At 36.9% G+C, this 122,299-nt stretch overlaps 6 protein-coding genes and 2 long non-coding RNA genes across 9 annotated transcripts; 2 read left to right on the top strand and 6 right to left on the bottom strand.

The window, feature by feature from the left end:
- Positions 1–4,274: 4,274 nt before the first annotated feature.
- Positions 4,275–17,907, bottom strand: LOC129237552 (sorting nexin-27). Its single transcript, XM_054872369.1, has 8 exons — positions 17,494–17,907; positions 17,172–17,328; positions 8,455–8,557; positions 8,296–8,378; positions 7,589–8,234; positions 7,343–7,532; positions 5,811–5,989; positions 4,275–5,750 (listed from the first exon to the last, which is right to left on the bottom strand). The coding sequence occupies exons 1-8, from the start codon at positions 17,570–17,572 to the stop codon at positions 5,682–5,684; spliced, it is 1,506 nt and encodes a 501-aa protein (XP_054728344.1). The 5' UTR covers positions 17,573–17,907; the 3' UTR covers positions 4,275–5,681.
- Positions 17,908–18,320: 413 nt separating this feature from the next.
- LOC129236998 (tyrosine-protein phosphatase non-receptor type 9) lies at positions 18,321–61,266 on the top strand. 2 transcript variants are annotated; one of them, XM_054871347.1, is made up of 8 exons: positions 18,321–18,584; positions 33,474–33,704; positions 33,783–34,013; positions 55,797–56,740; positions 56,811–56,962; positions 58,269–58,498; positions 59,763–59,970; positions 60,044–61,266. In XM_054871347.1, exons 1-8 carry the CDS (start codon positions 18,561–18,563, stop codon positions 60,268–60,270), a joined length of 2,247 nt encoding a protein of 748 aa, XP_054727322.1. In that variant the 5' UTR covers positions 18,321–18,560; the 3' UTR covers positions 60,271–61,266. The 2 variants fall into 2 exon arrangements, with proteins under 2 accessions (XP_054727322.1, XP_054727320.1); XM_054871345.1 differs by lacking the exon at positions 18,321–18,584 and adding an exon at positions 31,384–31,491.
- Positions 30,698–31,711, bottom strand: LOC129236999 (uncharacterized). The gene is made up of 3 exons (XR_008581733.1): positions 31,606–31,711; positions 30,907–31,419; positions 30,698–30,843 (listed from the first exon to the last, which is right to left on the bottom strand). It is a non-coding gene; the product is annotated as an uncharacterized LOC129236999 (long non-coding RNA).
- A 2,163-nt stretch (positions 61,267–63,429) lies between the features above and the next one.
- Positions 63,430–65,143, bottom strand: LOC129239210 (mitochondrial import inner membrane translocase subunit TIM50-C-like). The gene is made up of 5 exons (XM_054874559.1): positions 64,810–65,143; positions 64,611–64,755; positions 63,995–64,523; positions 63,787–63,910; positions 63,430–63,725 (listed from the first exon to the last, which is right to left on the bottom strand). Exons 1-5 carry the CDS (start codon positions 65,018–65,020, stop codon positions 63,532–63,534), a joined length of 1,203 nt encoding a protein of 400 aa, XP_054730534.1. The 5' UTR covers positions 65,021–65,143; the 3' UTR covers positions 63,430–63,531.
- Positions 65,144–66,947: 1,804 nt separating this feature from the next.
- On the top strand, positions 66,948–68,818 carry LOC129239293 (zinc finger and SCAN domain-containing protein 2). The gene is made up of 2 exons (XM_054874689.1): positions 66,948–68,070; positions 68,147–68,818. The coding sequence occupies exons 1-2, from the start codon at positions 67,162–67,164 to the stop codon at positions 68,771–68,773; spliced, it is 1,536 nt and encodes a 511-aa protein (XP_054730664.1). The 5' UTR covers positions 66,948–67,161; the 3' UTR covers positions 68,774–68,818.
- A 1,412-nt stretch (positions 68,819–70,230) lies between these two features.
- On the bottom strand, positions 70,231–71,952 carry LOC129236942 (uncharacterized). The gene is made up of 2 exons (XM_054871259.1): positions 71,702–71,952; positions 70,231–71,641 (listed from the first exon to the last, which is right to left on the bottom strand). Exons 1-2 carry the CDS (start codon positions 71,950–71,952, stop codon positions 70,231–70,233), a joined length of 1,662 nt encoding a protein of 553 aa, XP_054727234.1.
- LOC129236744 (uncharacterized) lies at positions 71,858–81,671 on the bottom strand. The gene is made up of 2 exons (XM_054870936.1): positions 77,756–81,671; positions 71,858–71,972 (listed from the first exon to the last, which is right to left on the bottom strand). Exons 1-2 carry the CDS (start codon positions 81,516–81,518, stop codon positions 71,968–71,970), a joined length of 3,768 nt encoding a protein of 1,255 aa, XP_054726911.1. The 5' UTR covers positions 81,519–81,671; the 3' UTR covers positions 71,858–71,967.
- A 98-nt stretch (positions 81,672–81,769) lies between these two features.
- Positions 81,770–121,662, bottom strand: LOC129236745 (uncharacterized). The gene is made up of 3 exons (XR_008581707.1): positions 121,543–121,662; positions 119,672–120,045; positions 81,770–81,881 (listed from the first exon to the last, which is right to left on the bottom strand). It is a non-coding gene; the product is annotated as an uncharacterized LOC129236745 (long non-coding RNA).
- Positions 121,663–122,299: the final 637 nt, after the last annotated feature.

The raw sequence follows: 122,299 nt of genomic DNA, 5'->3' as shown, positions 1-122,299 counted from the left end.
CACATGACTTCATTCGTAATCATTATTTGGGCTCCGTCAGTAAAACACGTAGTGATATTTTAGTGCAGAAACGATATCTCATCCGAGGAACTTGCCTAGGAGTCTCGGCGTTACGCAGGCGTTTGAAAGAACAATCGGAGGTAACATTACGTGTACGACAAGTAAACCCAACCTGCGTCTCCACCAGCAGTAAATGAGGCACCGTTTCAAGACAAGTGTTCGATAACTTTTTGAAAGCATAATCACACTTTAACTGTATCTTCCCTATATCTTAGACCTGTTTTGCGCTAGCTTTGATACATTCTTCTTCTTAGCAAAGCGCGCCAGTCATTTCTTTCTCTTGCTAACCAGCGCCAGTTGGAAACACCAAGTGAAATCATGTCCATCTCTATCTGTTCTTTCCAACTTAGAGGAGACCCTCCAATTCCTCTGTTACCACCAGATGGTACCAGCAAGCGAAACCGCGGGTACTTTATTCCCTGCGCTATGCCTATGTCGCCGTAAAGCTCATACAGCTCAATGATACGCGCCATCACCAACGTGCAAAGGTCCGAAAACCTTCCACAGAATCTTTATCTTAATCACTACAAGCGACGCCTCATCGGTTATTGTCATCGTCCGAGCTCCTACGCCATACGATAGGACGGGCATGATGAGAGCCTTGTAGAGTGTTAGTTTTGTTCGTCGAGAGAGGACTTCAGAGCTGACATTGTTATTGGTGTTCCTAAATAAACGAAATTTCTTACAATCTCGAAATCATAACTGTCTACAGTGACGTGACCAATACGCGAGTGTGCCGACTGTTTGTTTGATGACAGGAGGTACTTCAATTTGTCCTCGTTCACCACCAGACCCATTCGCTTTGTTTCTTTATCCAATTTTGAAAAGACAGAATCGCACTAAATAAACATTCACATCAACATTCGTTACTGCACAGTAGAAACAACGTTATTTTAAAATCCAATCAAAACTATGTCTGTAACCTTTTTGAACTAGTTTAGAAGTAGTCACTAAAGGGTACGGTACAGCTGGCCTTTGTATCGGACTGCGCCGATTTTTTCACTATGAAAAAATTTCGTGTATTCTGCTTAATTATGCGTGAATATGCACAAATACACATGCATATGAATGTTTGTTTTTCATTTTTATTGGACTACTAATCTTTATCATCGTCGGGCTAAAGTATACACACGCGCACACACATACACAAATACAGTGTAAGGCGGCAGAAACGCTTTGAGGTATTATTGATTTTACTAATTAACTTTAATAAGAGAAGCTTAAACGTTGTGCTAATTTGTATTTGACTTAAAATATTATTTGTTCAACAGCGAATTGGCTCTTATCACTTTAATTATCAACACCTCTTCACGTTATTTGCTTAAGCTCAGGTAATAAATCGGTAAAGCTGCATAAGAGGCCCTGATGGCATTAATTGCAAATTGAAAGATTTTCACACGATAATTAGGAAAAATATGAAAAAATTGTGAATAGCCAGACCTCAAATATCTGTGAAAATGACTACGGAATTAGCTTCATTTTGATATTGGAAACGCGCAAGATTCACAGATTAATTAATAATTAAACTCTGCAATAAGAAATTCTCGATAGCGTAATGCTGAGTATATTAAACAAGTTAGTCTTTTCCAATTGGGGCCGTTAAGTATATCTTTTATTTCTGATTCATATATGTAGCTTCCCTGCGTTTTGGTATCTTGTTCTGATTTCCTTCAGTACCGAACATCTTCCTAAAAAGTGGTGCATGTGCGAAGGGTGCAAATTTTCTGAGCATTTCCATACGTAGTTGCATTTAGCTTTAGTAAACCACATCTTGCTTTGAAAATTGTTGTAATGTCAGCTAGCCGCATATCTTTTTAAATATATGATTCCCTTTTTGAGTAGTCAAAGTGTTTGTAAATTTGCGTCGCGCTTGACTGCGCTTTTCGCTTTGCCATGTTCAGACCTTTCATTTTGGTAAGAAGCGGCACAGCCATCTTACCAGCCTGTAGCGGTGATGTTTTCTTCAAACTTCTGGACGAACTTCATTGCCATGTCGTTCAAATACTTAAGCCAAACCATTTTTATTTAAGATGCCTTGTGTTAGTTTGCGTGGAAATCTGTTGCAATGGATTTCCAAATATACTTCATCATCACCATAAATTCCTGTAACCTTTCATAACGAACACCTCTATTAGCGGCACACCTCCCTTGAGCGGACATGTTTTTCTATATCAAATCTTATGTATCGGAAGAAGTTACCCTCTTTTGAGTGGACACCTCTCTTGTACGGGCAAAAGCTGGTTGACGGTGAGTGTCCGCCCTAGAGAGGTTTCACTGTACATACATACATACATATATATGTAACTCGTTGATACCACGAAAGGGGCAATTAAAGTATGATTCTTATGTACATACATATATATGTGCCATATACATCGTCTTTTTATCTCAATCAATCACTGCCAAATAGGCAAGCATTTCGAATTTCTCACTTCAAAAATTATCCAGTAAATGCAATACACCTGCGAAAACATTTTAAGATTAAATTGTCTGGAGTTAGTTCATGGCTATTATGAGTCCGCGCCAGTGTTCTTAATATTACATACTTGTATAAGGTTATGTCGAACCTATTAAAAAATAAAAATAAATAATTGATGCGTCCATTTCTGTTAGGTGTTTGGCCGAGCTCCTCCTCCTATTTGTGGCGTGTGTCTTGATGTTGTTCCATAAATGGAGGGACCTACAGTTTTAAGCCGACTCCGAACGACAGATATTTTTATGAGGTGCTTTTTCATGACAGAAATACACTCGGATGTTTGCCATTACCTACCGAGGGGTGACCGCTATTAAAAAAAAAATGTTCTACATTTTGGTGCTTCACCAAGATTACTTTTAGGAAAAACCACCGTGTAAACCTCAGTTGGCCTAAGACGCTGTTTTATGCATTTTTAAGGAAACAAATCATTGAATTGACCGAGTACCGTACCGAAATCCAATTAAGGCTTTTTTTTCAAAGCCTTTTTTATTTTTATTTTTCCATAATCATTCTATTCCTTACTTTCTTCTAATACTTTCATCGCACTATTACTTTTCATTAGTTGTTAAAAAAATTATTAAATCGAAACTTGTTATTTTTGCAATATTTAATTTATTTATGGTTTTAAATCTAATATAAATTTAAATAGATGAAATTCATTGGGTTGAAGCGTTTGCTATTATTTTAACATATAATAAAATTATTTTAAATAATCACATTATAATGCTTGCTAAATGTTTATAATGATAATTTACAAATGCATAAAATAATAAAATGGGAATGTATCTATGCGACAGCAGCTGCAAGCTGATAGTGGAGCAAAATGTACGTGCATATGTTCTGAATTCAACTCAATAAAAAAGCGTTATACTAAATTTCATTTTTTATTTACGAAAGAGATCTAAGCCTTGACACTAACAAATTTACAAACAAAAAGACAAAGCCATTTCTTTTTTTTTTGCAATACATTTAAATTTTTATGGAAATGGATTTCAAAAATATATTAAATCAAATTCGAGTTTCTATTGATACTTGCATATAGGTGGATATTCGATAGCCATTTGATAAATTAAATAGAGGTTCTATCCAAATCTATCATATACCATAGCAGGGTGCCAGAGGACACTGTGAATTTACTACGAACATGAATCTACTAGCCTGTAAATTTATTCGAACAAAAAAGTTATGTGCGCAATAACAGATTTGACCGGCTGTGCATAGCTACCGACGGCAACTAATACGTTTGAGGCGGAAAAACATATTACCCTCAAATTTCTGTATACTTAAAAGCATCAACATTTGGCTCGATAATTTTTTGTTAATTCAACAAAGATGAACACTTCTTTGGAGATGAAATAGCAAATTCCCTGAAAATGATTAAGTTCCCTTAGATTTAAGTAAAAATTTTGATTATTCACAAGTAATGTTTTTCAATAACTTGGATGAAAGTAAAAGTAAATGAACTACTTTCAGGATGTTATTATGTGATATTTAACATGTTTACATTGGAACCTGAATTTTGAGAAGTGTGTGAGTATCGAATATGTAATTTTCATAAATTATTCCGAGAAACTGTTTGCCTATAAATATGCTCTCCATTTAAGATTAATGGATGTGTGGTAATAATTAAAATAGCACAGGTATTTTTTTTACTTAAATCAAATTAATCCGTGTTGTGTATTTGAGTTTAGAAGCATCAGCTGCACTGCATCGTCGAAAATGAATAGGAAAAATAATGTTGTATTTAATCATGAGATATTTATTACCCGATTATTATTATTACTATTTAATAAATAGCTTATTCAGTAAATGCAGAATTAGTTCGCTTATTTTCATTTGCACTTGACTGACGTCAAAAAATAACTTTAATTCTTAAGGAATGTCAGTGTTGGAACGAGCATGTTACTATAAAATAATAATTAACAATGTAATGGCCACAATTCCACTTCTTAAAGAACATTATACAAACATTCTAAATTTAAGAAAAATCGCTAAACCAAATTGCGAAATTCTTAATAAACAAAATAGATTGCAAAGCATATTAATTAAATATCTGTATGTGTTTATGTTTGTTCGTTTTACGATTTAAAGTTAATTTATTTGAAGTTTAAAGTTCTCTACAAATAGATTTCACTTGAGTTGCTACAATTATTGATTTATTACTCTGCTTGTCAGCAACGCCAAACTATAATTCTACGGCATTTGTTTCTGGCTTTCCTATCTCTTTGTGACACTTGATTATAACTATTTTTAACGCGTTTTAGAGACTTTTTTATTTATAAACAGTTTAATAGGCAATCTTAAGAATAGAATTTGCTGTTATTTGATTTTTCACTCAATCGATCATCATTCTGGCTTCACTTAGATTTCCCCTACTTGCGCTACTAATGAGTTATTTTTTTTTTAATTACTACGCAGTACCTAAGCTTGATTCTTAGAAATTGACAACAATTTTAACATTAATTTCTTTAAACATCTTAGATTAGTTTAAGTGTAGTGACGCTATAAGCAATTGAATTTGTTCTTGGTGCGAGATGTCAATTTTCACTGTGTTTATGGTGCATTGTATGAATATTTTTAATCAGTTATATGTATGCTTGTATGCAGTTGTTTTTACTTAATTATAAAAACCACTGTTTCTGATTTATAAAATGATATATGAACGTAGGTAAGTATTAATTCATGCGTGTAATGTTCGTTAACTTTTTGTGATTCAACACTTCTGATAATTTTTTCAATATTTTAGAATTATAAATATTATATTATGGTGTGTTGAGTTGATCCATTTGTATAGTACTTGAGAGTGTACAACAAAATTTACAAATGTTTATATATAATATATAATATGTTGGAATTTATAGACATCCCTTCAATTTCAACAACGAGTTACAGTGACGTTCCAGGACTCTCTATACCTAAGTACAAGCAATATTTTACTTAGAGTGGGTGGGAAGAGAAAAATGATAAGGGTAGAAAATAATGCTACAGCGTTCAGATAGTTCTGAAAAGATGTAATAATGAGTAGTATATAAAAATGTAGGGGAATGGAGTTGATAATTATTTGATGAGTTATGTGAAGCCCTTAAAATATTTTAAAACTATAATAAAGTGAAGCCCACGCTCAAGCGTTATGGACGTTCTTTTGTTAATCGCCGGTATCTTCCCACTTGCGTTCTTCAATTATTCGTTCAAAACAATCGGCTAAAAATGAATGCTGAAATATCGGATTTTTGTTTGACTATTATCAATAAAAAATAGTTCAATCTTTACTTACATATGGCGTGTATACTTTCACCCAACGCGCCGGCTTATCCGGACGATTGTATTGAAAGCAGAATGACATTGACTCCTCGTCACTTTCCCAGCGAGTTATACTTTCCCAGGTTAACTCGACTACTTGCGCCTCAAGCGAACCATCTTCCCGACAAGCATGCAAACGAAAACTTTTTATACCTGTTGAAAAACAATTTAAATTTGAAGTAAGTACTCTGCTCTATAATAATTCACAATTCTTCGAAAATAAAATAGAGATATCCTACGCAATGCCTGCCTAAATCAATGCTTCGTATCCTCACAAATAAGCAGTTTGCAATATTTATGCAGCAACTCGTTGACGTTTATTGCAACAAAAGAACTACTTTTTTTTAATTTGATAATTTGCAATGTTTCTAGTGCAAATCGAGGTCCGCCTGTAGAAAGTAAATTGTCATCAAGTAATCAGAAAACCAACCCTGAGTCTTCAACCCGTTGGAGAAAATAGAAATGATTCTAATTATTTTGCCGCCGTCAAAATAACAGATGGCAAAAAATTCGTCCCGCCGCAATTCTGTGCAATTTCATACTATTAAATGTGTTCTAATTTTGACAGCGGGTTTTCGTCAATCCCCTACCAGCTGTCTGCTGCAAGCGGTAAGTTATTATCTAAGTTTACTATGTCCACGCACTTATGCATAAAATAGTATGATTTAATTCATGTAACGGTTGTATGTAACAGCATAAAGGAATAGAGATAGATATTGACATATACGTATATACAAGGTGTGTTCAAAAAGTATCGCGGATTTGTGGAAGAACAAAAATTGGCTCTTGCATCACGGTAACGCCCCTGCTCACACATCGTTGCTTGTGCGCGACTTTTTGGCCAAAAACAACACACTAATGATGCCACAGCCACCGTATTCCTCAGATCGGGCCCCCTGTGACTTTTTCTTGTTGCCGAAACTGAAGAGGCCTATGAAAGGACGACGCTACGCTACGATTGACGAGATTAAGACGGCATCGAAGGAGGAGCTGAACAAGATAAAAAAATGATATTTTAAAGTGCTTCGAGGATTGGAAAAAACGTTGGCACAAGTGCATAATATCTCATGGGGATTACTTTGAAGGGGACAAAATAGATATTAATGAATGAATAAATAATTTTTGAAAAAACAAAAAAATTCGCGTTACTTTTGACACACACATCGTATATATATACATATATACATATACTAAAATGGGAACTAGAAAAATCGGTTTAGTCAAGAATAAAGCTTGTAACTTAGTTATAAATGAAGCAAAATTACTCAAATTTAGTACAAATGATGAACCCAAGATAATAAAACTACCCAGTGTCGATACGAAATACGATGGATACAGCATAAGTTATTATTTTTTCGTTATTAGCTTACTGTTTCTACGAGATCACAAAATTGCATGGGCATATTTCTAAATATTGTTAATAATACGAAATTTTTTTTTTAAGTTGAAACATATTTCATAATTATTATTACATTAATTCATATAGAAAATGTATTATTTACTTACCTACAGCTGGTACTACATGTCCTTCCTTACGACTATCACAGGAACAATGCGGAAATACGACATCGCCATATCCGGGGAGCGTGCGCGCCAATGCCAAATATTCTGATGCTTTCTTTGCATCCTGTAAGGCTTTCAATTCGTAAAGTCGACCTTCAGCACGAATATATCCGCGATTGACTTCATCGACCGCCTGCAAAAACTCAAAGTTAGCATCAATTAACTTGCAGCAGTTTTAGATTTAGATACCTGGTAGAAAATAAACTTTGCTGCTTGTTCGCCATCGGGTAAGCCAAGTTCCCTACTCACTGAGAATAGCCACCGGCGCACACACAGGCAAGTGCTGGAGGCGGTACTGTAGTTTTGAACATACAGTTGGTGTGGAATCTCGTGTGGCTGCAACTTTCGCTCGAAGTTATATTCGACAATCTCAAAGAGATAAAAATATTGCTGTGTGTACGAAGTAAGATTGGCGCGCTGAACCAAAAGTTCCCACACCACCTGCGCGTTGGCAGATTTTCTGGCCGAGACCGTCGATACTTCATGATCGGGCAGCATTACTTTTATATCCACTGGAGAAGCGGATATATCGTCCTCTGAGTCAGTGAGAAAATCTTGCACCGCGTCGCTTTCGGCGATGACGCGCACGGCGCAAACTTTCTCCAAGTACTGTTCAAGACCACGCCGGCGTGTATCTAACTGCTGCTCGCTCAATTGAAATGGCCACTTTCCAGGCAGTTTAGGAAAATTAAATCCAGAAAATTCCTTTCTTAATATTGAATGAAGATTGGAAAATTCGCGATAACGCCGAGAACACAGTTGACGCCCAGCCATATGGATATTAAACACGATGTAACGCTCTCCATTGCGGTTCACAATGCTGTAGTCTGGTATACTGAAGATGCGTAAATCGGTCAAAGACATAAAGCTATGAGAATATATGAGCATTACGTTACCTAATAGGCAACGATCGTTTATCCGAATAGTCAATATATGAATAACCGGTCTGATCTTCCTGAGGTTCAAGCCTTTCCGCCTCCTTTTGGTTCAAAATAATTAACAATAAAATATAATTAATAGCGTGTGTTCATATGTATCGATCAACTCTTACTTACTTGCTGTGTTACTGAAATTACAGTCAGCGTTAGACAATCTCCGCCCGACTTGATCAAGTCTACGACTTGCTTGTGAGTAGCTCCTTCTACGCTAACACCATTCCTGAAATTAAGATATGAAGACAATATTATTTACAAAGATTAGCTTACCAATAAAAGCAATATTACGTTTAAAATTTAAAATCCTTAACTCTCTATACTCAATAGGGCGAAAAATTTAAATTTTATATACATAACTTATGAGTCCTTCGAAATTTACTTTTAAACATTCAAAAACTTATTTCCAATCATTTCGTGTTAATTTATTCTTTATACTGTTATCTTTCCATGTTTTTTTTTCCTCTTAATTCTCATCTTCAATTTTTCATTCAAAAACACAAACCTATGCTTAATATCCCTTGTTGATCTCCTCCAAGCAGATCCAGTAAATTGCGCATAATTAAAAGGCAACATAATTTAAAAAAAAAATTATAATGAAAAAATTCGGAAGGAGGGATGAACGCTATTAACGCATTAAAGCACGAATAGCAATCACTCCAAATCTAAATGGTAATTTATAAAAAGCACATACACCGTTACAACATATTATATTCTTAAAAAAAAAAAAAAAAAATGTAACACTTGAAGACTAGAAACATTTATTATTTTGTATTAATCTGTAGAATGAATTTTATGTTTGAGTTCCACTTAAAAGAGGTCGTTATCTGCACATCCTCGAAAAGTATAGCCACTTCAAATATGAAAATTAATTGGGTTAAAGTTAAGTACAAATTCTAAGACACCGAAAGTACTTGCAAGATATATTTACAGGGTTGGCCATATTAAACTGACCCATGTGATTATTAAAAAAAATATGGAAAAAGAAACATTTTTTTGTGTTTCATTGTGAAAAACATTTAATTTAGTTCAAGGAGATTCGTTTACATCACTTTTTGAATATGATATCGCGCAAGTGGTCGCCCTTAGCTCGTATAGCGTAATGTGCCCGTTTTTCGGCGTTTTCCATAGTTTTGGCCAGCGTCTCGGCCGATATGGCGGCTATTTCCCGTCGGATATTGGCCTTAAGTGCGCCTAGTGTCTTTGGCTTGTTGAAGTAAACCTTAGATTTCAAATTACAGTAAAAAGTTATAGGGTTACTCAATGGGTCAGTTTAATATGGCCAACCCTGTATATATATTATATAATATACATTGTACAGCTGTGAACATAAAAATAGCACTTCTTTTTAAAGAGTATTTTGAAGGCACTTACTTTTCCCCATAAATCATACAAAAGAAAATTTCCATGACAAATATCTACGAAGGGTTAAGGGAATACTGATTGTAGAGGTTATCTGAATAAATCTGGCAACTACGTAAATAACGGTTACGTTTTTAAGTCTAACATTAACATAGCAGTGCCTTCAGTATTTTAAGGTTATACAAGGAGAAATATTAATAGAATTTTGCACAGATTTAGACGAAATGACGTTTTTTATATTTATTTACTTTTTTTATTTTGGTGCGTGTCAAATGGTGGGACGAGCGGAACACTGCACCACAGAACAACGAAAGCAGATTCTGAAATTGAGAGCAGATGGAAGATCTTACACAGAAATACAAAATATTCTTCTATGTTGAGCAAAAATTATTTCAAATATAATCAAATTTGTGGGAAAGCCGGAAAAAGGAGGAAAACGTGAAACTTCCCTATCCAGCCATACAAATTAAAAAAGAGGTGAACTTAAATGTTTCTGAAATGACAGTACGTAGGACACAACGGAAAGCTGGATAAGCAGCTCGCAGCCACGAAAAAAACTCCTCCAAAAACAAAAACTAAGCTAAATGGTTAGGAAATTACAAGAAAACATGCTAGCTGGACAGCTGACATGTGGCGTAAAATTTTATGGACTGACGAGTCTAAAATAGGTTTGAATGGCAGCACGGGTTCACGGCAATGTGTTAGACGTCAACCTGGCACCGAAAATCAGCCACAATACACAAAGCATTAAATATAGGGTGTGAAAAATTATGGTATGGGGAATGTTTCTCATATTGTAGCCGTAGGCCTCATACACAAAATTTAAGGCATAATGGGCAACAATATTTATGTCGAAAGAATGCAGGCCCAATAAAATGGGTCTACGAGCAGGATAATGAGCCTTCACACACGAATCGGAAAGCCAAAGATTGGTTTCGCGCAAGTAAAATTGAGGTTATGGAATGACCAGCTCAGTCCCCCGACCTCAATCTTATAAGAAAATCGGTGGGGGGATTTATGAAGATTCCGCAGCAGCGATGTGAGTAATAAGTGGACTCAATACCTCGCCGTTGAGATACCCTACTTAAAAATTTGGGAAATAAATATTAGTTACATCTTTGTCAATGAATTTTTTCTTTGATTTTTTTATAAACTTGGTCAGAATGCGTTACTTATTTGACCGCAGCTATTTTAATGTTAAACCTGAATTTCTATCTTTTGATAAAAAAATTTTGTTTCACGTTATAGAATTGATTTAAATATAAAAGAATACAATATGTCCAATAAAACAATAATAAACAACTTTCTACTTGCATCATAGTTAACATTTTTTTTCGATGGTCGATCTGTAAGAACAATTTTTTTGGTGGAAATAATCGTCCGAATGTATGTAATTTCAAGCGTGTAGAATTCTAATTCTAATTTCTAAGAATTATATTTTTTCTGGTTTAAAGAAAAAAGGGTATTATAAAAAATAACTCATTGGAAAATTAACATGACGCCATGTGTCCATTCCCACACACAGTCGACTCTACGTTGTTAGACGGATCCGGATTTAAATACGGTCAAGCACCATCGCTTTAGCAGCAAATATAAAGGTTGGCCAAAAAGTCTTGCGGTATTTTTATTGAATTTTCAATTGTTCATAAAATTGGCTATAATAATGCGATTTAAGTCAAATATGCGCCGTTTTGTTCGATGACGAGTTCCCAACGAGATGCCAACTTCATAATGCCCCTCTTATAGAAGCTCGCTTCCCTATTGTCAAAAAACTCGGAGAGCCAATTTTCACAGGACTCTCTTGTGGACAACTTCCGACTACCAAGCTCGTTCGCCATGGACAGAAATAGGTGGTAATCACTTGGTGCGAGATCCGGACTACACGGGGGATGCAAAAGAACCTTCCATCCGAGCTCCCGGAGCTTCTGGCGCGTCACCAAAGATGTGTGTGGCCTGGCGTTGTCCTGATGGAAGACAATTCGGCCTCTGTTGATCAAAGATGGCCTCTTTTGCATGAGTGCTGCATTCAAGCGGTCCAGTTGTTGGCAGTACAGGTCCGAATTGAGCGTTTGGCCATAGGGGAGCAGCTCATAGTGGATGATTCCCTGCCAATCCCACCAAACACACAGAAGAACCTTCCTGGCCGTCAATCCAGGTTTGGCCACCGTCTGGGCAGCTTCACCGCTTTTCGACCACGACCGTTTGCGCTTCACGTTGTCGTAAGTGACCCACTTTTCATCGCCAGTCACCATCCGCTTCAAAAACGGGTCGATTTTGTTGCGATTCAGAAGCGATTCGCATGCATCCATACGGGCAAAAATGTTGTTTTGCGTCAAGTCGTGTGACACCCATACATCGAGCTTTTTTTTGAATCCAAGCTTCCAACGGTTTGATGACTCATGCCCAGCTCTTGACCGATGCTACGGCTGCTACTATGCCGGTCTCTTTCGATCAATTCAGCGATTTTATCGCAATTTTTGGCCTTCCGGACCGTGGCGCATCTTCGATCACCTCTGCAGCAGAACGAAAACGTTGAAACCATCGTTGTGCGGTGGAAATGGAAACTGTATCGGGTCCATAAACTGCACAAATTTTATTGGCAGCATGAGATGCATTTTTGCCTTTATCGTAGTAGTATTGTAAAATATGCCGTATTTTCTCTTTATTTTGCTCCATGTTTGCGACGCTATAACTCACGAACGACTAAAAGCAAACAACAATTAATCAAACACGTGTTAGCACGTGACAAGAGCTTTCCAAAAAGCTCTCGCGTGAACCGATGCGACGAATACAACTAGAACTACGCGCTTGCAAAGACAAGCTTGCGGAAATACCGCAAGACTTTTTGGCCAACCTTATATTATGATGTTACGACATTACAACATAAATTCGTAAAATAGTTTGCTGAGTGGATATATTTCCTCGATTACATTTTTTTTTTTCAGTGAAACGTCATGAGGACATTTAGGCAATAAGCTCTCCTTTATTTGGAGGGCATACCATACATTTTTAGATCATTTTCAGATCAGTAAAATTGTCTGATCCTATCTCTTTTGTGATCCCATGTTACATGTCAAGTTTGTTTTTGATCGATCTGAAGTCCTTAGAAAGTAAAAGATCGATCTTTCTCTCTCCTTAATTCTCAATGTTATTAAAGGCGAGATTGACTGCCCCTTTCTGTTCAACGTAAACATTTTCTTACACCTCCCAGAATTCTTCGTAACGCTCTTCCCTTCTATTTAAATAAGTTCAATGCAAATGATGCTCGCAGTGCTCCTATTGAACGCGCCTTCGTGATTTTAATGAGATCTCCAATTCTAACGTGCTAGATTTCTCATTTACTAAGAAAGAATTTTCTGTACTAATGAACTCTATCTTTAGTTAGCCAGAGGTAAGCCTGTATATTTTAATTAGATGTTAGTTTGTCTTTGAATTCGCATATATTTTCATTATTCTTTAGTTTTAGTAGTCAGTCTGAAATTATGTTTTCTTGACTTCTTCAAATAAATAAATTAAATAAATAAAAACCCAAAATGCAAAGCTCTATTTTCTACAGGAATTTTTTTGATATGTACATACATACGTGCATATATTTGATTAATCTAGATGCATTCTTAAATGTATGTACATATAAGCATATACATATTCACATACATGGGTATATATTGTATTTGTAAACATGCCATTAAACATTTCATTATAGAAATGTTTTGATTATTTTTGGTTCATGGTTGATAAAGCTGTGGTTGATTTTGCTGTCCCTATTTTGGAAGAAGTAATTAAAATGTGTATTAACGAATAGATATGTATGTATATGCAAGTATATACAGTGGCTCAAGATCCTAATCGTACAAAAACAAGGTTCACCTTTAAAACAGATTTTCGAAACGATAAATTTACTTTATTTCGAAAAAACTATGTTTTTGCTTTATTTATAATCTACGCCCAACCTTTTTTGTACATAAATAGGATGCGACAGGAACCCGGTCAATAATCGTATCAAATGTTATAAAAAGCAAAAAAACTCTATAAAAAGTTTTCGATTTGTTTCAAGTTCTGAAGTGATAAGCATAGATCTTCCACAAGGGCTCCATCAGTAAAACAGATAACCAAAGAGGAACGCCAGCTGATGGTTAAATTGCATGAAGAGGGGACAAATTTTAGATAAATCGGAAGTTAAAAGAATAGGATTCATTCTCCAGTGCAATACGTAATACTTACGCAAAAAAGGACTTTTGGATTGCAAATAAAAACCGTCTAGGGCAAGGAAAGAAATTTATCGCGAAAAACCCAAAATTTTAAACGAAGTCAAAAAATCCCTTAGTATCAGTCGCTTAGGTAGGTTGGCAGCTGCGTCGCTTATAGGAACAGCGAAGCCCCTTAGACCACCAAATGGTTCCGTTGTGAGCCGCAGGAACGTGGCTACATTTCCTTTTCCAGATTGAACCATCCTGAGCTTTGGACAAAAGGGTTGTTGATACCTAAAGTTTATAGATTATCTATATTGACTAAGAAGTAGCATCTTAAATATCGGTTCCTGCTTCTAGCTAGAGCCGCGCATATGCAAAAAAGGTAAATTTAGCCTTGGCCGTGTTTGCCTAGCAATTTCACAGGCATTAGCACTAATCCATCTTCGGTTTACAGAATTGATTAGTCACATAACAAGAAGGTTACAAGTTGCGAGAGGTACCCCATAAAATTATTTATGTTTGGCATACAGGTACCATTTCTTGCAAGTTGGTCAGCCCTACAGTTCTCTAGTATAACTCTGTCGCCTGGAACCTAGCATAAGATAAGCTTGGCTGTCTGATAGAATGCAGATACCTTTTAATGACATTCTGTGTATCTCCATCTCAAGGCTTCACAAAAAGCATTTTTTCCGCTTGAAAAACACTAGTGTGATCCGGTAGTTTAAAGGATTCACTGATAAAAAGCTCATCGCAACATAACCCTGATTCACACCAGTACCCATTTTAGACCCGTCCGACTTGATCTGAACCGTTTGGATTGTTATAATAGCGGCGCCCCGCGGCAGGCAACGGCAAACCTCCGGCCTTTAATAAAACGGTGTAAGAGGTGTGAGCGCTAATTACACAGGCCGACAAAATTTAACCAACATTCAGACCCAGAAACCAGACTATATATTTCCGAAGGTTTATGATGCGCTGAGTCCAAATCTGGCCTCAGAATTGCTCTATCAGCTCTGGTTTTCGAGATATCCTAACCTAAAAGTGCAAAAAACCCCATTTTTGCCCATATTTGAGGTTATGTAGCCTTGCAGATGTTTTCTTTCACCAAAATTAAAGGATGGCATCTTTAAATACAATCCTTCTTTTTTCAAATGGCGTTTTGTTTGCTCAAATATCATTTTTTTTCGCAGAGATATCGCATAACCTCAAATATGGGCAAAAATGGTGTTTTTTGCACTTTTAGGTTAGGATATCTCGAAAACCAGAGCTGATAGAGCAATTCTGAGGCCAGATTTGGATTCAGCGCATCATAAACCTTCGGAAATATATAGTCTGGTTTCTGGGTCTGAATGTTGGTTAAATTTTGTCGGCCTAGTTCCATTAAACACGAAAGATACGATTATCGTAAAAACTCAAACTAATAAATTAATTTTAGTTATCAATCCGAATTTTGCATGGACAGAGAAGCAGATATTAGTTTAAATTATTTCGGATACTTTTCCTTGTAGACTAGTGTTATATAATATATAAAAGTATATATCTGCCGCTGAACTTACTAAAATGTAAAAGAAGATATTAATAAAGTGGTTTGGGATGAAGCATTTCAAAATGTGTTGGAAAAAATAACTTCCACGGGCGAATTGCGTGAAAGAATCCCTTTAAGAAAGAAGAATTCCTGCATGAAATTAGCCACTGAATATACTCATGATCAAAAAGTACCAGGCAAAATATGACTAAATCACTACTTCTTGCACTTATTCTATTGTTTGAAGGTATGAAAGGCGATGAAAGCAAATATAACATAATTTAAATGGGTAGGATGAAAAATGTTGTCTGAGGAAAGCCCAATACTGAATTTGAATCGAAGAATACAAAGGATAAATTTCCATATCCGAGCATCCCTTAAAGCTAATGTTAGGCAAAGTGCCGAGCGGCTGGGAACATTTCACAATTTTCCCTCTGCGTAATTGATAAATATGTTTTTTTTGAAAATTAATTAAATCGCAGCTCTGTTCAAAATTCTGTTTCAACTTTGAACAGTGAGTATATACGACCAGGCGTGTGATTCTGTATATATGTAGTTAAGGCTGTACATTTTGAGTCCAATGCTCCATTATTGCCAGATGACTGTCGATAACGATTAACTAATTTTAAACAAGGCATAGCGATACAAATTAAAAAATAAGTAAGAAAACTAATGCTCATAACGTTAGAAAAACGAGCTCAACTCTTTGTCAAGATGGTATGTACGACGTAGAAATTTATTGATTTAATATTTATTTTAAGAAGTCTTTTACTTTGAAATGTTCTATGCTGGCATCGTAAGGAAAACATGTCACCATAGGTACAAAAAATGTGGAATAGCGTTATATACCGCATGCATATACATATATGTATGTTAATAGAGAGAAGATAGACATGAAACTTACAACTGGACAGTTACATATTTACAAATGTACATTTTACTTAATGCACAAGCGTGATAACTTATATCCATACATTCATTCATTTATGCACATACATACATATATGCATGTATGCATACATATATATATAGACATATATATATATATATATGTATAGTACATACGTACATTATATGTACATATGTATGTATGGCAACCAGCCACGAGATAATTTAATTATATATAAACTTAACATGGATGTTTTTAAATCATTTTCTATACTGCTTGTTCCCTATGGCTTCTTAATGTAGCAACAGGAGACACCCTAAAAAATGCAATGAATGATCTAATATTTTAATTACTGTCCAAACTTATGCCTTCATTACTGGCTGCGAATTTTTGTATGTATTTTACGCATCAAATGCAAATTATTCTTGTAATTTTACTTATAAGCTGTAGTGCAATTTAAGTAGTTACTATTTAGGCGTATAAATGCACTGCATATATACTTTTTTATTAGATTAGCTCATCTAATCCCCGTTCACTGGGTTGTCAAATTCTTATTTATCAATTCTTCCACATATTCTACAGCTGTGTCGTTGTTTTTTGCCTAAAACACAATACAACCCTGTGCTAACATTTGAGCGGATTAATAAGCGATCAAATCCCAATAAGCGAAGGGGCGTATTAAAACAGGTTGCTGGGTTTGCATATAATTTACACCCATCTATTGCTAAAGTTATAATTGGCCATAGGTCAACGGTAAACATTTATGGTTAGATATTCATAATAAGACCGAATTTATGTGTTATATACATACAGTGATGGTTGAAAACATGTCTGGACATACATACATAAAAATATATGTGCCATTCCTACTTACACCTCTAGTATGCGATCTCCTTTTTTTATTCCTGCCTTTTCTGCAGCGCCATTTTCGAGAACGGCACTCACATGTTGTAGAGGAGCATATAATTCCCCGTTTATTGAACGAAGTTGCCCACCCTCAGAAACTTGTCCACGCACATTGAAACCAAAGCCTGAAATTGAAAAAAAATCGATAATTACTTTCAGGTGCTTTTCTGGTCAGTATACGTTTGAAAGAATGTTAAGGCTAAATTTCTTTTTCAGATATAAAATTGAATAGTTGTAGCATCAAAGAATTATATGTAGTTATAATCCGAGTATTTCAGCCCCCCAATTACCTGTTTCCGTTTTATATATATGTACCACTCGCGGACCACTTTGCTCTGCAGAGTCACCACCAACTCCAGCGCCGCTCATATTAAATCCTTAAAGACACCGATACAATTTTTTACTTTTTTATTTGCGTTTATTTATGAAAAAACTCTTGACGTGTCTTTGGTGTTCCTCTTATTTGAGAAAGTTCCTTTAATTTGTAATTTCGTTTTTATATCTTCTTGTTAGCCACGTCCTTATTTGCTGTGTGAAATTAAGTATATCACAAACTTTGACAACTTTAGATATTATTCTGTGTAAATCATTTTCTTAAAGAATTTTTTACACCATTTACATTAGTATAAGCACTTCTCACAAGTATTAATTACCGAAAAAATGTTTTTCACTTTACTTTCAGATCCGAACGAAAATATTAGATAAAATAAAACCGAGTAATTCCTTAAGTGGATGCCACCTAAGGCGATAGAGCCGTCCATGCCGGACTTTTGTGAGAAATACAAAATATAAGGATGCCTATCGTTCAAGTTTTGTTGTTGTAGCAGCGTTTTGTATCTCATTTTGCAATACAGAACCTTTAGGTGACCTTTTTCAATTAAACATACAAATATTTTATTGATATTAAAATACTTATGAAGAATCTACATAAACTCACAATATTCTACTCACTATGTTAAAATTGTTTATTTAACTGAGGATATTTTACACAGTGGCACCACTACCAAAATGTAATAGATTAAGACAATTCAATGTTTTTGTTCATTTTCGCTTTGTTTGCTAATTCTTTATGATTGTTTCAGAGAACGTACGTTCTCTGACATTTGTTTTACAAGCTTTCTCGTCCGAATAGTTTTGTGTAAAGTCCGGATTGTTTTGTACAAACGCGCAGAGCTATGCTCATATATTATTAAGATGTGCATCTCAGAAAATAATATTGTAATTGAGTAGCCAATTTAATGACTAGGAGTATAAGTATTAGTACAAGTTTCCGGAATTTTTTTGTGAGCAACCCTGTTTGGACGGCAAAGCGAGAATTGAAAGAACTGGAGTCACGTCAGAATTACACTAGTTCAAAATGGCGTCGGCTGATCAAGAGTTTGTAAGTACAATCCATGGTCGAATTGCATTTGAATACGTAAATGCAGATATTAAGATATATTCAAAGAAGTGAATTGTGTTACACTTTGAAGTAATCACGTCATATGATGATTCAGGGAAATTTTTGAAGTGCTTAATCTGTACAAAATATGATACAGTGTCAAATTAAAGTGTTCTATCTGATTAAAATGCCGAGTTACGAAATTCCAGCACATAACATTGAACGACACAGTGGTTTAGTTGCTATTTTAAGATAAATCGTTGACGGGAGCTAATATTGCAATTCGTTGCATTATACACTGTAATAGAAAATATGTAAAGGAATTAGGGTTCAATTACTTCTGCACCTTTCATTCTACAAGTTATGAGTTATTCTCGTAGTGCATCAATTGAATTATGCATTATTGTTGCAATGCACGTGTATATACATTGTATGTTTACATATGTACTCATGTTTGTGTGTGTATGTTTGCTAAATTTTTGTGTTCCACTTCCTCTATATTTTGTTTTCATTTTTGTTTATTCTAGTAAACGCAGAGAACGTTGAGGCTGGTTGAGGTATACTTAACGTATACTCTGAAAACGTTCTCTGCGTGCTCTGATTTACGTTCGCAAGTTTTTTCTGCAAATAAAACAGCTGAAGTGTTTATAAAGTTCTGCTTGAAAAACATATATACATACATAGAGATGCTAAGATTCATACATATCTTTGGTGGTTTGTTAAAACAACTTAAATTGACTTAACTTAATCGCGGTTTTTGACACCCACATCGAAACATTTTGATAAATTTTGGTCCTCCGGCTATATACTAGATAATTACCAATAGATTTTTGGGTATAAGTACTTTCTACGTTAAAACCGTTAAACCAAACATTTAAACGTCATGTGTGTGTGTAGTAAGGAAACACAATAACCCCCTTCCCCATCATCAATACTGAACTGAAATATGTACTCCATTTCTGTTCATATTTTTATTTTAGCTTGCAGGCATCCGGCATCGATTCCAATGAATTGTTATTCTCGTTTAAAATTGGAAAGTGATGATATTGCTAAATGCACTTGCTTTTAATTTTCATAGAAATATTTCGAATACAAGTAAAAACACGCATGTGACTGTATATTTTGTGAATTTAAGTGAAGTTAAAAAAATATAATAGCATTTATATAAGGCAAATAATTGGAAAACTAGTATTTCCAGAATATTGAGTAATAAATGTTGTTCCTGAATCACTCCCTAACATCTCCACCAAGCTTGATTAAATAAATCATTATAATTTCCCTAAAATTGTCGATGTTTGCATTATACTAAACCAGGCTTAACATTTTCTGTAGTTTTACAGATTAAATTAGAGGTGTAGCCTTAAACTTAACGGTACTTGCTGTCTTACCTTAATGGTGCCATAACTATAAACAGCTGATATTTACATAGTTTGTTTCATAAATCTTTTTTCATATGAAAATATTTGACAATGAAAATTTTTTCAAGTGGATTACGAAAGTATTGCCCGAATTTCTTTATTTATTTTTATAACAAAACCAACTTATCCTATTTTTCCGCCATACATATATGAAAAAAACAAGATAATTATTTATTTAAAGTGATTTAAAAAAAAAGATGTCTAAAAATTCTTTTCACATATAAACAAAATAAAATATTAAATAAAATATCAACAAAATAAAACATTAAATAAATGTACGTGACTATTTTTATGTCAATATTTCGTGTGACTACCTGCAACATCCATTACCCATTGTAACCTCCTGGGCATTGATCAAATTAGTTTTTTAGGTCATATTCCTATAGAATCTTTTCACATTCCTCTTTGTTGCATTTTATCAAGTTGTTTTTGAATGTAGGGCATGTTTTTGTTACTTTCTTTTTCAATTGCAGACATAAATTTTTATATTTGATAATGCGAGTTGATATCTGGGCATTGGGCAGGAGTATCTAAAACTTTTGACCAATTATATATCAATCAAGGCCTGCATATGTAAGAGCTGTGCTTGGGATTATTAGCTTGGTGTAATTTGGATAACAATTGTTTAAGATTTTCTGAATCAGTAAGTCCAAGTTAGATGGTAATCGATCCTCTGCTCACCACCTTAAACGATTCGGGAGTATACGCACAAGCATATGCGGACGACGTTGCTTGTTTGGTAACAGGCTCCTCGCTTATGAACATCTGCAGGAAAGTGCAGAAAACTCTGGATCGGATTGACACTTGGTGCTGTGCGAACGGGCTGTCGGCAAATCCCGCCAAGACTGGTATTGTCCTCTTTACCAGAAGGAGGAAGCTTGACGGAATCGTTCTGCCAAAGCTAAAAGGAGTCACAATCCAGCTATCCAAGGAAATTAAATATCTAGGAGTAATCCTCGATAGTAAGCTCCTATGGAAATCACACGTTGAGACAAAGGCATCCAAAGCGCTGACAGCTTTCTGGCAGTGCAAAGGTGTCTTTGGGAAAACGTGGGGTCTCTCTCCTAGCAAGGTCCTATGGATCTACACAGCTACCCATTATCACCTATGCATCAGTGGTCTGGATGAGTAGACTATCCCTAGTGGGAGTCAGGAGGACCTTATCGAGACTACAACGCACTGTGGCCATCTGTTGCACCGGAGCTTTTCCGACTACTTCAGGCCCGGCACTAGATGCTCTGATTGGTTTACCACCACTTGATGCTTTCATCCGAGGAGAGGCCCTGAAGGCCATCTGCAGACTGAAACACAGTGGGAACTGGTACGGCCTTTGTCCGGCATTGGAACACAGAGAAGGCATGGACATCGATCCAACGATTCTCTCCATGCCCCTTGACTCAATGCCATCAAGAGTCGTACTTGAAAAGAGATACAGTGTAGTGCTACCAGAGGCTCAGTTGTGGGGAGACTCAGAAAATGAGCCCGGCAAACACTGTTTTCGCATTTTTACAGATGGCTCCAGGACCGAGTATGGCTCCGGCTCTGGGGTCTACGTGGAATCCAGCGGGACAAAACTGCACTTTGCTCTTGGAATGCATGCATCTGTGTTTCAAGCGGAGGTGTATGCAGTTCAAGAAGCGATGAACTTTGTTGTGGAAGAACGATGGAGAGGCAGATCTATATGTGTCTGCAGCGACAGCCAAGCAGCGCTTATGGCCTTAGACAGCCCTCAAACCACATCAGGGGTAGTGAAGTCCTGTAAATCCAGGCTGAACTATGTCGGCAGACATACCAGCCTGATGCTAACATGGGTCCCGGAACACGTGGGTATCGCGGGTAACGAGACCTCTGACTCCTTAGCTAAGATGGGCTCTGAAGCCAACTTCTTTGGCCCAGAGCCCGCTTTGCCACTCCCCTCTGCGGCCATTACGGCCACGGTTAGCAAATGGGTAACTACTACCCACAAGCGAGCTTGGCAGGCTGAGAGAGTAGTAAGACACTTGAAGCCGTCCTACTCCCACTCTTCACGACACACCTGGCCCCAGCCCCACATCAGCACGGATTCCGACGAGTGCACAGCACCACCACAGCACTCACCGCCATAAACGCCCAGATAAATCGCGGGCTTAACCAAAACCGCCCCTGCGAGAGGACTGTCCTAGTAGCGTTGGACCTAAAGAAGGCTTTCGATACAGTCAGCCATTCCACGCTACTAGATGATATTTATCAGTCGACACTCCCGCCAGGGCTGAAGAGGTGGTCCGCGAACTACCTGAGCGGTCGGCACTCGTCAGTGATTTTTCAAGATCAAATGTCAAAGCAGAGGAAGATTAAGCAAGGCGTACCGCAGGGTGGTGTCCTTTCACCCTTGCTTTTTAACTTCTACATCTCGAAGCTCCCCCAACCACCAGCGGGAGTTTCCCTGATCTCATACGCTGACGATTGCACGATAATGGCGTCGGGCAATGACGTCGATGGCCTGTGTTCCAAATTGAACAACTACCTCACCGACCTTTCTCGCTTTTTCACTGCGAGGAACCTCCAACTTTCCCCCACCAAGTCCACGGCGACCCTCTTCACCACCTGGACAAAGGAGGTCAAGCTGTCCCTTAAGGTAAAAGTCGACGACACACCAATTCCGACTGTGAATAATCCCAAAATTTTGGGTGTAACCTTTGACAGTTTGCTCTCCTTCTCTGCGCATACAACCGCAATTGCCACTAAAGTCCAAAATCGCAACAAGGTCCTCAAATCGCTGGCCGGCAGCACTTGGGGCAAGGACAAAGAACTGTTGCTTTCGACATTTAAGGCAATTGACCGGCCGGTTCTAAACTATGCTGCGCCTGTCTGGTCGCCTGGTACTAGTGATTCGCAGTGGATAAAGCTTCAGACATGTCAGAATACCGCCATTCGGACAGCGACCGGGTGCCTCCCGATGTCACCCATACAACACCTGCACAACGAGGCACAAATGCTCCCAGTAGCGGAGCACAACAAATTGCTCAGCAAGCAGTTCCTGCTGGGGTGTTACCGTAGGTTTCACCCCTGCAGACACCTGCTTGAGCCTGAGCCGCCTCCCAGGCACGTCAGGAGACACCTCCTCGACTACGCTGACGAACTCCAGGACAAAACTGACCGAGACCTACTGGACAGGACAGTATTCAGACAGTCAATAAACGACATTCACCGGGAGACCGTTACCACCTTTATGAACTCCCGTCCCGTGAATGCCGTAATCGGAGTCCAACCACCACCCATTGCAGATGAAGAGCTCCAGCTTCCCCGTGAGACTCGTGTAACATTGGCACAATTACGTTCTGGATATTGTAGCAGGTTAAACTCCTACTTATCCAGAATCGACCCCGACATACCGAACACATGTCCGGCATGTGAAGGTACCCCGCACGACACTAACCACCTCTTCACATCCCCCTCAATCAGACTCATCTAACCCCCCTCTCCCTCTGGACCCAACCTGTCGAAACAGCATGTTTCCTGGGCCTACCCCTAGATGAGCTAGACGAAGACGACAGATGATATACCTACACTGACAGGGCAAACTATGCTGTTAAAAACAACAACAACAACAACAGGCTGCAGATGGACAAAACTGATGCTACCTGTCATGTCCGATCGACTGTCGCAAACCCTTCTGTCATTAAGCAGAGGGGAGTGCAGACGGCTGGTTGGACTGATGACGGGCCACTTTCTGTGGGCAAAGCACATGTTTATGGAAAGGTTGGGCATCTCAGACAGTGTACTCTGCCCAGCTTGTGAAGAGGAGGATGAGACGGCGGACCACTTCCTGTGTGTCTGCCCCGCCTTCGCCCGAATCAGGTTTGAGGTCTTTGGCACTGATGTGTTAAGAAGCGACCATCTTGGCTCCTTGGCACCACAAGATCTACTCAGATTTCTTCGGAGATCGGGTAGATTTAAAGAAAATTAAAAGGGAATCCAAGTGTAGTACAATGGACTCAATTAATGTCTGAGTGCTGCACTTGCTTGCTTGCTGCACTCTAAACCAAAAAAAAAAAAAAAAACAAAAAAAAAAAAAGTCAGTCCAAGTTTTTCCACACTTCGTTTTAAATTGTTACGTAAAATGCCTAAATAGATTTCTTTCAATTATTTTTATTTCACCAACATTTTGCTGCAATTGCAACCCCATACTATTACACTTAGCTTTCTAAGTTTCATTGTGGGAATATTGTTCTTGATTTTTAGCTCTTAGCGACCTTTTCTGAACCCTGTTGGGTCCATAGATGTTATATAGCACTGTTTTTGTCTAAATATTTGGCGATGTTCTTTTGACATCGCTTCACATGAGGCAGTGTGTCTATTGCACGATACCGGGTAGTTGAGACCGCAGCGGTGGGGAGCATAATACAATTAAACACCAAAAAGGATGCCTCCAGTAAGGAGTGCTATTAACCCTCCTCTGGAGTTTAGGCGTTGACGATTTACTCTATCTGCTGACTCCTAGTCCGCTGTCAAGGATATACATATGATGTAATTATAGCAAGAGGTAAAATGGAGAATGAAAGGTTTTGAATTTTGAAAAGTAGGTTTAGAATTGAACCGGACAATAAGGCAAACTGGAACATACCCACTTTTGAGAAGAATATCCCAGATTGTCCTCTGTACTAGTCCACAACAACAACATCTAAGGCACATGCACTGGGACATTTGACCTAAAGAATCTGTCAGTGCAGATCCCAAGCATCTTTCAGGCGGATCAGTATGCCTGCCTATGTCTGTTTATGTGCAAAGAATAATCTGAACATAAACCTTCGAAATAGCGGATGACCATTTTGAGCATTCAAAGCCTTGCTCTCTTTGAGTTTAAGTCCTCAATAGTCTTGGAATGTACTGAAAGATTCAACTTATTAGGGGCGCGCAATCATATTCAGTTTATAGGGGTCCCGAAGCACAAGGGCTGACCCGGGAACGAGGTAACGAATGCATTGACTAAGAACTAAACTTTTCCTGGCTATTGGACAACACACCATTTAAGTATAATTTAAAGCTTCCATTGTTTATGGTGAATTCACATAAACTATCTTTAAGATAGATCTGGTTTAACAGAAATCTTAAATATATTTAAAATTTATATAATAGGAGAAAGCCTTCATTTCCAATTCAATTTTTGTTGATTTATTTACTATCAACTCAGTTTTATTTAGTTGTCTATGGTACTAAATACTATTATTTAAATTATTTTTATTACTATTAACTTTAGTATAGTATTTTATTTTTATTTTTGTAAGTAATTGTAAGTAAATTTCTTATGGTGTCTGCATAAATGTTGTTATTTAAGTATTTAATACCAGGGTAGTACACTTGACACAAGGGCGTTAACTTTATGTCTCTAGGTTTTGTATAAATGCATTGTTATGCGACTTTTATTCAAATAAGAATGTTTCTTCTTTCGTTTATCAAACTGGCTTCACAAAATGAATGTTCAGAAATATAATTGTATAATAATGCCTGAGTGCATATTTAGCCATAAGATGCTGTAGTCCATTTGGATTGTATTGTAGATCTTATTGTCCACGCTTTGTAAAAACTCAAGTCCATGTCATACAGAATAGATGTAGTAAAATAATTGTGTAACACTATGCTACAAAGTCAAATTTGTTGGCTTTAGGTGTCAAATAAGTAAGATGTCCATAATTGAGTCCTGATATACTACTCATTGCTTAATTAAGATAAGTACTTGAAAAATATTCTCAGAAAAATCATATTAAGGTTCTTTTTTTGGTACAACGAATTCTTGTGCGAGGTTTTTTTTAATTGGGTGCGCAACTAAATTCCCGCTGTTTGTCAATAGATGCCGCCAACAGTGTGTGCTAGTCGATTCCAACATAACCTAAACGTCATAAACCCAGCTTAGACATATATTATATGATACTTTTGGTTTTGTGAAAATGTCTAATTTTGTGCCGAATAATCGTCATTTGCGGGAAGTGTTGATTTTCCTCTTTTATTCGAAAAAAAAAAAACTGTGGCTGAAGCGCATCGAGAACTACAAAAAGTTTATGGAGATGCTGCTTTAAGTGAAACAACGTGGCGAGATTGGTTCCGTCGCTTCAAAGACGGTGATTTTAATGTTGACAACCGTCCGCGTGAAGGAAGGCCAAAAACCTTCGAAGACGCTGAATTGTGCAGATATTGCGGCGTCCGATTACCACCTGTTCCGATCGATGGCACATGGTCTAGCTGACCAGCATTTCAATTTATATGAAGACATGAAAAAATGGGTTGATCCGTGGATAGCCTCAAAAGGTAAAAAGTTTTACCACGAACAGAAAGATGATGGAATGTTTGCCTTTTTCTTGTTGAAAATACCGTTGATGAATAAAGCTAATTTTGAACAAAAAAGTGTTTTCTTTGTTAGGCATGTGATATGTGTTACAATGCCAAATATTACTAACATCATCAACTCCAGCCATTATCAACCAACAAATTTCTGCTAGTAAGCTTCTTTTTCTGCTTACCGTATCGTACTTCTATAGGTATTTTTACTTGGTGAATAATGTAAATTGAAATTATTCCTTACTGGTTTTAGTCTCTATTAGTGCAGAGAATACCATTTTTTAGACCTACCTATATGCGTATGGTTTCATCTTACATATGTATACACTTGTAGAAGTTCATCGCTTCGTTTTGCCCACAGGGAGGCTACAATCAAAAACTCGGGTATACTTTCTCTCATAGCTTCGCATTCAATTAAGCTTCAGTCGCCTAATATTTATGTATATATGTATGTGCCTGAGATGTGCATAGATGATAAAATCTCACGAGTACTCTTCGCTTTCTCTGTGTCAGCGGTGCCAATTCGTTAAAAAATTTCGGCAATACCGGAAATTGAATAAAACAGTAAAGAATTTTCAATTTCATTCTAGGTGATCATATTTATTGAACAAATTTTATTTACATTTATTTATTTAAGGCACACATACAACCATAGACCATTTTTACAATGATTGACCTATTCTTACAAAATAAATCCTATATAAAAGAAATAACAATAAAATGAAAATTATAGTTATAGTGTAGATTGTAACTCAGAAACACCTGCTCTTTACTTGCTTAGTAAAATGATTATGGGGTTTTCGGGCCGTTTCGGTAAAATTGCAATTCGGTTTCGGCAAACTTTCTGATTTACTTTTTAGAGCGAAAAAAAACAACAAAATGCTAAAACAAACAGAATTTTAATTTCAAGATTTAGCTCCATTTTCCAATTTGTTTTTCTGCAAATTTATCAGGCTTACCATTCCGGCAACTTGATATTTATTCTTTAGGCATTCGGGAAATTAAAAAAAAAACATGGAAAGTATTTCCGAGCAATAAATTACAATTTTAGTGAGCTTTTTTCCCATAGTGAAATGAAATGGAAACTGCTCATCTGGTAACCTCGTGTACAGCCATGCTACTTGTTAATAATTGTTCAAGAAGAGAGTTAAGAGCCTCCAATGCCATCACAAAAGCACTCATGTCACGCTCCGGACCACTTGTAGTTTCTGCAACTGAATACAACCGTACATACATGTGCACATAATCTGTCCATGGTTAGCGATGTAAGTATTGGCAACACACATTTCCCTATCATTTCAGTAGCTGGTTTGTTGTTCTCGTTCATAGTAAGCGATCTTGTTTGTGATAGGCTCATGTTCCGTGTTTCGCAACGACAGTATCTTCCGCTTCTGCAGACAGTTGTGCATTTCGTTTTGTCTAAATACTTAAGTACACATTTTAGAAAATGAATCGGTAGTGAAATGATACATATGACATTTGATTATTGTAGTCAGTTGAAAAAAGTGTATATCTGCAGAAATTAACTATCGCACGAGTTATGCTGCTTGCCTTCAAAGTTAATAATGATCGAAGATACGAGTACAAGAAGCAGCAATTGCCATCGCAAGGTATTCTTTTATATAGTAAAGGTTCGTCTACAACTAAAATTGCATTTCAATTAATTTCGAATGTTTTAAAATTCCAATAATTTTAAGCAAACCCTTCTGTGACGTCCGCATTCTAGCACTGATTTCTGACGATCTCATGGGCCTATTAAAGCAGCGGGCTTCCGCAAGAGTTTCAGGTGTTATATGTTTTTGTGAGGCATAACTTCTTTCATTAGTGAGTTGCTTTTAAGTTTTACAGCTCCCTAAGTCAGTATAAAGTATATATGTATAAGCGGTGCTTACAACCTACTCCAAATTGTGGTTGGTGTCTGGAGGGACCTACAGTTTTATGCCGCCTTCGAAAGATAGATGGTTTTTATGGGGAGCTTTTTCATGATTGAAAGGCACTCGGAGGTTTTTCATTGTAAACCGACAGGCGACCGCTATTGGAACAACTTTTTCTATCATTCGGTGTTTTATGGCCGAGGTTTCGAACCCTGGCGCTACCGAATGGTAGTCACGCAGGAACCCACACCACTACGGCGGCCGCCAATAATGGATGTAGTGCATTTACACTTAAAACGTACCACACCTGATCACCGGGGCGAATGATGAATTAATTTTCGGCTATTGCAAATAAATGCCTAGGTATATGTATTTACATACGTACCTGCATCCATACATACACTCATAGGTACATACATCCATATGTGCACACGTTAAGTATGGTTTCTTATATTAAGTTTGTTTAGCTATCGGAGTATTACCTCAACGCTTTTGATCTGAACACAGTTTTGACTGTTGACCGAGTGCAGAAAATAACAGTTGGCCAGTTGCGAATAAGAAGCTAACTCTTGGCTTAACGGGTGTGAGTTAAAAGTAGCAAAATGTAAATAATATACACACAAATACGACTCGAACAGTACGAGTATCAATGTGCTTGTCTTTTTCTAATACTTATGTATCTATGTATATATGTATATTTATACCTCTCTACCTGGCAAAAAGTGATAAAGGCTTAGCGGTAAAAGTAATTTGTGATTACACATCAACTTTTTCTCTTTCATTCATGTTTAGATTTTTTCTAATTACTGCACTCTTGCTCGGTTGCTAAATACTTTGCAATGCAAACTTCCGTACCTGCTTTTCTATGAAGATTGACCTGACCAGTAGTGACTCTATATGGCATCCTAAGCGCAATTACTTGAGTGATTCTTTAAACTTCTTCTGTTAGTGTCTGCCTTTGCCTGTAGATAATTGGCCTTGCTACCGAAAAGGCAAATTATTTTTTTCTAAGAGCGCAGGGAAATGGACTGCTATTCATAGGATTATCAACAAAAGAGCATATAAGAAAATCATACCTATTATATAGGGCTTTGGTATGGTTCACTAAATTTTGTTGAGTGAAGAGCGGATTTTATAAAGACTTTTTGGACTCAATTTATAAGGCTTATTTGCGAGGCAAAATATGGACTCCAAATAAGACAAGCGTATTCAAGTCTAGACTAGACCTTAAAAACATATTGTATAAAATCTTCCGGGTATACGTCGGAGAAAAGCCAAAATTGCATTTGATTACAATTATTATTAAAATGCGCGGGAAGCACCATTATTGTTGCCGCTTTTAAAAATTGAGTTTATAGATACTATTTTCCAATCATCTGTAAAACTCCAAATGCTAGAAATTTATTAGAAATAAGGGTAGCGGTTCAATCGGGAAGGAACTTTTTTTTTAATAATTGACGAATCGCCATCCGTATCCATTTGTTTAGAAGACTTTGGTGATGCCTCTTCCAACGTCTTCATTACTATGTTCTTATTTACAAATGCGAACGGAAAGGCAGTGAAGATACCCATAGCAGCCGGCTCTACGCGCCGGAGTGAGTCCACTTTTCCCAACAAAGGGTTGTCGTCCCAGTAAACTAATCTTGTCTAGCAGCTTCGTGCAGCAAGGCTGCTCCTAATACTTCTTAGAGCGGCCCTTGAGCCAAACTCGCTGATCACGATAACCCTCGTATCTCAATTTGGAGATTCGACTACACAAGCGAACTAAATTACTGAGCACCTAAGGACCTGCAACTTGACCTCTTTCTGTCGACAGATCCAAACGTTGTTTTAGCAAACGGTTGCACGAATTGCCAAACAACAGTGCAACGCTTACTTTCTCTAGCGATGGAAACCAGGCGACCATAAGGAAAGCTAAAGCTTCCAAAGTCATTGACCACGACGGTATAAAGATGCGGATGTTGAAAATTTTGGGTCTGGTGGGAGTAGCCTTTATCACGAAGACCTTCAACCTCCCCATGCCCACTCTCATCATCACTGATAAGTGGAAAACAGGAAAGTGGTCCCACTATTAAAACCTGTGAATCCGACTAACCAAGGGGAGTCTAGTTCACTAGGAAGTGCCAGTGCGGTTTAGACAGCGGTTGCCATCGTCTAACTCATCTAACTATAGGTCCACGAAACGTGTTTTTTCGACGGGTTGGATCCAGAGGGAGAGGGGTGTTAGGTGAATGGGTTTGAGGTCACTGAACTTTGAAACAAAAAAGTGTTCTCCTCGATATAAAACATCGATGCATCATACTCTATACGGTCCGAGTGTAAATGCTCAGGATGTGGCGAAAAATGTAAAAAGGCGACCCCTACTCCAAGACACCTATTTTGTAAAAATACTTTAGACTCAGGGTTGTAATTTTATGACGCCTCCGGAACACGTCAGAACTGCACTCGGTTTGCCTGCATTATATTTTGTTTATTGCATTTTACTTTTGCTTTGAATACTTACTTTCTTAAAACTGTTGAGTGAACCTCTTCCCCCCTTTGTTGGGCTGTGTTCTTGCCTATTTCTACAGCATTTACGAGGACCCGTTAAAGTTAAGGGAGATGTATTTTGAACTGTTTCAGTTGCTCTGTTTATGTTTTCATTGTAAAATGTTTCTGTAAGCAAATTATAAAAACCTATTTTATTAAAATTGTCACTTGTGTGCTATACATACATACATGTATCGCTCATTATGAAATTCAAAGGCATCTGATTAAAATTATCGCAGGATTTTAGAATGTAGTATAAATATATTCATCCTGTTGCTTTCGCTGGCGTAACTATGTGCATACGACAATATTTCAAGAAACATTTAGCTATTTCACCTTGTTGCGGGAAAAGCTCTGACATGATGACGTTACGTGGCTACTGTGAATTGTGACTCAATGGGAAGCTATTTACAGCAACAATCGAAGAGTACAATAATATCAACTTCGGGCGTCGCCACCGCCTTGCCAGCAACACTCAGATTTTATCAAGCCAATACACTGGAAATGGCTGTTGTGTGTTTATCTTCTCGGAATACGCCATATGTATGCATGTGAATTTGTTTATTGCTTTTTACATGAGCGACTGTCAATGAGCTTAACCACAAGTTGTTGTGGCATTCGGCTTCAGTCATGAAGCTGCCGGTGTCTGATATACTATACAAATTTCGGTCCAAATGGGTAAAGTGGTCTAATAGTTGAATTCTGGTGGACGAAAGATTAACAAAAATGGTGTATTTGATTATAAATAACATCAGTCAAGAGCAGAGTCTACAGGTATACCACATTAGCATATTTAATTCGACTGGTATTTTGTGTTCTCAGTATTAATTTAAAAGTGAATTTTAGTGACGACCCTGATCATCCTCCTCAAGAAAAATCTATACATACCTTTTATTTTTGTCGGTCTACATTTGGAAGACATTCAAGGAACGTGACCATTTTATGTTGATAATGCACCGGATGCTTTTGAAGTTAGAAACCAGAGATATCGTAAAGTATGTAATTTTGTTCGCACATAATGCAAAAAAATAACGCTGAAAAATAATAAAATGTTTTGCAAACATTTTTCTTTATGAACAAATTCTCAAATCAACATTTTACAATTTCGTATATTTAATTTTTCGAAAGTTTGTTAAATCGTTACCTTAAAATTGTGTATTTTGAGACTGTCTTCGAACGGAACTAAGTTTTGAATTGAAAGTTTTTTGTTGCTGTAGAAGTGCATGAAATTGTGTTTGGCTAGCCCTTTGTGATGTAGTTTTGAAGACGTGGCCATTGTGTGGAAATGACTACATATACAATGATGTACATATGTTTCAGAGTTATTGCAAAGTTCTTTTGAATTTGATAAATAAGATTTTGTTACCTCTTTTCAGTTTATTCTGCTTTTTAAGATTTCTTTGAATTCTTTCTTAAGCACCTCGAGCTCTTTCATGTAGTCATAAACATGCACACATAGCACAAGTGTTGCTTCTGTTGTCTGTAACACATCCATGCGCATATTCATGTGTGCACATACCTACATACATACCTACAAACAACCTACAAAACTTTTAGAAATAAGGTTTCAATTAACATTCGTCTACTTTTGGTGCAAACTCTTTTGATTTCTGCCATCTTCGCTTTTTTGTGCAGTCATAATTAATTAAAAGGTGACATTTTTTAGAGATTCGGAATTTCATTGTAACCATCTAAAAGAATCTATTTAATTCTTGCCCAAAAATATAATATAAGAAAAAAACTGTAAAATAATATAAAAGCTGATGAAAATGGAGAACTATCTTCTGCTCAAATATGAAGGAGACGGTATCAATAAAACGGTCCACGGATGACATATGGCAAAAATAAATTTTTTGTTTTTTGGTAGGACTGTTATAAGCTTACATGGCAAATTTCAGCGTGATATGTCACATAGTTTGTTTTCTGTGCTACTGTAAACAACTCCAGCTCGAGTGTGTTCTTCGAATTTAACGATGGAAATTCAAAGAATTTGTTTGAAATTTTGTTATTCCAACAAAATTTCGGCTTCAGACGCCTTAAAAATGTTGCAGACAACCTATGGGGACTCTGCTCTATCGCGTGCACGTGTTTTCCAGTGGTACAAATCGTTCAAAGAGGGCCGTACATCGGTTGAAAACTTGCCTCATGAACGTCGTCTAGCAACATCAGTAAACGACGAAAACATCGGAAAAGTAAAGGAAATTGTGCTTGAAAATCGCACAAATCGCAAAATCGGTTAACGCTGAATATTATTTAGATGTTTTAAAGCGTTTGCGCGAGAACATTCGTCTTAAAAGGAAGGAATTGTGGGACAACAAGTCATGGTTCTTGCATCACGATAATGCACCAGCTCACACATCACGTCTTGTTTGCGATTATTTGAACAAAAATAATGTTAATATCGTTCCGCAAGCACCGTATTCGCCTGATATGGCTCCATGTGACTTTTTCCTGTTTCCCAAGCTCAGTTGCCGCTCCGTGGAAAACATTTTGAGACAATTGAAGTCATAAAAGAGAATTCGAAGAACACACTCGAGTTGGACTTGTTTACAGTAGCACAGAAAACAAACTATGTCACATATCACGCTGAAATTTGCCATGTAAGCTTATAACAGTCCTACCAAAGAACAAAAAAATTATTTTTGCCATATGTCATCCGCGGACCGTTTTATTGATACCGTCTCGTTCATATTTGAGCAGAAGGTAGTTCGCAATTTACTAAAGTAAAGTCATTTGCAATATGTTTTTATTTTCAGGCTGTTAAACAATTCATTGATCTCTGCAATGGGTCGTCATCGAGTGTTAGACGTAATATATCGCACACCACAGCGGTAAAATTTCTGTATGCTCGTAAATTCGATGTGCACAGAGCTGTATCACTTTACGAACAACATGAGCAGATCCGGATTCGAGAAGGTCTGTACAACATAAATCCTGATGTGGAGCCATTGTATTCAGAGCTACAGACTGGGAAGTTCACAATATTGGTTAGTAGTAATTTTCATAAATTAAAACGAACGTTTTTTTTTTCAATAACAGCTAATTGAAATCGCTTTTAATTGCAGCCTACTCGTGATACTACTGGTGCTGCTATTGCCCTTTTCACTGCGAGCAAACACAGCCCTCTAAGTGTTACTCACACCATAACGTTACAGGGAATTGTATATCAACTTGACTCTGCGCTGCAGGATACAGAAACGCAAAAGGCGGGTCTCATCTTCATATACGATATGAGTGGGTCCAAATACTCAAATTTTGACTATGACCTGTCACAAAAAATATTAACATTGCTCAAGGTAAGAATCGATTGACAAATACGAAAAAAAAGAAATTAAACCTTTAAATCAATTATTTATTGAACTTAGTCGCTGTATTCAAACATATTTTAAAACTCCGTACTGTAGCCTCAATTAAATTAATTATGTTACACTGAAGGCAACGTCTCTTTAGGTGCCTTGGTGAATATGAACTTGGAATTCCAGTGATAAAAGTCCAACAATAAGATATATTTAAGTTCCTAACTAGGATAACTTGCGAGCGTCTCCCCAATTTTGCAAGACTTGCATTTATTACCATTTACAATGGCAACCAGTTATTAAAAAAGGTTTCAACTTTCCATTACTACCACAATGTATTTGAATGGTGGGCGAGTAGGAAGGGGCGTGGCACCGCCCATCAAACCCATTAGAAATAGCAAGGGACCCACCATTTTAAATATGAAAGTCCCAACCTACTAGCGCTCCTATAGAACCCTAGGCAAAAGCGTAAAATTACGTTTTTTTTTTCACGGCCATATTTGCTTATTGTACTGAAATATCATCGAAGAAAAATGTATAACGCAATTGTTAACCCAGCAAATAATTAACTAAGGTTATGTAATTCATAATATTTATGAAATGTTGTTTTATCGTAAAATGGATAAGTGTAAAAAAATCGACATCGCGCAATTTTTCATGCGAAATTGTAACTATTTATAACATCTTTTTAGAAAACGCACTTGAAGAAAGATGCAAGCCGCTTCTTCGGTGTCACGCGGTCAACGGCCATGAAAATGTTCTTTTCACTGATGAGAAAATTTTCACTTTTGACGAAGTTTTTAATAAGCGAAACTCAAAACCTATGCTAAAACTTCTAAAGACGCAAAAATTGTTGTTCCAAGGGTTCAGCGTGGCCTCCATCCAGGCTCCGTAATGGTTTGGTGGGGAGTGGGGAGAGGCATTACATCTTATTTTTGCTAGAAGGGGGTTAAGACCGGGGCAAAAGTGTACCGGGAGGATATCTTTGAAGGCGTGGTGCTGTAGTTGAGCAGTACTCTCTTCAACGGAGAGCGATGGATTTTTCAGCAAAATTCCGCTCCAGCTCATAAGGCAAAAATCACCCAGCAGTGGCTAAAAAACAACGTTCCGTGGAAGATTGACCGTCTGGAGGTCCAGATCTGAATCCATTGGACTACAGTTTGTGGTCAGAATTGGAGAACATGGCCTGTCGAAGACCTCACAGAATTTGGAGAGCCTCAAACAATCGTTGTTTCGAGCAGCGACGTCAAATCCATGGAAACCGTGCGTGCTGAGAGAGCTGAATAGGCTTAATCGTTTGAAGCAAATAGTGACAACTTTTTTTATATTTCTTCTTAATTGGCGCGATAACCGCTTACGCGATTTTGGCCGAGTTTAAAAAAGCGTGCCAGTAGTTTCTTTCTCGTGCTAACCGGCGTCAATTGGACATACCAAGTGAAGCCAAGTCCTTCTCCACCTGATCTTTCCAACGCAGAGGAGGCCTTCCTCTTCCTCTACTACCACCAGCTGGTACCGCATCGAATACTTTCAGAGCCGGAGCGTTTGTATCCATTCGGACGACATGAACCAGCTAGCGTCGCCGCTGGATCTTGAATCGCTGCGCTATGTCTATGTCGTCGTAAAGCTCATACAGCTCAGGCGATGGAACGCCTGCGATATTCGCCGTTGCCAACGTGCAAAGGTCCAAAAATCTTGCGCAGAGTCTTTCTCTCAAACACCCCAAGCGTCGCTTCATCGTATCGCGCTCCACTCGTGATTTAAACCATTTTTTCAGGGCTGTTTGCGATGTTATGCTGTTACGCGTTTTATCCTACGTTTTAAAATAGCCCACATGAACCCGCAGCTCTGTGGGGTTTAAATCTGGAGACTGTGCTGGCCAATCTATCAAAACAATGTTTTTGTCTCAAAACAAATGCATCGTAGTCGCTGATTTGTGACCTCCTTGGAATTGAACTCCATCCAAATTAGTGTCGCCGAAAATGCGCGTTAACGAAGGCTAAAGTACAGTTTCTAGTATCCTTGTGTACTTTTGCCTGTCCATGGGACTCCCGTAAATTAACATTTCGCCGACACCATCAGCAGCTATACAGCCTCAGCCCCACACAATATAGATGGTATTCCTCGGGAACCCGTCACCTCACGAACGTCACACCAGGTGTTCCAAATACCTGTACATGGGTAAGGAAAAAATCGTTTTATAAGACTTGTGTAAGCAGCTATGGTTATTGATATTTTTTAATGATGTAAACTAAACCTCCCTCGAAACTCGATTCATCAGACCACAGAACATTCGACCAATCTTCCTTCGATCCCATTCTAAACTCTTTTCCCGATTTTTTTCTGAAAGGCACGGCTTCTTTCGACTTTTGCATTCTTTTAAACCTGCTTCTAAAAGCCCTCTTCTAGCTGTTCGGTAACTAACGGATTTTCCTATTTCTTTGAACAAGGCAGCTGCAAGAGCAGAAGAGGATTTTTGAAAGAGCCTTGTGAGACTTGCTCATACAATAAGTTTTCGGTCTTCCCGTATTTGCTTGCCGAGGGGCGGCCACTATTAGAAAAGACTTTTCCATCATTTTGGTCTTTCACCGAGATTCGAACCTACGAAATTCTGGATTCCGAATGGTAATCACGTATCAACCCCAACCCATTTGACTACAACGATTTATTATGGTGGGATTTTGTCTCTGCAAATCGCTTAATAGCACATTGGACTGCGCACGGCGAACATCCCACCAAATTCGCAATTTCAACCTGAAACCTCCCTTACCCACTTAAAACCTACCCACTCACTCTTTTGTCGTAACAAAGTTCACTTTTTTAGGCATTTCGATAAAGATAAATTATTTATATCCGCTTGATAATTTTGTGCTAAAGATTAGTCATACATTGAAAAGAAGTGGTCCCTTTGGTAGCCATATAAAATTACTTGTATTTTTGAGGGGTGTCCAATACTTTTGGCCAAGGCTGTATATATTTATATATTATGTATATATATTTTTTACTCGTACGCGCATAATAAAAAAAAATCGAGTACTTTCTTAATGAAGGCAAATTCAAAGGAAATACTTATATATGCACGTAAATATTTCTATGAATTCATTCATGTTTTTGTGCGTTGTGGCTTTTATTTTACTTTGTTTTTATTGATAAGATTCACAGCCAACCGATAAATAGAACTACGTTGTCGAATGGTGTTGTCGTTTCAAGCATTTTAGAAGCAGACCGAAATCATCATTTCCAAAAAGTTCGGGTTAATGTTCTAAGCTGCTACAACAACAAGTGCATAGTTTCTGAATCGAGCTGGTGTACATTTGCAAACGCTTCGCCAGGCCAATTGTTCACCTTAGAAGTGCAACACGTCATAGAATAATTTTTTCACTTTATTGTAAGATGTGAAATTGTACACTGCAATAACATGTCACGTTGCTGAAATAAGTGTAAACCTCATCGGGCAGTCTTTCTAGCTAAGCGCCTCTACCATTTACTAAGCAGGCTTTATCTGATATGATTGTGCAATTATCATTAGGGAAAACCCTTTGGATTGCCTGACCTCTTTTGACAATCTGGGATGTATATTTTTAATTAATTCGTGCCGACAAAGTTGACCTGTAACAGTTTCCCCTGATTTTATAACCTCACACCAGATAACAAAATTGCAATACCTAATGTCGCCTCATATCGCTTTTGAAAGTAGATAAAAAAAAGTCGCATATGAGTATTTAAATTTATTGCAATTACATCAGTTAAAGGGTGGTCCAACAATACTGATAGTTTAAAAATGAAATAAAATGAACAAAGTGAAGAGTATTCATCGCGCGCTCAGGCCAACTTATGGTGTACAGGATGAGCCCCATTTTTGGCTTAATGGCTAGATAAATAAGCGAAATTACCGTATTTGGGCTGAAGAGCAACCCGAAGCCATTTAAGAACAATCATTACATCCATTGAACACAATCGTTGGTGCAGGCTATGGGCTGGATGCCCATATTTCTTTAAAGCTTTGTGGATAACCCAGCTTCAATTGAGGCTTTGGAAGCTAACATTACTCAAGTTATTCACTAGATACCTACCGAAGTCCTCTAGCGAGTTATTCAAAATTAGAGTTTACAGATGGCCGAATAACGGCGCAGTTGCGGTTTGCATTTGAAATGGTTATCTTTACAAATATAAATGTCATGATTGGATCTGCACAAAAATAATAAAGATTGCCCAATCAATTTGAATGTTGGTTGTTTAATTTCAATGCAAACTCCGATACCTCGAAATTGATCTCCCTTTAGCTTAATTAGGCATATTGTTTATGAAATATGATTTTATTGATGGGATTGTCTCCGCTTGCTCCGCAGTAGCGCATCCTATCAAAAGAAATTTCAAACTCTTGTTGTGGTTCAATCTGCAGACCAGCACGTAGATTTTGATCGCTTTTGGATTATGAACATAACGTCAGTCTTAAGCAACATCTTAAAAGAAAGGTCATCGAAGTAAACCGCTATTCCCCGAGATGGCTAATTGACATTGACAAGTCGGTGGATGGCACGGTTACCAAACTTAATGTGCAAAATACCGATTGTTTGACTCACATCCATAGAAAGTAAAACTGGCATTATGAACAGAACCAGAACCAGAACCACAGCACTCAATATGGAAATAGGTTTCCGAATTTCTCAAAATTTTTCAAGCGTAAAGTGACTCATTTCATTCCGGCTGGGTACGATATTTACTGTCAATCAAGTACCACATTAACATGTGATTCAAAAACGTACAAAATAGCTTTATTTGGACCACCAGGTACATGCATGAATACAAGCGTATGTTCCCTGTTTAACATGTGTTTACGCTTATAGATATGTTAAAAATGAAAAGCTGCCTACGCATAACAACAATTCAGAAATAGAAAACGTGTGCCTTCAGATGAATCCACTTATGAATACAATACCCTATACGTACATACGTACAATAGGACGGATCGTTTGTATGGTGGAAAAATCGCAAAGGCAACCATGTAGGAAACCCATTACGCCAAGCAATATGGGCCTAATATAAAAACAAAATAGTTGAATATCTTTTGTTGTGTAGTTGCATGTTCGGAAATCCGAAGTCGCAAACATTTTTGATGTAAAAAATGGTAATAGCTTTTAATATGACATTAGATTTATTCAAAGCTTTATAAAGTAAAAAAAAATTCTTATTTTGCTACGCGCGCTTGTACTCGTAATAGAGTAGGGCTCATTTCTGATGTTGAGAAAGGTATGATCGAAACCATTACATAAGTGTTATTGTTTTTTGTTTTTTATGGCCAGTTTTGGCCAGAATCTCTGCTTTGATTTTACGTAGCTATTAAAGTTTGACATTTTTAATGGTTATCATATTGAGAAACTTGTATCATGTGATATTTATACTGTTGCCACATTCATCATATTAAAAAAAAAACTCGCTTAGACTTTGATGAAGCACCATCTCGTGCCTACGTATTTCGCTGGTTTTTCAAATTGAATGATGGCCGTACTTTGCCGGTCGAATTTTGCGAAAGTCGTCCACAATTGGTTTTCGTTCCACTCGCATACATTCAATATTGAATATGATGAATAATTTGACAATCACTCGGAAAACGACTCGGTTGAAGGTTCCAAAGCCAGGAAAACTTTGTTGAACTTCATGGGCAATGTTCGTCGTTTTCTGAATGCATACATATATTAACACTATATTCGGGCAACTGGGCTACAAATATATTTGAACGTTTGGAAAGATTCCTTACGAATGAAATTTTATAATCTCCACTTAACGCTCCACGGCGATTCCACGTTTGCTCTCACTATTGAAATCACCTTTAGGCATTTTCCGAAGTTAACGGCGGTTAGAGCTTCCAGTCGTTATAGGTGAGTGCGAATCACCCAAATATCCTAATCTCAGTTAACTGCTCAACTCACCAAATCTCTTCTGTCGTCGCTCTGAATGCGGGACATCATATTTTTACAGATCAATTTTCAGAAAAACATACATCAAGTAAAAACCAAACGTGCTAACGATTTTAAACTACGACTGGAGTTAGAGAAGTTCTTCTCTTTCGAAAAGAGTAGCCGGTTTCTGGGTTGTAACCAAATTGAACTTAATTGCCACACCTTGTCTTTGTTGCCAAGAAGAATCTAAATATTATTCATGTTCTGTGTCTCTTCATCCCTCATGTCATCCGTTTCCAAACGCCAATGATATTACCAATGGATCAAGCCTTCCCCTTGGGGCCAGGGGGAAAAAATCTTACAAAACCTTAAGAAAGTTTTAATCTTATTTTCCCCTCTTAATGTGCTTAAGCAAATGCGTACATACATACATAATACATATACGATATACATCATACACATCCCAATAAATCTAGTAGTAAAAATAAATAAAAAATATTATGTGTACCGTACATATACCTATTCACATTCATACATACGTACATATGTATTATATACGCCTTTACATGCTTGAATGTGAACACTTTGTACGTAGTTCATTCAGGTGTGATTTTATTTAAGCGCGAAATTTCTTTGCACATACCTTAAGTAGCCAAGAAACCTACTGGTAGTGAAGGCGTTGCCACATAAACACATCAACGAGTATGTATGTCCACATATGTACATATGCGCATACACATGGGTGCACAACCGTTGTCGGTAAAACTTTTTGAATAGCTCATTTCCTAGCTTTTCTCAATAAGGCGAAATAGTTCTTTTTTATTATACATATTTACATACCCACATAGTCGTTTCCGCCAGCTTTAGAGCTTGTGATTGAGTACATTCGAGATGCCGTTGAACAAATTAAACTCAATAGACAGACTGGTAGAGGTAGAGGTTCTTATACAATTGTTGATTATGAGGTTGTTATAAATAGGGGAATGTATTCGTTTAATAGTTGAATACGTGTTTTGGGCTCTTTGTAATGACAATGAAAGTACATATGCACATATTACCACCACCAATCGGCTCCACACATATTTATCATATGTATGTAGGTATGAAAATAGTGGTAATGCTAATGCAATAAACTTAGGATTGAAGGCTATAAATAATTTTTCTAAAAAGTGCTTGATGCAAAAATATTTCATTCAAAATGATGTAGCGAACTTTTGTTTATCCCCTTACAATCGCATTCACATACGCATACGTACATACCTGAACGAAAATTCCAAATCTTTTATATACCGATCGGTGCGTTGCAAGGGGAGTGGGGAACAACAGGTAGATGTGCGTCATAGAGATATACTGCTGCCAAGTTAAAAAAACTAGAGAATTTCAACAACAATGCTACATAAAGTGGAGTTTGCGCTCTCCATCTCTCTCTCTCTCTCTCCCTCTATTCGCTCGTTGCAAAAAATAAATATTTTTTATCATTAGACATAATTATATACGGTCTTGTATTTATGTAAATACCGCAAACGTATGTGTGTATGTAAACAAATTACTTTTTAAGAAAGTAAACAAGTGGCATATCGTAGTGTATGTGCCCAATTGCGAACTTTCCAAATTTATAAATAATAAACATCGGTGACTTTAATGACTGTTCTTCATTCTGACAAACAACTTCATATTTACATATATGTACCTATGGCTGACGATATGTTCATGTGTTTTTATTGCTTTAATTTTTGTAACGGGTAACCATTGAACTTCTGGGTGCGAAGCTTTTATCCCTCCCTTCACAGCCTATTCCTGCGGAATCACTGGCTTGGTATTGTCTACTTCGCAAGAGTGCTAGAAAAGTTAAGACGAAAAGATTGACACCAAAAATAGTAATTTTGTCATAATTAGTCGTTAGGACTGGCTGCTTCACAGAAACGTAGCTGGTTATTTCCTAATTTTTACCATCAGTGAGCAAATACGGGGAGCCGAGTATGAACATAATGGGAAAATAAATTAACACGGAATAAAATATGTTGCAGAATTGTTTTCTCTACGAAACAACTAAATTTTGATAACTGTCGTTAAACGATATGATTGCACGACAAATAAGGCACCTTGTGAAATGCCAATAATGTTTTTCATTGCGCAAACAAATACTCGTACTTAAAGCACACACTTGCGCATTCGTCTTGTCCTTTTATGGTTCAAATGGGTCGATTTGCAATAATTTCGTTACATTACTTACAAATCTGAAACTTTTCATGATCATGTAATTTGATTAATATGCAACAGTGTTGATTAAGCGAAAACATATGTACGCATGTACCTTTCTATGTCTGTATTGTCAAGAACGTCCAAATGTTTTAAAATAAATGTTCTCCGTTCATTTTAAGGATATACATCAATAGTTAGTTTATTAGAGAAGTAAGTCTTGCAATAATAGTTGGTTAAATTGTTGCACATCAACCAGCGACTGGCTCAATCGCAAACTGGCAATCATGGCTGTACCAGTGCAAGAACAAAAATGGATTTTCTTAATTTTAAAAACAACTGTATTCAAATTTTTGAATTCCACAAAATATAGTATATATGCACTATGAATGTATGTATGTATGCATGTCAAAAAATATTTAGTAATTGTTTCTTATCGAGTTACCATTATTCTATTGCGCACTACGTTTTGTATTAATTGCGTAAAGCTTTCTTATTACAGCTGGCAAAAAAACTATAGCACAAGATAATGTACTTGTTTTCTAACAAACAACCAAAAATTAGAAAATATGGAAAATTTCAAACTTTTTAATCAGAATTTGTTTATATGTCGGACATCTTAGAGATATGTCAAAGAAGCTAATGAAAAGCTAAATGTAAGGAGTAGGCTATGAAAAATAAAACGCAGTGAAGTGCAGAGTAGTATAGCCCTAGCGAAGCGTTGCATATCAAAAATGGAAGGCACGACATACATGCATAATTTTAGTGCAAGTTTGATGAGCTATAAAATTACGTTGTGTTGTTGTTGTAACAAAATTCGTGCCGTCCCGATAAAGTGGAACCGACCGTCGTGGGAGCGCCCACAATTTCTGATTCAACATTTTGAAATTTTTATAAGAAATCGTCGCATTTTTCTAAATCTTGTACAAAGTGTGGTCTCATTATAAATTAAGTAAAAATGTGGAAGTGCTATATTTTTTTTTGTGCATATGTATCTCTCACTATTATATCCGACAGAGTTGTGTGTATATAAATACGGCGAATTTAAGTGAACCCTGCTATTGTTAACTGCCTAACAAGTGTACCCCAATGAATTTTGTTGTTATACATTTATAAATTATAAATATAAACAAAAACTAAAACGTAAGTCCTGCATCTGAGCTTTATGTATTTAAAAGTTTAAAAGCAATGCATAAAAGAGCCGTTTTATCTTTTATTAAACATTTGATCCAACTTGGAATGTTCAATGCAGTTTACTCAATGTCTCGAACATTGTTATTGAAAACACAGGGCACATTTTCCGGTGCTCGAACAAATTGAGCTTTTGCTTGCAGTTTTTATTAGTTCTTCCTATTACTAATCCATAGTCTTCAGTTTCAATATTTTTACTTTTTGACGTAATAACGTCTTATAATTCGATTTAGCCGGCTGCAGGCACGAAAAAATGTGTCGTTACCTTGCTCATTAGTGTTACCTTGCTCATTTGCCGTTACCTTGCTCATTGCCGTTACCTTGCTCATTGTCGTTACCTTGAATGAACTGCAAGCGAAAGCGCGGAACGAACAAAGCAAACGAACGGCAACGTTCGACATCTTGCTCTCTCTTACTTAAGTGAGCGTATATATGTATGTATATGCGCATATGTACATATATAAATTCACATACTTATATTTGCATATGCCTTCTTGATGTGTGCATGGTAATGAACCATTTCTCTGTTGAGAATAGGACGATGATAGAAAAAGTAGGAAATGAAAGGGAGTGTTTCGAGTGTAAAGTGTCTTGAAAAAGGCAAATCGATGATGGTGCCTCTTAGTGTTGTTGACTTATTAACGTCTGATGCACAATCGAAATTGAACATATCTTTCATGAATTTGATAAATGTTTCGTCATTTTTCACGTTTGTGCAAATGTAACTAGACCTATTCCATTGCAATTCCATTTACCTCCTCCTCTATATCCATAGAAAATATCTATCAAACAAATAAAATTAAAATTTTGTTTTGAAAATTGCAACCATTCCATCAATATTTTCTTATGGCGTTGTCACGTTAAACTATCGTCAGTAAACCGACTTTACAGACAACCTCTTTTTTTATCATTAATCAACCATTCACAAAGCACTCGTAAGAACACCTTAAGGTGCCGTTTTAAATGTCTGCGTGAAATCTTATTGGGCAACCCTGTATGAAATGCGTGCACGCATTCATATACATATTTACACCCACAGACAAAATTACGCATTATACTCGTACAATATTTAGTTTAGGTTGTAAAAGAGTCAATTTGTATAGTTTGCTAAAGCAGTTGGCGAGTCGTGAGCGAAGACGTGCTCATCAACATTGGTCGGTTACACTCCAGTCTTATTAAAATGATAGACTTCTAAAGGTAATCTCTCCCAAGCTTTTTTGGTGATCACAGCGCTTACGCATGTGTGTGTATGCACGCTTTCATACCTGTATATATCATAAAAGTAGATAGATATCATATAAGTACAGTGGCGAGCAAAATGAAGTAGATATTATATATGTATGCGTGCACTTATAAATGTATAAGAACTGTAAATGTAAGAAGATTGACCATAAATTCCTAAACGGATTGAAGTAAGGTTCAACTCGTCAGCCACTCTTTTACGATTTAGAGTACGTGTTTAAATATGACTTATTCTTCAAGATAGGCGCTCCGATCTATAAAATCGTGAAAATGTGTATAGAAAATGAAAGTCAAAAAAGCTTACGCAATGTAGTATAGGGCGCAATTTTTCTTTTTGTTTTATTAATTTTTTCATAGAATTTGTCATGTACCGTTTTGTTTAAAATTTAACAAGCCACAAGGGGAAAAACAACTTTACAGATTCAACGTTTGATTTATATTGCCCTTAACAGTGTTTACTTAACCGTATGATGTCTTGAATGGCAATTTCATTGTTAACGGTCTGATTAGTTGACGTTGTGAATATTTATTGTCTCAAATTCAATTGCAATTTACAAAAAACTATTGTTTGCAATTTATCGTGCCGGTTTGTGTTTTCAGATGTGCATTTGCCTTTTTTTTTTGTTTTGTTTTCCTCATATTATATCTTAATTTAATTTCAATGAAATATGGAAAGCGAAATCGGCATAAAAATTTCTTGACCGCGGATTAAAAAAAATTTCGATAGCACTGATTAAACGATATTATTTATCAAAAGAAGAGGAGCGACGCAGTTTCCCGAAAGGAGGCGAAAGGAAAGCGAATGGACATTTTAATGAAATCTGTAGAAAGTCCTGCAATAGCAGTGACCATAAAAATAATATTCACTTATAAACTTGTAAAATGAATGCAAAATAAATTTTATTAATATATCTTATTTATTTATTTATTTGTTGGTTTACCAATTAATGTATAACTCAAAATGGTTACTAAAGCTAATCCTTTAATATAATATATGGTAAACAATACCCTAAGATACATTAGTGACAATTCAAAAATTGAACGGCCAGATTAAGTTTTGACTTAAAAGTCTCTCGTGAGTTAGAGAATATGTCTTTTTACAAAATTGTTTAGACTGTCTTATGCAGGGTGTAAGCGGTTCATCACCTCTAAAATTGATATCGTAATAAGATATATTACATGGAAGATATTGCTGAGTCTAAGGTTACGAGAAGGACAATTGAAAAGCGTTAGCTTCAGTAAGAGGTGGCATTTGATATGATTCGTGGCTATGCCTCTGATAAACAATACAGATTAAATTTTTCTTCGCATTGCTAATATTGGCAATGCTAACGAAAGACAACTACTTTTATATGTAGGCAAACTACAAGGCGATCGCTCTAGCCGAATGAATTAGTGCGTGACTACCATTCGGAAGTACGTAGGTTCGAATTTCCATGTATGCAATACCAAATGATAGAAAAGTTGTTTCTTAAAGCGGTGTCCCCTAGGGAGCAATGGCATAAGGAAGATCCTCATAAAAAATATCTGCCGTTCGGAGTGAGTCGGCTTAAAACTGTAGGCCCCTCCATTTGTGGAAAAACATAAAAAGCACCACAAAAAGGATTAGGAGCTCGGCCAAACACTAAACTACAAGGCCAACGAAGGGAATGAATGACAAATCTCGTGAAAAGTTTCCGCGTCTTCTCAATTCTTAAATATGAACCCATATAGCGTGGATCCCAAAGAAAATTCCTTTGAATTCCTTGCTATAAAGTCGAACATACCTTCGACTTGACAATCATAAAGTCTACATATTTAGAAAACGACATTTTCAATGTAAATATATGTAATATAAAATGTATGAGAAGTTCACTGAGAAATGTTTGGAAACCAGTTGTCGAGGAATTACTTTTTTAGTCATCCACCGATTATGTTTTGATTAAACGTTTATTCAGACTTTAAGAACACAGCCCTTAGAAGTGCCGGGATTACAAACATCTACACAATTTTGCTCTCCACTGTATACACATACATATGTAGTAATGCATTAGTTTATATGCTATTGCTCAAATATGCAAAGTTTCGAATGGTGGGTGAGTATACATATTTGTGTGTGTGCGTGTGGAGGGCGATTTCGATGATAATAATAACAACAACAAGCAGATTACGTGTGCGCGTGCGTCATATTAAATTCACTTTTCATTTGTTGCTTCTGCCGCCAAAGCTGTCTAAAAGTGTAGTTGTTATTGTCATTTCGGTTGCTTTCTCATTATAATTTACATACATACACATACATATGAATGTACAAGCGTTCACCTCGATACTTTCGGACTATCTCTTAGTTTATTAAGTAATTCGCTATTTAGTGTACTTGTTCTAGTCGTTCGCTTAACTTCGTTTAACACAGATTACCCGGGTACAAAAATTTATGTACATATAGTGCATATACATATATATACAATAAATAAATAAATTGTGTGAATGTTCGGTTTGTGCTTAACGCATCTGTAAGATTAACATTTGTGAGTTGCTTTACATAATTTCGCAAAATTCAGTCGGATGACACTGAACAAGAAAATGTCGATGACAAAGTAAAAATACTTAAAATCAACCAAGCAGAAAAAAAGTGTACGAACAAACCTACGTGTAGTTGTCATATTGTTGAGACGTAGAATTTTACGTTTCTGTATTTGGATTTTAAATTTACGTGAAAAATGTTTCAGTTATCGGTTTTAAATTAAATCTGTGTTAGATCTGATGATATGAAAATTGTATTTGCATATACATTTTGGTGTCATAATAAGTGCAATATCAATAACAATAAAAACATTTGTAAATGAAAAGAGCGTTTCGAAATATAGTAAATAACCCAGCAGTATAAAAGTTTGCTACACTGATAAATTAAATATTTTAGGGTCAAGGCTGAAGCTACTGTTATATATCTTACTGACCGAACCGTGTTATAAAAGAAAAGAATACAAAAATATATATCTAACTGTATACGCGTTGAACTTCATATCCCTCTTCTGGTAAGTTTTCCAATAGTATTTGGGTTTTATTGCAATAACAGTCAAAAAAATTCATTAAAGCGTGCGTTACAATCCTAATGTGTGTACACATGCACGCACTTGGTTGTTGAGAACCACTAAAACTCTGGGTTTCCGCCAAGTGGCATTTACATACATACATAGCTGTACATACATAGAGATTGCCTATGACGAATTTTTAACAAATTAAAAAGTAACCGGAAGAAGTAAAAACCATATTTGCTTAAGAAACCACGACCACCCTCCATTGAAATGCAATACAAATACATACAAACATGCATACTTATGTATCTGCTTGTGTATTTCATATTAAGGCAGAAAGCTCTTTCTAATTCTGACTTCCTTCATCCTATTCGTGCAATTATCATTTGTTTGCATTATATCAATAGTGGTTACAAAAAAATACATAGCCATCCTGCAAATCGACTGACCGAATGCATATTTTTGCTCACTTTCGTTTCGCTGAAAAAAAGCGAAAACCACCGAGTAATCCAATTTCGCCTGTGACTTTGCGACAAAGCAAAACTGAAAACATTGCAACTGAGGCAACTGTATCTGCAGCGCGAAGAATGCGCAAACAGCGCAACGAAGCAAAATGACCTAACAACCCCCAAAATGCATCCACGGTTGCTGACGCTTCAGTTTTAACCCTCAGATGCCATCTATTTGTACGTGTACGAGTTTTTCGAAGTTGGCCTCTTTTAGGCGCTCGCGCAATGTATCGATGTACTCGTATGCTGAGAGAAATGTTAAAGTTTTTGGGGTTGTGTTTGCTTAGTGTGTGTATGGTAGTGAATTATTGTGAAAAATCAGACAAAACAGGTACTAAAAGGAATAATGCAAAATTTCGAAACAGACGTACTTCTTCTTGGATAACAGTTTCTTCTGAAAATTAAATTCTGTGAAATTAATCGAAATAGTTGCGAACTTTTCCCGATAAAATGTTTATAATATACTGTATTGCAAAATTGTGTTTATGATAAATACACATGCATACGTAGGTATGTGATAATTGAATTGTGCAAAGTGAGATATTTTTAACTATTGGCTGGCGAAAAATCGACTAAGTATATATGCCTGCGCAGCTATTCGACAGTATAGCCAAGAAAAGTGTATTTAAGTTGAATTGAAAATAATTAACTAATTTACTATTGCTGTTCAAATATAATGAGAACAATTGTCCTACACAAACGTACATGCATATGTACACAATAGATAAAGCCAATAAGAAAATACGACGCAGCCAGCATTTTCATTGAAATTTGGATGTGAGAAGCGGCCTGACGGTGGAAAATCTATGCGTATGTATGTATTTTACGTACATAAATGCGTCCATTCCAGATTTAATGCAGTAATCGGACAGAGTGATGACAAAACAAGCATTAGGAGATTGTCATATTTGATATTCAATCCGTGATTAATTAACCTGTTAGTGCGAAATAAAATGTTAGTGGTTGTGTAAGCAAAATTGCAATTCAAAGATTTTCTCATAACCTCCATATGAAATTAATTAACTCAAAATAATAGTAGATTTTGGTAATTTTATACGTAAATTCATAAGACAAAATGTGTCTTTACGATCTGAAATGCTCAAAGTCTCCACAGTTGACAAATGACAACTGCCATTGCCATCATTGTTGCCACTGTTGTAATTTATGTATTTATATGTGCGAATCCTTTGCAATTCGAATTATTATTCTTGGCATTTGCCATTAATATCGCATTCGTAATTATTTAAATAAATATCAAATGCAGCTCTGCATATTCATTCACAAATCATTCACTGCTGTTAGATACAGAACATTGAAACTGTTGGGTTTATCAGAAATTAGAAAGGCAAGAATACAGATCTTACTTGCTGTTAGTTCTTTGCCTTTTACAGCCGTATTAAAACAAAATCGTCTCGTATTCACCCTCTTTCTCATCTCTCTTTGACTTCGACTTTCGGTAAATCTTAACATAAATGTATACATACATACGTACATGTACATATGCATATGTAGGTATAAGCCAGTTGTTGGAGTGAATGAATTGTTTAAGATGGTTATGTGTACAAGTGGGCGTCAGAAGAAAATCAAATCAATATGAAATTTCGAAACAAGTGGTTTTATTGCGTCGTAACAGCGCTTGGCACGAAATGCATACACACTTTACATACATATTTGTTTTGTTGTGTATACGCCATGTTGGGACATGAATCGTTCTGTTTTTCTCTAACTTCCTTCCTCCAAAACGCCAAATACTAAAAAAAGATTGCTTTGGAGCTGCGTGGCGTTTGTGGCTTTGTAAACTTGAGACTATCTGAACCAATATACACGTGTTTACTGATATCCAGTGTTTGGTATAGACATACTCTGCAAATATGTTTTTTTCTTTATGAAGGGTGACCAAATAAGAATGATGCAGCAACGACTTGGGATATCAAGATAATTCTTGTTTTTACCTTGCCGTGGCAGCTGGTTCTACGAACCGAAATTACTTGGGTTTTCCCCGAGCAAGGGTTGCCTGCCGCCCCAGTAACTAGTCCTGCCTAGTGCACTCAACCTCACCCTCACCTTCGTAGAAAATGATCGATAGATGTTATCTAATCCGCATGATCCCGATGACCAATTGATAAGTTTCTTCTTCAGTAAATCGATCGCGGCGTTATTCAAATTATATAATATAATTTATTCCAAATACCCGGGAAGCAAGATGAAATGGCAAACTATGAATACTGAATTTTCTGACGGTTGGATATCATAAATAGGTCTGTTCATGAAGCAAATAATTTGTAGCAATTCTTACAAATGATCAAGTTTTAGTGTTCATGTATCGAAAAAGCTTGCAAAGTAGGGAAAGTGAGAGAGCAAAATCACATTTCATTTTGAGGGGAAGTTGCAAGTTTTTACTGAATAAATTTTTATTTGTAAGAATTTGCAAGTGAGAGAAACACAGCTGGCCGCAAAGTAAAAATAAACAAAAATAAACACGAATTAAAATTTGCGAATTGAGCCAAAGTTCTAAATTTAAATAAAAAAATTGATTAACATGGGGAGTGTAAGTAATTATATTTTAGACAAAATTTATAAAGTTTATTTGAAGTCATATACTAAATAGGAATCGGTCAATGATGTAAAGCTGCGCACTTCTGAACCACAGCCTCCAGTCACCGTTGCTCCAGTTTTCAAAATACAAATCGAAAGCCTTGAAGGTATTATTTGTGTTTTATGTTTGAACTTCTTGGTTATTAACTAATTCAATAGAGTATGAAAGGAAGCAAGGAATATGTGAAGAAAGCTGTGATTGCCGCAACAATTGAATTGTTAATGTTCGTCATCTGACAACGGCGATGAAATAGAACAAATTACTCTGGAGAAAATTAAATCACGTGATGCTAAGCTCGTAATTTTGCATTTTATTTGCTTAATTTTTGTGATTTTTCCCGCCAACAGTTTAATCAGCTGTAAATTGTTACTGCTTTTGCGTTCATGTAGTTTTTTTGATATTTTTCTATTTGAGTAACTGGATCATTTTTATATATATGTATGTATATAAGGTGTATCTCGACAGTTGCCGAAACATTCCATGCAAAGATATTTGGTCACCCGTTACGCGCATGAACACACAGCAAACACTTTAGTCACTCTTCCAAATTTTGTTTTTAAAATTGTCTACAAAATCAGCTCGAATGCGCGTAAATACCTTCATTTGTACATACAAATTTTCCATTACAGATTTGCTGGAAAACACGTAGAAATCACAGCCGTGGACAACTTTTCACAAATCTGATGTTCAGAACTTTTGTCGTGAATTTGTTTTTGAATTAATCAGGTGCCCAGATCTACTTATACATACATATGCATGTACATACGTGCTGTAGCGGTGTTATTCTCTAATGATATTTTTTTTAGCCTAGTTCGTCTTCAAGCTTTAAATTTCTTTCACCCCAAGGTTCTTTGAAGATTTTTTCTTACCGAAATGACGTAGTAGTCATGCAATTTTTAAAAAACACGTACCACTAATACATGTATGCATGTGTAAGTGTGTATAGATATTCGAGTAGGTAAATACATATGCACCATTGAGCAATGGCATTTTCTGTTTGAAGCAGTCATCGAATATTACCACTTATTAGTTGAAATTTGCCCGTCACCAACATGAAATATTCTCACAAAGTTTGGCTTTCCTGCCTTAACAGTAAATAAAGCTACACGTAAGTGTTTTCCGGATTTCCTTTTGTATTTCGTTTCTCGAACGTAAGTGTAAAATACGTGTATGTATGTACATATTCATAAAATATTTAAAGTATGCAGAAAATTGCGAAAATAAAAAAGGAGAGTATTTTCCCTGAGGTGTTTTGTATTGGATTGATTCAGCAGGGAATATTTGACCAGTACTAAGGAGCGAAAGAAAGGTAATGGTTCTAAAACCTCCGAGTATCTATTTGTAAACCTCAAGGTAGGGCACCACTGGTGAATTTTCCCACGATTTTTAAATCGACATAATCGATTAAAGTACCCCGTTAAATGGCCAAGCCGCTTAGACATGATAGGCTTTCAGCAAAGTTTTCATTTAAATGAAAATACATCAACGCAGACTGTCCGCAATCGCGACCCATAGCCCATATCCATTGGAATCTACGCAAAGCTATGTTAGCTGATTATTCTCTTATCGAAAATAAATAGAAAGATTTAGAAAATTTACTAATTTTTCATAATACAATGCAGTGTGATGATAAATACTTATCAAAAAGTGTGCAGTCTTCTTACTAACTATGGCCTAGGATGGTTCAAAGTTCCAAAAACTGATCAAAAGTCGTGAAAACAATTTTTTTTTACTTTCTGCATTTGGAATAGGAAATGGAAAAAGGTAAGCTGTAGCTAGAATAAAATGCTCTTGAAACCATGAACATACTTCAATCGAACAAAGTTTAGTGGCTTTCGGAATTTGTCTTAAATTTCGAAGTTTAGAATTTGTTACCAACCACCCCAAAATTTACCTTCTTTATTATGGTATTATTACTGGTTAAATTCTCTGTCATGGAATTCGCCTCTAAATATTTATACCTATGGTGTAATAAAAACTAATAAAATTAAATGAATATTTAACGGTTGGGCTGTCTCGTTCTGAAATCTGCCGCTGTTAACTTTAGTAGTTCTAGAGCTTGCAAAGAAGCAAAGATAGTTTATTTTAAATGGGTGTACTCGTGCAATACTTGCGCCTTAGAATATACTATAATTTTTGTTTATCATATTGTATAAAAATAAATCGTTTGGTTGTTCACCCAAGGAGCCACCAGATTTAAACCATCGATTGATAACTAAACTCTTAATGATGATGATTAAGCTCTTGGTCGTTTCCACGACAGTCGGTTCTACATTACCGGAACGACCCGGATTTCAAATCCGGCAAGGGATTGTCACTCCAGCAGCATACTCCGGCGATATGGGCGATATTTATGATGTTACAACAACAGTAACAATATGCCACAAAAAGTGCATAAAATTTTTTTTTTATATATTCGGGTCGGCATGCTCACGTATGTAAATAGTTGGCAAATGTTGGAGTTGAACGGCCTTATGGTTCTTTTAAGCAATGCCACTAATGATTCCTTACTTCACGTTTTATAAAAACTTATAGAAGGATGTTGCAATACTTACCAAGAAAATGAGAACAGTATGAACGCGGAAATTTCTGCTAGTAAAAATCATTTGTTGAAGTCATTATACCCAGTCAGGGGGGAAAATGAATGAGAAATTTTATAAATAAACCCACATTAAGCCCGTAACATGAGTTTCTGGCCGTTGTGACATTAAGGATAACTGCAGAGCCGATGAACTAGCGAAACTCGCCATGAAATTGTACACATTGAGTACATAGACAATGACATAGGCATATCTTTACAAACATGTAAGCTTGAGGGAGCTGTAAGAACAGCGAATCAAAGATGGCGTAATGAAACCACATGCAGAATGGCACGAAAATTGTGACCGACCCTCAAAGCTAAACGCACAGAATCTCTGCTAAGCCCAGATAAGCATAGTCTTAGCACACTCATTTTAGGTTATAACGGGACATTGCCTAATCGGCAGGCACACCCAGAAGATGGGCGAGCAAACACATAGCTTCTGCAGAAGTTGTCTAGATAAGAAAGAGACCTTTTGTGCCATTGTTCTGCTGTATCCAGACGTATATTTCCTATTTTAGGAATACAATTCTTTAATGGGTTGAAAGACTTTAGTTCTGTGGAAATCAGGGGATCTTCTAAAATTGTTGATAGCTATACACTTGTTTGAATCAGGAGCAGTTCCGGCTTTTTGATTTATTGTAATCCCCACGAAGCTCTCGAGACCACATTGCTTTGATATGATTCGCATTATTTATGGATGAGAACCAACGTTGATAACTTTTGCCGTGGGAATCAGCTCAGATAATCGGCCTGACTCATTTGGACTACGTTTGACGACTTGGAAATTTGGTCGACGGGTTGGTCTTCATACGATTCTTAATCGACATAAACAAAATTCTCAACATTACTTCTAAACATGAAATGCCACATCAAAATGAGTTACTAAACGAAAACAAATAGGAGAAAATTAATTAAACCCATATAATGGGTTTTTCAGTAAGAGCGCTTCAACTTTTGAACTTTTTTGAATAAAACACAAACGGTTTGACTTTTTTAACTAATTTTTTTTTTATTATCGAGTTTGAACATATACATTTAAGTATGAAATTCGATTTCTTTTGCATGACCACCGCGTGCACGTTTTACGAAGTCCAATCGTTGAACCCAATTTTCGACCACTCTTTTGCATAAATCGGCCGAAATTCCAGCAATTTCGCGTTCAATATTGGCTCTGAGCTCACAAATCGACGCCGGCTTGTTACTGTAGACCAATGACTTCACATAACCCCAAAACGGGACGGCTTGTTAAATGGACCGTAAAATGGCCGTAATGCTCTTAAAGTAGCAGCAACAGAACGATTATTTTCATAAAAAATTTGCACGATTTGCAATCGTTGCTCAAGTGTGTAGCGTTCCATGATGAAATGTATACTAATGAAGTTTACAAATGACAAGCGAAAAATAAAAAATATTGCGTCGGTTGCCCTCCCTATCGGAAAAAAGTTGAAGCGCACCTATTGAATAACCCTATACATGCAGATATATCTAGTGTTTAATTAACATATGTTTGTATGTAGCACATCGAAAGTACGAGGTGTGTTCAAAAAATAAGGTGATAGAAGAAAATCGACGAGCACGCAAAACACTTGCCACTCCCACAAACAAACCAAATATGATAAATTGCTAAAACCGTGAACATATCTTCGAGGTGAGTGTACTAACATAAAAAAAATAATAATCGAAAATCGAATACATGCAGCCCGCGAAATTTGAAACCGTCACCTTATTTTTTGAACACACCTCGTATAAAAAAGTATAACTACGCATGTGATGGGCATATACGAGTATGGGAACTTACCATTATGGTTTTTATATCCATATATGCGATATAATCTAATTCCAACACCTAATTATGGGTTGTGATAACTACATTGAGCACTACAATACGCATATTGCATGTATGTATGCGTAGTGCCATTACTTTTATCATATTTTCAGCATTATTTGAATATCGCGAATCACAAGTTCAGCAATTTTTCAGATAGTTCATAGGCATCACATATTTCAGTGGAACTATAAGAAAACAGCCCAGCGATGAAAAATCTTAGTTTTTATAGATTAGGATTTTAATAGAACTAATTGTCTTTAATTTAAAGTCGCTGGGGTGCAGTCAAAAACATCTGATTTGTTCTAATGTACTCAAGTCAATCACTAAAATATTTATATTTGACGTGTATGGATAATTCTGAGTTTTTAGAAGCTTCGTTTTTAAGCTATGCCCAAAGATTTTGTAGAAAATGCTTTTTTTTTCTCATAGCGGTCGCCTCGGCAGGCAATGGCAATCCTTATTTACTGTCTTTCCTGCTTGTCTTTCTCTTGAAAAATCTCCTTATAAAAAACCACCTGCCGTTCGAAGGAGGCATAAAGTGTAGGTCCCTTCATTTGTCGAACAACATCAAGACGCACACCTCAAATTGGAGGAGGAGCTCGGCCAAATACCTATTAAAGTCTATACAAGGCTTTATTGAATCTCATTCGATATGCCCACATAAACTTTCGATTTATGATTATTTATGTTTAACTGTATTTTTGTTTTTATTCTTCTTCTTTACAGGGTGGCTATCCGGCGCGGTTAAAAAAAGTATTAATTGTTACGGCACCTTTATGGTTCAAGGCGCCGTTCAAGATTCTACGCTTGTTCGTGCGCGAGAAATTGCGTGAACGTGTCTTCACTGTGTCTGTGCCAACGTTGGGACTTCACGTGCCGCTGAAAGCATTGCCCCTGCACCTTGGCGGAGCATTGGAAATCGATCACGCCACATGGTTGCTACAGTGCCGCAAATCGATGACGAATCGTGAAGACGAACTGCTCGCCAATATTGAGCAAGCGGCATTTAATCGAAGCAACAACATCAACACAACTAATATTAGCAACATTGTGAGCAATTCGGTCGCTATTGGTGGTGACAATAGCAACATCCACATCAACAGTAACAGTAACAGCAACAGCAACACAAATACGACGACAGCCAGGTTAACGAGCGACGATTACAGCCGTCGGTTATTGGGTAGTGAGGAGCCCAACGAGAACATCACAATAAACGGTCTGTGTGGTGTTATTGCTTCACCGGCATCCGGCTTAAAGCAGGGTAACTGTAATTCAACGTCATCGTTGCCAGCGTGTAACAAAAGTGGTTCAGAGTCAGTGGTGGTAGCGACGGCGGCGGCAACAGTTGGTGTTCCAGTGCTGAACGGCTTAGATGCAAGTGGAGCCCAAGGAACCACGGCTTTGGTGAATGGTGTGATTGTTTCGGCAGCAGTCTCTAGCAACGCCAGCTCGAACGGCTCATCCGCCCTAAGTGAGTTGTGGTCGGAAAACCCGCCAAGTAGTGCTTCTTCGGGGTTTAGTGATGACGACAGCCTGGCTGGGCAGGAGGGAGACCCAAAAACAATTGAACAAATTGTTCAAATGGTAAAAGAGCAGGGCCGGAGAGGCCTGGTAAAGGAATATGCAGAAATACGAAATCGAGCGCCCGAAGGGACCTTCGTGCATGCAAGGCTAGTTAAATATTTTAAATGAAAAATGTGCTGGGATACCAATAAAACCATATTTTTAAATCAATTGCAGATTGCGGAATAACTTGACTAAAAATCGCTATACAGATGTTCTTTGTTACGATCACAGTAGAGTGGTGTTGTCCAGGGATGACGGTGACGACTACATAAACGCGAATTTCGTCGATGGATACAAACAAAAAAATGCCTATATTTCTACACAAGGTAAGTGGGTAAAGTCAAACAAATGAATATTGAAACCTGATAGTTCTGAATGAACCTTGAGAAGGGCTCGTTGCAAAAAATAAAAAATAATGTCAATTTCACCATAAAATAATTGAGTTTCAGTTTTGAAAATACATTTAAATGCTTCCGATATGTTCGGAGGACTCGAAATGGTATCAATGGCATCACGACAATTTGTATATTTGAGCATTGCTCGCGGAGTATTCTCTGGGTTCTAAAACACAACCCGAATTTAATATTATACATAACTTTTATCTGAAATATAAAATTTCCTTTTCGATGATGTTGATAGCCGTGAGAAGGGTCTCAATAGTAAATTATATATCGCATAATGAAATGCAAATTAGATGAATTAATACTTCCAAAATTGCAAATAATTCGAATAAGAACGTTTGCGTTTTTCTTCTTCATGCATTCTTCGCTGCAATGCAATGTTATTGATTTTTTTCTTTGTATGCTGAAGCCATAAAACTGCAAATGAAATGTATGCCGTTATTGGGCGATATGCTGAACCAAAGCAAAATATTGTTAATATGAAAATAGTTAAAATTTTCTGCAAAATATTTTATTGTGCTAATTAAGTCCATTGTACTACACTCAGATTCCCTTTTAATTTTCTTTAAATTTACCCGATCTCCGAAGAAATCTGAGTAGATCTTGTGGTGCCAAGGAGCCAAGATGGTCGCTTCTTAACACACCAGTGCCAAAGACCTCAAACCTGATTCGAGCGAAGGCGGGGCAGACGCACAGGAAGTGGTCCGCCGTCTCATCGTCCTCTTCACAATCTGGGCAGAGTACACTGTCTGAGATGCCCACCCTTTCCATGTGCTTTGCCCACAGAAAGTGGCCCGTCATCAGTCCAACCAGCCGTCTGCACTCCCTTCTGCTTAATGACAGGAGGGTTTGCGCCAATCGATCGGACAGGACAGGTAACATCAGTTTAGTCCATCTGCAGCCTCTTTCAGCCTGTCAAGCTCGCTTGTCGGTTGTAGTAACCCATTAGCTAACCGTGCCTTTTATGTCTGCCAACATAGTTCAGCCTGGATTTACAGGACTCGACTAGCCCTGAAGGCCATGAGCGCAGCTTGGCTGTCGCTGCAGACACATATAGATCTGCCTCTCCATCGGCTTATTCTGCTTAGTTTGCATATGAAATTTATTACTGTAGTATTTGAGGGGGAAGAGTTTTTTTCGGTTTTACCAGATTTAAGTAAGGCTTTAACCGCGAGAGAGTTCCAATGTTTTCTTTGCTAATGTACATCTTTTTTCGTTTTTTTTTTTACAGGTCCCTTACCAAAAACGTCCCAAGATTTTTGGCGTATGATCTGGGAACAACATTGTTTAGTTGTTGTGATGACAACACGTGTTATGGAGCGTGGACGCGTCAAATGTGGCCAATACTGGGAACCGACTGAGAATAGTTCCTTAGAATTTGGAAGCTTCCATGTGCGAACACTTAGTATAGAAATAAATGAAGAATATACTGTAGCATCATTAGAATTGAAAAATCTTAAGGTAAGTGGAAGGCAAATTAACTATTATGTAACCAAACAACTCCATCCATTATACTTTCCATAAACTATTTTTTAAACCCTACGAAAGTTCCATTACTAAAAAACCCGACGCAAACGTAAACTTGAAATCCGTAGAATGGCATCTGTGAACCTTCTCGTAATGTTTAATTTTAGCCTTTCACAAATATTTTTCCGACGAGTCTGCTAAAACTTTTTAAATTATTTCCTACTACGATGCGATATAATTATTCATTTCGAGAGGATTGGCTGCCTCTAACATGTTTTGCTCAATTTTCAGTGCAGCAGCGCTCTATGAAATAATTCTATATGAAATAATCGTCACTTAGGCATTTTTAGCTTACATTTATCTCGTCAGTCATTGCTTATTTTTTAGTCTATTCCCACCAAGTTGTGGAATTTTGGAAGCCCCACTTCAATTCAATTCATGTCGCTTTTCCATTGTTTTGATTGACTTGTGACAATGAAACAAAACAGTGAGCCAACGCGGCACCCACTTTGAATCGAACTGTTTCATAGTCAAATGTTTATGTAATATAGAGTCAACACATTCCTTTGATATCTTTACGATGTCAGCCAACTCAAGCAACTTCACTTTTTGATCAATCAAAACGATTTTGTGGATTTCCTTTTATGTTTTCTGGAGTTACCGTCTCAATTGGACGTCCACTGCATTGTGCATTATCGGTGTCTCAACGACCACCTTTGAAGTCAGTAAACCATCGATTATTTTTGTTTCTGATGAAGCGGAGTCCCCATAACACTTTTCGAGCCATTGCTTCACCTGAACGGTATTTTCCATCAAGAAGCAGAGTAAAATTAAAACACGAAATTCTTTTTTATCCATTATTTTGAAAATAACAAAAGTAGCGTCACTCTTATCACAATAACTCACGAACTAATGAATAGATTATCATGAAATTTTAACAGCCGTATTTATAAGGTTAGTACTAACTGAAAAAGAGGTGAATGCAATAAAACTAATATATACATCTGTGTGTTAGGCCCGGGACCTTTCATCGCATGTGATAATTCTTCAGATAATTCCGAATTAAGTGGTTAATCCCGAATAATGCCACCTTCTGTCTAGGCTAAAATGCTTATACGAGAGTCAGAAACTTCACGAAGAACATTTGTTTGAACATTTCTTTCTTTGATAGAACCTCTGCATAATAATCACTCTAAAAAACTCCGTAGGTGCTTTTTGACATATTTGAACCTAACGCCAATTTTTCTATTCATTTCAGACTGACGAAATTAGAAACGTTTCACATTGGCAATTCACAAGTTGGCCCGATTATGGTGTGCCCAGTTCTGCGATGGCCATGTTGAATTTTCTTCAAAAAGTGCGAGAAAAGCAGGTGGCCATGGTGAAAGCGTTGGGCGACACTTGGGCTGGGCACCCGCGAGGACCACCAATTGTGGTACACTGTAGTGCGGGCATTGGTCGAACAGGTAAAACCGAAACTCACTCGACACTCATCTAAGAAATTGTGTAAACTATAAATATATTTTACCAACTCCTCAGGTACTTTTATAACATTGGATATATGCATATCGCGCTTGGAAGATGTTGGTACTGCCGACATTCGTGGGACTGTGGAAAAAATTCGTTCACAGCGTGCCTACTCTATACAAATGCCCGATCAATATGTGTTTTGCCACCTGGCCCTAATTGAGTACGCAGTGTCGCGAGGAATGTTGAAATCAGTAGATTTAACGGGGTTCGACGATCGGGACGAGGATTCAGAGTAAAATCCAAGTAGATAGTTAAGCTATCACAGCAAGGAGAATATATGTATGAACGCGTTTCTTCATTGTGAATGGTAGAGACGCATTGTAGGAAATAGTAATGTAGCTGACGTCAAAGCTGAAAGCGGATCCGAAACAAAAACAGAGACAGAAATCGAAACTGTTGCAGAAGGCGAAGCTTTCTAAGGAATGTAGCGCTATTATTTTAAAGTAAATGTATTCACTTTATTAGATGTTTTGTTGTTTCATTTCGTTTCATCTTAGAGAAGTGAAATCATTAATGTACGCAGATGAAACCTTTATTTAAATTTTAATTTTAGTTTCACAGAAACATGCGATAATTAGTGTTTAAATTTAATAATGCATAAAATACAATATATATATGAATTAAACAATAGTAAAATGTGGCAAGGTTATACGGAAAACATAAATATAATTGGCTTAGATGTATAAATTAATTTTAAATAATAAATTTTAAAAATCCGTAAAAACCTACATTTACATAGTCTTTTAGAGTTCTACTCCATGATTGGTCTGTGTGTACTAAACCTCTCTTCAACATGTATCTGGTCTTTTTACATCTTTGCTACTAAAATTAGTTCGTCGATTAAAAAAATTTGCGAGGTGCGTAAAAGCTCGCTTAATAAGCACTAACTGAAATTGGTACTACAAAAAGAATTCGAACAAAGGGTGAGAAGAAATTGAAAACATTTTCTTTTGTAATTTGTAAACTATGAGTACATCTGGCTCATTTAAACAGTTTGGTGATGTTGCAAAGTACAACGAAACGGCAAAAAACTAAAACAGAACAACAGCTAAACAGCTGAAGAAGAGAAAAAAGCGAAATAAGCTTTATCGTCTAACCAAAAATATGAGGAGGTTGTTGAGTAATTTAAAAAGTAAACAATAAATAATGCAATGATAATAAAATTGAAAGCGACAATGATACTTGGTAAACCGTCCCAAAGAGCCCAAAAACTAACAAAAAAAAAACAAAAAGCAAATGGAACAAAATTTTTCCTACCAACAGATTTCAATGCCAACTCACAAAAAATGTATTAAAAAATGGTCCAATTAATCAAAATTTATTCATGCTTAAACATTTAGTTAAACACACATTCAAAAACCAAGTAGCGACTAATATAAAAAACTTTTGAATCTATTTCTTTTTTAACGGTTTGTTAAAGCTTGCGATTTCATCTGTGACTCGACGCACTCAATATAGTATATGTAGAATATGTATGTATGAAAACATTAAATATTTCTAGGCATTTAATTTGCTTCGAAATCCATAAGAAAATATAAGTGCAAACGCTCCTCTTACTGTACCGGCGTTTTCCGCACGCTTTGACATGTTTCACAAGAGAGCAGAAAAAGTGGAGTTAACCAATAGATGTAAATTCTAATGATATTGTATTTAGTTTAGTTGATCTAGAAATTATATAACTCATACACTACTAAATAAAATAGCATCAAATTATCCTCATGTACGAATAAACATAAAATCTCTTATGCACTGTATGTGTACATACACACGTACATACATATGCATGTATTTATGGATTTTGACCCACAAACATTTACGCGATGTCAGTCACATTCCCACAGAAGGAAGCTGCATAAATATATTCATATGTTGAATTTTTTACGGTGGTGCATAATTATCATAGACAATTTATTTAACATATTTTAAACCGACAAATACATGCAGAAACAAAATTATCGAAAATACATATGTAAATACGCAATTTTTCATTTCGATTGAGGGGTGTAATTTTACGTTTTGTGGTTATAATAGTCGAGTGGTTCGCAGCAAACTGTGGATATGAAACGTCAAATTACATGAAACGGTCGCGCTACGGCAGACTATGAGAAACATCTGAATGCATTTCATCCACGAAAAAATCGCACGAAAGTCATGCCGTTCGGAGTCGGCGTAAAACAGCAGGGGTCCCTCCATTTGTAGAATAACACCAAGATGCGCACCACAAATTGGAGGAGAAGAACAGCCAAGCACTTGATAAAGGGTGATGATGAGATAAGGGTTTCAGGCTGGCACCAATCACTTTGTAGTGTAAGACTTGATTTTTCCATCCAAAAACAGAGTCCTGCAGTTTACGCCACTTACGACCAATATATGGCTTTCAGGAAATACTACTTAGAGGTAGCAAAATGGGCAGTGGTTTGCGATTTTAATGTTGCAATCATGAAGTAGAGTTTGCAGCAGAGTTCTTTGGACTAACAGCTGGCTTGCGGAACGCACATCATTTTATAAACATCGAATTTTCACATTATATAACTACGACAGAGTTCGTACGAGCCAAAAAATATATGAATACGCCTAAATATACTGAATACATCTCCTCTCAATTCGTGGAACTTAATTTTTTTGGAATTTGATTTTGTTGTATCAGTTTGTCAATCCCTGCCGCGCACCCTGAAATCACCGGTCGTCACCGTCAATCTTATTTACCGGTAGCCCAAGAAACGTGCTGTTGTTGTTGTTGTACCAGCATAAAAATTCCCCCATATATACATATATGGGCAGGCCCGACAAGAGGGGGGGCGGGGATCGGGTACTTTTTCCCCCGGGCCCGGAGTTCTCAGAGGGGCCCGGACTCGAGATTATATGTATTTATATGAATTAGACATTATTGGAAAGGGCCCGCATTTGCAATTTTCCCCCGGGGCCCGGATATGCTCTCTATGGGGAAATGCTACTGAAGTGACAGTCCTTGGCCGGATATAAATCCGGGTAGTTGCGTTGTAAGTTGTCTAAGTGTAAGGCGAGACGTGCATACATATGTAGGTGGTTAGTGTCGCGCGCGGTACTTTCGCGTGCCGAACTGAGATTTGATTTTGATTTCCCTCGCTGCAAAATATTATTTCAAAGTAGCAGCTTTCGATAACTGGAGACAAATATTGGACAAAGCCTATTAATGTACTCTAGAGAAAAGAAAAAAAAAATTTGAAAGCAGTTTTTAGTGGTTAATTTCGCAAAGCCTCAGATTTTATGCTAACATAGGAGTAAGCGATCAATGGAACTTAGCTATCAGTGCACTCCTTGATACAAAATTATATATTTTTATTGATTGAAGAAAAAAAAATGTATGGCAAACGTTTGTATCTTTATTGGAAATGAGGAATGGAAACACCGTAAAATAAAGAAAACTTTTCATTTTAATGAATAAAAACTATGCAAATAAGTAGTTATTACAAAGCATGCGGTAGGGATTGTATTACAGTACGACCATATGCCGCTTATTATGACCGTCCAAGGAAGCTTGGGGTCCACTTTTTCACCATTGGCTTTGACTTGGCTAGTTCTTCACGTTCTCTTTCTTGCATTTGCTCTAACAAAAGCCGTTGGTTTTCTCTAAATTTAACGATAGGGTCATCAAATTGGCGATAGTGATGCAGTACATCGCGCACATCCTCGACTTCAGCAGCTGCCAACGCTTAAAATAAAATCAAAAATAAGCTGAACATTGGAGCTTAGTAAAGAAAAATGTAACTTACTTTTCAAAAATGAAATCAAATCCAGCAGTTGTGTATCGTCATCATTGCCCAACCATCGTGTAATATTGAATGTATTATCAGGATGCATCTTAGTTGCATTTTGATCCCAATCCACAACAATGACCTATGCAATGAGATATATTTTAATCACATTTCTTCGGTGTCTATGTATGTAATTATGTTTGTAAATACTTAGCATTAGTAATACCTTTTTTAAATCTCTGTTCAAATTATCCAAATTTTTGACATGATGCCCATCAACGAAATGCGTTGCATCACGCACCAGACGATACATAATATATCCATTTGGATCAAGCGCATCCAAGATCGGAAACACAGTCATTCCCTGTTCTGCGGTAAAAACTACGATTTCAAAATGCTTAGCACATTCCTGTAGGAAAAGATCAACCCCAGGACGTTTCTTAAACCGCCACCCAGTTTGATAAGTCCAATCAGGATGAACCAGAACATCTTTCATTTCCAGCACCAATGTATATGGAGGTTGTATGTACGGTGGCTTTAATGGATCTGGCAAAAGTTTATCGCGTGATGGTTCTTGAATCATTTTTTGATAGTAGTTCATTGACTTCCACATGCGCTGTATGTACTGTTGAACAACGGGATTTTTGCTAAACTCATCTTCGATATCTTGGCCTTCCGCATCTACCTCCGGCTTGCCAAACTCATACACAGCCCATATGGCAAACGCAATGCCGCTTCCAGCAAAAACTCCAAAGCTACAAAATTGATATTGGTACAATTGTACAGTGACTATAGAATGTAAATGGCATGCAATATGTTACGCAAGTGGTTGAGACACACACCCGATTTTCATTCGCTTCCATGCCTTCTCATTTTCTTTCGCCTCCTCCTCTTCTTTGCGTTTTCGTTCGCGTTCAGTTTCCTCGTCAACATTGAGTGCTGTTTGGGGAAACAGCTTTGACAAAATCTCCGGATTTGCTGCCTTTTCTAAAACACTCAAATTAATTAAGTAATAATATTGTTATTACACACTGAACTAACTTGTGCTTTCAGTGGTATAGAAGCGTTCGCATTGTTGACACACAGACTTTTGTCTAAACACTGTAATTGCGGCGGAAAAGTGTCGTCTTCCACTCCATAGGTGGTTACTCAACGCGCGTCGATTTTGTACTCCAGCACACTGGAGTGAAACTCTTGGGTTGGACCCTATTTTTTTAATTACTCCAAGGACTCCTCTCTGCGCCATTGCCATGCCGTCCACTTGCTCTCACTGTTTTTATTGATTAATTTCGCTTCAGACACACTTTTTATTTCATCACACCGGCTAAAGAACATAAATTGAAGCCTTGAATCTCGTGTAGCCTATTTGAAATTTTCCGACAGCTGACAAATAAAGGTGAGTTGCCACATTTATATTAGTTTGCATTTGAGGTGTTCACGGTTCGTTACAAAATGAGTTTCGAAATGCATCGTCAACATAAATTATGTTCGCGTAGCTGATAATTTCTGACAACTATCAATTATAAATGATTAAACTGCCCCTTACTTTTGAAGGGTGCTGATCAAATACAACTGACGGGTTGGCTTTGCATTCTTCACGAAGCTTTTGCTTATAATGTTTTTTTATAATTACTCATTAACAATTAATATGAATATTTATAGTACGTTCAGGAATGCATTGATTACCAATAAATCCACAAAATGAATCTACTCGTTCACATATGGCAAATTACCTGCAAAATCTTCAATCAGCTGTCAATATTGCTTTGAGAGGTTTTTCTTCATAGAAATTATTTTGGTGGAATATTTCGGTGTTTTTGGTTTGTTTAATTATTATTAACGATATAAAGAAGAGTCAAAGAAAAGGAATAGCGTATATAATTGCGCAATTGGCTGCTAATAATAAATAGTTGGAGGAAATCCGTATGTGACGTTTACTGAGGTTGCAAAAAATTGTGGCAGTAGTACGCATTCGAAATTCGATATTACATTTTATAGTAAGTAATAAGAGGACAAAACGTTTATGGATAGACGTGTTTTCTGTAAAATGAATCCTTAATTAATAATATTTATCAAAAAATTTATTAGAATTATGTTTACAGACCTGTTTGCTTTGCCGGCATCCATTTAATTTAGTTTTTATTGTGATGTTTCTCCTTATATTCGTAATAATAATTATCGATAACACAGAAAACACAAGGTTGTATGTCAATAAGTATCGTTATTATCTAGGACTATTTTATAATATCAGATTTTGGGAGAGAAATTTTGTATGGGAAATCGCGCTTTTTAATTACGGATTTTGAGTTAAGCGCGAAAAAGTAGATCATTTACTTATATGTGAAGGTATTACAACTCCCACACAAAATTTCTAATAATTCTTGATAATAATCATACTTTTGGATATACAAATACGGTGTTTGCTGTGGAATAGATCATTATTTTTGACAGGCACCTATATGAAGGCACCTATGATAGCATTAAAAGCAATAGAATATCGACAAAAAAAATTAGACATAATAATTTCTTTGAGTTGGAAAATTTACAATAATATGTAAATATTTTCAATAGATTTCTTAGCAATAATAATGTGTTTTATAGCGAAATATCTTAATTTGTAGGACATTTTTTAAACGTTTTGCTACAAGTTTTTATGCAATTTTATCAGTTTTATGCAATCATGCTACATAAAAGAGCCTTTTGGAATCACATGATCACAGTTGTGGGCGATTTTTGAAGACCAGCTGAGAGTGTTGTTAAATTATCGTGACTTTACGTAATAAATTTTTAAATAAATAAAACGCCAGTGCTGCATTATGGCAGCACCAGTAATATATATGTATATAATAAATATAAACAGTTGCAATGTTTCTAAACTGTACAGAATCTGAATCTTCTATAGTGAATGATGCAAAATCCAAAAAATAAATAAAATTTATTCAACTCAAACGAACCTGAGTTTCTCGACAAAAGCTCGAAGGAACATAGAAAAGGGATAGGTGAAAATTGAATTTTTTTTAGTTGCGAAGTAAAATCAAAATTTGTTTTCAAAATCCAATTTCTCATCAACCACCAAAAAAAAATATTTTATATTAAACGAAATATAATATTTGCTTCCATGAAAAGACACATGTTTTCTTTTGTTTATTTGCGACAATACTTTCGTTGTGGCAACGTTACGCACAGTCAAATTCATTGCCGCAGCAGTTCCATTGTGACAGACCAAATATACGCGAGGTATAAATATTGTTTGCGCCACTGAACGCACCGTAAAACGTCAAAGCGTGGAAAAAGCGTTTTGTACTATTTCAGAAAAAATATTCCTCGATTTGTTTACATAAATTTATATTCTTTTCGGAATAAGAACTATTTTAAGTTGTTACGATATTCAAGATGGTTTCTGATACTCCCGAAGAAGAAGTGGTGATTTGTCGCGCCTGCCTTAGCGAATGTGTAGAGCACAAATCGTTGCACAAGCAGGGAATTTTTATGGGTGAGGTACGAACATTAGCGTCTATGTTGGGCTTCATCGCAAATATGGAGTTTTCGAATGAAGAGGTAGAAGGATATCCGACAAATATCTGCACACGTTGCGTGCAAAATGTTGCCAAAACTTTCGCGTTTAAAAAAATGGTATTGGAGACAGATGAAGTGCTGCGAAGACAGTTCACAGAACTTGTATGCGATGTTGGTTTGAGTGGCAGTGGTGGTGGCGGTGAAAGTGTTATTGAGGATATTGAGACAGAATCTGCAGACTCAGTTGTTGAAGAACACCACCTCGATGCTGACGAAGGGACCGAAGTTGATGATGTAGATCAATTGCATGAGTTAGCAACAGCTGCACAATTTAAACGATCAGTGGATAGCATGGAATATGTTGCTTTAACTGTGTTAGAAAGTTTCGTGGATGGGGATGAAGCAACAATCTCAGAGGCACATTCGCAAAACACAATAAATCACGATGAGCAAAATTGTGAAGAGGAAGAAGTGGTGGTGCATGAAGTTACAGAATCGGAAGATGTATACCAAACGGATGTGGAGGAGGAAGGTAGAGATAAAGAATACGACGAGATGTACGAAGTAAAATTAGAAGAAATTACACAAGGCGAATTCACACTATCAGACATTGCGGAAGACCAAGAAATGAATACAAATTTGAAAAGGCCCCGAATGGTCACTGTCAAAAGTGATGATCAGGATGGTGATTGGGACGGATCTGGCGATTTGAAATTAAAACAACCAACAAAAATTCGGAAAAAGAACAGTCAACCAAAGCCGCCGAACCCAGATTTGCAATGCAAGGTAAAATGGAAACATTTAAATCATACATATATGTTAGTGCACGGAATATAAACAAATTTTTACTTTACTCTTTTAGGTTTGTGGAAAACAATTGAGTAATCAAAACTCATTCAAATACCATATGCAATTGCATTCCGATGCAACACCTTATTTATGCAGTCTTTGTGGCGAAGGTTTTAAAACACGGAACGCCTACGAAGGGCACATAGTTATTCACGACCCAAACAACCCCAATACATGTGAGCTATGCGGTAAGTCATACCGTCAGTCATCCTCTTTACGGACACACATGTTGTCACATACGGGAGAGCGACCATTCCAGTGCGATATCTGCGGAAAATCCATGACACAAAAATCCGGCTATAAAAAGCACATGTTGGTCCACACTGGTGAGAAACCCCACGCTTGCGATGTATGTGGTCGTGAATTTCGATATTCGAGCAACCTGATTGCGCATAAACGGTGTCACTCGGGTGAGCGACCGTACGAATGTCCACATTGCAAACGTGGCTTTCCAACATCTGAACAAATGAAGAGGCATACGATGGTGCATACAGGCGAGCGGCCCTTTCAGTGTGAAATCTGCAGCAAGTGTTTCAAGCGACGCTCATCATTGATATCCCATCGACATACACATGATTCTGAACCAGAGCTAATTGTCGATCATAAAGTGTGTAAATCAAATGTCGTGGAATTGTATTGAAATGTTTAATATTATAAGTAATATATATTTCTTAATAAGCAACTATTTGAGAGTATAAATTATTTTTTTTTTGGAAATCAATGCAGAATATCCGAACTCAACTTCGGTTAGATGCAACCAGTGCAACGGACCTGATCACACGATTTTCGGTTATATGCTGATCTCGCCCTCAGGCGCCACGACTTCTACCTCGTAGGCTTCAATGCGCCGGTGCCTCCTCTAAAGATCCCAAATGAAACTGGACGGTTCATCAGAGTTATCTTGGCAGCATAACTCCACCACTAAAGGCTTGCCGCAGGGTGGTGTAATTTCTTCCTTGATTTATAACTCCCATAATTCAAGACTTACTCAACCACCAGAAGGAATTTCTTTGATTTTCTCGCTATTTCACTCCAAGGAATCTCCAATTTTCGCCCACTAAATCCATGGCGATCATACCGACGGTTAATAACTCCAAGTTTCTTGGGGCCATATGCTATTTTTCGGCACACACAATTGTGATCGCCATTAAGGTACAAAAGCAACATCAAAACGTACTTCACTAATTGGGATAGAAGCTCCCCCTACAGTCGGTTCTACGTAACCGGAACCACCCGGATTTGCTATATATCCGGCCAACGACTGTCACTCCAGCAGCACTCCCCGTACATTTATAGGGAATGTGTTTGCTGCTGCAACAGCAACAGAAGTTGAACTCATATAAAATCAGCCCAATTTCAAACACAATTTTTAAGAAAGCTTCCAACAAACAGTAATATGTTGTTTTTGTAACAGCATAAAACAAATCAGGTTTTTGGAAATGTTGAAAATAAAATCTTATCGTCCTGGTAGTTTGGTCGCGTGGGCGATCGTAAAATTCTTCGAATCCGTGTTTGAAGCACGCTTGGGCATGCATATGAAATGGCAAATTAAAGTTTATTCCGATTTATTATGAGAACTGCATCATCTGCCGACTCAAGATATTATTCTCAAGAATGTTATTATTCTCTCAGTCGTGCTTTCAACTTGGAAAATAGAATAGAAATACATCTCTATGCTTATAAGTGAATATTTTATTTTTATACAAGGTTTTGTTAAAGTAAACTCATCGCAGTAATAACATAACTTCTTAATTTACATAAGTTCGAGGATATATAACACTCTACATGTCGTTTATATTTATATATACATAACACATAAATAATACATTAATTAATCTAGGGTAAAAATAGGGAGTGTGTGAGGATACATTATTACAATTTAAAAACAAAGTAATACAATTTATCACAAAACAATTTTTGACCACATTTCATTTCACTGATGTTAACATGGATAAATAACGGATTATAAACCAAAGCATATTTGAATTAATAAGAAAATCGATAATAATTGAAACAATTGAAAATTGTAGATTTAAGTATAGTGATTAATATGCGGCGTAAATCCGTGGTTAAATATCAAACTCTGTTGTGGTGCTCTCATCTTCTATGACGCATTTTTTCGCGGTTGTCGCCACGCTCGATGAACCAGTTTTTATTACGTTGCTGATACTCATTCTGGCGTCTGGCGTTTTCTCGTTGTTGCATTAATTTTCCATGCCATTCACCACTTTTACGCGATTGCTCGTCGGAGGCAACGTAGAGATTCTCTTTGGAATTCCCATTAAAGCGCCGCTCCTTGGATCGGTCATTAGAGTGACGATCTTTGAAATTGTCATTTGGATGACGACCTTTGTACTTATCGCCGTTGGAGCGTATATGTTCGTGTTTGTTGTAACTCTCTTTGGAAGTAAATTTCTTTTTGCCAAAATCTTCCAGAGAGTCATCGAAATCCTCATCTTCCTCACTAAAGTCATCGTCGCTATCACGATGTAGATGATTGTGCCGTTTCCAGTGTTTTTGTGTCTCATATTTGTTCTCGGAACTGTGATGCCCACTTTCCTTCGAATTTTTACTTCCTATGTTCACATATTTGCGTTTATTTTTATAATCACCTCCATGTTCTTTGGGTTCAGCGCCAATTTCTTCCTTTGATGATGACAAATCGTCGACTATTTGTTCTTCCATAATTTCGTCGACCACTTTTAAAATATCATCCATATTTTTTATGTTTTGCTTTTCGTTTTCTTCACACATGCTTGCAATCTCTACATATTTTCCATCTGGACATTTAAATGACTTCTTTAGGTCATCCTCTGGTTTGTCCACGAGGTCTATTCCTTTTTGTTTCATTATCCATTCACCGGTTTGTTTGAAAAATCGCTGCTGAGACTTTGGTCCTCTCTCAACATTTTCCCTATTCATCCGACCACCATTCTGATTCAAACTACTCAAATAGTTCACCTGCTTGGATAAAATGTCGATTTCGGCACGCATTAAATTATTTTGTAATTCCAAACCTGTCAACTTTTGCTCTAATACAGACAAATTCTTTTTATCGAAAAATGATTGCCAATCAGGATTGCGCAATTTTCCAATGAAAGCTAATATGGCCAGGGTAATGCAAATGTAAAAAAACCCTTTTAAACCTCGGCGTACCAATGGATATACTCGTTTTGCTTCCACAGTGGCGCCATTTACCGACTTTACAACTTTTCGTTCTGAAGTTGCACTTGAACTAGAACGTCGGATACGTCGTTGTCTAACTGCATTTTCATCAGAATGGTGGATGGTGGAGGGCAGTGCATATTGAGGTTGCGGTATGTGGATAGGCAATCGAAGCATTGAGGCAGGATAAACCTCTTCCGGATTGGAGCAAATGTTGAAGTCCACGCTATTAAAATTTTCCGCCATTGCGAGAGGTGAAGCACGCCCGGCACTTTCGCTCTCACTAATAATTGAGATACCTTCCGAACCGTCATCAACGATGGAGTCGTCATCAGTTCGGGAACTGTAATTAAATAATGGAGTAAATAAAAGCGATATACGTATTAGAAACACGGTTACGTACTCAGCACTCTCATGTTTCTCCTTGTTGTCGTTTGTTAAAATGTCGTTCAAGTCAGTTAATATTTCAACTCTATTATTTGTAGCTGAATGGTTATCTTCAACCTGCGATGTATTTGCTCTATTCTTATTTTTATCGTTTACTAGTGTCCATGTTTCTAATGAATCCGATTCAGTACTGGTTGTTATTGACTCGTCGTCAGTGTGTGGTGCTGACGTGGCCTTTTGTGAGATGCCCTCTGCTGATTTATTCATGTTGTCGAAATTATTTCAGTCTGCAAAAAGAAATAAGTTATTACTTAGAATTGTTTTTGCACTTTGCTAGTTGTTAATATTTCTTAAATTATCTAGACCTGCTGTGTTTACAATAATACCGATTCTCTCACTCAGCACCTGAGCTTTAGATTGCTGCTCCGCAATAAGCTCTTTCTTTCGAAACTATTTCAAGAAATGGCCAAAACAGCTCAAGCTGTATAAGAAAACATGCATTCCTTTGTCTCTTTGGGCAGTTGCATGTGCTGCATATGTATGTAATTTTATACGCACACATGTGTAAGTTAACATAGGCACCAATGTTTTTATTGTAAATATTTCAATGCAGTAAAAATTGATGTGTGTGATTTTCTATTTTCGAAGACAAAGCATTTAAACGCAGAGAAATCCGGAAAGAAACACAAATATTCTCTTAGGTAAAATGGCATGGTTGTAAATGTTTATCGTTCACTACCCACAAAGCATTCACTAAAATTTTATTTAAAGGAATTAAATGCCTTTCTAAAACTTTCGGGACAAGTAAAGAATATGCACCGTTTCGCTACAATAAAAATAAGGATCGGTATAACTTTTTATGCTGATTATGTGTTACTACTAAATCGTTTATTAAAAAGGTAAGTAAAATACCTTTAATAGACTTTGTGCAAGTTTTAAAGAAAATTAAATTTGTATGAATAAATACGGCAAAAATTACAATTACTTTTTTCAGACGAAACAGTTCGCCCAATTAATATAATATTATATAATTTAAAAATAATTTCATTAGAAAGTATATTCTATCATCTTTCATTTGAAATACCATATGCCCACTTGTAATTTTGCTTTCGGTCGCACATTGAAGGAAAAAATAACACTCATCAGTTCGACTTGGGTTACGTTATTCGGTGTTTCTGCGTAGAACTGCGGGTATTTTTGACTTATACCAGATTCGTTTTCAGTTCTGGGTATAGACCTGCCTAATATTCTTATGCATGCATATTACTTTTTTCCCTAAACTTTACACAATTCTTATGATATCCATTATACTCGCATTTTTGATCAAGTAATTTTGAAAAGATCAAGTCATTAACAAATGGTCAAACAATTACAAACCATATAATATATAGAACGTGTAGACAGACGTACATTATTTTATAGGGGTTGGACTTCAATTACCATCACGGAAGTTTTCCTTATAATATCTAAGTGCGTGGACCTGGTTTAATAATTTTTGCCCACAAATGTAGTTAATATTTAAGTCTTGTGATTTATAAATGGTCATTAAGAATTAATAGGAGTATTTTAAGTATATAGGAGTATTATAGTAATACAATAAATAGAGTAGTTAACTAAAATGGAAAAATTTTATAATACTATTTTAGAAAATATTAAAGAAAGGATTTGTATATACATTCAATCCTTTCAATATTAGTCTTCATTTCAATTTTACATTTTCATAAATCGGGCTATTTTTTATTCAAAATTTTCGCCTGGTGTTGTTTTTACATATTATCATATGTAATATATAAATGTTTTAATCAAGTAATATTTTCATAAAACTGTGATATATAAAACCTTAGTTAAATGTTTGCTGGGTTAACAATTGCGTTATACATTTCTTTCACCACAATAAACAAATACAGTTATGAAAAAACGTAATTTATTGCTCTTTTCCTAGGGGTTCCCTAAGGAATCTAAGAGGTTATGACTTCAATAATTAGAATGTTTTGTCTTTCCTCATGCCGATGGGGTTGGTGAGCGGTGACACAAACCCTCCTCCTTCGCTCCACAATTCATGTAATGAGAAGTAAAGATAGTCTTTTATTAAAATACGCAACTCGTCCACCTTTTTCAGCTAAATGTCCAATTATGAGAATGTTCCGAAGCTATAGCTAAAAGTTTACATATGCGTGCACGACAAAGCGAGTAGAATCCATGCATAGGAGCACACACAAATTTCAACAGTTATGTATATATATGTAAACACGATATATGGCCTCCAGCCCGACCTTGCATTTTGGCACAAATTGTAGCAATAAAATTACCAGGATTCACAAAAGTTTTGCTATTTACTTCTATAGTCTATTACGATAAAAACAAAGAATACTGGAAAAATACAAAGAACGTTTATTATTTGCTGATATGAGTGCAAGAAACAAAACACGTAAATACGAAATTCTTACAACAGCTTGACGAATGTAGATAAAAGCGAATGCGTCAAAAAACATTCGCAGTCAAGAGTTGCCACTGTCATGGGATTTTTAAATTTAAATAAGTGGCGAATTTTCGCGATTTTGACAAGTTTGACGTCAGTTCCCATTCCAATACAAAACAAACAAACAAAAGGAGGAGAAATTACATATTTATGAAAACTCAGTGAATGGCTTGGTAATATTGTGATTCGTGAGATTTAAACTAAACAAACCAAGGAAAATAAAGTGCCGTGTGCTAAATTTCGAAAGCAGAAATGCAGTTTGTTTTCGTGTTTATGCGGAAGGCGCAGCAGTTTTCTTTGCAGATTTCGTAGTTCAAATAACAAGATGCTCTGCTTATTTGTTCTTGTCTTGTCTGTTCCATGACATACATACGGATATATATCAGAAATGTCCACGTATAAATAACTATTTGCTTTGATATTGCTCATATTAAGTCGCAGTCAAGAATGATAGAATACAAGCCTACGCCTTCCGAATTTGTCATGACATCAGTGCTGCGAATATACTAACAAAATGTAGAGAAATTACTTGTTTGTGAAGAGGAAGAGTAAGCAATAGAATCCGTCAAGAACAAAAAATTATGCACTCACGCATACACAAACTTTCTTGCCACGGTGCCATTTTCATTCCTGTTTTTAATTTGAAAATCACCATATTACCAATCCACTTACTGATATTCATAAACAAGTAGCATCTATTCCGTTTGTTTGTTTATTCGAAGCATTGATGACATCGGTTATCAAAATCGTGAAAACAAGATAGCGGTTTTTGAAAGGCGCAACCTTCTATTTCTTGTACACCGTGTGTTGGGATTATTGTTGTGTTGTAAAAGTTTATAAAGCATTGTCAAGCACGGTTTGCGTCCACGTGCTGCTCTCGCTATCAGGCGCCATTTGTCTCCACGAGTTTTACTTTCCGTAAATCAACTGGAACCGCCAAGGTTCTTCGGGGCTCATCAGAGCGGCTTAACCCCTCTATTTCACATTTTTCAATTCTTTCCTTTATTTAACCTTATTAAATTTTCGGCTTTGTTTACAAAATTGCGTTATTTTTACATCTTCCACTCAATTTTGTGAGAGAGAGCATGTAACATAAATCATATACAGTATAATTCCTCTTAACCGGCTTCGCATTAACCGGTCGACGGATTAACCGGCCTGTTTACAACAGCCGAGCGCAATGCAATATTTTCCAAGAAATTCACCGGCGAGGCGATGCGGCTGGGATTCCCCCGATATTACGGGAGATCCCGGTGAAGTAAACTATAAACGATGTTAGATAGGATTTTGTCGTTTGTCGTTTTCATCAATTTGGTTTGTTTTTGCTGTGGGTACGGACATAACATAGTTCTTTCCTTAACAATGAGTGCAAAGCGTAAACGAATTGTGGTTTCGATGGATACACGTTTAAAAGTGCTAAGGCGGATTGATAATGGTGAATCCGTAGCGAAAATGTGTGCAGAATTTAATGTTGGAAAAAGCACTGTAAATGACTGGCTAAGAAATAGGCGTTCCATTGAGGAGTTTTGCTCGAAAATGGAATCTGATAGAAATCTGCGTAGCCGTTGTACGAGAAAAAACCGATTTGCGGGGTCGTCGATCAAACTTTGTGGATCTGGTTTCTTCAGGAACGTCGAAGAGGTGCACCAATTGGCGGCCCAATTTTGAAAGAAAAAGCTTTGGCTATCCACCAGAAGATTAATATTGGAGGTGACTTTGACTTTAATCGATGGAAGAAGCGACACGGAATTCATTTCGCACATGTAAAAAATGCTTCTCCATTTTTTTATATGTATGTATACAATATATTATACAAGTACACTTCGGATTAACCGGCCAAAACGGCAACCGGCCAGGTATGCAGTCCCGAGGTGACCGGTTAAGAGGAATTGTACTGTAACCGAATTTTCATCTCCGCGCGATCTTGTATTCCATAATTTTTGAGAGGTAAGGAATCTTCCTTAAATAAATAGTAGATAAGAAGTTTCTACTCAGAAAATAAAAATAAAAGGGAAGAAATACTGAGTGTTTCCCCGTTTTAATAGCTTCTTCTTCAGCATAATTTTCTTTATTCAGTACAATTAATTCAAAAAAAATACAAAAGTACAGTTTGTTGGTGTATTGGATGGAATATAAAATTTATGAGGAAAAAACGTGAGTTTATAAAGTTTATGTATTGTAATCCCTTTGGGCAACACAAAGATTTGTAAAAAAAAATCAGCTGCTATGTCTTTTTCTACAGGTTTTAGCAGGTGATATAGCAAATTTTCCATTCGTTAACTTTTTCTTCTCTTTGGAAAGAGAATTTTCGCTTTCATGGATTGTTGTTTGGTGGTGGCTAATTTTATTAACGAACACAACTATAGTATTTGTGTTCATCCAAGTACATATACCAAACTGAAGCGTAGTGAATTGGCAATAAAGACTTTGTTAAAATGGATTTTTTTTATTTGAAGGGTGGTGATGTGTTAGGTGGGGTATGTGGCGCCGTTTGTGTTGTGCACATAGTCAAAAGTACAATTCGGCTTGAAAAAGTTAATGGTATGCCCGGTTACAGTAAGAATTCTCGAATTGTTTCCAGGCTTGTCGTTATTTGGATTGTGTCACAGCCTACAGTTAAATGTAGTACCCACAGATATTATTGAGATTTGTTAGAAATTTGGTAAATGTCTGTGTTTGGTCTGTAATTCTTCTTCTTCTAACTTTAGTAGGAGTATTTAGTAGAAAGTAGGGGAAAATCTAAATAAGGCGCTTGACTTCCGCAACGATTCCGCCATGGAATCAAAAGATTCCATTTCCCAACAACAAAAAAGGAATTGAAAGAAAGTAGTTTGAATTCCAACACAAACGCGTTACGCAACCTTTCCTCAATCTTTGTATCAGACAATAGTTTGACTCCGGATGGGAGAGTAAAAGTAAAGTAAAAGGCACCTATTCATTCTAGGCGAATTCTCAGCAATGTTCCTGATATCGTGTTTTAAAGCCCAAATGCATAGGACGGTATGGTATGGAAGTGCTCCAATTCCATGAAATTATCTTCTTGTTTGTTCAAGCGCCAACTTTTACATGTCCTTTTGTTTTGTTTTGCTGGCTGAAACTACTATTCATATTGCATCAGAAGCAAAACTTCCAAGAAATAAACGCATCGAATATAAAATTATAAATTCGACTTTATTTACATAGTTAAATACATACATAAATATTAATAATAATGGCCCTATTTACAATCACATAATACTTCGTAAAGGGTATAATAAGCGCCAATACCTAAAACATTGTATAAACCGCCAAAAGTAATTGTACAAGTACACATACATCCACATATAGACTATAAAACTAAATCGAAGGCAAATGACGGACGAAGCACCATTATTTTATATACATATATACATATGTAAATACATGCATACATACTTAAAAATATGGGAACAGAATGCTTAAAACTTACGTATGTAAAATCCTTAAAAGAAATTTGAAATAATTATAAATACAGCAAATAATACATACGAATATCTTAGGTCGAATTTCAAAAAAGTAAACGAGATAATTTCTTTTTGAGGTTCCTCAAAAAATTACTTGCTTTGAACTCACCACTATTTCTTGGATTTTCCAATATGCGTTGGACCTCGCCCGCTTCCGAGCCACTCTCCCATTCGTAAGGATGTTGATTGTTAAAACCACCCGATTCGGCGGATGAAATCAGCATCTGATGCTGCCTATTGGTCGGTGTGCAGCCACGCTCAATTGTTGCTGGCTTTTGATTTTGAATGCTAGTCGTGTTGAGCACCGTTTTCATATTGGCACGATTCGATATTTCCATTCTAGGTGCGGGCACAGGATGTAATTGCTTGAGCGTATAGCGGGGACTGCTGATTTCAACCGGCAGAAGAACGTCATGTTGATTATGTTGCGTCCAATATATTTGACTCGTCTGTTGACTTGAATGATCAAGTATCAAAGGAGTACTTCGCCCATCGTGCAGCCTAGGCCGCAACTGTTGTCTCGGTTGAGGTTCACGGACGCTTATATAGCCATAAGCACCCGGAACTGGTTGCAACTTGTATGGTCGCACATAGTGTGGCTGTGTATAGATGTCATTCTGCCCCGGGTAATAGCTAATCACTTGCGTTGCAGGGACCAATTTATCACCCTCAACAAGCACATATTGGGGAGCCGGCAAACTTCCGCGGGTAACGTACATTGCTGGAGCTTCTGCGTCTCGTCGCACTAGGTTCGTCTTTTGTGGACTATCGTAAATTTCAGAGTGATTCGAAAGTAAACTGCTTCTTTTCACCACATGTGCGTATATTGGCGACGATGTGTTCGGATTTATTTCACTTATTATTTGGGTGGCATTTATGGGAATGAATTGTTGAGGTAAGCTCTGCAGGCGTTGTGGAACTTGTGGAGCTGCATACATCCGCGATGCAGGACGCTGATTTGTTTCGACGGAAGCATATGAAACCGGAGACAAGTCGGATGGACCTATGTGCTTCTTGTTTATCTCTTGTATTTGTGGTTGTTGAATAGTTGGCGTTTTATTTAGTGATTTCCTGCAGAATTCTTTGACTTTTTGCAATATCTCGTCTCGAGTTAGTATGCCCCCGATGCGGCGCTGTTCTGTATGTTCAAACTGTTCGGATGGATTATTATCTTTTCGTCGGAGAACCACTGGCGTACCAACATCACTTTCGTAGTCTCTTCTGTTGCTCTTACTGTGCCTGGATGCTAAAGTCATATTGTCCAAGACACTTTGACTACGAGGAGCTGATTCGAAATGTGCATGGTTAATGTTGGAAATTGACTGCATTGTTAAAGGATATTCGGCAGGAATCAATGCTCTACCATCAATAATCTTAGCTTGACGATTCTTTGTTAAACCCGAAAAGGTGTTTCTTTGAGGTGAACCTCGTATGAAATTATTCTCTAATGGTCTTGGTTGTGGTGATATATTAGAGGATTGGGCCATAAATATTTGTTGGGTCGGTTGGAGACGTTCGTAAATATTTTCTGCATCCCGCTGTTGTTTTTGTTCTTGTAACATTCGGAAGTATAACTCTTTATCCATGCGCTCCTTCATTGCCTTCAATCGTTCCCATTCTTGTTGGTCGACATATACTTTATTTGAGGGCTTCACGTTTTGAACAAAATTTTTATTTTCAGGATCACTATTTGCATTCCTGATAGGAGTTGAAGTCAACTTGGGTCCATTTGACGTAGAAAATTGTTCACGTATATTTTCCTTGGATGTTAGGGGTGTTGATATTTTCGACGCTTCGTTGTCACTTTTTGAGCGGTTTTGAAGCTCTCGCAGGAGCTTCTTTTTTAATATTTCGTTACGGTCCATAGAAGCGGAGCGACCGAAGACCTGTCTTCGGTCCAATGTGTGGGTAGTTCGTTTCGGTATGAGACTCTGGCGTTCAGCAGCACTTCGTTTAAGCGTTCCATCTGATCCAACATCAACCTCCTTTGCTGAGAGATGTGTTGCACTATTTGATGCCTGGATTCGCTGTGCTTTTGGTTTTAATATGATGTTATTTTGCTGTGATTGTTTCGCTTGTTGAGGATTGCCCAGTTTCTCACGGGAATGTGTTCTTGTGGGCTTTAAGATTCGTTCAGCGGAATTTGCGAGTTCAGCGTTGGTCAAGACACTAGATAATGAGACTGAAAGGTTATCACCGCTTGCGAAACTCTTCCGTGAACGTTCGTCTTGGTGCTTCAGATAATCGGTTTCTGCAGAACTTAACAAATTATTCACATGCGGTCGTCCGTGAAAGCTTTGTCTCTCTAGAACCACTCGCTTCATGGACGAATGCAAATTATCATTATTTTCTTTGACATGCATATTATAGTTGTATAGTGACCTGGGAGCAGGAACGATATATTTGGGAGTTGTTTTACGCCTGGTAGCAAATATGCTATTCGAGAGTAGGCGTTGAAATACTGAGGGTTTTTTAATATTCCGCGCAGAATCTGTAGTATCTACTGAGATCTGTACACTTTCGGGACTTTTAAAAGATATACGAGGATTTGATTTAGCTACTTCTATGCCATTTGCGTACACGGATCGTGCGCCATTTGGAATTTTTTTAGGTATCAAAGTAAGACCTTTTTTCTCAAGGTAATCCTGGAATTCTTTTGATTTAATTGTATTGGTAAATGTGCCTTCAACTGGCTGCTCAACTTTATTTTCATTATTCATAATTTTAGCGTTGGCCTCTTTGCCTCCGGCTTTACTACTTATTTCTTTATTAACTAAGTTGGGGGTCACTTCGTCACTTGATTCGCTTTTAGTTAAGGGACAATCTATCTCATCCAAATCATCGTCAGAGCTTATGTGGAGTTTTTTCACTCTGTCATCAAACTTTTTTGCGTTTTTAGAAACTTCGGCTGGGTTAAAGAAATTACCATCTAAGTCGGTGCCGACTTTTATCTTGATATCAGAGAGATCCGGGTAATTTGGCTTTGAACATTTCTTAAATGGAAGTTTTGAATATGAAAGTGATGTTTCTGCTGACGGCTTGTTTTTTAAATCTTTGATTCGATCCCTGGTTTGATTCGACAAACGTAGTTTTTTGGGGGGTTTCTTGTCCGCAAGATCACGTAACTCCTCGAATTTAAGGCGAGCAAGTATTGTAGGATCATAAACGAAATATGGATCGGGATTTTTTATGTATGTTTTGACATATTTTGATTGGTTGAGGACTTCTTCAGTAGTGACAAATTCGTCGGGAGATGGCAAGGCTGGATTGACGCCAGTGCTTGACTTTCGATTATTCGTTTCGTTTTTTAGTCGTTCTCTTTCTTTTTCTTTTTCACGCTCTCTTTCCCGTAGTTGTTGGGTAACAGTTTTTCGTACACTTAATGTCGATCGTTTGGTTGGAACCGGAGGCGGTGTTTTCTTCTTCTTAGCAGAGTTCCCCCAAGTAGAATAATGCTGTTTAAATGGATTCTTCTGATCAACAATGGGTTCGCCGGCAATGAATTTGCGTACTTTTTCGTCTTGTGGATCGAAAGAAACTGATTTTTTTAGTTTTGTGATTGGCTTAACCAATTCTGATCTTGAAACATTCGATTCATCTTGGGAAGTATCACAGGTATCATATAGAGATTTGTCCGACAGGTCACAGTCGTATTTACTTGATTTTTTCACTTCAAGACTGTTGGCTAAATTAATACTATTTTCTTTGGAAGGAACATATGGGCTTTCTGAATCATTATTTTGATCATCAGAACTTTGGATGATGCTACTACTGAGGTTCTGTTTAGGGTTGGTGCTACTGTTTTCGCGGAAATTTTCTATTACGGTGCAAAGTGATTCGGTGCTGACATCATTTCTAACTATTTCTGACATTTTTTCGTAAGGAAGCAGCAAAATACAAATAATTCTCAAAGATTAAGGAGAATAGGAGATAGGGTAGTGGAAAGTAGTTTACACCATTTAAAATGTTGACTTGCATTGAGTCCCGCTTGCTCTGATAAGATCCACTGCTGATTTCGTACTGATGAATCTGGAGATGAATAAGAAAAGGTAAATAATTCCATGTTTTAGAAACGAATAGGCTTTTAAGGAATATTTTATACATGCATACATATTTGTTTTGATGATGAACAGAATAGTACCTTTTTTCCCCCCGTTCGAATTACCAATGTATACAATCCATTTCCGCCCGTATTTATGCTGGCATTATAAAAACTGTTCGATTGCTAATTTTTTCTAAAAAGAAATTTGAAGAAGCATTCGACAGAGAGTCAGTAAATTCTTTGTGAGGTTGAAGTAACTTAATAAAATAAATCTGGAACAAAAGGAATTTATTTATTGGCTTTACGAATATTTAAATAGTAATATATTGTAGAGGAAATAACAGATTTCAGATTTGTTTTTGTTGGTCAGATCTGAAGCTTCTACAAAAATATTTGGGTTTCTTGCCAATGGATACAAGCCGCTAAATCCCACAAAAATTTTACTCACAATTGGTAGCTACTGTTGTCTAACTTTTAGATCTAAAAGGTCGAAGACTTGAAAATTTAATAGGGTGATCCTCAACAGAGTTGGTGCAATTAGTACTTCAATTTTTGGAACAACATCAAGACGCACGCCACAAATAGGAGGAGGAGTTTGGCCAAACACGCAATGAGGGTGTACGCGCCAATTATATACGTCGCATTCTCTTTGATCTCCTCGATCGACTGAAATCTCCTTCCACGAATTGCACGAAGGGATAACTTCAACTTGGGAAACAAAAATAAGTCACACGGGGCCATATCTGGTGAGAAGGCCTATGAAAAAAGCACACATTGGATCATGCCATTGAGAAACAAAGTAAAGAATTCACCCCTCAGCCTGGGTGATACACTAGTTTTCTTATTCCGATTTGCGACGTAACAAAAGCATGTAGAAGTAAGTAAGTGATCTCAAAAAGCTATGAACGCTACTATTAAATCATTACACTCGTATACACGTACATATATGCTTATAAATTTATTTGTATAAACGTAGATCTTTTTATCATAGCAAAACAATTATTTTGGAACATGAAAAATTAATATTTATGAACAAATATACTTATATAAGTATGTACATAAACACGAGCAATATCGTTAGCGGCTGCTGTGGTTGATCTAGCCAAGTGCGCAGCATCTACATATATAACTACCTATGGGCAAGCCATATGTATGAGTGTGTGTGACTCGCTGTTTTTATTGTTGAATGCGGTGTTACAGATTTTAATAGTCCTTGTCGAAGTAAAAATTTATTTAAATGCATATGAACCGTGCTTGAGGTTTAGAAAATGGTACGTATGCACATACGTACATACATATATGTACATATGTATACAAAAGCTAGGGGGTTAAAGATTTTATGAAGACACAAAGAAACGGAGGAGAAGGAAAACTTATACCTGATTGCGAGCGGTGATTGCATGTGTGGTTATGTGGGCTTGGATGCATTTGTGAGTAGAGAGACGGAATTCGGTCGGTGGATGGTTATGGTGAACTTTTGGTTTTTGTGGTCTGGTACACTTCAGCCAATCTGAATCACATAAACACCGTTAAACTAAAAACGACGCACTTATTGTACTTACTATGGTAGAAAGTAAACATACTGAGGCAGAGAAGATTGGAATCGATTAAAAGGCAAAAGAAGACTAAGTGAAAGGTCGTAACGTTCGTGGTTTGTTTGTTCGCTTCGATGGCTCGCGATGTTTAACTTTGTTTATGACTTGCCATAGCAAATAAACTACATATACAAAGAGAAAACATGGCACAGGCAACACAAAAGTACGGTTGCGAATATTAAAATAGAAGAGCATCAACAATTTTGTTTACAAAGTGTGTAACATTGCATGTATCTTTCGAAGAAATATTCAAGATTACGCGATCTGTTTCTAGGAACAGACGTTAAAAGCCAAGTAGTTCGAAAAAAGTAAAAAATATTATACGCTAAGCCGTAGCTTGGGCCCGAGTAATTAAAAGGGCTGCTTATTTACCTCGGGTAAGGAATATCAATAGATAGAATGAGTTTTTGCTAATAGCAGTGAAAAAGTGGAGGCGGCGTAACACTGTACACCTCGCCATTTGTGTAAATAGCTGGTGACTGCTAGTGACTTCGTCAAACCAGCTGACAGAATCCGTTTATGATTTACCGATGTTGAAAAATATGCAAGCCGTTTTTCTTACTTTTTATGAGGTAAATTCTGAAGCAACATGGTGGTTACGTCATTAAAAGTCGTATATTCTTGCGAGTTGGGTGACAAAGGCAGTGTAGGTAATCATTCCTAAGATTTGGTGGTTATTGTATTAACTGCTTTTGAGCGAGTTTAATTTGTTCGCTATTCACCGGAAATCTACTCCTTTGTTTTCGTAATTTTCAAAGAAATGTTCCGCTAACCATTTTACGTTTTCTGCCCTCGTGCGTCAATTCTTTCCTTTGGCGAACATTCATAAAAGCAGTCACATTAATATATAAATAAAAACAAACCAGTATTGAGAAAATTAGAACTTGAATTGACCGCCATAACAATTAATTTTATGTAGAATAACCACTTACGTTAAGTTATGACATTTAACCAATTTGTAATTGAGAGATTTGAACGTGCAAAGAAGGGGTTTTTTAAATATGCTCTGAGGTCGTTAAAATTCCCAAATCCTACCTACTCCTATATTTCCCGTTTGATTTTAATTATCTTAAAGTCTCTAGAGAGTAGAATGTCTTTACTCTCACTGTCTCTTGTGTTTTTTGTGTAATTAAAGGAGAAATGTATTGTTCATATCTATTACAGAGCACTTTCATATCTCTACTAGATCTCCACGCAACATTTACCCATTTCATCTTGAATTGCTTAACACGAATGGTGTGTGTAATGCTCCTGTTGCCCGCGCACTAAGAGAATTTAATGAGATCTTCAACTTTCTGGTGTCAAACATTGACTTTTATGAATTTCTCAGCTCTTTTCTATTTATTTATTTAACTATCTGTAGTAATTCAAGCGGCCAAAATCAAAACCGCGTAACGGTTATCGCGCCAATCAAGAAGAACAAGAAGTAATTAAAGCTCATATTAGCTCTAAGTGGCCTTAGTGGAAACACTACTATTATGTTTTAGACTAAATAAAAGAAATGAAATGAAAGCAATGGGTTGAAATCTTTGTGATAGCGAATTTTTTTAATTAAAGAAGAGAAAATAAACGATCATGTGGAGTATTATCAAAAGTTGCTTAGGTTTTGCAAAGCCTCTTCTATGGTCACATCTGTTTTGAATTAAATTATTGAATTCCTCACTATTAATTTTTATTTCTATTTTTTATAATAGGTTTCCAATACTAGCTGAAGAATCTTACTATAGGAAAAAAATTGTTTAAGCCGACTCCGAACGACAGATATTTTTATGAAGAGCTTTTTCATGGCAGAAATACAAGCGAAGGTTTGCCATTGCCATTTATTAGAAAAAAAACGTTCTATCATTTTGGTGTTTCATGCGCGGGGATTCGAACCTGCCTACTCCCGAAAGTAGTCACACACCAACTAATTCGGCTACGGTGGGCGCCTAATAATACCTACATAAATAAAAATTGTACCTAAGTGAATATCTTTAAACATTTCTTTAATTACAATTAAATTTAGTGAAATTAAGAAAAAATAAATTACATCATTCATTGCCAAAATTTTATAATAACTTCGAATAACAACAAAGCCAACAATTCATAATTGTGTACATACTTGTGTCCATACATACATACATATATACTCGTATGCAGTTATTTACATATTTAGGGACATTAATAACAATAAAAATTCGACATATGGGCGAAATGTACAAACATATGTGTGTATGTGTGTATATACCATGTGTTGATAAATGTGTGCACATGTTGTTATGACTTTCGAAAGCAATGGGAATACAATGCACAGCAAATAATAGTCAAATTGTAATGGTTTGAGGGAAATACTTAAGACACATTTACATATGTACCTCCACTCGTTACTAGAGTCTGCCGAATACTCTTTAACTTTTGTAAAATTCAAGTTTTTTTCATCAAACGGTTTACAACAACTATATTTACATTCTCCTGAACACATTTTGTTTCATAAATATTTTTTTAATCTGTAATACATTAAATAATAAATCCTAAAATTTGAGCTTTATTCCGAATGCATTTCATTTTAAAAAAGAAACATGCAGTCAGAATTTTAGGAATCATTTATTAGCATTTAGAAGAGTAATACTTCTGAAAAAATTCATTGGTATGGAAAACGTACTGCTGAATAACTTTTCCAAAAGCGTGAAAGAATTCCACATTTTTGCAACAACGGGGGAAAAATAACAAACCTCCAGACAAATTTAGGACCTCTGGGGACTGAATTCCTTGTTTTTATTTCAAAGATAATTTTTTCTGGCTTGATTTATGGGAATGTATAATACTGCAAATATAAAAAAAAACGAAGCTTTTATTGCCATTGTCACTATGTATATATGTATGCACATACAAACACATGTATATATTAATGCAGCGGTATATCCTATTGCGAATGCATTGAATGCCGAGTACAATAAAAAATAATTTGGTTATGGAGGTACGAGTTCCCACTGAAAGTTTCAGTTAAGGGTAGATATCTGATTAGGGTGAATGGATGCCTCAGTTCAGTTGACCGGGGGCAACGTTTGTCGTAATTGAACTGCCAATGCCTTTGGATGTGTAGTTTGCAATTCCAAGTAAAGTACCGCAAGACACACTCACTTTCAGATAGACATGCGGTGGTCAATCGGTGGGGAAAATCATTGGTGTTTTCAGTTAGTTTGTTTTAGCGTAGCTTTTTAAATGTATTCGTAAGAAATTAATTGTTTGCTAGACCTTGTTTTTGCCAGCCAAAATTAAATAAATCTGTTTTATTACTGCCGTCTCGATTTCAGATCCGGGTATCTGATTTCAAAGTACAACCGAGAAATTAAACAAAATTATATCTTTTTTCCGAAAAAGTTTCTTTCTGGACTACTGTGTGGCGCTTGCGCTGATAATACGACCGACCTTCAACCACGCAGACCTTTCTCATGTCTGTGCAGTTCTTACCCCCACTGAATGGATTTGCAAGTTAGAGCATTTGAGATTTGGACCACAAAGGACAATAAACTTTCACCATAGCATTGTCTGCTTTTGTTGATTTCGACTGAATTTTCTTTATTGCGTTGTAAATGCCGACAGCGGTTTGTCTAATAAATTGTTGCGCTCATGTACACCCCTCTTGCATACACTTGCCCACATGCAGGCGGCGTTCTTTGCACTGAACGTCACACACGGAAATGTAGTTATTGCAAGCCGCTTTGCCAGCGACAAGGGTGACAGTCGACAACTGCTTGGCCATTAAGACAGAAATAAGTATTAACTCTAACCTTGCACCGTTATCGCCCACTATCGCTTGAGGCGAGGGCAATAGAAAATAGAATTTCATTTCACCAAATATCCCACATTGCACGCTTCGGTAGGTACGATGGAATAACTAGTTGCATCGCATGGCAGATAGGACTAGTTTTTCAATACGAGATCAGCTAAATCTAGTAGCTAAAGTGATTTAAAATGTTTTAGTTGAAAGATTCTGTTCTTATTAGCAAATCGGTTATTAAAACTATTGGGCTATTGTGCCCATTCTGTAGCTAATTTGCGAATTAGATTAATGAATAGAAGCTGATGGAAACCTGATCACCTATTTATGACTACAACATTTGACTTCGCCACATACTCGTATGTTGACAAATGTAGTTATTTGAAGCAAATGTTGTGGTTTAAACGGTGACTACTACAACTTAAAAGAAATATATCTAGGAAGGCATGGTGAAAATATTTTTAGAGGTGTGGTCAAGATCCCACCGTTAACCGGATCTCAGCCAATTTAAAAGAATCCGTTGGTAGGCTAACGTCACCTGGGTCATGACAGCGGTTTGTTTACGAAAGAACTGAGATTGTGTTGGTGTTATATGAAAAAAAAAAACAACAAAGTTTTCGCTCATGTTGCTTCGTTGCCGTCTGAACAACGACTGATTGGACGAGTGTGTGAAGTGCGAAATGAGCGGGCAGAACTCGGTTGCTGAGTCTCTGGTCACGTGGCTGCCGAAGTTAGAGGCAATTTACACGATGACTTTCACCCTGAGCTTTTTGAACATTCTCTTTTAAAGAAGTCTTCGAAAATCCTCGTGCACGATAACTTTTTGTATGCGGCATTCATTGCGTGTTTTCGACATTTAAGTGAATAATTTTCTTTGGTTTTTCATTTGTTGAGCGCGAACCCTAAGTGCATTTGAATAAAAATACGATAGAATTGAGGTGTCAAAAAACTCCTCGCCTATCCCGTTGACTTCTCTACACTTTTTGCCACCCAGGGTGAAGAGTCATCGTATAAATTTTTTTTCACCATAGTTAAAGCGGAAATCTTATAAATCTATCGTCCTTGCCCGGTCACGTAACAGACGAAGTTACTCTCACAAATTTTTCACCATTGCTTATGGCCGAACCTGGTATTCCGTCATTACACTTTTATGAGCTCTCGCCTCTTGCCCTGAATGCCGTTATTGGGGCCCAATCACCTTCCATCGCAGATTAAGAGATGCAGCTGGCTCGCTGGACTCGTTTTAATTTGGCAAAATTACCATATGTTCTATGTAATGTAGCAGGATGAATTCTTGCTCATCCAGAATTGTCTGCAGACACACTCAACATATGGCCGACGTGCAAAGGTACTCCTCACCAACCAGCTCTTCCCACTAAGCCTACTCATCTAATACGCCTTACTTTTGCTCGCATCTTGCCGAAACGGCCCGATTCCTAGGCCTACTGTTAGGTGCGATTCACGACGATGACTGATAGTTTCACAGCTCTAAGTAGGTATCGGTAAGCATCTGCTAGAACAATAACAACCATATATAGCACACATAGCATTGAGGCCGTCTTTTTAACTACTGGGTATACGCCGTCCTTTACCTACCCACGCCATTACTTCCTATTGCTGAATAGACCAGTACTCGTAAGTCATGGATTAAACGTCGCGGTTCAGTTTTTGGGGGAGATTTCCCCTCATGTACGAATATGTAGTATATTTATTGTACGTATATGCATATATATAAATTTATGTACGAATATACATATCTACCTACGTACATATGAATATTTCTCCATTATTTGGGGGTGGGTTTTCCCAGCTGCATTTACGCATTTCGATGTAGAAATTTTCCAGCAATGAAAGCATAATTTGGCGTAAAGGCACAGTTTATTCGAAGTTTCAACTCAAATATATTTATAACTAGGTGTAACAGATTATACTTACATATGTACACACAGACGCGCTGTTATTTACAATAATAGATCAAGTGATTTCTAAGTCTCCAAACAAACTTGGAATTAAGGAACAATAATTTTCCTTGGCTTTTGAAAGTAAAAATATTGACAGTTATTTACAAATTTGTTTTGGTATTAAATTTAAGTAGTCCCGACTTGTGTGACACACTTGGAAGTAAAATGAAAATTAAAAGAACAATTTATAAGAGAAAAAATAATTTAGTAATGGACGGTTGAATTGACACGCGTTTCTCGTGTTGTTCGCGGGACGTGGGTTGCTGAAAGTAGGCAAAGAATTCGAGAGAATTATTTAGTATGCTATGGCTGATCGGGTCTAGAAGTCAACACATCGACTTACGATATGACTGCATCAATGCAGGTTTGATCGCAGTTATGACGACAGACAGCTGCAAAAGAAAATATTGCTGTATTTCAGATGTTTTTACATCGGGATCTTTCCGGCAGTCAGGACAACTTCAGATTAATTTGAAAACTAAGGTGTAATTCACATCCCCAATACTGTTTCTCTACTGATGAAGAAAAATTAAGCTCATCTGAACTCAACTGTTATTGGTTTCATGCCTGCACAAGAGTACTATGTACTAGGGTGTTCAATAAGTATTGCGGTTCAATATGAAAAACACAATTTTATGCTTACACTTTATCATTCAGTACCATATATAGGTACATATAAATATATAATATTTGGCGCGTACACCCTTTTGGTGTTTTGGTGTTTGGCCGAGCTCCTCCTCCTATTTGTGGCGTGCGTCTTGATGTTGTTCCACAAATGGAGGTGTACCTACAGTTTCAAGTCGACTCCGAACGGCAGATATTTTTTATGAGGGGCTTTTTCATGGCAGAAATACAGTCGGAGGTGTGCCATTGCCAGTCGAGAGGCGATCGCTATTAGAAAAACCTTGTTTTCTACCGGTTTAGTTGTTTCACCGAGATCGGAACATACGTTCGCTCTCTCTCCAATGAGCTTCGAACTCATTACTTCCATTGCTATAGTGAGAATGTAGAAGGGCTGCAAAATATTTGATGCAAAACGCTTTTCACACATGCATTTTTTTTAGGTCTGGAAACAGATGTCAAAATGCTCTTGTGACACGGTGCATTGTCTTTTTCACGAATTTTTTCCTTCATCTAAAGATAAACTGTTACAATAATATTCCGAATTTATTGTTTTACCAGTTTGTAAGTACTTCACAAACGAAATTTCTTTCGCATCCCGAAAAACTGATGCTAACAACCTCTTGACCGATTTCTGGACATAAACTCGTATCGGAGCCGAAGAATCAGGTTCACACCACTCTTTAGCCTCCTGTTTTAATTTAGGATCGTGGTGATAGATCCAAGTTTCATCCGCAGTGATGAATCGGTGCACAAAATCCACTTTATCCTTTCTAAATATTGCTGATAAAGGCGCTTTCGATTGTGTTTCGTTCCATTGCTAGCGAATGCGGCAGCTTTTTGAAACCCAATGCTTTATTCAAAACATTGCTTACACTGCTCAATGAGATGCTCAGAGCTTCTACTAAATATTTTTCAGGCACTCGACGATTTTCCAATACGATATCCTGCATTATTTATACGATTTCTGGTATAGTTGCTATTTTTGGACCTCCTTGACGTTAATCGTCTTCACTTTCAATATTCGTTTATAAATTTACTTTGCTTTTAAAACTTCCAAAATTAAAAATTCAATCACTGCACGATACTTAATTTTTTCTATTGTAGAAAATACTGTTTCACGTCGATACTAAATGGCTTGTAAACAATTAATGAAATGACAGATTCGAGATGAAACTTTACATTCTTTCATGTACCAACGTAGTTAAAAAATTAGGCTAGTAGCAACTTAAGGGGTAACACCACTGTAGAAATTTCAAAAAATTGATTTTTTTTATAAGCTTAAAAAATTCTTTGAACCTTTTAAAATACAAAACAAAAAGTTTTATACGTTACCGAAGTTTATTTCATAAATATTTTATGCTTTTAACCAAGCGTTAGTGACTGCTACCTAACGACTTCTCCAAATTTCCAAACTTTAAACGCGTTTTTCTCAAAACACGTTTTCTGAAATTGGCACGCAGCATAACTCAAACAATTTTAAATATTTTTAATCAGGTTTTTCACTACGTCTGTATAATAACCTTCTTAAGAGAAGAGCGTAGGGGATTTTCGATAGATTAATTTAAACGATTGTTATAATTATTTAAGTGCCGTTTTTTTAGTCCAAAATAGAGTTTTTTCCTTCAAATGCTTGCTAATTCCACAAAAATAAATATTTTTTAAATCCCCTACGTGTTTCTCTAGCTATTCTTATCTAGATTAAGAAAAAAATGTTTCTTTGTTCCAGATTAAAATTTGCACCCTCTGTGCTGCGTGCCGCGGAGCTCCTTTAAGAGAAACCAAATTACAAAAATGCCTCCAATGCCGCCATTTTGTAAAATTTTTCGATCAAACTTTGTAGTTTTGTATTTTAGTATATAAGTAATAACTTCCCAAATCAGAGTGATTGTTTTCCCTTTCCTTCTATACAAAAAAATTCTTTAAAATCGTGTTTATTTTACGCGTGTACAGTGGTGTTACCCCTTAATAGCTTATCGAACAGCAAAACTTATTGAACAACCTAGTATACCTATAACCATAAAAATCAAATTTAATTTTGTGTGTTCTGATTTTGCCTGCGTTTAATAACATAATAATTTATTTTGAAAGTTAATTAATGGTATTTTTTATTTGTGACAGTTAAATATTATTAATAATTATATCTTGCTTGTTTATCGCTGAATTTTCAAGGGCTAGGATCAATCCGACAACGATTTGAGATATTCATTTGAGAATCAAAAATTTATCAAAGGTTTGGAGAGATACACATACATACATACATACACGCTACTTACTTACTTTCACACTTTCCCTCAGATATGCTATTTATATATATACTTACATATATATCGATATATGTATGTGCATGAATTCTAAATTGTTTTCTCCTTGTTAACGAATCAGTCGTCAGCTTAAAAGTAACCCTCAGTTCATATGTGCAAGAAAATCTGCTAAGCGCTTTTAGAGTAAATCTCCTGCTTGACAAATATATGTTAGTACATACATATATGTATATGTACATATATAGGTATATCTATACTATAAAATTTATAAATAATTTAAATTGACAACGACACCAAAATGCCTTGGGTTCTGTTTTTTTTTTTTCAATATGTGTAAATAAGTTGAGAGTGCGCCAGCATATTAACCTGATTGCCTATTGTACATAGGAGCTTACGTTTCGGTCATTAAAATGATCATTCATACCGGGAACACTATCATGTACTTACATATGTACATACATCCGTACGCAAGTTTTTACACACAATAGACGGATATGAATAACGCCCATTAGTTATTGTATATTTGTATGTGTACATGCCTAGAAATGCGAGTATATATGTATGTACATACATATGTATTATTCAAAATAGTATATACTATGCTCACAAGCACAAAAAAATATATATTTGTACGTATGTACATACATAAAAAATCACAGAGATCTTCAAATGGAATTTAATTAATGATCGTTAGTTTTTGGTCGTTTCATGAAAGTATTTGGTGCACATATGTACGCATGCGAGCTCTCAAGTATACATACATGCATACAAATCGATAGCCACAATGTAATCACTATGACCTATTAAACCAAAATTTACAAAAATATTAAAAAAAAGTTTATTTTCGTTAATACGTTTGCAGTCGTGCTTGTGAATGTGGCATGCACCCTAGGGCAGGTCGATTTATATGGGAGCAAAAGTCGAGTCCAGTAGTGCATAAAAAATAATTTCACCGATTATTCTGTGCAGATTTATATGTGTATGTATGTATGCAATTTTATGTTATGTTAAATGTTCGAGTGTGGGAATTAAAATAATTTTTCTAATATTTTTCTCGATTTATCTTTCAAGAGACGAATTAATTTTTTGCTCTCTTTTTCGCTTTGATTTCAGGCTTTTAAAAAGATTCCGCTTTCAAAGAATTTCAAAGCTAGATACAGATTTTTGGAGCACGACTTTTTCATGTCACAGCTGGTATGTGGTTAAATCATCTTGATACATACATACATTTCTACTAAATACCACCCTGCTCAAAAATTCCCGGAACAACCGCCAGGTGACGCTCTAAGTCAACTGATTTTAATCTGTTTTTTTGTTAGGCTGGCACATTTGTGATGAACATTCATACAAAAAACGCCGTTATCGTTATTGCTTGACAATTGTAAAAGTTACGTCGTCTTGAGTAAATCTACCTCTGCACGTGTTTTCCACTTTTCAGTTTTAAAAACGGATTTGAATTTACAACGAGTTTGCATTAAATTTTGCGTTAAAAATGCATTCAATGTTGCGAAAACCTTAGAAACGTTGAGAAACTGTTTCGGTAATGATACTTTAAAGAAAACAGCCGTTTACGAGTGGCATGAATGCTTCAGAAGAGATCGCAAGTCCATCGATGATGACAAACGTAGTGGCAGGCCTACGACATCGAAAACGGATGCAAACATCAGTAAAGTGAAAGAAGAGTTGATCAATAACCACAAATAAAGCATCAGAGAGCTGGTAGGGGACTTGAGCTATGCTTATGGATTATACGGAATCTCTTCGGCGTTTTAACAACCGAAAGGAAGTAATGTAAAATCAAAGACCCCTCTGCTGGCTATACCGAAAATAGCGCTCCAGAAATGTTTCGGGAGCTGAATCAAACGCTGGCATAAATGCGTTGAACGTTGAAGGCGATAATATCACTTTTGAGGCGACAACATCACCTTTGTTAGGTGTTTGGTCGAAATTCTCTTAGAATTTGTGGTATCCGTCTGATCACTCGATTGCCTTGAATAAAGTTGCTCTATGTAGCAGTAGTCGCTCCTCACTAATGCACTGAGTATAAATGTATGTATGTAAGCTTGTGTGCTTGTAAATTAACGGCTTTCATTGTTTCGATGTAGAAAATATGATTTCCTCTTCGCTTCGCTTATTTTCCCCGGCATTCAAATTCTGTACTTATCAGCCAGCTAAAATCATAAAACTTGAAAACAAATTTGTAACCTGAAACTATAGGTGACCCCTTGGAGTTCTCGTTCACTGTGTTGAGCTGGGGAGATTTTTTTTGAAAGTTTATAGTGATTGTTTGAACGATGTACCATAAAATATGTAATATTGTAAAGGGTGTCCAATTAAGAACACCCTTTTTGAGCATTGAAATTACGTCAGGAAGAATTACGAGGGGTTAGAAAGCAAATGCGCATTTCGGACTTGTATTCAAACAGAATTATTACATTTTTAACATTCTGTGCATCCGCCAAAGGCAGGTTTCGGGTTTCCTTTCGGTGCCAAAACTCCTTAATACAATAAAAAAAATTAAATTTGAAAATTAGCCATCCTAATGGTAGTAGAATATAGTACTTATAGCTCACGAAAATTTAATACATATTAAAAATAAAATAAATAAATAATTGGCGCGTATATTTCTGTTAGATGTTTGGCCGAGCTCCTACTATTTGTGGCTTGCGCTTTGATGTTGTTCAACAAATGGAGGGATCTACAGTTTAAAGGGAAAGATACCTGTAAAATTTGGAAAATTTTTTTTTCTTTTTTCATAAAATGTTAATATAATCCTTTAAGAATATGCCAAAAAATTTTAGAACGTAAACTTAAGTATTTCTTATATTATAGATTGTCAACCGTGACGACTCTATTCTTTGCGTTGGAGCGCTGGGAGAGGTATAGTTACGTTGCCGACTTTAGAAGCGTTTTTTTCAAAACTATATTTTTCGAATTGGCGTTCCCGATAACTCGAAAAGTTATTGACCTATCTCCCTGAAATTTTGCACACATGATATGATATTATGATATTACTTTCTATGTGAATTTACAATTCGAAAATTTTACGAAAATATAGGAAAATTCGCCACAAAATTCATTTTTTTTAAGCATTTTATTCCGTTTTTTTTCCATTTCTGTTTAATTCATACAGAAATTATGACATTAATAAACAAAAAAAATTTTGGTTTTTGTATTCAGGTCACTGACGTCGATGCTACAATGCCCGCCGATTGAGAAGCCCCACTGCGATCTCCCTGGAAGAATTGATGTACAAATAAACTGTATGCCAATTAAAAAAAAATATATTGACTTTTTCATTTTAAATAATTTTAATGAAAATCAGGGAAAATATGGCCGTTTACAGGTATCTGTCCAATTAAGGCGACCTCGATCGGTTTTTTTGAGGAGCTTTTCATAGCAGAAATATTTACATTCGGAGATTTGCCATTGCCTGCCGAGGGGCGACCGCTGGTATTAAAAACTTTTTCTATAATTTTGGTGTTTCATGCACGGAGATTCGTATCTACGTACTCGCGAATGGCAGTCACGTACCATCCCACTCGGCTACGGTGGCAGTAATACATACAGGGTTTGATTGAAAAGTAATGAGCCTTCCCGCGCGGAGCGTCTGCCAAGCGATGAACCGAATCGGCTGGTGAGGGAAAATGATCGTTGGACCTTCCCCTTCCACTAGAAACCGGTCCCAGTTCACTGGCAACAGCGGTGCAGTCAACATCGTTCCGCGCGTGAAAGCTGTTTTAAAAGTGTGTTAGGATTTTGCAGTGGCGAAAATGCAGCGATCGTTGGAGCAACGTTACTCGATCAAATTTTGCGTAAAGCTAAACAGTTTGTCCCTCCAGGAAGCACTGTAAACGCGGCATTTTACAAAGAAGTGCTCCTTCGGCTGAAAAAGCGCGTCACCTGGGTTCGGACCCTTCATCACGACAATGCGCCGGCGTACACCGCCTTCCTCTGCACCTCTGCATTGGCCAAGATGGGGGTTCCGGTGCTTCCCCACCCTCCCTACAGCCCAGACCTGTCCCCTCCGGACTTCTTCTTGTTCCCGCGCCTGAAAAGAAAGCTGAAGGGGAGGCGTTTCGATTCCATCGAGGCGATCCAAAAAACTGTGACAGCCAATTTGAACGCGATTCCGGCGGATGAGTTTAAAAAATGTTTCCTGCAGTGGAAGGACCGCTACCAGCGGTGCATTGACGCTCAATGGTCCTAATTTGAAGAATATTAGTTGCATAAGCCAAAAGGTTTAATAAAACTGCTTAAAAAAATAAGGCTCATTACTTTTCAATCAAAACCTGTATTACTGGATTTTAATATTTAAAGAAGTATGCAATCATTCACATTATTTTCTTCAACAACAATTAAATTAAAATATTAAAGTTTTCTGTGAAAAAGCCTGTGAAGAAAAATTGGTACTTAAGAAATTACTTGTATTTGAACGGAACATTATTCCTGAGGCTAATCATCTTCATGGCCTCATTATAATAGCTTCGCATATAACTAGATTATCTACTTTTTCGAGCTTAACTGCCACTCCGTAGTTAAAAAGCGAGTTTACTCATACAAAATTTCTCTCCCGCAATCCGAGATTATAAAATAATATTAGATTATATATAAGTAGATAACTTTTTCCGTACAACCCTGTATTTTCTGTGTAACGAATGCAAGGTTGGCTAATTGTTTAAAGTGGTGATTCATCCAGAATCCAACAAGCGCTTCCGTGTCATTATGTTGCAACATCCTCGCTACCAACTTGTCCCGACAGTTGCTCAAGACTCTCGAACAGTGATTTGCCAAGGGCTGACATTCTCTCCTTCCATAAGGTAGGTCATTCACAGAGGAAATGGCAAATCGTTTTCTTTTTCTCTGGTTGTTTACAACTGTGACAGTTTGCGTTGTGAGGGATGCCCATTCTGGCTGCTTGTTCCCCGATAGACCACAAACCAGTTATCACCGCCGCGAGGCATTCCTTCGTTTTTTATTCGTTAGTATTGACGTTTGTTTGTGGTTGTAGGTGGGCCATACCGTTCTGTTAACTTTGATGATGTCTGGTCTCTCCATCTGCATTCCTCGATTTGTAGATATTTGAAGGCAATCGCATTCTTGATTGCACCCAGTGGTGTGAATACCGATTCTGCAAGAATGCTAGTTCGCCCGCTTTTTCATTTCCTCCAATGCTCCGATATCTCGGGACTCAGTTTAAGATAACTTTATGGTTTGCACTCAAGGTGGTAAGGATATACGAATTAAGGAGAGACGTCAAAGAATAAAATGCACGTCAGCAAAGAAAAAATGTTTATAGGCATAATTCTAATATAATTTTTGTTAGATATACTTATGCTTTCATATTAAAGAAAACAGCGCGTGTCCATAGACGCTTTGGCCAGTTATTGCTTATTATAAAATGTAATATCGAATTTCGCATGCCATAACTTTTTGCAACTTCAGTAGACGTCGTTTACGGACTTCCTCCGACTGCATTTTTACTAGCTGCACATTGCGCAATTAAATTAACTATTGCTTCTCTTTGCCTCTTCTTCATATCGTTAATAATAATTAAACAAACCAAAAACACTAAAATACTCGAACAAACCAATTCTTATGAAGTAAAACATTTCAATTGGGGGCTAAATTGGGGGCTCACAGTCGCAGACAGAGCACGCAAATCTATGATGGCGTTGTACTCCTGCGAAAGGCTAATTGGAAAGAAATGGGGATTGAATGAATGATACACTGTATGTACACAACAGTGGTTAGGTCTATTCTCTACTATGGTATTGTAATATGGTGGAATGCCCTTGAGAAAGGGGTGAACATCAAAAAACTTGGCAAAGTTCAAGGACTAGCATCTGTTCTCATAACTGGCGCGATGTCAACCACACCATCGAAAGCATTATATGCGACATTAAACTTCCTGCCGGTAGATCTGCAGGCAAAATATATCGCGCGCAGCACGGCAATAAGGCTGAACACTCTAAGTAAGTGGTCAAATAAGAGCTACGGTCACGGAAAAATCCTGGCTGGCACTTCGGAGATTCCCGGATTAGTGGGATCACGACCCTCCTACACTCAAGGAAAGAGTGGGAGCGGGACGATGTAAGACAGGGCGAGTCTATCCATGTATACACAACTCAAAGCTCGAGGGCAGGGTGGGCGGAGGTGTATACTCCGAGCATCTGGGGATCTCCTTCAGTTTTCGGCTCCCCGACTACTGTAGTGTCTTTCAGACTGAACTGATGGCAATAATGAAAGCCGCGACACTGGTACAGTGTGATGTCATTTCGCTTAAGGATAATATGGGTTCCTGACCATCGCGACATTGAGGGGAACTACAGAGCCGATGAACTAGCGAGACTCGGCACCAAGTTGACCGATGAGTACATAGACAATGACAGAGGTAAACCCTTACAAATATATAAGCTACTTATCCTTGAAGAAATCGTAAGGAAAGCAAACGAAAGATGGCGTAATGAAGCCACCTGCAAAATCGCCCATCAACTGTGGCCGACTCTCATTGCTAAACGTACAGAATCTTTGCTAAGCCAAAATAAGCACATTGATATCAGTCTTAACGGGACATTGTCTAATAGGTAGGCACGCCCAAAGGATGGGTGTGCAAGCACATGACTTCTGTTGTCTTGATGAGGAAGAGGAAGAGAAAATCTTACACCTTCTGTGCCAATGTCCTGCTCTATCCAGACGGAGATTTGTTATTCTAGGCAGATAATTTTTTAACGAATTGGAAGTTCTCAGTTCCGCAGAAATAGGAGGTATTCTAAAATTTATGAAAAGCACACACTGGTTTTACGAGAAATAGGGAAAGCTCCCCACGCGGCATCACAATGGACTATGAGCCTGAGTGTGTCCTACAGGACAACTGCTTCAACCTAACCTAAACTAACCTAAAACAAAACATTCAAAATCAGCTGTCAATGATTGTCAATTTTGTAGGTATACTAATTTTTGTGGATGTATTGCTAATCACTGCATATGTGAACGTACTTTCATACAATATTAACTGAGTTTCTACCACCACGAAACCCTGCCTCACTCGATTTAGTTTAGTCTGTAAAGTTTCACACTTTGTTGCTTGAAGACAGGTCTGGAAATCGCCATAATTAGGCTTTGTTTCAAATTTATTTCATCGCATGCTTGTGTGCATTTATATGTGGAATAAAGTGAGCTGAAATTCGATACATTTATGTATGTATGTATGAGTAGTTTGATTGTAAAATGATTAAAGAATTTTTCATTTGCTTCCATTCACCCTTAATTGGCTCTTTGCGTTATATTGCTTTGTTTATTTTTATTTTTTGGCTTTCTTTATTCGCCGCTGTTTACGTTAAAGAAAATAAACACCTTTAATTTTAGCATCATTTGGCCCTTGTTGGCCAACGTGGATGCTGCAACATTGCACCGTTTACCAAATGTGTGGTAAGACGTAAAACAAAGTTTGGTGAAGTGATGAATGACAGAAGCAGTACGCATCGAAACCAAAAAGCATGTAATGGGTGCCAATACCAGTGCGTTTACCCGAAGTCAACAAACGTTTCAGGCCGATAGATGGAGAGGAGGTTGCGGCCTAACGCAATGACCAAATGTATTACTTTTTAGGGGGAAATAAAAGCTTTTTCACATCACGTCCATCAATAAATATATATATACATATGTAAGTACACATGTACGTACACACATAAATACGCTATAGAGAACAGCCTAAAATGTGTTGAAATTTTATTTGTGGAAATTATCAAAATGTAAAATCATTGCAGCAGAAATATTCGCATTGGCATAAATATTTTATTGAGGAAATGTATAAAATATGGCATACGTATGTAGGTGGAATGTATGTACCATAGTAGACACGCCATAGGACAACAATTGGTCTCGAAATGTCACGTGGTAACCATTGGTTACTCGGATTATTCACCCCTATCCAAATGGTTTGACAGTGAAAACAGAAAAATCGGTTAGACTTTGCAGCATAAAGTTTGGAATTCTTATGTTTTTGTTGCAAATTTCTTTAGTTTTGATTTTAGCTCGATTTGCGATTCGTAAGCGCTAAGAACTTCAAATGAACACTAACTTACATGTCCATTACTATAATTTTTTTGTATTTAATGCCATGTTGGTCTCTTCATGCGATGTATAAGTAAATCTGTTCACTAGCAGTCTAGTTTGCTTTCACCAACCAGAAATTTGCCTCCTTCATCCAAGGTTGCTCAGCAGGTCGTCTATGAATATTTGTATTTCCGTGCATATCAACACTGCTATGCATGTGTGTGCAAAATTGTGCTCATATGAGTGTAAAACTGTTATTAGGTCTCGAGGTCTGTAGACAAGGAATATATCTTAGACAAGCTGCAAAATCATATGCATAAAAAAGGCTAAAAATTCGTCGTTCCATACCACCAACTGTTTGAAAGTCCTTTGGCTAGCAATGTCCATATTTTCCCATACATACATAAAAAACAAAACATATTAATACTACGAATACATATACATACATTATACAATATATGTAAGTAATTTGTGAAATTTAATGGATGCTTTTTAACTAAAAACTGCGTAAATTGGTGTTGTTATTTTCATCAGTGAAATATATTGAGCTAAAAACGATCAGTACCAAAATCTTAAGTGCCACGGCACTTTTGAATTTTTTTATAAAATCTACGCAAATTTAAAGGGGGCACAGCAGGCATGTACATATATACAGTATGCGAGTATTCTCTTAGATTTCGTACACAGAAATTTCAAGAACTTTCAAGTATTCATTAAAGCCACATTTTGTGTAGAAGATTATTAACAATAAGCGGAAAACCAGTACGCAGATTATACGTATATAAGTATGTGTATGTACATGTAAGAATTGCTACGGCATGGCAAAAATATATTACTACGAAATTGTTACGTTTTTATCCAAATAAATGAAAAAAATGATCACAGTGCTAAATAAAAGTCACAATAATGGCAACACAACTTGCTTTATTTAATTTTACTGAATCACTTTACTTTGCGTTCATACGTTTACCTTACGAGTGGGTACCCTATGCGCGGGCACCTCTGCATTAAAGGTAGTGAAAAGAATTGAGAAGGTATGACCAATAACATTCCGTTATTCGACTCGCTCTTTAAGGGAGGATCAAGCTGGGTTTCGCCCCACCGAAGCTGTGTTGACTGGCTCTTCCGCTACTTCGGCTGAACCATCACGACAGACGGCGGGACATATGGAGATGTCAACTGCAGGCTAAACAAAGCAAGGGTGGCGTTCGGGCGAATGCATACTCGTACAGTATGGGCGAGTTCGCAAATCTCCAGGCGCACTAAGCTGCGAATATTCAACTCATGTGTGAAGTCAGTATTGTAGTATGGAAGTGAAACATGGCTGGTCTCCAACACCAGCATACAAAGGCTACAATCTTTCGTGAACAAATGCCCCCGCATAATATAATAATAAATATTCTGGCCGAACACCATCAGCAACAGGGCGCTGTGGAGATCAACGAATGAGGAGCTCATCCTATGGCAAACCAAACGCAGAAAGTGACAATGGACAGGTCACACGCTTAGAAAACCACTAGATAGCATCACGAGAATGGCACTGGACTGGAACCCGCAAGGGAGCAGAAGACGCGGTCGGCCCAAGATTATTTAGAGAAGGAGTTCGAAGTTGCGCGAGCCAGCAGATGCCGACATAACATGGGACGGCGAGAAAACAACAGCACAGAACCGTGTACGATGTAAGAGTTTTGTTGATGTCTTATGCTCCCGAGCGGGGTGAACAAGGATATAAAAAATCGACTCTCAGCGAATTTGATAGAATCAGCTGAGAGGCTGACGTAACTGGCGTCACGAAGCGGTTTGTTTACGAAAAAACTAAGATTGTGTTATTGATATACAAAACAAAAATCAACGCAGTCTTCGCTCATGTTGCTTCATTGCTATCTGAACAACGACTCTCGGGACTAGTGTGTGAATGCATGTGAAATTATCGGTCAGAATTTGGTCGGCGAGTCCCCCGTGACGTGGCAGTCGAGAGAGATGACATAAATAAGGTTTCGTCTGGGAATTATTCATTACTGACATCTAGGCGTCACTTTGAAAGGCCCTTTACTTTTTGGCGGCAACTGTACAAAGTAAGTGTGTGGATTCCTCTATTTGTATGTGTAGGAATATGTAGGTATGTATATGCAAACTTATTTATAAAACAAAAGGCACTTCAAAATTGCCTCAGTTTACATTTCACGTGGACTGATGGTCAATTCAAACATCAAAACAAATTCAAAAAGCGTAAAATAAAATTAAAAAAAAAATGTAGAGGCAGATCGTAATTTCTTTACAATGAACTAAAAATTAAGATACTTCGAACAACACGCACAAAAGTCAAGTTTCCAGTCAACTCCATGCCTGCAGCTAAGTACCTACCAAAATGATTTAAATATTAACAGACACACATACACATATAGTAGCTATACATACATATATTTACACAGTAGATACATTACACATTTTGTTAATTAAAAAGAAACTAAGACGCAAAAGTGAGCACAGACCGTGAATGTTTCCATCTGCGAGTTCGTTTCCTGGTTAAATGTTACAAAAAATATTCACCGTCATCAACGCGCTCAACTCCAACTGAAGTGATCGTACACACACATGCAAATGTGTGTAAGTATGCGCTCGTGTGATGGTGCTTAACTATTTTACTATTCTTGAGCACCACCTTGACCTTAGCAGCTTTTGGATGGCTCGTTGTTTCCAGACTTGAATGATTTAGACATTTTTCCATTCTTTACTTCTACAATATCGTGTAGATTCTCGATTTAGAAAGGTATGTAAATATGTATACGGCGCTGTAAAGCAAACTGTTATCTAGGGCGGCTTGTGACTGCCTGTTTTTTCGTGAAGATTTGTTCAGCTTTTGAACTCTTGAACTGACTGAAGCTGACTCCTGCTCCATTCGTGATTTTTTATTGAGCGCTTTTCGTTTAGCACAGCAATCAAAGTAGAAACGAAACCGATTGTGAATAGGTCCAGTTGGAACATTGAGTTTGCTAATCACTTACACGTCAAGCTGTCTCTAACTGGCAGGAAGATTGCATCACTGCACTGGTTTGATGAAAATACGGTTATTTGGGTTGTGCATCTTAATCACCACGGAGGCGCTGCTATCGCACTGACCGGATCATAACTGTCTCACTCTTCATCAGATTTGTACCAAAAGTCTGATAATCTGAAGTCTGATATTCAAATTTTTACTACGAGTACGAGATGCATTCAAGAAAAAGGCATATTCAAGGGTGTTTAACTTTTTCATTAGCGCCTGCAAATATTTAACAGTCACTTTTGTCGAATTTTATTTTCTGTTTACTTTTGGATTTCAACAAATGGAAATACAACAATCAAAACAGATGAAGGTAAAAAATGAGTACAAGTTGGCTTAACATAAGGAAAAAAAGATCAAATGAAATGAAAGACCAAAATGTAGCAGCCAAGTATCATCCGGTTCAGAATTTACAACGCCAATGGAAACGAAAGCTTTGTGGTTCCATGCAGTAAGCGACTTTTTATTGTTGTGCCATATATACATACTTATACACGTATGCATATGTATGTAAGCTTTCCATGCATATTTTATATGTACCTACATATATTACATGTGTGTATGTGGTGTGTGCTGTGGTTTTATGTCGCAGATTGCAAATCTTTTATCGCCATTATTCCGCAGATAAACGTGTCCATAAAGTGTGAATGAACCCTTGAGTGCAAACACTCAACGGTAAACTGCTGCTCAAAAAAGTATCGCTTAGTCCGTAAATAAAGTTTGGGTCCACTGAAAATTTACATGGATGCGGTTTTCAGCAAAACTTTTAGGTTTCATGCAGCTGAATAGCAAAGATATTGGCCTTTTCAGCGAATGCTTGTTCAAACATATACATTCATAACACACAGCTACACATACATATGTCTGTAAATGGTCGCGGAAAAAGTACGTGCAATAAAACGTAAATATTAGGGGAATAGAAAGTTCTCAAAATTTCGCTTTATTTCGATAATCAAAATGACATAAATATAAATATCCTTCTGCGAATGGTTCGAAAAAGTTTCCGGACTAATCTTTAATTCCTGGGTAATGGAATTGGTGCACATATGGTGGTTCGACCCTCTCGATTTCCATGGTTTCATCAACATTTTCGACGATTGGCCTTCTAGAACGGAATGGTTGAAATCAATGCTTTGCTGTTGTATTCCATACTGCATTAGGTTCATAGACGAAAAAAATTGTTTGACCACAAGCTACGACTTTTCCGGACTTGGTTGTAGGGGTACTGAAAAATGTATTAAATTTTGGAACACAACTGACTGCATCAAACACAAAACTATCAAAGAACTTTTTTGAAGCCTAATGTCATTTTTAAGTCGTAGCGGAAATCGTCGTGGAATTTGGAAATTTCCTCGAGGTTTTGGGGACTTACACATGGGACAAATGGGGAGCCGTTACTGGATAAAATCATTGCCGATTGGTGCAGGTGAAGTTGAGAGGTGTCATTTGTCGTTTCAGGGTTGATAGGTAGACATAGATGACTTGAGCAAGCATTTTTTTTTATTACAAACATTTAAATAAATATATGTATGTATATAGGTAGACAATGTTTGCACAACTAGTTTAAAGAAAACCGATTTTAACAATTTTGTGGGGTTTTTATGAAGAGAATTTCAAATTCTCTTCTTCATATTAACAACCAATATGATCATATGGGGTTTTTCGCTGGAGTCGTCGGATTAAGCCTGCGGTATTGAAAAGTTTGCTGGCTTCCTCCTTGACGTGCCTTTGGAGCTTCATAGAGTGGACTTCTGCTTGTTTTTAAATAACATCAGCGACCGTAGGAATGTTGAGGTCACCATGAATATCTGTATTGCGAACCTACCAAGGTGTGTTGAAAATATTTTTGAGAATTTTATTTTGAAGTCGTTGGATTATGTTGATATTGTTCTGACTGGCAGAGGTTCAAATTTGTGCACCATAAGACCTTACTGGTTTGATATTTGATTGTGTATCATTATTTTGTCATATATGGAGAGTTTTGAATTTCGTCCAATTAGTTCATTTTTATTATTTTCAAATTAAGTTCGTTTTGTTTTATTTTTACATGCTCCTTCAAGCGTAGGTAGCATCGAGGGTTATACCAAGATATTTGGCTGTGCTCGCGTATGGAATTGGAACGTCTAGTATCATTATTGCTTTTATATTGGTAAAGTTCAATGAAGTTATTTGTTACTGTTTGATTTTATTCGCCAAGTTTTCGTCTATTTTTCTATTGCGTCTTAGCGGTTTGAAGTTTAGCAGCCGCTTCTTCGGTAGGTTTTTCTGTTGCGAGGATTGCTGCGTGGAGGCAATGGTATATCTTTCATTTACAGAAGGTAAAGAAGGGGCCAAGGAAGTTCCCATGCAGCAGACAAGCATTTATTTTTTCTAATTTGGAATACTCATTGCCTTGTTTTACGCGAAAATAGCGTTCAGTTATATAAAATTTCATAAATGCACCGTATTGAAGTGGAAGTGAGTTGAATTTGTTGGTAAGGCCGACGAAAGCAACGTCCAGGAAGACTGCTAAGCATATGATTTTTTCTTCGAACATTTTTTCTATTTCATCTGTAATTCGATGCACCTGGTCTATGGTGGAGGGTTTGCAAACATGTGGCAATGCGTAGTTGGAAAATCATTTTGTCGTGTATTGTGATCTTGTCTTTCAATGCTTGACAAGCGCATGCTTGCAATCGGTAACGAGCTTTTGTGCTGGTTCCTTTGAATGTAAGATTTTTTATGAAAGTATTTGATTAATTAGTGGTCGCCGTAGCCAAATGGGTTAAGCGTGACTACCAGTCGGTTGGTCGGAGCACCGGGATTTCGAGCCCGGGCACTACCGAATGACGTACCTATGAACGTAACTATGAACTAAATAGAATTACTACAGATGAAACTGAGGAATTGTTATTCATTTAAGTCACAACTAGCCTTGAATAATACTTTTATGCAGCGATAGGTATAAAATTGCAACAAATTATTTTAAATGTAAGCCTATACTAAAGTTTTAAAAATAATACTCTTTTACTTCCGAGCTTTTCAAAACTACCTTATATAATATATTCTGCTGGAGATGGTGGTCATAAATTGACCTTACCTCGAAGGATGACAACACCTTGAGTGCCGTCAGAATGGCAACTCGCTCATTCCGGAAGTTTCTGTCTAAGTTGATCTCTGCACATAGACAGATGGCATACACTTCCGCCACTACCCATCGACACAGACCGCTTTGAGACCATAAATTCCAGCGCCTATGCCCATAGGCATATCAGGGCAGGTTACACTCTTGGATTTTCCTTTCAAGTGCCAGTACACTCCAGTTTAATTTATCGTACAGTTCGATCCTGAAGTGCGTTTCAAATTTAATAAACTTTTTGATATCATCATTGGGGAGTTCGCCAAGTGATCGTCTGAGGTCAAACGAGTCTTCGGTCACTTAAGAAATATTTTTTCATAAGTTTTCATTATTTTTTATATCAATTATTTAATATCTTCAGAATGAATACGTTTGGTGTTGGGTCTAAAGCTAGATTTAATTTTTCAAAGAGCAGCCACACTACCGGCTACAGCTTTATATATAACACATGAGTTGAAAAGATGCCACCAGTTTTATTGTATTTACCTTTTGTTCAGTTAGTACTAACGTCAAAAACACAGCTGCTAAAATTTTATGGTATTCTATTTATTAGTTCGTGAGTTATTGTGCTAAGAGTGACGCTACTTTTGAATTTCCTGGTGGGGCAAAATATCGTTCAAGCGAAAAAATGGCTTGAAAATGTTATGGGGACTCCACTCTATCATAAACAACAATAAAACGATGGTTTGCTGACTTCAAACGTAGTCGTTGAGACACCGATGATGCACAATGCAGTGGACGTCCAAATGAGGCGGTAACACCAGAAAACATCAAAAATCCGCAAAATCCTTTTAAATGACTGAAAAGTGAAGTTGCGTGAGTTAGCTGACATTGTAAAGATATAAGTAAGAAAAGAACACGTTGGCTTTATATTGCATGAGCATTTAACTATGAAAAAGCTCTGTTAAAAGTTGGTGTCGGGTTTGCTTACTGTTTTGTTTCATCGAGACAACGCACTGTGTCATAAGTCAATCAAAACAATGGCAAAACTACTTGAATTGAATTTCGAATTGCTCGACATCCACCGTATTCGCCAAGTTTGGCTTCCAACGACCACTGTCTGTTCGCAGACGTAAAAAAATGCTCGCCGTTAAGAAGAAAAAAATTTCGCTCGAATGAAGAGGTTATCGCTGACTATAATGAGACCTATATATTTTGAGGCAACAAATAAATCGTTCTAGAAAAGTGGTATTGAAATGTTAGAGCGGCGCTGGAATGATTGCGTTGTTCTTGATGGAAATTACGTTGATGAATGAATGGGACTTGTCAGCCCATGTGTTGTATATATATATTGGCGCTTATACCCTTTTTTGGTGTTTGGCCGAGCACCTCCTCCTATTTGTGGCGTGCGCCTTGATGTTGTTCCACAAATGGAAGGACCAGTAGTTTTAAATCGACCTTGAATGTCAAATAGTCTTTTATGAGGAGCTTTCTTAGGGCAGAAAAACACTCGGTGGTTTACCATTGACTGCCGAAGGGCGACAGGTATTAGAAAAAACTGCTGTTTCATGCAAAATTTGAACCATTCGAGCCCGCGCACTGCCGAATGATAGTCACGCACCAACTCATTCGGCTACGGCGGCCGATAGATTTGGATCCAATAGATTTTGCTATTAGGTTTAAGAACTTTTCGATCTGATATACGAGTACTATGTAATTTGAACTAATTCGTGAATTTGTTATTTTTTTTTAATATTCTTATGCGCTGCATGTCTTTTTATTATCTATGTATGTATATGTTTATCTATGCACACACACACACACCCTGCGTAGTACACAATCCATTCAGCTTTTTGCTGATATTAATTTGCAACTTTTATGCACAGTGATTTTTGAGTTCAATACGAGCAACAATCGTGGAAAATTTGCTCCATCCTTACATTCAAATATACCCAAGTAATGGAGTTTGAAGGTGAGCTGTAATGCAAAACTTCATATATGGATATGTATACGGCGATGCGGATCCGTATATATGCAGACATGTATTGACATACTTACGTGTGCATTATGTATGTAAGTTTGTCAAAGTCTGAATATCAATATGTACATACATACACGTGACATATGTATATGGATATTTACATAAGAACGTGTGTGGCTCTTACTCAAGATGTTTGTTAATTTTCTTGCCATTCTTATTGCGAAAATTTTAAGTGTAACGCAAATTAATGTAATATGAGTAAAGCGCAAACAAGAGATATCAATGAAAACGGGGTTGCAAAGCAAACGGGAACCATCTGCCCGTCTTTCTGACTGTCTGTTCATTTGTCACTGGTATGCCGAAACGTCTTATCAACGGCCGACTGCAACGTGTCTTATGGCAAATGCACTATTTGTGTGTGCATGTGTGTGTGTATACGTATTTTTGTACACAAATACAACAAATACATAGCCGTGTGTGTGGTGTAATGGAGTGCAACTGAACTGGACAGAGCGCGTCGGGCAATATGAATTAGAGTCTTTTGTCAATATTTCAGTTTTTGCACTTTTTCACGGGTCTTTTGTTTGCTTAATTTGCATACTTGGCACAAAATGAAGTAATTGTCAATCAACCCATTTACTTGCTAGCTCGAATTATTTTGCCTTTATATTTCACTCGCCCTCATCGTGTCCACCTCGACGACATTGCAGGGGCACACAAATTAAATTCACGCCGATTATGACCTCATTGTTTTCGCTAAAAACAAGTCAATAGTGCACGCGCACATATGTACATATGTATGCAGACAACTACATACATATGTCTGTATGTATGTATGTATGTATGTGCACATAAATAGATTTATGCATATACAAATGAATGTAATTTAGCAAACTTCCGTGGGGTAGAAGACAATACGGGCGCGGAAAGTGAAAAAAGTTCATCTGATAAGTGGAAATGCCCAATAATGGCACAAACATGTTTACGCTTTTATGGTGCGCCTTAGCAGCAGAAACACACTAGGCTGTATATATAAGTAAATATAGTTAAATATTTATGCACTCTACAAACATACGCACATATAATTTGATTGAGCAGCTTAAGCCGAATCGGCGGCGCCTCACTTTATTTGTCTAATGTGCAGAAATTATGCTTACAGTCGTAATGAATCGTTGTATATTTGTGTCACAAGCCAGAACACTCAGAGTCGTTCTCAGGCGAGCGTTGACAGTGCAGCCAAAAAGCCGCTGACCCCAACACTGCCAAATGCAGTCGCAAAATCACAATCACAGCTGGCCCAGCCCCTGCTTACATATGCACACACATATGAATATGTATGTATGCTGAAGCGGGCAAGTTGCCCATTTGTGCACCAGTGAGTCGAAGCTTCGCCATTGCTGCCAGAAAATCAATTTCTGCACAGAAATTTAGCACAATAGCGGCGCCAAGCGCAACGGCTGGACAGCTAAAAAACCCATCACTGCGGCAGTTGTGGCCTAGGCTGCTTTGCAGTTATGCAACATCTTCCAACGTATGCATACATACATACATATTTGTGTACTATGGGACTTATATACTTATATTTCAATACATACGTACATGTACGAGGTGTGTGCAAAAATAAGGTAAATTTTCATTTTTCTAAAAAACATTTATTTATTCATCAATTCCTATTTTATCTCCTTCAAAGTAGTCCCCCTCATATGCAATACACTTGTGCCAGCGCTTTTTCCAATCCTCGAAGCAGTTCTGATATTCACGTTTTGGTATGTCTTTGAGCTCTGTCAGCGATTCGGTTTTTATCTCCTCGACCGTCGCAAAACACCATCCTTTCATGGGTCTCTTCTATCTTGGGAACAGAAAAAAGTGGCAGAGGGCGTTGTTTTTGGCCAAATAATCTCTCAGAAGCAAAGGTGAGTGAGCAGGTGCATTATCATGATGCAAAAGCCATGAATTTTTTCCGGGCGTTTTTTTCGTTCCCCAGCAACTTCTCTCATTTTGATTCGACGATTCTCCATAACAATTTTCTTCACATTCTCAATATTTTCATCGGTTCTTGATGTGCTGGGACGTAAAGAGCGAGCGTCGTCCTTCACGTCTTCTCGACCTTCTGTGAAAAAATTGTAAATTTGTAAACAAGTTTTTGACTCTGAGTACTCTCACCGTATGCCACTGTCAACATTTCAGGAGTTTTTGGGCACTTAATTCCATTTTTTATACAAAATTGTATGCAACTTCTTTGATCCATTTTTTTCGATTGCTTTATTTGCTCTCAAAAACAAACTAAACGTGCTATTTTGCTAATAACGTGATCATATTTTCGAGACGAGTGTACCAACATAAAAAAAAATAATAATAATCGAAAGTCGAATGTACGTAGCCCGTGAAATTGGAAAATTCACCTTATTTTTTGAACACACAGTAGAGATCTCTCATAGAATTAGTTATTATAATTCTAAATAAGTTTTACAAGTTATTTATGCTTACTGCGCTGCATACGATGCATCACACAACAAGATTTAGTGTTTTTAATTTGGAATAAAACGTGCCCTGTTGGTGAAATTTACCTTTAACATAGGGTATATATGTTTTTAATGCACAATTGCTTTAAGAAAATTGACGCTCTGTGAAAAGTGTTCATCGCGCGCTTAGGTCAGCTTCTGGTGTACATCTCGAATCACGACGTTTCACGAATCTCGAGAATAGATGATTTCAACAGAGCTTTATCATTTTATAGCTTATCATTTTATACTCCCCATACCATAACACCAGCTTCAAGGCTGTGATGCCGACTCAAGTACCTTTCCTCCTTTCCTAAGCCAAGGAAATAGTAATTGCATGCATGCGGTTCATTTAGATTGAACTCCTTTTCGTCACTAGAGACTACTTTTTTCCATTCACCAGGATCGTTATTTGTACCAGAACTCGAATCTACTATATGTAGTCCCTTGCAAATTCGAGGCGGCGTTCTTGGCGCAATTTATTCAAAGTTGTTTTTTTTTTGTATTTTTTTTATGCTTCAGTTGTGACGATTTTAGAATAGCCCTTGCTGGCTGCAACATTTGCCATTTCTTTAATTTGTTCTGCTGTAAGGGGTGGATTTGATGCAATCCTAAGGATTTTGCGGATTTTCTTCGGTGTTAAAGCCATCGCAGTTCTGCCTTTGTAGTTCTTATCATAGGAGGAACCTTTTTTCACGTAACGATCCACAACATTTGTACTTTGTCCAATCTTTTTGGCGATTTGAAAGTCCCTCTGAGGTCAAAATATCGATTTGTACTCTTTTACGTTCTGTTAAACCTTTCTGCTTTCTTGTTTTATTAGAATTAAGAATACAGAAAATGTGATTTTAAGAATTTAATTAATTATTATTTGCCATATTTTTTACATAATTTAATTCGAATTTAATAATATATAATAAATAAATCTTTTTTGACGAAAAATGTAAAAAGTCACACAATTGACCGGCATTTGCCCAAATGAAACTAGTTGTGAAGCAGAATTTTGTTTCACTAGTTCGTGTTTTCCCTGCAGGGTATGCAAGTAAGTACGGGTATCCATATTGCAATCACTTTAGTCAAAACATTTGCAAGTCTAACAAGCAGACATATACTAACATATGTGTGTCTGTATGTATGTATGAATATGTAATACATGCCTCACATTAGCACCTTCCACCCACTGCCATCGGTAAGGGGGGCACTTATCGAATTATACGAAGCATTGATGTGAAACTGTAAAACATACACATACACACATACATATCTAGCACACAACTCACGCAAATGCGTGCTAAGTATGCAAACTAAGACTAGGACATCAAAGTACTCGGGTGGAAAAATGTATGCAATAATGCAAATAATTAAACAAATTTTTATTTTTACTAACTTATTCAAATAACATTGGTGAATGTCGTTCATAATTTCTTCCAGCAAAACGAAACAAGGGGATCTGGCTTGCACGATACTATCGAATGTAAAATTACCCCTAGTCTGAATAAAGCTCCAGTTTGTGTGGAACTATTGGAAAAGCTGTAGCAAGGCGCAATTGACTCAGCGTAGGTTGCAAATCATCCAAAAATGCACCAATAAGAAAACACTGCCGAGCGTGTACAAGTGCACCTCGACAGTATGCATGTGTGTGAATATGTGTATGTGGGAATGTATGAGCATATACGAGTATTTTAATTATTTCTAACTTGCCGATGTGTTACTTTGATAATTGCAACTTGACATTGTTTTCGAACGTTCTCAACTGCCACATACCCGTCGGCTCTTTGCCCGTAGCTAAGCTGGTCACCGTAATACTTTTTCCAAAGTAAATTTTTATTAAATGCTCATCGCTTGCTAGAGCAAATGGGAAGTCATATCAGACAAACATATGTTTGTAATACATACAGACAGTATATACAGGCACTTATCACTTGTGTGCGTACAAACATACCTTTCTACTTACATAACATATTAGGGGCTTTCAAAAGTGACGCTTAGATGTCAGTAGTGAATAATTCCTAGACAGACCTTTTGGAAATAATTGTCTGAGTGAGTCTACAATTCAAAGGTTGGTGAAAAAATTTCGAGAAACTGGTTCTGTTAGGGATGGAAAAAGCATTGACAAATCAAAAACGGCACGTTCTGGTGAGAATATTGCTGTTGTAGCGCTAAGTGTTGCTGAGCAACCTTCAACATCGATATCTCGAAGCTCTCAACAATTAGGCATTCATGAATCGACTGGTTGGCGGATTTGCCTGTAGACATGTTAATGGTGGACACCTAAATGATGCCATTTTTCACATGTAATTGTTAAGAGCCATATTTTGTATAGAAATAGTGAAACCTGAAAGATTCAAATTTTTACAGGTTTCGTTTCAAAACTACCTCTAGGAGCGTCTTTTGAAAGACCCTTTATACATATCAACAAATATGTATATGTATGTAAATATCTGTGCCACATATTTTACGTGGGCAACTGCATTTGAGTTTGGAAGCTTATTGATTATTATTTTATTGCTTTTACTGATTGTTACATATTTTAATTAACTTTTCTGTATTCGAAACAACGATGCGCCATTGAGTAATATATAATAAGGTCGTGTCTGTACATAGTGAACGCCCGTTATAGCGAACACTTCGATAGAATGCAAACCGATGTTTTTACGAGGACTACTCGAAAACCTGTAAATAGCGAAAAAACTTTTAAAAGCAACTTCAAGCAGAAAGCAACAATAAATACACAAAATTATTAGAAATAGGAGCGGGTATTCCCCTTAATTGAAATTTTACTGTTGATTGCTAGAAAAGCTATTTGAGGTTAACGTTTGATTTGTTTTTTGTCGAGTGGAAACCGTTTCTGGGTAAAATGATCAGTGCTCTCTTTGATGCATGTTTGAAATAAATCGATAGTTCGAGGCAATTCGTTTCGTTAAAGCAAAAATCAGAAATTGTTGAAAAAATCAGAAAAGGTGTTAGTGTTTCATATTGGAAAAAGTGTCTCGACTCGCTAAATCAACAATTCTCGGAATAAATAAAAACAGAAGAAACATTTTATCTCGGCAGACGATTGGAGCATCTAAGAGGATAACTACTAAAAAAGACTGGGATCCCCCGATGGAGAAGGCCCTATACAACTGCTTTGTAGAGCATCGCTGTCCAGTCGGTGGCGAAATAAAAATGTACATTGGTATTAAGGAAACAAATGATTGTTAAAAGCTATCATCGATTACCCAAGCGATTGAACCATTTAAAATAAGCTCAGCAATATTATTTATGAGTTAATGCCTTGCAGGGACCAAATTTATAGTACGTGCAAAAAATCCACGCTCTTTTAAGGCGTATGACATCCAAGCAGATTACCGAAACTCATCTTCGATGAATGGGTTTCTTATGGGTGCAACTTATAATGAATTTAAAATTAATTACAATTTTGTAGAGCATTTTTTCGCTTTGAATTGTCATTAAGTCCACAAGTTTTTGGCTTACCAAAAATGGCTTACCAACCAAAGCTATCCTATTGGCAACGCGTCTAGTCCATCGCCAAAAAATGAGCTTAAAAGGGTTGATGGCTCTATATGCGTGATTTATATGCCCCCAAACGTAACACCCTTGATTTAGTCTATGGATCAAAAAGAGATTCGTATAATTAAGTTATACTACAAAGAAGATCTGTTGTTAGTGTCTGTAGGGAAGGGTGACTTTAAAAGATGCTGTTTCACTTTGATGCTTGCTTGGAATCAGCTGTAGGCAAATGTGATACTGCAAGTCTTTATTAAAATATTTTAATGCAATAGAGGGAATGAAGACGATGCCACTCCTTTGTGTTGTCTTCCAAAAAAATATAACAGAAAAAATATAGAGAAGCCCATCATACATAAAGGTTTTTGCAAATTGTTATCACGGAGGTAATTTTATTGACCTTTAAAAGCAAGTGAAGCTATTGCAATTGCCGATAAAGCTATCGCATGGGCTGAAGCTAACACTATTGATTAAGTGGCGTACCAGATTTAAGAAGTTTGCTAAAACAAGCGAAAAAGCGGTTCAAAAGTCAATTGCTGAAAGCAAAAAGCAGACAGATATTCGGGAGTTCCTTCATTAAGCACACACGAGTGCAATACTATTTTCTGACAAATGCATTCTCATAACCTCTTGAAACTACAAACCGATAATTTAAGCAAATACAGTAGGTCCCTCCATTTGTGGAACAACATCAATACGCACACCACAAATAGGAGGAGGACCAAATACTCAAAATGTCCCCGCATTGAATACTTCCAGAGCCGTAGCGTTTGTATCCATTAGGACGACATGACCCAGTCAACGAAGCCGCTTGATCTTTATTCGCTGCGCTATATGTATGTCTTCGTACGGAACGAGAACAGGTCGAAAAATCTTCCCCATAATTTTTCTCTCAAATACTCCAAGGGACGCCTCACTCCACTCCAAGGGATATTGTCTTCTTCAAAGCTTCTGCGCCATACGATAGGACGGGCATGATGAGAACCTTGTAGAGTGTTAGTGTTGTTCGTCGAGAGAGGACTTTACTACTTAATTGCCTACTTAGTCCAAAGTAGCTCTTGTTGGAAAGAGAGATTCTTCGTTGCATTTCATGACATTCCACTACATTGGGGAACTTTAGCCTCCTCTAATCGAAATTTTGAGTACGCCTTTGTATATATGAGTAGAGCCGAGTATGTGCATGTGTACCTATTTATTGATCAATGATTGAATAAGCAACAGTGCTCGCTATGGATTCTTATACTCATACATACATACCAGTATTATTTATTATCTTTTTCTAATCGATTCGAAATGTGTTTTTAAAAGCAAGAAAATCGTAATAATTACTTTCTCCAATATCTAGTTTGAGCAATTTTTCATTATTGGTTTGTGAAATACAAAAATTTGTTTGTTTGTAACAGAATTCTGAAAATTTACAAAGGTTATTCATTGCACTGAGGCACATACGAGCAGCAAGCAAAATTTCCTCTACATAGGAGGTGGGGGTGGATGCTGTCAGGTTTCAAGTTTGGTGAAGTGGCTTTAAAAATACACATACATACACTTATATATGTATTTACTCAAAATGGGACGGAGCCATGTATCTTTTTCGTATATTTCAAAGAAAGGCATTTTCGTTTTTGATACCAAATTTGAGCAGTTTGTTTTTATTGCTGTCCGAAGTATTGCGTGCTTGCGTTCTCTGTTAAGATATAATACACTTTTTTTGAGGTAAGGTTCGGATAGAGAATTTTTATGGATTTCTCTTGGCTCAGTTTCAGTAAATAAATACAATCAATTATACTAATTTATTTTTTTATATATTAACGAAAACGTCAAAGCACATTTTTGTGTTGAAATTTTGGCAATGCGAGTACATGGAAGTACATACATACATACATACATATGTATATGCTAATGAAAATATATTTGTGCGGATGAAATTAAATACGGCTTCAGTTTCACCTGATAAACAAACACATGTGTACCGCATACTTATGTCAACGAGTGTGCGCATGCACACACTAACTAGCATTAAAATACAATCTCTATGTTTGGTTTGCACAATACTTAGCCACATACATACATACATACACAAATACTCGAACAAATGTTAATAATTTTGAAGTCATTAAAGTTGGCTACTTTGTCTTAGCCAAACCGCAAAGTTAAATGATGTGGATGTGAAGTTTTTCGGTCTTCGTCCCTAATGGAGATTTCGGTCTGTGGAGAAGAGGTACACACACAAACATGTACTTCTAGGTACAAATGTAAAACTTGAAACTCTGCAGATGAAATAATGGGTCTGTATGTACACGAAATTAATTATTCGTCTAAGTAACGGTATTATTAAGCTATTACTTTCTACTTTTGACAGATGTCTATAAACAAGAAAAGGTTCGAATCGCCTGCAGCGGAGAAAGTCAGTGTGCCAAAAGGCGATTTGGTAAAGTTATAAACGAGAATGAACTGAAAGTGTATCTGAAGTCTTATAAAGGGAGGGAGGAGTACATAAACAAGTGCGATTGGATTTGTTATTTTCAAGATGAGTGTTGACAAGTGATTTAAAATTTCTGCACAAAACTGTATGCTTCTACATGTAACAAACAATAGAATAGAAAAGAAAATCCGCTACCAGGTTTGTAACAGAAAGTACTCAAGACATTTTCGCGATTTTCTTAAAAAAAAAAATTGTCTAATCCCAAAAATATGGGGTTGGGTACGTAATGCTGTATGATACAATATTCTGTTTACAAAATGCTGTATACAAAATTCTGTATTTCAGAATTCTGTATTTCAAAATTCTGTAAAAAATATTCTGTATTGCCGAATTTACGAAATTCTGTATTGACGAAATTTTGTATTGACAAAATTCTGTATTGACGAAATGCTGTAAGTAAATGATAAGAAATTCAACAAATTTTATAAAAAAAAGTGCGCACTTTTTTTCTTCAGTTTCGATAGAATCCACCGTATTTTTGCGTAGAACTCCTTTTCGCGTGGGCGGCCTTCGGCTGCGCTTCGAAAAAATAACTCTCATCAGTCCGACTCCGGCTACGCAATCCACCGTATTTTTGCGTAGAACTTCTTATCGCGTGGGCGGCCTTTGGCCGCGCTTCAAAAAAATAACCCTCATCAGTCCGACTCCGGCTACGCAATCCACCGTATTTTTGCGTAGAACTCCTTTTCGCGTGGGAAATTCGGAGGATTTGAAAACGATATGAAGTCGATGAAAAGAAAAGTTTCCCTAAATAATCACATTAGTCGCATAGATCAACACAGGGTACGCTTAGAAAGTTGATATTTAATTAAGTTTAGGTTTATGGAAAATTCGTAAACAAGGTTTCAGAGTAATAATAATTAAATAAGACATTAGATGAGTCACACTTCATCTCCAGTCAAATTGAGTGAATTGTCATCATATGTGAAATATTTCATCGCTACTAAATGCAATTTGTACGAGACCACACCGTTGTTTATTTGTTGGGAATGTTTCTGTGAACGTTACCTGGAAATTCTGCACCTGACCGACATGTTTACGAGGGTGGTAGATTACCAGGTTGTTAGAGCAACTTCGGCTATCACGTTATATGGGACTCAGCAGCCGAATTCTGCACTTTCAATTCACATGTATTCACACACTCGTCCAATTTTTCGTTTAAATAAAGAAGATAATAAAAATATTTTTTTTTGTTTTTCAAATTTTTAAAGAATTTAGTTTAATTAACGCTGGTGTAAAAAAAATATTAAGTTGAATGAGAAATAGCATTTAGTGGCTTATTATACACCCATAGTCAAAAGTATTTACACAAAAAGTATTCACAATCTTTACTAGAAAGCCTTTGCTTGTTGTTGTTAAACAACTGTATTGCAAAATGGTGTTGTTGAAGAAATATTTAGAGTATGTAAAGATAACTTGTGCAAATTCAAAGACAACAACGAGATATTTCCATTAAAATAATTCAAGTGCTTATGTGAAATTTCAGCTTTGGGTAAATACTTTTGACTATGGCTGTACATGTAATTTAAAGTTAAACATTATGTCCATATATTGCAAATGGGCTGCCCTATGTCCTCGATAGCCTCACGAATTCTATCTTTGAGGTCTTGAATCGGCCCTGGGCTGTTGGCGTAGACCTTCTCTTTCACGTGGCCCCAAAAAAAAGTCACAAGGTGTTAAATCACAAGATCTCGGTGGCTAATTGTGATCACCTCTTCAAGAGATAACACGGTCCGGAAACTTTTCCCGTAAAAGATCAATGGTTTCGTTGCTTGTGTGGCACGTAGCGCCGTCTTGTTGAAACTAAACGTTGTCCAGATCAATCTCATCCAATTCCGACCATTAAAAATCGTTCATCATCTCTCGATAGCGATAGATAACACCTATTATTGGAAAACCCTTTACATAGGTAGTTTTCGCAGGAATGGCAACCATTATACGAGTATGTGGAAAAAATTATCTTTATATTTTAATGCAAAAAAAAAGTTATCTGCAGATTTCTATTTGGTTACTCAGTAACACCATTTTTTATTTTCATTATTTTTTATTTATATTATTTTTTAATTTTTTATTATTACTATTATTATTTAGATAAGTAATAATGATAACTTTGGGTTTCTTTATATACGAGAACCTCTAAATGCCTTACAATAATGCATTTATGTATATTAGTTTGGGGAAAAAGAAATCAATTATTTTCTCGGTAGATGGCTGAGGTGATCGATATCTTGTAAAGTATCGATTAAACGATTTAAAACAATTTTTTACTGTTTTCTGTTTGTTCCATTGAGCTGTGAGTTACAGGGTGTTAACAATGAAAGTCAACAAAGATAAAATGCGGTACATTTTACAGGTCTTCTTTGATAAAGGCGAAAATGCTAGTCAGGCCGCTGAAATTGTGAAATTTATTATGTCGAAAATGCCCGTGAAATTGACCGTGTTAGTAGTCGTAGCATCGCTCAGGAACTAAAGAGCGACCATAAAATAATTTTAAATCAATAACGCATACATTTTTGCAGAAATAATGAGTGCTCTTTTCCCCCAAACCAATATTTATAAAAAAAAACTGCGGCTGCCGTAGCCGAATGGGTTGGTGCATGACTACCATTCGGAATTCAGAGAGAATGTATTGTCGAATCTCGGTGAAACACCAAAATGAAGAAAAAGTTTTTTTCTAATAGCGGTCGTTCTCGGCAGGGAATGTCAAACCTCCGAGAGTATGCCAGGAAAAAGCTCATCACTAAAAGTATCTGTCTTTCGTAGTCGGCTTGAAACTGTACGTCCCTCCATTTGTGGAACAATATCAATACGCACGCCACAAATAGGAAGAAGAACTCAGCCAAATACCCAAAAAAGAGCGTAAGCGCCAATTATATATATGTATGTATATATAATATTTAAAACATACTTTTTATATAATTATTTTATTTTTATTTATTTTTTATTATTATATTTTATATATCATATAACCGCGTACATATGTACACAGTATAAGTGCATTCGCACACCGATAAATACTAAATGAGTGCGCTGAATGTGTGCTGCATTTAATTTATTAGTTGTCTGTGATAGGAAAGGTTTTTATATATATATGCACGCATGCACATATGTACGTACGTAAGTGTGTGTATCTATGTATACGTATTTACCTTGGCGATAACGATCTTGACGATATTGAATTGTATGTTTTTGCTGGAGCACAAATGAAGCAGGCGAGTAGGCGAGCAGGGGAGCAGGCGGGCTGGCGGACAATTACTGATACGAGTCTGATAAGCGCAAGTGTTTGTACTGATGGTTCGTGTGACGTGTTTTACTAAAGTTAGCGTTTGATGCTCAACGGAAGAATCGCTTACTCAGGTGAGCTATGGGCAAGTATGTATGTATGTATGTATTTCACTTCTAGTATACAAATATGAATGCACTTGAAATTAAATTGTGGGCAATGTTCTTTGTTTTTATCAATCGAGGTTGCGTCTGTTGTCTTTCCCTTTATCACTTATTGGCAATTGGAATGTACGTAGCTCTAGGTGAATAAACAACACATTTGTATATACGGTGGAACCTTCCTTGGGGAACATTCACTGTCAGTTAACTTTGGCCGCCCAAGAGAGGTATCCGCTTAGGAGTGGGTAATTTGTTGCGCTACCGAAGACTTGGTAAAGGCAAAAATGTTCGTCCGCTTTGGGAGAGGTTACACGGTATATGTACATCTGAACCTTTATGCATGAAAATATATGCACATACATATCTCATACGTTTGAATAACGCATACATATATGTCTATATGTATGTATATTTGCATGCATAAATACGTTGTTGATGTTTGTTTTTGTTTTGCAAAATTCACAAATCAATTTTAACCGCAGAAAAAAACCGACAGCTCCGATTAAAACAATATTATACGCACACTTAGATTATTTGTGTATTTGTTGTATAGGCTGGCACTTGGTGTTTGTTCTTATTGCAAACTAACGATGTGGCAAATGCAAACTACTGCAATGCGCAACAGATTGCACACAAATCAGATTGTTTATGTAACCTGAACTCATACCTACAAACACAAGTACATACAGTGCCTTCTAGATAATCACGCTCAATAGAGGCCAGAACCGATATGTCGTCATAACCGCGGGTGTTTTTTTTTAAGATTAAACAAATTAGAAAGTTGCATTTATAGAGGCTAAAGAGGTTAATTGTAAGTGTCGCAAAATCGGGTTTTCGCAGTAATCGAAAGTCGCGTTTATCGAGGAGGCACTGTGCATTTATATGTGCATATGCACACGTGTGTGAATGTATGTTTGTATGTATGCCCATAAGTCCATATGCCTTTACAAACGCTTAGAAATTTAACATTTGCATAGCTCAATGGCGTGCACACCAACAAATTCCGATTTCTTTTTTGCTTTCAATAAAATTCAAGTCGTGTTCGCCTGTTTTCTATTGTATTTTTCCATGTTTTGCACTTTTCGTATCATGTAATGCATTTCATTCGCAGTTACAATATATAAAAATCAAATAATTCACCGGTATTTTTGTTCACTTATCGCGCGCCACGGAGGGACGGCGGTGACGCCACATCAACTCAAACGCTCGCGTCACTAAGCGCAGTCTATGCTTTTCCAGCGAATCGCTTAAACGCTTCAATGGCAGCTGGGTTGCACAATACCACAAAATCTGCGATCGCTGCCACTATTAATGTTGTTTGTTAGTTTGTATGCAGCTTTTTTGTTTTTGTTCAAATTGCATTTACCGTGTAGCTCACGAGCTCACGAACTGTTACTCATCACGTTCTTGCGTATGCCGTTGCTGGATTTTTTGCTTTTTACCCTTTTGTTTTTGTTTTTTGTTTAGCTTTTGCTTTTACTATATTTTCATTCATACGCACATCTGCCGGTTTTGTTCACAAAGGAGTATGCAACCGAACCGAATACTTTTGTATATGAATTCAAACCTACATGTGTGTGTGTGTGTGTATGAGTGTCGTATCTGTGTTTTGTTGCACACGTAATTGCGCCGTTACCGTTAGTAATCAACGCGCTCTTATTGGATATTGCCTCATATGCCCTTCACCATACACTGTTCTCTACTATTTTGCCCAAAGCTCGGAACTGCTCGCACGTGAATTATAACCGTTTGAGGTTCTGTCTCATTAACAACTGAAACTGATTCAACTGCAGAAACCGCTCAAACTGCTGAAACTGCCAATCAGTCGTTCGAGTCGAGCATGTGTTTAATGTTTGCTTGTTCGAAGTGTGTTCATTTTGGAAATGAACCCACCACCAATGTTCGGCGCGGCTAGCTGCCGTACGCCTGTTCCCAATTGGAAGTAACTAAACTGAACTGTTCGTACTGGTCGGTGGAGAGCGCGTGGCGGTATTAACAACAGCCGATTGTACAATAGAATGAATCACTAACTTCCAGCGAACGAACTACCAATCTTTGGTAATGTTGGAGCGGCAATGTGTTCGATAAGGGAAAAAGCAAGACGCGAGCGTTTGCGCAAACGAGCTAACTAACGAACTATGACCAGAAAACTTAGAACTTTCTAAGCTTTGCTATGACTGCCATGCAACTTGTGATGCCTGCATTTATTGATACTTGCATACATGCATATGAATGGAAGTAGGCACCCGGGAAAAACTGAACTAGTCAAACTCAAACTAAAACTTAGCCAACTGTGAATCGCATTTCCTTCGCAATTGCAATGCATAAAATAACTTGCAACCAATTGTTGTGAGTTGACTGGGGCTTCTTGTCGAGTATTCGAGTTGATGTCG

The sequence above is a fragment of the Anastrepha obliqua genome, chromosome 2 (assembly GCF_027943255.1).
Source record: "Anastrepha obliqua isolate idAnaObli1 chromosome 2, idAnaObli1_1.0, whole genome shotgun sequence".
NCBI lineage: Eukaryota > Metazoa > Arthropoda > Insecta > Diptera > Tephritidae > Anastrepha > Anastrepha obliqua.
Note: the sequence above shows the minus strand (reverse complement) of the source record. Positions and strands in the feature narration are given on the sequence as shown.

What these genes read in the sequence shown, in the direction of transcription:
- LOC129236744 (XM_054870936.1), bottom strand. Translation starts at nt 81,518, where the DNA reads ATGTCAGAAATAGTTAGAAATGATGTCAGCACCGAATCACTTTGCACC.
- LOC129239210 (XM_054874559.1), bottom strand. Translation starts at nt 65,020, where the DNA reads ATGGCAATGGCGCAGAGAGGAGTCCTTGGAGTAATTAAAAAAATAGGG. An exon ending in TGAACAGAGATTTAAAAAAG is followed by an intron (nt 63,911 to 63,994) that starts GTATTACTAATG and finishes CTCATTGCATAG; the next exon opens with GTCATTGTTGTGGATTGGGA. An exon ending in TTTGATTTCATTTTTGAAAA is followed by an intron (nt 63,726 to 63,786) that starts GTAAGTTACATT and finishes TTTTATTTTAAG; the next exon opens with CGTTGGCAGCTGCTGAAGTC.
- LOC129237552 (XM_054872369.1), bottom strand. Translation starts at nt 17,572, where the DNA reads ATGAGCGGCGCTGGAGTTGGTGGTGACTCTGCAGAGCAAAGTGGTCCG. An exon ending in TAATTTCAGTAACACAGCAA is followed by an intron (nt 8,379 to 8,454) that starts GTAAGTAAGAGT and finishes TTGAACCAAAAG; the next exon opens with GAGGCGGAAAGGCTTGAACC. An exon ending in AAACGATCGTTGCCTATTAG is followed by an intron (nt 8,235 to 8,295) that starts GTAACGTAATGC and finishes ACGCATCTTCAG; the next exon opens with TATACCAGACTACAGCATTG.
- LOC129239293 (XM_054874689.1), top strand. Translation starts at nt 67,162, where the DNA reads ATGGTTTCTGATACTCCCGAAGAAGAAGTGGTGATTTGTCGCGCCTGC. An exon ending in ACCCAGATTTGCAATGCAAG is followed by an intron (nt 68,071 to 68,146) that starts GTAAAATGGAAA and finishes TTACTCTTTTAG; the next exon opens with GTTTGTGGAAAACAATTGAG.
- LOC129236998 (XM_054871345.1), top strand. Translation starts at nt 31,444, where the DNA reads ATGGTGTATTTGATTATAAATAACATCAGTCAAGAGCAGAGTCTACAG. An exon ending in GTCAAGAGCAGAGTCTACAG is followed by an intron (nt 31,492 to 33,473) that starts GTATACCACATT and finishes TTTTATTTTCAG; the next exon opens with GCTGTTAAACAATTCATTGA. An exon ending in GGGACCTTCGTGCATGCAAG is followed by an intron (nt 56,741 to 56,810) that starts GCTAGTTAAATA and finishes AATCAATTGCAG; the next exon opens with ATTGCGGAATAACTTGACTA.
- LOC129236942 (XM_054871259.1), bottom strand. Translation starts at nt 71,952, where the DNA reads ATGAATAAATCAGCAGAGGGCATCTCACAAAAGGCCACGTCAGCACCA. An exon ending in GAGAAACATGAGAGTGCTGA is followed by an intron (nt 71,642 to 71,701) that starts GTACGTAACCGT and finishes ATTTAATTACAG; the next exon opens with TTCCCGAACTGATGACGACT.